Source organism: Lytechinus variegatus, chromosome 6 (genome assembly GCF_018143015.1).
Source record: "Lytechinus variegatus isolate NC3 chromosome 6, Lvar_3.0, whole genome shotgun sequence".
Taxonomy (NCBI): domain Eukaryota; kingdom Metazoa; phylum Echinodermata; class Echinoidea; order Temnopleuroida; family Toxopneustidae; genus Lytechinus; species Lytechinus variegatus.
Window position 1 is genome coordinate 25,419,541 of NC_054745.1, and position 111,085 is coordinate 25,530,625.

Sequence of the window (111,085 nt, forward strand, 5' to 3'; positions counted from 1 at the left end):
CTGAATCTTTTCAGTCTTATACTCCCATGCCTCCTTGGCATCTCTCTCCACCAGAAGTGTCATTGAAGCTGCATGAGCTTGTATCCAAAAGTGACAACATTTTTTATCAATACAACACAACTGTGGAGTATATTAATACAACTTGGAAAGAGAATCTCCATATTTACACTGATGGTTCTAGAGACCCGGCGCACGGCAATGCCTCTGCTTGTTTTTACGTGCCTGCTATGCGGGTAATCGAAAGTAAAAGAATGCAAAATTTTACTTCATCGTATAGATCGGAATTGGTCGCCATAGTCTTGGCACTGCATTGGTTGGAAAATTTGAACGTTTATAATAAAGTGGTAATTTTTACCGATTCTTTGAGTGCTATTGAAGCGGTGAAGGAAAACAATGAGGATAATTTCGTTAGAGAAATCATAATTACCGCTACTTGTCTAAAATATAAAGGTATATTAATTTGCATTGAGTGGATTCCATCTCACTGTGGAGTTAGTGGAAACGAAACGGCTGACTTCTATGCAAAGGCAGCCCTAAAACAAGAAATAGAGATTAATAATGGTTTGAATATCCAAGAAACAAAAAAGATTGTAAGAGTTCTTGCAAGAAAGGAATGGCAGAAGAGATGGGACAAGTCAACTTCAGAATTAAAAAAATACCAGAAAGCTGTCTCCGAAAAAACTCCCTTTGATTATCTCTGCACAGATAAAAGAGGTGAAAAAATGATCCACAGATTACGTTTGGGAGGTTTGGGTTTAAATGACTTCCTTTTTAAGAAGGGAAGACACACGACTGGATTGTGTGAATTTTGTAATGAAAGAGAAACGATATACCATTTCTTATATGTTTGCCCTAAATTTATTATTCAACGAGCCCTATTACTTGCTGAATTAAATGTTAACAATATCCCTGATGCGGAACGTAAAGTGGAGAATCTCACACTTAAGACACAAAGTGCTCTAATCAGATATTTCAAAAGGACTCATAGATTTCAAATTGGCTGCCCGGATGGCAACCATCTTAACAGGGTGTAGTCAAGAGTAAAGAGTTCTAAACTTTAGCAAATTATTACTTTCGTGACCAGAATACCTTGCTGATGAGCAAAGTTTTTATAATTATTCTTATTTTTCGGGGGTAATTCTTTATGATGTTTTCACCGAATTAATCTATGTGTGCACCTTTATTGTCACTTTCACTTTATCACATGGCCCTTAAATGTCAGTATTTACTCTACTATAAATGTTTTCGTTTTAAAAAAAATAATAATGTTGATATGGTTCCGATCGATTTGACATAAATTTGCACCTGCGGAATTTAAATCAAGTTCCACGAGGTATTGGATAGAGCGCCCCCTGCTCACGTTTGAGAGACATAGGGAATACAATTTTTTTGTACTCCTGAGACGCCCTCGAAATGCACCTCGAGCGGGCTTGTCAGGATAACGTACTAATACAGGGCAGGAGAGGTGGTCTTGCACAATTTCCTGGGAGCTTTTCTTTCCTTTCTTTCTTTTACTTTTCAAACTGACATAATTTGAACAAAGAAATTATCATATTTTGGAAAAAAAGCATATTTATAAGGCAACAATAGTCAAAACTGACTAGTTTGCCTATTCAAAATAACAACAACAACAACAACAAAACTGGGCGTTGTGGCGTGCGCCTGTAATCCAACCTATGTTCGGGGAAGTTGCAAATTTATGCAAACGTTCGAGCCCTTGTCACGTCTTTCGGATAAAGGCCGGTCCCGTAAATAATTATGTATGTTAGATGCACGTCTGACAAAACTCAATAAACACATATACACACACACGCACACCCTCACATTTGCTCATTCTCCTTAGACGACAAGAAAACACTTGTCGAAACGTCGAGTTTGGGTGGTCCTTTTTTGACCAACAATCGCCCAAGAAATGTACATGGCGGCGGAAGCCAAAAATTTTAGGAGGGGACAACCAAAAAATGTTTGACAAGCCAAAAAAAAAGTTCTCAACCCAAAAATTGTAGGGGGGACGTAGGAAAATCAATTGACAAGCAAAAAAAAAGGTCATCAACAACATATTTAGGGGGGGACCGTCCCCCCCGCTTCAGCCGCCTATGGTGAAACCTACTACACTAAATTCGTACAGAAAAAAAGGATAATTTAAAGTCACCTAAGCATGATAAAAGGATGAAATTGTAAACTGTACGTGTGAAAAAAATCCTTTGTATGATACCATTTGCCATGGCCAAATTCATGTAAGGGTAGGTGTAGCGCGGGAGCGGAGCACAGCGCGGGAATCTTTGCGTTTTTAAAAAGCAAAATTAGGCAATTGTAAGCACTTTAACTACGTTATTTTTATTTTGAATGATGTACTTTTATTCATCATAAAGGACCACAAATAGTGGGGGACATTTGATATTGTGTCCGCCCCCTTTCCAAAAAGTGAGGGGGACGTGTTCCTCTGCCCCCCCCCCGGGGTTTCCGCCCAAGCAACCGCGTATCATCGATCCGAGTTATAACGAGTGCGTACTCTCCGGATCGTATCGCCGTGATATTTCCACCCCGGATTTGCTAGTAATTTACACTCGATGTACGTTTGATTTCGACGCCTTTCTTTAAACTTCTATTACAAATACAGAACAATTATACAAAACATTTTTTCTCTTTTCGGCTGATAAAGTATATTTCAGTCAACAGTAACTCCATATGTTACATTGCATGAAATATTTACAAATTCAACTTCGAGACACAAATATGAATACACAAGCGACATCCTGAAAATCACATATTTCACTGCTTTCCAAATAATTAATGAATCATAAATATATCACAAGTTTGTCTCAAAATTACTCGACTTCACTTCGATGCCATTCTAGTATGAATTTGTACACAAAGTCAAAGCCAGGAATTAGGAACTCGCAAAAACAGATTCAACTTTATTTAATTGTCCACGTAATAATATACACTATACTAGGTAAAATACTGGATTATACAGAAAATGAATTAAACTGCCATTAAAAGAATAAAAACCATTGAGATTTAACCCCATGATTTCGTCATTTAACCAAGGAGGTCCTAAATTTGACAATACCCGCAATTGCATGCGGACAAACTGAGCACTACATTTCAGAATATTTGTCCACTGCTACCACACTTTGCACAGTAACATGTTTCAAGATTTCAAAATATCACTCATTTCAATTTCTAGCACATATCAAATACAAATGAAATATAACTACAAATCAAGTACAGATCAATTAATAATAAGAAATGTGCAATATAATAAATTCAGAAGCCCAGCACAAGCTTATAGAAAAAGAGTGTCAAATGTATATGGAAATGAGGGGATCCATTTAGAAGCACTTCTTGCAGAGCGTGGATGCTGTCTAACTCATGAATAACATAAATACAAGTTTTCAAAGGCTGATGACTGTTCCATGGGTGCATCTTGCGAATTCGAACCTGCACAAAACCTTTACCGTTTAACAATTTTGCAAAAATGCCAATCTATCGTTATTCTCTCCGTGACTTCTTTTCCTAGGCATGTATTGCTCTCGATATGTTCTCCCCCTCCTCTAACACTAACCTATAGATTCCTAGTGACATTACAGGCACACCCATCTTAGTATAGGATTGCAGTTCTAGTTGCAATTACCATCATGCTTGATGTCCCTTTTCGTGCGTTTTAAGGGATCTTTTCACTCTGTTCCCATTCTAAAGATTCTCACTTTGGTTCTTGGAAATGGGCTAAATATAAGGGTTTCGTTTGTAGTGTAAAAGTACTAGTCCAAAAGTATCACACATGTTAACAATTATGATGCAAACCAAAGCTTGGAAATAAATGTGTGAAAGGTCCATGGTTTCAAGGACCCTTTGCCATGTTTGCGTAGATCGAATCTACTTTGATCAACAAGTATGCAAAGACTAGCACATACAAAACTTGCTGTTCCTGAGCGAGAGAGCCTTCAGTACACAAGGCATGAGTAGGCTGCACATTAATTCAGACCCTTATTTCGAGTGAAGGGTTTGCCCAGCAGACTAGCGTGACCTACGGAGGAAGTTTACATGACAAAAGGCAGTCCACACAGCCAACGGACATTTTTAATTTGAGAAAACTCTGCACATAGTATCCCTAAATTAGACCCCCAAATAGCCAATCTGGAATAAAATTATTGGAAATGGTTTTTCAACTGATTTGAGTAGGTATGGGTGTCAACATTTACCCCAAAAAAGTTAGGAGGAATGCGGGTTAGGGAAAAAGTTTTTTTCCAAGGTCAAAGGTCAATGACCTTTTCATATATACTGTATAATGGTATCTCTGAGATGGAAAGGCGCAGGTTGATGATAATGGTGTAAAAATGCACAAATTCTTACCAGAATATCAACTAAAATAAATTTAAGTACCTAGAATGGACATTCACCAAGAAAATTCAAGGTCAAAGCTTTTCAAAGGTCAATGACCTTTTTACAATATATACCATACTGTATAATAGTATCTCTGACATGAAAAGGCACAGGTTGGTGATCATGGTGTCAAAATGCACAGATTCTTACCAGGAGATAAAATAAAATAGAATTAAGTACCTAGAATGGACATTCACCAATAAAATTCAAGGTCAAAGCTTTTCAAAGGTCAATGACCTTTTTACATGATATACCATACTGTATAATAGTATCTCTGAGATGAAAAGGCACAGGTTGGTGATCATGGTGTCAAAGTGCACAGATTCTTACCAGAAAATATAATGAAATATAATTAAGTACCTAGAATGCACATTCACCCATAAAAATTTAAGGTCAAATGTCAATGACCTTTTATACATTATATACCATATTATATAATGGTATATCTAATACCCCTTTCATAAACCCAATTATGCGGCTAATACCAGCATAATTTGGTCGTAAAATCGGAGGAGGACCAGAGTTATCCGCATTATTTTGATGCTGCAATTATCCGCATAATAGCGGCATCGGGACCAGATTTTGACTTTATGAACGCATTTCCAAATAATGCGGATAATTGCCATGGTGCGGTCACAAGGTCACCCTTTTCCAACACAACCGCATCGGAGAGGGCGTCTGCTGTTGTCGTGACGATTATCCGCCTTTTTCAGGACGGGCGCTCGTAAAAATAATGCGGATTATTTTCGGAGTTTGTGAACGCAATTTTTATTGAATTATCCGCATTACTCGTAGGCGGCTAATTGGAGGATGGGTTTATGAAAGGGGTATTAGATAAAATGGCGCAGGTTGGTGTTCTAGGTGTCAAAATACACAGATTCTTACAGGAAGATTAAATAAACTAAAATTAAGCATCGAGAATGCACACTCACCCATAAAATTCAAGGACAAAGGTCAATGTCTTTATTAACATGAGATAATGATAATAGTATCTCCGAGATAAAATACTGCAGGTTGATGATCTTGGTGCCAAAATGCAAAGATAAATATCAGGAATAAACTGTCACCCTTGAAATCCAAGATCATAGGATATATTTATATATATATATATATATATATATATATATATATATATATATATATATATACATATATATATATATATATATATATATATAATCTGTATGACATAAAAATAACCAAAAAATATATTTTGTGTTCAGATTTTATTTGTGAATAATGTAAAAAGAGTACTGAAAACATAGAGGTCTCATAATTTCAGTCTGAAATAATGAAGTTCATTGAGAATGTATTTAGGGGTCAGAGGTCAATGAACTCTTTCCAAAATATCAGTGGATATTAAGTTTTTAAAAAAAGAGTTGATAACCAAATAACACTTCTTCCTATAATGCGATGCGTTGCCAAAAGCAATGAAAAGAAAAATGAAATCAAGTATACAATTTGAAATGATTTTTATCTTAAGTAGCAGCATTTAATGCATCATAATATCTAATCTTTTTCATCCAGTAACCCTATCCTCAAACACTATCAATCATTAGCCTAATCTTCTGAAAATGGATAGGATAGGTCTAACTCTCATTTCATATCAAGCATTATCTGAGAGCATTTCCAAAAAGCAGAGGGATAATGATGAAGATGAAATGAAGGCCATCATTAGAGCTGCAGCTTCTGTCATAGTAAATGACATGTATCTCAACTTCAACAAAGATGAATTCCCGTATTATTATTAATAACCTCTCATTACGAGCTGCCAGAATGCTAATGCTTCAGGACAAAACTTCATATTTGCGCTCTGCCGTACGTCACCCATGATGCTACTTCTACTAGGTATCAGTTTGTACAAGGATCATGTATTTGGTCAAGAACAAAGAGTGTTATCATGCACAAATTAGGCATATAATATTGAAATTCAAAAGCAGATAATAGCTTACAAGTACACATCCATCTACCTAACAAAACTCCTACAGCACCACTTCCACTTCTTGAAAATCAAGCTGTGCAACGTATCAGTAATAATAAAGATCCTGGTGGGTGTTTCATAAAGCTGATCGTAAGTTAAGAGCGACTTTAAGAACGACTGGCGATCCCTTCTTGTGGTTAATGGTATATTCATTGGGGATGGGTAAGCGCGTAAGAAAGGTTCACCAGTCATTCTTAAAGTCGCTCTTAACTTACGAACAGCTTTATGAAACGGCCCCCACTGATATCCCTTGACAGAACGTTAGGCTTTCATTGAATGATCAGATCAAAGTCTTGAAAATGTCAGAAGGTTTTCAAGGGTTTATTTACTCTTTGCTGAAGTTGAGAAACTTAACTCCATTTATACTATGACAAAAGCTGCAACTCTAATGATTGCCTTATTTTAATTCTTCATCATTGTCCCTGGCTATATGAAAATGTTCTCGGATGATGCTTGCCATATTGAGGTAGAGCTATCCTTTCAATTTACTATAGGTAATAGTACATGTGTATTGATATAGAATCACTATACCTACATGCCACGATCAAGTTATCGACCCATTTCCTTAAAAAGGCTGACGGTTATTGACATAGTTGATTGATTGACCTCTAACCCCTAAAAATATTTTCATGGCCATTTTTATCCTTATTTCAGAGTGAAATTATTAAACATCCAAGTTTCCATTACAAATAGCCATCTTTCTTTCTATTATTCACAAATAAATTGTGAATATAACGGATCAATTTCTTTTTTGGGGGAATCATGCAGGGATATATAAATATTTACTATAACTTATGACCTTTGACTTTGGATATCAAATGTCAAGGATTATTCTTTATGATTATTTTGTGCCTTTTTATCTTCTTGCAAAAATTGCTTTTTGACACCAAAATCACCAACATGCAATGTTTTATAATGATGATAATAATAAATAATGAAACGTTTTTGTATAGCGCAAAATACATAAACAAAGTTGCATGTCTCTGAGCGATTTTTATCTCAGAGATACGTACCATTATTCGATGTATAGCCTATAACCTATTTAAAGGTCATTGACCTTTGACCTTGAACTCAATGGATTAATATGCTTTCTAGGTGATTAACCTCATCCTATTTGACCTTCCTGTAAGAATCTGTGCATTTTCACACAACGATCACCAACCTGTGCCGTTTCATCTCAGAGATACTATTATACAGTATGATACATAATGTAAAAAAAGTCATTGACCTTTGAAAGGCTTTGACCTTAAATTTCATGGGTGAATGAGCATTGTAGGTACTTGATTTGATTTTATTTGATCTTTTGTAAGTATCTGTGCATTTTGACACCATGATCACCAACCTGTAATATTTTATCTGGGAGATACCATGATACAGTATATTTAAAAAGGTAATTGACCTTTGAAAGGCTCTGACCAAGAATTTCATTGGTGAATGAGCATTGTAGGTACTTGATTTTATTTTGATTGATCTTCTTGTAAGTATCTGTGCATTTTGACACCATGATCACCAACCTGTAATATTTTGTCTGGGGGATACCATGATACAGTATATTTAAAAAGGCCCTTGACCTTTGACCTTGAAAAAAAGCATTTTTCCCCAACCCGTATTCCTCCTAACTTTTTTTGGTAAATGTTGACACCCATACCTAAACAAATCAATCAAGAAACCATTTCCAATAATTGTATTGCAGATGGTTACTAATTACGGGATTCTAACAAGCTAAATGCGTCTCAGAGACGCAAAATTAAATTCATGAATCGTTAATTGTGTCTAAATTGTTTTTCATCCTTTATTGGGATTGTGGTGTGTTTCAAGGTTTTTGAGGACAAATACAAGCGCTCACATACACATTTTCCAGCTTAATTTGAAATCTTATTTTCCTTTTTTTAAGGATAATGCCAAGTACCCTTCAATCATGTCAATGGTGATACTTCAATCAGCGGAGGTGGTGAAATAATGATATCTACTCGTGAGAGGAACTCCTTTCGATTTCCTTAGCTAATCCTTGAACATACCCATCAAGATCTCCTTCATCTGAAAGATAAGGGAGAACAATACTCACTATTATCGTAATCACAATTAATACTTTGGATAATGATACAAATGAGATTTCTTTTTCATTAATGCTCTGTTGAAACATTTTCTTAGGTTTGATTGTTATTTCGCCAAACTTTTTGCTCAAAAAATTTTATCATTAACGAGTAATATTTACTTACTCTCAGTTTGCGTCCATGATATTTAAAAATAAGCTAGGTCAGCATCGCTCATTTCAATTTTGTACCCTATATGGAGTGTATCATGAATAGTTCGTACAGAGTTTTCCATGGTCACTAGCTCACTATGACGATATTGGTTTATTGCCATTTCGTCCACTGCCATTTTGTCCACTACCCACATGGTCTAATATCATTTCGTCTACCATCAGTTGGTCCACTATCCACACGGTCCAATTACCATTTCGTCCAATCACCATTTCGTCTAATAGCCATTTCGTCTAATAGCCATTTCGTCTATTATCATTTGGTCTAATAGCCATTTGGTCTAATGGTATTTTTTTGCCAATTGGTCCAATAGCCACTTTGTCCACTATCATTACGTCTATTCCCATTTGGTCTAATAGCCAAATGGTCTAAAGGCAAATGGTCTAATAACCACTTGGTCTACTTTCATTTCGTCCATGTTCCATTTGGTCTAACTGCATTTGGTCTACTATCACTTGGTCTAAACTCATTTCGGCTAACAATCATTTGGTCTAATTGCCATTTGGTCTAATAGCCAATATGTCCAATTGCCATTTTGGCTAATCACCATTTCGTCTAATATTCATTTCGTCTAATACGCATACTGGTCTACTATGCTGCACTATCGCCCTCTACGACCCGAGTCGACTCTATTCGCGATTGTGGGCCTAATTAATTACCAATTCTCTTCAACTTCTTGATTTATTTTATCACTGTTGACTAGTGTTGTTCGTCATTGATTACTTTGCATTATGGAAGTGTTTTCCACCCAAAGGGGGAAGCAATGTGTGTCTTATCGAGGTTATACATACACGATACGGGCGAGGAAAAACGGAATGGTATACTGGCGATGGCGAAAGGGGGAAAGGGGGCGCCAAAAAGGGGAAGGAAAGAGAGGAAAAGAAAAGGGAGAGAAAAAAAGAGGGAAAGAAGAAGAGAAAGAGAAACAAATGGGGAAGAAAGAGAGAAGGAAAAAAAAGGAAGAGGGAAGAGGGAGAAAGAAAAGGAAAAAAGGAAAGGGAAACATCTCATGCTTCGCGCTCGCATTAATAATTTATTGAGATATGTATCCTGTACATAATAACAAAAGAAAAATGATTAAAATCTCCCATTTTTGAGATCTGAAAATAGGGAAACAGCTTCAGCTCTTGCTGCGCGCTCACATTTTTATTTATGATACATCCATCTCTTCTTGAATTCCTTCAAACAATCCTTAATCTGTTACTTCTTTATGTCAATTAACCAACATTTTCGGCAATAATTGCAGTAATTGTTCATTTTAAGATAATTATGTATCCTGTATTACAGGGAGTGTTCAAAGTGTCCTGAAATATCAAATTTTTTTAACTCGCCGTGCACATGTTTGTATATTCATTTCTAAACTGGATATATAGTGACGTGGATTGTCAATGTCTAATTCCTTCCTACAGCTTTTTCTCGTCTCATTCCCCGTTTTCTTTTCCCTCCTTCCCTTTTTCTCTTTTTTTCTCCCCCACCCTTTTCTCTTTTTTGGGGCCGTCAATAAGGAGGGGCGGACGCTTTGCCCTCCTCGAAATGCCTATGTATCCACTTTATGAATGCTTACAAACAGTCCTTAAAACGTCATTTTTCATGTCACAATATCACAAATTTCGACCCGCGCTCGCATTGTTTATTTAGATGTGTATTATGTACAAATTTACAAAAAGTGATTAAAGTGCCCCGTTTTGAGGTCTGAATATAGGAAAATTTCAGCTCGCACTGTGATGTTGCATTTACAAAAGTAAAATATGTATCTTCAAGAATTCCTAAACGCAGTCCTTAAAACGCCCGTTTCATGTCAGTATATGGAATATTCTCAGCTCGCGCTGCGCGCTTGCAATCCTCGCATTAGTTATTAATGTAGAGAAATGTTCAGGATTTCAAACAGTGTCAAGACTTACGATTTTATGTGTAAAATAATAGTGGGCCTACATGAAATAAAATGTTTATAAAAAAAAGATCAGCTCGCGCAAGCAAAAAAAAAAAAAACACGGAAAAAACCCTCTTCGATCCGCAGACAGGGGAATATATAAATGAATGAACATTTTTCGAGCAACAGCCCCCCCTGCCCCCATTAGCAAAAGCTAGATCCGCAAAAGGGATGTGTTATAATTATACCCGGCAGGCCTATATACTCGCGACCAAAAATCTACTCTAGTGATTTCAATACCCCCCCCCCTCCTGTAAACTCCTGGATCCGCGCCTACGTAGTAGTAATTATTTTAATTATGTATATTATTTCTATTATGATTATCCTTATTATTATCATTTTTGTTAATATTAGTAATATGATCATCATAATTATTATTATTAGTAGTATTATTGTGAATTTTATTATTATTATTATTATTTATTAGTATCATTATGATGATTATCATTCTTATTATTATATCCATTAATTGCTACAGCATGAGTAAATCACAAACATTATACTCATCGTTATTGTCAATACTACTAGGCCTACATTTATTTTAGGCGCAGGCGGGCTTCTAGCGACGGGAAACGAACAAAATGGGAGAGGATAGTACAGGGAAAGAAGAAAGGACAGATCGGGAAGAGCTCTTTTTTGGGGGTGGGGGTATATTGATCAATAATATTTCTTTAAAAGGCTATATTGTCTTTCATCTGTTTATCGTATTTTGATATCGGAATACAATATCCTCCTTTCTTTTTTTAAATAAAAATTGAGCGACAAATTAAATTAAAAGGACCCTTTACCATTTTCCCCATCTTAGTTCCCCCTTTTATATGTGTGTGTGTGCGTATGTGTGTGCGTTTTAGGGGGGGTGGGGGTGCCTGAATTGCTGTACCCACTGAATCGACCCTTGCGATAGTAGTTATCATCATAGTTTTTAGTTTTTTTTTTAAACTAATATCATCAATAATTTCAAGGTATTAAAGTCATTTCGCTCCCCTCCCCGGATAACGCAAATTATTTGTATTAGACGAAATGGCTATTGGACCGAATGGCTATTAGACTAAATGGCTATTGGACGATTTGGGAATTGGACGAAATGGTTAGTAGACGATTTGGTTGGTAGACGAACTGATTATTGGACCTAATGGTTGATGGACGAAATGACTATTAGACGAAATGGCAATTGGACGAGTTGATAAGTAGACGATGTGGATATTGGACCAACTGAAATTAGCCGACATGGCTATTGGACCAAATGAACGGTGGACGAACTGGTTAATGGACGATTTGGCATTAGACCAAATGGATTTAGACGAAATGGTTGGTAGACGAAATGGTTGTAGACGAATTGGCTATAGACTAACTGGCTATTAGACTAAAAGGCTATTAGACGAAATGGTGATTGGACGAAATGGGTGGTAGACGAAATGTTGATGGACGAAATGGCATTAGACGAAATGAATGTAGACCATGTGGTGAGTGGACGGGATGGCAGTAGACGAATTGGCAATTTACCACGATATTCAGGGTTTCATAGCCAAATTATCAAAACCGCAATAATAAATCAAGCTATGAATGTACTAAAATGATATAACGACACAATATTACAAATTTTAGAAATTTCTCACCAAATCTCCTCCTAAATTCCGAAAGTCTTGATCCTGTGATAGCATGAACGGCTTTAACTGTAAATTGGATTTAAAGGCATATGCGAACGTTGTAGACATGTAATTAAAAAATATATCAAAGGAGAGATGAAATATGTACTTGAATGCCTTTCTGTCAACTAAAAAACTTTATAACAAAAAAATCGAAAAAATCCTTTTGATATACGTTATAACTGATAGTTTTTGTGTAATTTCTATCGTGCCGATAATAATAGAACACATAAGTGTATGGATGAAATTAAGATGGTATTTCCGGTCACTTTATATTTCACTTTTTTGAAGCACTTAATAATGATTTTCGGACGCGATTTTTCTGGGCTTCATTTTTGTAACATATCACAGGTGCAGGTAACAAGTGGGACCTCGCAAGTCAGATTTTTTTAAAGTCAAATCAATGTTAGCAAATACCTTTAAACAGGAATATACAAATGCAATGAACTGGAAATTCGAGGGGGAAAAGAGAGATGGGATAGGATAGGGTTACCGTATTATACACATTATTTCAAACATCATTTAGGAAGGGCCCTTAAACAAAAGAGAAGAAGATATAAATTCTTCCAAAAAGAATGTAAAATCAATCTATGATAATCGAATTGTTTATAAAACAATACTAAACATATCCAAATAGAAGTCACCTATTTCGTCCTCAGGAGGCGGAGGCAAAGCATACTCAAATTCATCATCTACGTTTCAAGAAAAAAGAGAAACGGAATAAGTGATAAAGAGAGAACGTAGTGTAAAGTGATAATTATTTTGGTTTATGTCTGACAGTATATATATACAGGTATATTACTGTGAAAGAAATGAATATGCATATTTCACTTAAGATTTTCTATTCTATAGTTTGTCGGAAGATCAGTGCCCAGTCTTACGAAGAGCTGCAATCGATCTGATCATTCGCATCTATGGATAAACAGTAATGTCACCATCTAAACTGCATGTGTGACACGAGTGATCAACTTAATATATTTTCTAGATACGCAGTATTTTCATAGTTACATCCCTCGTTCTCTTGAATATTAAGAGTTTTTCTCTTTGTTGACAAAGAACATTGGACATAAGGACATATTTCCTGTAGATTTTTTTATTTTTGAATTGATGGATTTCCATATATAAAGTTGACTGGGTCAATCTTAACTCTTTCGTAAGACGGGGCCCAGGTGTTCTTTTTCATATAGGTTTCAAAACATTATATCATATGGATGAATCTTTTGTCATTTCATTAGAATGAGAAAAAAATATTTGGGGGCATATTTTCAGTGTCCAAAGGGGATAGTCGTGTATTATTTTGTTACATTATATTTCTTGGTCGCATTAACAGTAGGAGGATCTCGACAGCATTAGTAATCACGACTTTCAAATGTTCATAACTTTCTTATTGCTTGACCAGTTTGCTCAAACAATAATTGATTTTCTTCTTAATTTTTTTCTGCTTCAACAAGCTGACTTGCTCCAAAGGTTTAATTTTCCTTTGATGGAAGCCACTTCAGCATAGTAGATAAGAACAGGTTAATCGTAAATCTGAGTAGTAATGCGCATAATCTTGTATAGTGAAGAGCAAGATGAAAGAATTGGCGGTAGTCAATTGCGAAAAAAAATTAACCGAAAATGTAGCTCAATACTGTCGATTAGAAAAGACCACATATTCTTTGTAAAAAAAGACTAAAACGACTAACGAATATCAACGACATTCTTTAAGGCATGTTAAGGTATGATTGGTAGTAGTAGAATAGTTCGTTATCCTTACAACTTATACAGTGCGCATAAAACAAAATTACACTTAGAAAAAAATCCTGTAAAATTATACATTTGTAATATCCTGAAGATTTTTCTTCATTTTAACATTGGTACAGATCCATTTAAGCAAATGACGATAAAGCTGTCGAAAAATATTTCCGCTTGAGTGAGCACCACTTACTTTTGAAAAGTTTGTGAAAAATGATTCGCGCAGAACCTTGAAATGGTTTTGCGAATAAAAGTAGACCTTAGAGGAGAATGGAACCTTTGAAACAAGATGGCTTGTTTGAAAACAGAAAAATCAAAGAAACAGATCAACGAAAATTTATGAAATCTGACAAATAATGAGAAAGTAATGAGCATTTGAATATTGCGATCACTAATGCTATGGAGATCCTCACATTGGCAATGCGACAAAGATGTGTGACGTCACTTGTGAACAACTCTCCCCATTACTTTAGTATATATTTCACTTAAACTGCCTCTTTTATCACATCTATCAGTAGATCATGTGTTCTTTCTATAGGAGGGCATGTAATACAGATTTTTAAACATTACATCATGGATAAGGAGTTTTATTACCATAACAAAAAGCAAAAAGAGACAGTTTGGGGGTATTTTATAATTCATCAAAGGGAAGGTTGTTCACATGTGACATTACAAATCTTGGTGGCATTGACAATGGAAGGATCTCCATGGCATCGGTGGTTGTAATATTCAAATGCTCATAACTTTTTTCATTATTTGTCCCTTTTCTCAAACTTTCTTTGCTCTTATTGTTTCATTTTTCTGCTTTGACACAAGCCTACTTGTTCCATAGGTTTCATTCCCCTTTAATCATGAAGAACCCGTGGAATTTAGCTATTAAAATTGATTTGAAGATATCGTTTATCTTTTTAAACTTGTTTCCTCGCCCAAAACACTTCGAAGAATGAATTGCGCCCCACCCCCTCCCCCACACACCGAGGCCATCGTGACGATATTTGCTTTATATTGAGCTGTGATTTACATGAAATGGATAAGGCTTGCTTTTTATTTTGTTAATAGTTTTCAAGCCAGAGGAAAGTGTGGAGAAACAAGTATTACATAAAAATGAAATGTAAACCCACTTTAAATGATAAAAACTTAGTGAAAAAAAGCTGGATATGTCTGATATAAACTTTTGCCCAGATTCAGTTATGTCCTCAAATCCAGCTAGCACAAAAAGGATAGAGGTTGTGCTTTAGTGTTGAAATTTCAATTTAGGTAGGAAAATTGTTGCAAAATACTTGAATGTATCCGTTTTATTTCAACTGACTAAAAGTACAAGGGAAATGTATGAGAAATGTTTCGCAGGGTAAGTTTGATTTCGGCCTTTTCCCTTGACACAGCGTGAAAACGAGCATTTCTGCGCAAACAGATTTCCGCGAGCTTTACAAAAATGGACAGTGCTCACTGCTCACTCAACTGTTACATTCTGTCATAACTTACACTTTCATTGGAAAAATGAGACCCAATCCCAAAAATATATGCAAAAAGACTACCCACATGTGGTATATTTTCAATTCCCATGGCTTTTTCAAAGCGTAAACTTTATTTTGATACGCACTGTATACACGTCAGCCGTGTTCAGACGCAATCTGTTTTGGTGGGAATAAGGGCGGATCAAAAAAGGGCTGAAGGAATTCCAGTCGGAGTATAGTAATGTCGGAGGAAATGTCGGAGTCGTGTCCGTCTGGAAAAGGTCGTGTGCTTTCTCCTACCAAGATAATGCTGTTCTCTTTTCCAGGATCACGACTAGCCGGTCCGAGCTAATTACCCGAGTGGATGTGCGTAGTAGATGCACTTGGAGTGTTTATGACATTATGACCTCCCGTGCAACATCCGGGGTCCAATTGTCATGTTGATAATTGCCGCGTTTACGCATTGCCCCTTCTCGCGGCTGGGGGCAGACCCGATATAGTTTTGATAGTTCCATTGATGTTTGTATCCATGGGGTTTATCGTGGAATAAAACATCGTTAGAAACTAGATTTGAATCTTATGACTAAGTCTACCATCAGAAATATCAAAACTAACATGGCAAAACAAATAATAGTAGTAATACAAATGTAATATGCAAAAAAAAAGAAAATTCCACATTACCTGTAAAGTAATTGACATCTGAATCCAAAGAGTTGTCGTCCCCTGCGTTTTAAGAACGTAGGGGAAGTAATATTAAAAGGATAGCCTAATACCAAGATTAGCTATAAATATCTGTAAAAAAATATTTTCCGGATTCATGCATGACAATTGAGAAATCCAAAGTTGAAATATATCAAAAGATTATTGTTCTTATTTGGGAGTTAAGTAGTGGTGTAACAGGCGGGGATAGGCCGCCGCCCCCCCCCCCCATTCCCTACTTAAAAGAAAAAAAATCTTCGTCTCTTTTAAGTTAAACTTTACAATCCAATTAACTTTGTCTCCGCTGCACATACACACCGAGTCATAATTTGTTAGCTTTAACCCATTCAACTATATGTTCAAGATTTATAGTAGATAATAGTGTATTTTGGTTCGCATGAGTTTAAAAAAATCGTCTGCAAATAAAATTAAAGAACATCTGAATATTTAAAAAGGTCATTTATGTATATAATAAATAACAAGGAACCCAATATGCTACCTTGCGGAACTCCACAATTTATTGGGCGCAATGCAGATCTATGATTATCTATTTGTACAAAACGTTTTATATTTGATAAATAATTCCTGGACCATTCCAAGGCTTTCCCTCTAACACCAAAGTGTGACAACTTTACTAATATCATATCATGGTTAATTGCATCGAAAGCCATGAAAAAGTCCAGAAATACTGCACTAGTATGTAAATGTTGACCAACGGCAAGCAATAATGTATCGATGCATTTCGTGATGAATTTGAAGTTGATTTGAATAGCAGAATCGATTAAAGGGTTGTACAAAATGTGAGACGAGTTATGAAAAACAAATTTAAAAGAGGAGAGCCCTCTAATATTTTTCAGGAACAATGAATAATTTACAGCATGGGCAGGTGGTGTACGCCGCAGCCCGTTCATCGGTCACCCAATGCGCGCGAGATAATTTATAGGCTCTCATTCAGGGCCACTATTCAGGAACATTCAGTTTGATTCTTTGGTCCTTGCTTTATGTGTAACGCTAAATATGAAAAAGATGACAATCCATAATTCATTGTTAGAAATAGAAGTCTGAAACATATATCATGCAATTGAATATAATTGGTAAAAAACGTACTTGCGCTTTCTGGATAAGATTATGATATCGTGTCTACTGAAGAAACAAAGTGGAAGTTGACCCCCAAAACCCAAAACATGTGAAAATCATGCAACATTCTTCATAACGCTAATATGTTAAAGTACTAACCTGGAACGGCAAGCGGTGGTCTTTCTGGGATCGCAGGTGCTTTTATGATAGCAAAAATTGATAAGAGGGGTGTACAGAAAGAAAGTGAGTCATTTGGGCAAAAAATATGAAAAAGCGCAAAAGTCACAACTTGGAAACGAATCAATCTCCTGACATTTTATATTCGCACAACAGTTTTTTTTTTTAAAGCACTTTTCGAAATTATCTGGCACCACGTAAAGGGTAGTCATAGTTGGTGTATAGCCCATACCTCGCTTACCCGATCCACTTCTGATAATTTCTTAATTCAACTACAAGAATATTCATTTTGCTATTTGTCCGTTTGTTAAGTGGTACAAAATGGGGTTCACGTCCTTTTCAGACAACATATTAAGTCATATAGTGTTCACTAATAATAATAATATATCAATAATGATAACAACAACGATATAAATAGCATTAAAAATTTATAAAAGTGGCAAAGAGAAAATACCTGAGAAATTATTAATTCCTTTTATAGCTCAGGCACTCGTCATTATACTGTTTGCTCATGTTCCATGCCTTATAAAATAATTGAATTAATTCAAATTCAGTAAAATAAATCATATACATGGTAGTATGTTTTTAAAAGTAATGAAAACAGACATGACAGAAGAACCGAAATCGACTGAAAAACATGTACGTACCTTGGGGAGTAGGCGTAGGCGGTGGTGGTATTGTAGGCGGTGGTGGTATTTGGGGCGGGATTGCAGGAGCTTTAGTAATGATAAAAATCGAAAAGAGGAATAGACAGAAAGTTGGTCAATTTGAAAAACTCACTCAAAAGCAGAAATGTCACAACATAATATAATGTCAACGGAGAGCGCTTTTCATCCCCTAGCTTGCCGGAGAATATTAACTTTCCTACTTGTCCGTTGTTTTAATAGTACAAAAAACATTGATAACACTAATAATATTAATAATAATAATCAGCGGCAGTGACAAAAATAAAATACCGGAGAAACTATAAATTCATTAGATGAAACAATTAAGCTAAAGCATTCGTCATAATATGTTGATTGTTAGTTTATATGTTTCATGCTTTATAAGAAATTTCAAGTAATTCACATTTAGTGAAAAAAAATCGCATGTTTGTCGAAAAAAAATAAGATAGAAGAACCGAAATCGACTTAAGAAACTGTCCATACATGTACATGTACCTCTGAGGCTTGGTGGTGGCGGGGGTGGTAATCGGGACCAGATTGCAGGACCTTACAAAATAATAAAAATCGAAAGGAGGGATAAACAAAAAGCAAATTAATTTGACAAACTGCCTGACAAGAAGAAATGTGTCCCCCCCCCCCAACCATATACAGATATATATTTTAAACTGAGAGTGCTTTTCAAAACTGCCGGGCATAACGGTCATTTTAAGGCAGAAAGAGGTGGTGCATCCCCCCCCCCTTCCCCATCCCTTGTTTACCGGATCCACATCTGATAATTTCTTGATTCAACTAGAATATTCATTTTTCTACTTGTCCATTTGTTTTAATTCTATAACAAAAGTCATGCTTTTTGTTCGTCGTTGGTAGGTTCAGGGTCGTAAGAGCTTTGAATAATTATAATAGAAATGGAAAAAGAGGGGTAGGTTTGGGTTTAAGTTTGGTCTAACAAAAATGAAAACTCGATTGCCAGGCTAAACTTTGTTTTGTAAATTTGTAATGACTTCGAATTTGATATTTTCAGCTAAATTTGAACCTCTCGCGCTGCTCATAGGCGATGCAAGAGCGAGCAAAAAATTTAGAAAAGTACAAAAAACATTTTTTTCCAAGTGTTCCCTTCACTCTATTTTCACAACACATTTCATTTATTTTTCCTCTCACTCTCTCCTTCCCACTCCTACCCTTTTTTCTGCGGCCAATCGTGGGAGGTGGGGGGTCGCTTCGGCCGCGCCCTCCTGGATCCGCTTAAGGAAGTGTTGTTGACAAATTTAGTGTAAGGAGTGTTGAGGGGGGGGGTTAGAATTCATCATAACAATATTCAGCTATATACTATTTTGGATATATTTTAAAAATGAATGTTAAATTTCTATTTATCGTAAATGATGATCCCTAAATCGTATTTAGGGTGTTATGAGATAATTTGTTGTCTTTGGCCTATGTCACTACACATTTACGTTCAAGAATAATAGTAGAGAATAGAAATAAGGTTATCATGAAAACAAGATAAGGCCGAATCGTTTGCAAATAAAAGAACATATGAGGATTATAACATTCATTAATGTAAACAAGAAATAACGAGGGACCAAGAAGGCTTCCATGTGGAACCGCACAACCTATTTCTCGTAAAGTTGAACCATGATTATCTATTGATACGAAACATCTTCTATTTGATAAGTAATTCCAGAACTATTCCAAGGCTTTCACTCGAACACCATTGTGTGTGTGGGGGGGGGATATATCTAGAAAGCCATTTTAATTCGAAGATAGTGAAAACCTTAATTTTATCACTAAATTTCAACACTTTGTTGGTCTTCGCTCATGTAACAAGCTATAAAAGAATATTGAGGTAATTTAGATTAAATAAAAGAAAAATGCATATTACATTTTAACACATATTTCAAAGTGAGAAAACAACTGGGCAGCAACTGAATCTCCTGAAATGTTAATGCAGATATGCTTTATATATTTTTCAACGGAGAGCATAATTTTAAATGTCAGGAGCAACGGATACTTACAATAGGGAGTAGCTAGATCATTACCCCCCCCCCCCCCCGCTTCTTCCCAACTTCTGGTCTGCATCTGCAATTGTATAGGCTCTGTTATATTAACTACGCATGCAGCCCTTCACCTATTTTTCACTCTAAACATTTGAATATATGGTAATCAAATTTATTAAACCCGATAGAGCAAACCTAGTGCATAGAGAGCAAAAAATATTACGCCGAGTCTTATGCCTATGATAATCAAATTGTTCATAAAACTTAAAAATATACCCCCAATAAATCACTTCTTTCGTGGTCTGGAGTTCGACCTTAAAATGTAAGTTTTCGATTCTACGTTTTAAGAAAGACGGCAAGGGCAAATGAGTTATAACCGGATAAATACGTTGTCAAAAAGATAGAATCGCATCTGCTTTTAAAATAATAGAGGTCGAAAAGAAGGGGCGTACAAAAAATGGGTCAGTTGGAAAGAAAAAAGAAAAGTCACGACGGTCCGAATCTACATCAGACTTACCGAAATTAAAGACATACACACGCATTTCCATTTTCTACAGCACATCCCTTCCCCTACCCGAGGGCGGAAATCTCTCCCGAAATTAGGGGGAAAAGGCGCATGAAATTTCGAGAACCCCCAAAAAGGTTATCACCCTATTGTAAGGTCATTTCGACCAAAATAAATTTGACAAGCCAAAAAAAAAAAGGTTTTCACTTAAAATGAAAGGCCATTTTGGTCCTAAATAAATGTATTATTTCAATTGTGAGGTGTTGTATTTTTCTCCATAATAAAAGACCAAAATTTTAACGATATTTTGATGAATGTTGGCAAGACAATTTCAGACTCATTTAAAAACGATGCTTTTGTTTGGAATCATCCTGACAGCATTTATACTTTTACATTCCAGTGTGTCACCAGTGAAAAGGTAACAAAAATCATTTCACAGTTGCCGAGTGACTCTAATCTTGACATTTTAAATTTAGATACCAAACTATTAAGTATAGCGGTTCCTTTTATAAGTGCATCATTGAGTGTAATCTTTAATGAAAGCCTGTCTAGCGGATCTATACAAGATGACTGGAAGATCGCTCGAACCACTCCAATTTATAAAGGTAAAGGGGATTTGGATGATGTGACTAACTACAGGCCAATATCTGTTGTAAGCCATTTGGCGAAGTTACTTGAAAAAAGAGGTACAAAGTCAGTTTCTTTCCTATCTTAAAAAACACAATTTCATAAACATTGAGCAATATGCATTTTTACCTAATCATTGATTCGACAACAACATGTTTACATAAGATATTAGATGATTGGTATGATTCTTTCAACGAACGTGAAATGGTTGGTGCTTTTTTTTACATATCTAAATGTTTTGACTGTATTATTAATAATATCCTATTGGAAAAAATGGAAAGATATGGTGTTAAAAATAATGAGTTGAAATGGTTTACTAATTACTTGTCAGGTAGAAAACAAACTGTTTATTGTCATGGAAAATCGTCTAAATTTAATAATCTTTCTGTAGGAATTCCCCAGGGTAGTGCCCTCGGTCCCCTACTTTTCTTGTTTTTATTAAAGACTTAAGTGAATGTTTATTATTATGTTCATGCAATATACAATGTATATGCAGATGTTGTTATTTATATTTCTGATAAAAGTACCGAAGTCATTGCTTCTAAATTACAAGCTGATCTTGAAAACATAAGTAGGTGGTATAAGAGAAATAAATTAAAAGTTGATGTCGACAAAACGTATACCATGTTATTAAAACGAGCGAAACACACAATCTTCTCAAGCATTAACCATACATCTGGATAATAACATGATAAAACAAGTAGAACATATTAGGTATCTAGGAATCGAGATTGATGAGAATCTTTCGTGGAATTTGCACGCAAAGAACCTAAGTAAATCTTTAGCTTTTAAGTTATTTTCTTTGGAAAAGGTCAGTAATTTCACTAATACGAATGTTCTAGAGTAAATTTATAATTGTGCAATTCAACCCATACTGGATTACTCTTGTTCGGTATGGGGGAACTGTTCTGTCAGTAATAGGAAAATTTTGTTTGGATTACAAAAAAGAGCAGCAAGAATAGTTGAAAAGAATTTTGATTATACTCATGATGGTATTAACGTTATTAAGAGATTGAAATGGCAGGTTTTAGAAAAAAAGACGAAATTATTTCCTCACATGTATTATGTATAACTGTGTCTTTGGATATGCTCCGATACGTTTATATAATTCTATTGATATGGTTTTTGAAAGGCATCCAATGAATACAAGATTTGCCAATTCCCTCAACGTTGTTATACGTAAACCGAACATTGAGTTTTTTTTAGAATAGCTGAAGATATGCAGGGGGAAATGTATGGAATAGTTTAGATTCGAAAGTCCAGAATGCAACTCAAATTGATACCTTTAAAAGGAAATATAAGACGGCACACTTCTCGTAACACTCTCTCCGCTCTCCATTCTATACATCTCTATGCCGGTTTATGTTTTCAACTTTCAGTTTGGTATTCATTACCCAGTATTTTTTGTTATTTTGATATATATATGTTTGTTAATACCTAATGTATGTTACTCAATTTTGTTTTACTATTTACTTTGCTTGAATTTAAGTTTTTAATGCATCTTTTCTGTACATTGTTAGATTACTATGTCAACAGGACCATGTTGAAAAAAGTGTATATATTATCTGAACATGCTTATCCTGTATAAAGATTTTTAAATAAATGAATAAATAAAATAAATAGTATTAGGGGGACATTTGATATTGTGTCCCCTACTATTTTTGATAGGGGACGCGTCCCCCTGTCCCCCTGGGATTTCCGCCCATGCCCCTACCCAATCCGCCCCTTTCCATTTCTTTGTTTTATTATTTCTCGTCAATATAAGAACGTGTAATATTGCTATTTTGCCCCTTTCTTTTTTTTGTCATGATTTAGGAACATTTCGAAAGAATGACAATCGGAAACTGGTGTCGCAACATAATTGTAGTAAGTGATGATACTTACCTTGATCGTTGAGAGGCGGGTTGTCCATGTCGACAGATGCTTCAAAATAATGAATAAGAGATCGATAAGATGATTATAATGACAGTATTAATAATAATAATTGGCATATATATAAAGCTTTATCAGTCTACGACTGTTCAAAGCGCTTCACAATTATTATTACCCTGTTACAAGATTCATAGCATAGCATATTGTGTCCCTTTTACATTACCAACATTTTAAATATCGCTTTATTTTTGTTATTTTTCTATATTCAGGATCCTGATGTAAAACAAGTGAAGAACATCACAGAAATAAATATTTTTTTCTTTTAATTTCTCTCCCCAAAAGAGCAGTGCTATATTTCGACGTTTATTTATTTTAGTTCGAAGTTTTAGTTCCATCGATATATTTAAATCTCATGATATACCCTCAACTGTCATAATGCCTTATCTCCTGAAAACATTAAAAAAAACATTAAAGTGAGATAATAAGATGATAAGTTTTGATTGGCGCATATAATTCTTTAATTGAAGAAGAGCGCTGTTGATGATCAAACAACGACAACAGAAACGAGTAGTTATTATCGAAAAAATGTTGTTATATACCTACAATACAATGTTTTATTACGTACATAGTTAGTGGTAATTAGACGTGGAGAAACAAAAAACACAAAACAATGGAATACGTACGAGCTATGATGTTGTACGTGTAATCCGGGTCATATGCCTTGAATACTGTTGAACGTGCTGCAAAAGAAAATACCAACCGGAAAAGGGTAAAGTTAAGCAATTGCTACAGAGTTAAAGAAATCCTTCTTTATATGTTTACATCGCCGGTGTGTTGGACCAGTTGGTAGAGCGTCCGTCTCACAACCAGGAGGTCGGGGGTTCAAACCCCGGCCGCGTCAGACAAAAAAAAGGAATAGGATGGGAGTTGCTGCTACCCTGTCATTTTCATAGTCCAGTCATTTTAGCCCAAATCTTGACCAAACTTCTGACAAATCGCAACATATTTTTTTTCACCACAGTGAATTTCTGTAAGATCCCAAGTACAACATTCTAAAAGTCCCAAACTATCCGAATAGGGGAAAGGCATCTAATTTGCATAAATCCAAGATGGCTGCCAAAATTAACTGATATGCCTTATCCTTTACATTTTTACACAGATAAAGTGAAAACCTTGAAATAAATACGCAATTCACAATGATTAAGATATTATATTTCGATTGTAATCGTTTTCTGGATTGTACGGTTAATTTTTTTCGAAAAATGTCAGAATATATGCCAAAATTTCCATGTTTTCTGTCAAAAATTTGAATGTGCGATGATAATATTTCTGTTTTATCATTAGCACAAACAATTGATTCAAAATATCTGCATTTGACAAGAAAGGGGATATATCAACGAAAAAATTGATAGGCTTCATAACTGTATTAATGTCTTAACTTGCTTATATTAAGAGCAATACATCCGAATGTATTACTCGATATTGCAATAAAGTGACACCAAAAACCAACCTCCTTTAAAGGACAAGTCCACCTCCAAAAAAATTGATTTGAATAAAAATAGAAAAATCCAACAAAAATAACATTGACATTTTCATCAATATCGGATTTAAAATAAGAAAGTTGTGACATTTTAATGTTTTGCTTTATTTCACGAAATAGTAATATTCGCACCCTGATGGATATGCAAATGAGGAGACTGATGACATCATCCACTCACTATTCTTGTTGTGTGTGTTTTTTTCTATTTGAAATAGGGAATATTCTATATATCTCCTCATTGTCAAGTGAAACAACTATTTAATTCCTCCCTGAACATGTGGAATGAGTTTTGTTTAATACTATATGATTCAGTCAAGTTGGTCCTTATTGTCAAATATATAAAAAGATGAAATATTGTAGAATTCAAACAATAAAAAACAAAAAAAAATAGTGAGTGAGGGACATCATCGACTGTCTAATTTCACTTGTGCATATCACTGTTTTGTGAAATGTAAGGAAAATGAATAGGCCTATACATGTAATTGTGCGTGCGCCTATCTGCCAGTGTGTATTTGATATGACTCACCTCTTCTCTTTCTAATGAAGAAAACGATCAGAACAATCATCGCTACGATTATCACAAGACCAGCGAAGGTGGATCCTATTATTAGATGTCTTTTATGAAGATTGGATTTACCATATCCAACTGCAGGCGAGTCTGCTGTGTAGTTAGATAGCAAAATAAATGAATAAATTAAAATTAGGTCAATAAAAGAACGACGCAATAATCATGTTGAAGTAGGTAGTTGATTTATGTTGTTATATTCGCAGATCTGTTAATTCAATTTTGAAATATTACTCGCATCCGTCGTATCCACGATGCATAGTAAATGTTCGACACATTTTTTACTGGCATAAGACGTATATGGTATATACGTCATAACACGCAATAATATATAGATAGTCATGATTACTCTGAAAATGACGGAAATAAGTGATAATGAAAATGGTATATATTAATGATAATGATAACAGTAAAACAGTAAATACAACTTCTACTAAAACCACTACTGCTAATTAGAATGATAAAAAATAATGAGCTCTTGCACAGTGCATACCCCGTTTTCATCTAACGTCTTTATGCGCTCGATCCAAAGGGACTTTGGACATTATAACCCTGACTTAATATCCTGGCAAGTTGTGAAATGTAGATAAATATATAATTAAAAGATACTCATAGAAAATTTAATTAATGTCAAGAGTAAGTATCAACTGAGTCCCCCCCCCAAAAAAAAAAAATAATAATAATAAATAAAATAAAAAAATAATAATAATAATAATAATCGAGAATTGAAAATAAATGAATACAAGTGCTCAATGAAGGATGTTTTCCAATTTGTATCATGTGTATCATTCGATTTGTTGAGCCTTAGCTCAAATTTCTTTTGATACCGGTGCGACTTCTTACTTGTTTCAACACAGATACTTCTGTTAATGGATTCATCAAGAGAGTGTGTTGCAACACATAACCACTTGCTGTTTTTGTCGATGGGGACGTCGACCACAGATATGGCGTAACCGTCGAATGACGACTCTTCTTCTTCATCAACCTGATCATCCGATACTCGAAACAGTTTCATATGCCACGGCGTGGCAGTATTCTGTGCTTCACATGATAGGTTAAACATAGAGCCTGATATCTGTGAAAATTGATACGATAATATTTAACCAACAAGCCCATAATCTTTGATGATTAGAAGTTAGCGTTAACAGAGGATGGTCGTAGGCAAAGGTGGGGGAGGGGGGGGTGGTAGCGTTGATTCCCAAAATTAGCTTCTTACTTTATGCTGCTCTTTGTTTGACATCTCTATTGTTATAACTGGAAATGATTTCCATGTATGTGTACATCTGTTTTAACAGGGCATCGATGAAAAACTGTCTTGCTGAATCGAATGTTTATTTTCATTCCTGTATAAATATGTCGAATAAATGAATTAAAACAAAAAATATATTCTTCGTGCAAAGGACAGGGTACTTAATTCTGTGAAAGATGAAATGGTCCATTTCATTTCGGATCATCACCTTTCACCTCATAAAGCACTGTGGAGTATTCTGTCTATTGCACGAATAAACATGATAAACAATTCATCACTTTGATAATTCACATACACACAGAGATTTTAAACGGGAATCTAACCCAAATAAAGAGGGTTTTTTTTACATGAAATAGACAAATCAGACAAGTTGATAGATGAAAGTTTGAAAGTTGGACAAACAATAAGAAAGTTGGTAACTTTTAAAAGTTGTAAAAATTGGTAATTAGTATACCAACGGAGACTTCAAATTGGCCGCATTTTTTTTTCTTCAAAATATGTTTGAGAACATAAAACAATATCCTACCTGGGTTATATTTTTATTACTGCCCTTTAGGAATAGGTACCTGGGAGTAAAACCACAAATCCCTGATAAAGTTCATGGCCGATGGCACAGTTGTCCTTGTATTGCCCCTCATTATTATTTAGTGTTACCCATTTGCTAATTTGAAATTTACATAGTCATATGGATCTCCTCAATTGTAAAGCAGCCATACTTTTCTTATTGCTTTTGCATTATTTTTTTTTCATTTTTTTACCACTCTGTTTTACTTATTCTTCTTCTTTCCAACACGATGTTTCATCGCCAAGGCTGGAAACCCCGTTACATGTAAGATGTTAGAGTTACGCAGTAAAAACCGTCTGCAGGCTGACCCAATCCAGAACAAGATTCACTTTGATATACAATGTGTCGCAATTGGGTCGGTTACGCAGGTGAGTAGGTGTGACCTTTGCCTTAATCTGCCCTCAAGGAGGAGGGGGGGGGGGGGGTCATTAATATTTTCGTCCGACAAGTTGTCAGATCTGACGACTTTCCTGGATTTTGATTGGTTGAGAAGCACAGTTACTATAGTAATTGTCGGATAAAACAGGACTTGTCGGATAAAACCTCTTACAAGTCCTTGCATGAAACGCTACCCTTGGCCCCGTCTAACAAAGAGCTACGATCTTTGGCGGCGGAAGCCAAAAAAATTGAGGGGGTGGGGTACACCTGAAATTTTGTAATGGACACAGGTAAAAAGTAAAAAAAAAATGACAACCAAAAAAAAAGTTATTAACATAAATTTTAGGGGGGGACAGAAACATTTCAGGGGGGTCCACCTGGATTTAGGGGGGACGCAGGAAATAAAACTGACAAGCAAAAAAAAATTATTAAGTAAACATTAGGGGGTACCGTCCCCCACCTCAAATTTAGGGGGGACCTTTCCCCTTCGTCCCCCCCCCCCCGCTTCTGCCGCCTATGGCTACCATTGATCCAACTGTAAGGAAATTCATCCATACCATATATTTTTTCTCCATGAAATATGCACAATCTCCTTAGTAAACAAAGAGAATGACATCGAATCTTTAGGAAAAAGATGAATGTATGAGATATACATCGTATCTAGAAAATATTTTGAACAAATTTGCATTTTAGATGTTGACGTCGTTGACCGTCCATAGTTGTAGTTGATCGGATCAATCGCAACCCTATGTAGTATGGGGGCCTTGTCCTCCTGATGAGGCGCGGGTCCATCGGGGAGGGGGGGGGGCAGGCCCCTCGCCCCCCCCCCTCCCCCGCCATCCCTCCATGGATCCGCGCCTGCTCCTGATCTCCTGCAAGTGTGCGGTTAAAAAGGTCTTGCAAGTTCACTGAGTTAATTGACCCGTAAAACACCCTTTCTCTCAATTACAGTAAAATATCAATTTTCCATATAATAATCAGATGATGATGTTACGTTACCTTTGAAACGTTTGAAGACACACCGATTACACAACAATCGCCAGGCTGGGAATCAATGGGATCGAGGCAGTTAGCGATAGCTATACGAGGATCTGGTTTAATAAGAAATTAATCGGAGTATTTATTTATTTATGTTTAGCTTTTTAAACTTCTAGATTCCAAAAATAATCTTCATTCTAGAGTAAATGCCTTTATTTATTTATCTATCATTTTTTTTTTGCTCTTGGAATATTTAGCAACCCAAAATTATCTTCATTTATAGTAACCCCCCCCCCCCCCGGCTGTTCAAATTTCTCGGGATCCAAAATAAACCGGTTTTATACGGATTTTTTTTTTTCGAATTCACATGCGTATTTAAAAAAAAAACATTTTGTTTCATTTGCCAAACGTCATTACACAAAAAATATGGACCAATTCAAGCATATTAACAAACCATTTCCCCAAACTTTTCACTTTTCACACGCATAATCATATTACATCATTATACACGTACAGTATGTACTATATATGAATATATACATGTAAATAAATAAATATATACATGTTGCATGTAAATAAATAAATAAATATATATATTTATATACATACATATATATATATATATATATATATATATATATATATATATATATATATATATATATATATATATATATATATGAGATCAGTAGTATGGAGAGGGCCATAGCAAGGTCAATACCCGTCTTCATCAAGCTTTCGGGCGCATGCCCTTCAATTCAATTCAATTCTTTTATTTCATTTCCATTCAAAACATAATACAAAGTAATATAAAGCAATACAAATAAATTACAATTTTATAGGGCATTCTTACTTTTTAAAACAGAAAAAACCAGTATAATATATAGCATAAATGAAAATGAGTGGGATCCACTAAAAAGCAAAGCTTGTGGACCCCCTTGGAAATGAAAGAATTATAGTTGACTTATTCTTATATGCGTACATGCATGTATTACAGGAAAGAAAAGGAGAACAAAAGAAATCACATTGATGCAAACATAATTACTGAAATGATGCAAAGCTTTTCACACAAAAAGGTCTTCGTTGTAAAGGATATGTTGCGCAAGACAGAAGAAAAAGAAACAGAGAGAGGGGATGGCAAGACATAGAAGACAAGACAAAACAAGAGACAGGACAGTACAAGACAAGATAACTATTTTTTTAAAAAAGGAGGAAAACTAAGAATGGGAAAGGGCTGACCATGAACCAGCTCGATCTGGTGAAATAACAAACATGACAAAAGATGATATAACTGGGCAATATCAGATGAAAAAAGATAAAACAATAAAAGTTAAAAATGTAAGGATTATAATCAAGATAATGAAGTGTTAGTTCCGTTGCGAAGAATTATAGGAATTAAGCAGGTTAAGTTTGAGTTTACGTTTGAATTAATTTAAGGAGACACTGTCTTAATATTATCAGCTAGTGAGTTCCAGAATTTAGGACCGCTGAATAGGAATGTATTTTTGGCCAGTAAAGTGGAATGTGAAGTTCGTCAGAGTGTCTCGTGGGGTAGTTATGATAAAATTGATTTTTAGGGAAAATGGCATAAAAAATATCAGGATCATCAGGATCTAAACCAATATATAAAATACAAAATATAGGCCTACTAATAACAGTGGTAAATACAATACAATGCAATATATAACGGAGAAAAGTAATCATAGTCCATTAAAAAAATTATACATGCAAGGTAAATGTTAAGTCAGTATATAACAAAGTATAGAATAAATAGTTACCGTAGGGTCCGTAAGTATAGTGTATTGTTGACAGTAAAGTAAAGTGTGAAGTGAGGTCAGGTGTGGAGGGGTGAGTTTGTTAAAGGGTGACGGGGGTCGTTTATTGGTCGGCGTTTATACCACGTGGTCTTAATGTTTTGAGGGCCTTGCTACGGCCCTCTCCATGATCTCAAATATAATTATGAAGGGGCCCCGTACACGCACATCGCCAAGATTGATCACATTTATATATACACTCAGCAAAAAAAGTTCTTGGACACTTATAAAAGTTATAATATTCCATATAGATATTTAATTAAAGGCAAATTATTGTATGTCAACATGACCAGACAATATTCCTCTTCCAGTATGACATAACGTTTTCATGTAAACAGTCATGCATTAGTGGTTAAATGCTTTAAACAATAGCAATGTCAGTAAAAGAAAATTGCAAGCAAACGATCAGTCATTCTTTCAGTTGTGACAGTTTATGTGGCATAAATATCCATTAAACTTTCAAAATGAAGCTTTCCAACAAAGAGCGTGCAAGAGCAATAGGAATGTTGCAGGCTGGGCATTCATTTAGACAAGTGGCTCCATATTTCCAAGTGTCGAAGAACGTTTTTTGCTGAGTGTATATATACATATATGTATATGCATATATATATTGCAAAAGCACCAATATGCAGGCTGCCATGAATATTCACTAGGTGGAATGATGATTGTCATGTCCCCACTTTCATTTTCTCAATATGTGAAATCATGATCATTCCTTGTTTTCGTATAATATGTCTCCATCTGAACAAATTAAGTTGCAGTGAATGAAAACCTTACACATTAAATCACTTGTCAATCCATTTTAATCAATCTTGCGGGGCAAGATTTGTATCAACATCATTTCATGTAATAAAATACGAAATGATAAAGTGTTGATATGACATCATCAGCTTCCTCATTTTAAATCAACGAAAACATGCATAGAATTGATTTACTGAAATGATTAATTCTCGATTGTCATAACTTTGCTATTTTTTGTGAATTTTTTAGTGTTTTGATCGTCATTTTTTCTTATTCCGTTAGAATAAAACACTTTTTCGGCCTGGAGTACCCATTCAATAGTAAATGCTTGTTTATAAATGAAAATTCATTAATTAATTTAAACAATTGCTGTATACGTTCAGTGCAAGCATGCATTGATATAATACTAATAATATAGGATATTTATATTGCGCATCCACCTTGTTAGGTGCTCAAGGCGCTCCTATATTACCCGGCTAAGTTAGGCGATCATAGCGCACACATAAATCTACTTACCTAATCTCTTTATGGTAAAAGTCGCCTCTACCATCTTGTAAGAGCGCCCAGCGACGATTTGGTCCGCCCTACAGGTGATATTCTGAACCCGAGCTAGCTGCGAAATATTGAGTTTGGCAGCACTGGATGAACCCCGAACTCTTGCGATAGACGCATTTATGTTGTTCGCCGAAGTCTGTAAACGGAGGCTGACCGGTGGATACACTTTTCCAACAACAGCGCACTCTACGTCCGTTTCTTCGCCATGTAGAACTTCAATAACGGCGCCGTCAGTTATCACGTCGCCTGTTGTCGCCTTTGAAATTTTTATCTCCGAAAGGGGTACTGAAGAACATTGAAAAAAAAAATGCATATCATATAATATCATGGGCGGAAATCCCAGGAGGGGGCAGGGGGGACGCGCCCCCTACCCAAAATAGTAGGGGGATACAATGTCAAATGTTCCCCACTATTTTGGGTATTTGATGATGGAAAGAAATACACCACTCAAAATCGAAATAAAACATGCATTTTTTACGAGATGACCTTACTTTTGGGGAGATAACCCTTTTTTCCTTTTTTTATTGTCAAATTGTCCAGCCCCTGGCCCCCTACCTTTGGGGAGAGATCTCTGCCCTTGTTTAGAATTGGTGTGGATGAAACAGTAATCTCCACCCGCACATTCAGCACCACACACACACTAATCACCATCGCACAGTGGGCCAGAATGAGTTGAAAGTGCGCCAAAATTATATTCCTCGTTATATCTTTACTTTAACATGTTGACCAAGGGTAATTTGGGGCATAGAATCGACTGAACATAATCTAAAGCCAAAATGACGTCACTTTGATGCAAAATTTTGATTGGCTACTTAAAACCTATCTGTGAATAGACAAATTACGCTAAACAATGTGTAGTATAATTTTTTTGTTATGTGTAACTTTAAGATTGACCAGACTGAATATTGGTTTATGCTTGTCACTTGCCTAAAAATGTGGATGAGATCCTGAAAATAATTTTTTGGAATAAAAATGATCAGTAAAAAAAACAACTGAGAAATATTAACCGTGTTTTATCAAGCTAGTAGACTTGGGTAAAACGCTGAGTATACATGGTATATGCACCACGAATGTTTTACTATGAGGGTTTTTTGGCTGAAATTATTCTACAAGTAACTTTTTATCTCTGGAAGAGGGGCGGGTCGCCCTTATATGAAATATTAACCTTCATTTTGTTTACATTATGCCCGGAGTTCATGTAATTTTCATGGAATAGAAGGGAATCGTCCTCGCCGTGCAAAAATGAGCGGCAATGTACACCCCACACGGGGCGCTTCGATGACTGCGCGGTATAAAAATGACCGTTTTTGAACAGGTTTGGGGGGTTTTGTGTCAAGTTAAATCGGCTCTAACATGAAAACGGGGAAAACGGGCAGCTAAATTTGGTATCGACTTAAGCTTAGACATCTGGCAAAATGATGATAGAATTTAAACGGAAATCCATGGAAGTCCAAACGTTTCTAATGTAAATGCAAAAAACATGGATTTCGAGGCCTATTTCGAGGAATAATTATCCTATAAACCTCCTGAAATGCGGCTTTTATCTACATGAAAAACCTCCTGTGAAATGGCTTGTTTTTCAACAAAGTTTTCATATACGCGGCATTTCGCAAAATGTCACATTTTACGATTTGAGGTAGGAAATTAACAACCATTATGCAAATTCCCGAATGAAATATTTTGCTGAAGTATTCTTCAAAGTGTTGTCTTTCAGTTGGCATGACAAAAAATGAAAATCTGAAATTGTCCAAAATGACAATTGGCGCCCTTTCGTTTCGCCCCGGTCGGCCGGAGCAAAACAAAAGTGTGCAGCGCCTCCACACATATACCCACACATTTCTAAATATATTTAGGCGCAGAAAAATATAATTAAGTTCTGATCTTTGGTAAGGCATATTGATTACTGATAATCAGTGATTGTTGCTCGAGATCCAATTTTTTGTATTTTCAAGTCGTATAAAGGTCCCATTAATATCTAAGCCTCACTTCATATATACTTACGTACAGTGTGTTACCAACATGGGGGAAGAGACTTTTGCAGATTCGTGTCCGTTTTTGTTAACTTTCATGTTTAAAAAAATCTGTTCTGACATAGGTAAGATACCACATCCCGCTTTTTATAAAAGGTTGGGTCAGTTTTGAATTAGTTGAATAAATGAATAATGGGAAATTTGTTTTGGTCATAGGGCGAAAATCATTACCCCTAGAAATTAGCAAACCATGTTCAAATTAATAAACAAACATTCAGTAATAAACATAATGGTAAGTCTCAAATAAAAATAATGACTCAAAATTAGATGATACTAAGAAATCAAGAACTTTAGAAATAAGGAAAAGACACGCAAGAATGCATGAATGATTTTTAGAAAAATGCAAATCCGAAGCAAGGGAAGGCGCAGAAAAAAATACATTAAGGGCTGTACCGGTAAAGACAATCCCAGAATTGAAGACAAGTTCTAATCCGGGCAATCATGCAATTAGACCAACAAAAATTAAGTATTAAGGAGCGGTGGAGCGAAGTTAAAAGTGGGGGGGGGGGCACATGGAAAAATTGCACCTTTTTTTCGAAAAGGGCACTATCCAAACAAGGCCTTATGCATAAATTTGTTGCTAGGGTCAACATGCGTTAACTTTTTTGAAAAAAAAAATGAAAATCAGAGAGCGAAGCGACTTAGCTTATCTTCGAGGCGCTTTTGCATTTTGTTAAGTGAAATTGATGGAATTTTTGCATGCTTTGGGTGGATCTTGGGGAAATCAAAAGGGAAAAAAATCGAGTTTTCAAATTTCGGAGGGGGGCAACTGCCCCCTGAACCCCCCCCCCCCCCCTGCTGCTGAGTACGACAATGATCTTCAAACAAGGACGAAAAAATTACTTATCAACTCCAATCACATGAATTTGATTTGAAACTTGAGGCACATAGGATTATTTTTACATTTTTTAAATTCATTATGCACTTGCAGAAGAAAGCAGAACGGCGATGGATTAAAAAAACCGGGCGCTTATCAGTCACGAAGTGTGGTTTTTCCATGACAGCTTATCTGATATGAAAAACAGGCACCTATGAGAAGGTAAAGGGGCACTCGTTAACACATAAAACAGGTCCTTCCCAGGTGAAAGGGGTACAGGGCACGTTCGTGAGGTGCACTTTTTAGGGAAAAAGGGGGCACTGATTCGAGGTAGGCACTTGCTTAGACATAAAACGGGTCCTTCTTAGGTAAAATGGGAACAGAACAGGTTCGTGAGGGGCACTTTTTTGTGGGTAAAAAGGGAAACTGATACGTGATATGGCACTTAACACATATAACGGGTGAAAAGGACACAGAACGTCTCCGCGGGGGGGGGGGCATTTTTCGGGGGGGGGGAATTGCACTTACATGAGAAAGCGTACTTGGTAATACCTAAAACCGGTCCTCTTCCAATAAATGGGGCACAGTACACGTACAAGAGGGGAATTTTCTTGAGTAAAAAGGAAACTCTTTCAGCGCTTCAAAAAGTGGGGGACACTGTGTCCCTCACCCCCTCCAGGATCGGCGCCCCTGATTTAACAAATTGTATTATGTTGAACCCTTACTCTAAAATGCAAACCACCAAGCAACTACAGAAATAAAAACTAACAAAAATGAAATTAAACCGCAGAAGTACAAATATGCAACAATGAATACTAAACTTCACACAAACACACACAAACACAAAAGAATATACAGCTTGCAAACGAACAAAAGCAACCGTAACAGTTTATATTGACTTTGGATTTAAATAACCGTGATAAGAGCCACTACAAATGTATTAAACAAAAAAAAAGTAAGAGACATGTCCCTAGGAAGCTGGGGTGCTGGAAAACCCCAAGATTTTTCTCGAGGGGTGCAGCATGTGTTATTTTCCACACGCAGCACTCCAAGGAATTCTGGTCGGTGTGAAAAAATTTAAAAATATAACAACAATGACCTATATTTTGTACACAATCCAATTCTTTTAATGCTTGCCAAATGTCTCAGGACAAAAATTACCATTTTTGAGTGATTTTTTTTTCTTCTTCTCGAATTGACATCAACAACCCCCAGTCTAAGAAAATCGTTCCCATGGACCTAGTAAGAGAACATTCTACTAAAAACTCCCACAATTCTATGAGAATACAGAAAAACACCTACATTTTTGGGGGGTGTAACGTGGTTCGTTTTGTTTTAGGGTGCGAACAATATTTTCTCTTCAAACTCCCTTACAAATTTACCCGAAACTTACACAGAACTCACCCTGACCTTCATAACAATAATAATGTCCCCGATTTACGACGAAGATTATTTTTACCCGTTTGAGTGTTGCCCCGCCCCCTCCTCATCAATAAGAAATGCAATATAAATGATAACAACAACATAATACTTACAAATGACATGAAGATATGCGCTGGTCTCTTTAATTTCAACTTTGCTGTGAGTCAACAGCCTACATTTATAGATGCCATCGTGAGAAAATGATACATTGAGAAGAACGAGATCTGTATGATTCACAACGTATCCCCGAACAGGGCTCTGCCATCCGAGGTCAGTAAATTTTGAAAAGGAATACAGGGTTTCGAAACCCTCGGTTGAGTTGGTGACTTTCTGCCAGTAGAGGGCCTGTATATTTGACGGGGTAATGTTTATCGAGCATGGAATGGTAACGTCTGTTCCTGGTTGAACGTAAATATCCATTGCAGAGGTCAAGAATACTATGCGTCAAAAGAAAAAAGATATGAAAACAACAACTATAATAATTGATTAAAACACCCCCACCATATATTATACAAATATACAATGACACTCGAGAATCTGGCAAAAACTATTCGCATCGAAGGAACATCACATAGTACTTTGTGATGTTCCTGAGAAACGTAAGAAATCTTTGTACATGAGAATGAGAAAACCATGGAATAGTCTCAGTAATGAATTACTTAAAGTACCCGGTAGTCGGTTACGTTATGTAATTTCGCAAGATTTTTTGGAGAAATTGAACATTATACACTTTTGGAAAGGTTATTGTATGAGGATTTAGAGTAACAATGTTTCCATTTGCACCCGAATCTTTATACTATAACATTTCCAAAAATATATAGTTTTCAATTTCTCAAAAAAGCAAAAGCTAAAAAAATGAACACACTGAACCCTGATTATAGAGTCTACAGCTTCGAGAATGTGATGAAGTATTGGGGAAATGAACCAGTGAAGTTCAAGTTTGACGTTGACTAGGATTTGGCCAACCTAACATGTTGATCATGGATTGTGTAGCAGATTATAAGCTGAAAATGAATGCTCCCGAGTGTATATATATATATATATATATATATATATATATATATATATATACATATATATATATATAGGAGAAGGAATTTCGAACTGAATACAAAGTCATAATGACTTCGTTCATTATTTTCCCTAAATGAAATACTGCGTTATGTTTATTTTCAGAGTTAACATTCGATCCAATTCAAAAGAAAGATTTTGAGTTCGACATAACATTACATTTGCAGGAAATACCTAAATTGCACATCATCACTCAATCAGTAGTTTTGGGGGGAAGGGGTGCCTTTTCCTGGTTTATTAATAGTCGGTATTTTTAAGCTACATGACGTCATGGATTTCGATTTTTTTTTTTAATACTGAAATCCGACGGGGTTTCCCATTTCACATGACCTATCCACATATCTTTGTGACAATGGAACATCATTTTGAATGGTTCAATTCAATACCTTGCGGTCTTTGTATGAGCTCTTTGAAGCATAACAATTGATGTGGTGGGAAAAACCGAGATTCACTATTATACGAATTCTTTGATCAATATGGCTATGATTTGCAAAAGTGGTACAAGTTGATCCGCCTGAAATGTAAGATGTCTTGCTACATGGGCATAAATCCCAGGGGGACAGGGAAACACCCCCTCACTTTTTGGAAATGGGGGACGCAGTATCAATGTCCCCCCCACTATCTGTAGTCTTTTATGATTAAAAAAAAACATCATTCAAAATAAAAATAACGTAGTCAAAGAGCTTAGGCCTACATTCGCCAAACGTTGCATTCTAAAATTGCAAAATTTCCCGCGCGGTCGCTCCGCTCACGCGCTTCATCTAATCTTACAAGATTTGGGCCATGACAAATACATATATACATTTAGCGTATTGCAAAGGTTATATACGTTGCATCATGAAGTTATTGTTATATTATTTCCATTAATGAATTGTATCATATCAAGGACTTTTAAAATTAATTTGGTCATAAACCAATCAAAACATCCCTCGAATAAACTGAGGTGAAATTGTTTCACAAGCACTTCCGTAAAATGTTCATATATGTATATGTATATATATATATATATATATATATATATTATACATTTACGAGGATACTCACCCAAATAACCAGCCTGAGACGGTAGGACAACCACCTTCTAGAACGATTAACATGATAAACCTAAAGTAAAATGGCCTCTTCGAGCAAAATCATGTAGGAACACTATATCCACTAGGATGGCTTCCTCCAGAAAGGTTTATCCTCAGCTAAATATCTCATTGATGACAAACAGTTACCCCCTATCATTCCTATACGCGGCTTGTGTTATTGTATAGGGTTATCGCGTCTGTCCGGGCAATAGCAGAAAAGGGGCCCCTCAATGCCCGAAAGTTGCGGTACAGTTTACCCGATGCTTTGAAAAACTTTGAAAAAAAAGCTGTCGAATATGAATGTTCGGGCCCGATTGACACGATATTTTGTTAAATTGTGAGCCAATTGATGTACAGGAGTAGGATAATCTGGATCCCTGCCTGTCGGGAATTCAGGGTGTGCCTTCTTGAATGGTCGGGTTACGCTATTGCCTGACTGGCTGTGATTATCTGATGTAATGGCACAAGCCTCTACAGGTATGTACTGGAAAAAAACCGAAACTGTGAGCCAATTAATGTACATGGGTGGGATAATCTGGCTTCATGAGTCAACCGGTGTGTTGGCTCAGTTGGTAGAGCGTCCGTCTCACAACCGAGAAGTCGGGGGTTCAAACCCCGACCGCGTCAGAACAAAAGACGTTAAAAGATGGGAATTACTGCTACCCTGTTTGGCGTTCAACGATTAAAGGGAAAGAGCCGTGTCGATCTGGCGCTGCAAGCGGCCGCCGGGCCCATGATCAATTGGGCAAAGCAAATTTCGGAGTATTTCATTTCATGTCTTATTTGGAACAATAAATTATGGATTTATCATTATCATTAATTTATCATATTTATCATTAAATGATTCTTCTTTCGGGGGCTACTTGTCCGAAAAGTGGTTTGGCATAAGGGGAATTTCGGGGGCGGTTGTCCGTGGTTGTTTGTCCTAGAATGGGAGGGAGCGTTACCGTACACTGTTAGAAAAAATAAAAGAAGTTCCTGCAGCAGAGTCTCGAGAACACCTGTGATCTTACCGAATTGCGTAATAATCATTCTGTAAATTCATAAAACATGAATTTTCTGCAATTTAACAGAACAGGTCTGTTTAAAAAGGGGAAAAGGGTGTTTTATTCAAGGAAATTTGTAGGATTCCATACATCAAATACCAATTTCCTGTAAGATTACGCAATTCGGTAAGATTACAGGTGTTCTCGAGACTCTGCTGCAGGAACTTCTTTTATTTTTTCTAACAGTGTAGATAATAATTTGTCGATAATCTCGGAGTAGTTTTCCAGGGATATTAGTCTTATGATAGCTCGGTGACGAGGGGGTATAGCTATCAGGGGTCCAGGTCCTAGAAAGTCGTTGACCTACTAGCTAGGGGAGACCAGGTTGGAAATAGTCATCTTACTTGGCTTGTGCTAGCGGTCAGTGGTCCTGTCGAGGTATTTTCAAAATTTGGGGGTGTTGTTCATGTCATTTCGTTTATTTCCATTTTCAACAATAACATTTTGTTTTGTACATTTTGACAAACAAATAACAAAACATATTACAAGTTTTTCCCTGTACAAAAAATATGTTCAAGATTATTACATACAGACATAATTACCGGTTGGGAATGGAGAATGCTGCTAAAAAGCAGAGCTTGTAGAGTGCAGCCTCCTAATGAGTATTCTTGTAGTTACATAGCATATTCAAATAAGAATAACAACTTGAGCATTAAACATTTAAATTGAAAAAATAGGGAAAATTAAAATAGAAAAGGAAATAAATAAAAGAGAGATTAAAGGTCTCCAGAATCTAGCCCCAGTATGAAAAACATGACAAACGGACCTCGCTGATCAACGGGAAAACGAAAGACATGGAAAAGTGTGCGTCACGTGATATTCGTGTTTGATTTTTAAAAAAATACAAGAGTTTAAGAGATGAAGAGTTAAAAAGTTTAAAATATCATACGAACCATTTCAATTATCAAAATATTTCAATCCCCGTAAAACACACTATTCGAAAAAAAAAACACATTTCATAAAAACAATACTTCGTTTGGTGAAATAATTGAGTTGGTAAAGATGATGATTATGATTATGTTGATAATAACACAACACCTACAAGAAAAAATAAGAACAGTAATCTTAATGATAATAAGAATAACAATAAAAGTAATGATAATGATGATGATGATTATGATGATAATCACAATGATAACAATACCAACAACAACAACATCAGCAAATGCATAGATAATGATAATGATTAAAAATAAAAATGATAAAAAAATTGCTTACCATTTTTGAGAACCAGTGTAAAAAACAAGAACTGGATCAAGACGAGTTGCATTTTCGATCACAAAAGTATTACGCAATATATTTAAGTGAAGACTGATATGAGGGCCAAAAACCAATGAAATTTCGGAAGCCTCCTTAGATCTATTTTGATAACCTTGCTTAGTGATAAATCTGGGAATAGGTACTGAAGTGTGTTTAGGTGAATCACTTGCTTCGTTATTCATGTTACACTCGATCTTCAATGGCTGTTTGAATATCAAACTCGATTTGAAAAGAGATTGTTCTTTGAACCGTGTCAATATACACATATTTTGACAATGGCATGATTTTCATTTGGTACAAACCTTTACAATTATAGGGGAAAAGACGAAAGAGATGAATGAACACTGCCATTTTCTTCCACGGGGAATCCCAAATCAAATCTTTATTGCGAAACTGACAACCCGAGAAGAAAAAAAATCATCCACAAAACAAACATTTGAAGAAGACCAAATAAAATAACTCAGTGTTAATGGCTGCGGAGTAATGAACCCAACATTTTGAGGGGGCTAAGATATTGCGTATTGCGTAAAATGACTAAAAAGATGCGAACGAACAAAAATTCCGACATTTTTATTTCGAAGACCCAATTTTGTGATAGATTTTGACTTACTATTCATAAAATCATATCACTTTTCACCCTCTTCTCTTTCCTTTTCTCTTTTTTTCCTTAGCTGTGATTCTTTTGTGTACGCCAGTGGTTGATAAATCAGAAAAGTATGCAATATGTTTCGAGATGCAATGCATTGCTAAGCTGAAATTGTATAAGTGAATTAAAGACTACGTAGAAGTCCATGACCATGATGACGAAATGGGCACATTAATTTTCTCCGCCTGTCTCATTTAAAAGCGTCCCATTCATTGGAGCAGGGATTTAGTAAAAAATAAAAAAAGAAGAAGAAAAAGATGGACAATAACAGGAGAAAGAAGCTACGAGGAGGCGAAAAAGGATGAGAAGGGGGAGTAAGAAGATTTGATTTGATTTGATTTGACTTTATTTTACATATTTCACAAGTACAAACAAAATTTGAAAACATATCAGAAAACTCATGAGAATACAAATCAGACAAGGCATAACAATGAATTCAAATTAAAGAGAATAGCGATTGGAATTAAAGACAAATAAAAGGAGTGAAATATGAGGGAACCTGCATAAAAAAGCAAGGCTTGTTAAGTCTGCAGGATCCAGAAAAAAATTCGGTCTTAATGAGGAGAGGACAGGTAAGAAATTTATTGTAACAAAGTAATGCCAAAATATGACGATTGTGTAGGGAATACAAAGAAGTAATAAAATAAATAAAATAAATAAATAAGTAAAAAAGAGTCCGCCACTCTATCACTATTATTTATTACTCATTACTCAGCCAGAGCGTATTAACAAAGTACATGAATATAAAAGTTTACAAAGGGAAATTATAAGAATTGATAAGCATCCCTTTCAATTTACGTTTGAATATATTAAGTGAGGCACTCTGTACCATATCATGGGAAAGATCGTTCCAAAACCTGGGCCCTTCAAATGCGATTGTTCTTTGAGCAAAGAGAGTGCGAGTACGCGGAAGGTTATAGGAGTCACTTAGCCGGGTGGGATATGTGTGGATTAGATTGTTCCTTTGAAACATAGAAACAAATGTATCAGGCAATTCACCTCTTGAAAGCTGAAACATAAATATACCAACTTGAAATGCATATATATCAGAAATTTTGAGTACTTTATTTTTGAAAAATAATGGGTTTGTATGGGAATAAAAACCAATGGAGAGAAGGGGAAGATGGAGAGAAGGGGAAAGAATAAGGAGGAAGAGGAAGCAGGAGGAGGAGGGGAATAGAATTAGTGGAAAATGCCGGGCAACAAAAATGAAGATCTTTTAGTTTGTATTGGGTGGCTTGTCAGATTCCCCCCCCCCCTTGCCCTCAAATTATCAAATTGAAACTGAATAACCAGCGCCTCATGAATTGATATTATTATATGATTATTATTATTATATCATTATTAGTTGTAGCTGCAGTCTTGTTTGAGAGTTCAAAATAAAAACAAAGGTCTCGACGGGAATTCAAAGTTTCATGTCATATCTTTATTTCTTGATTCCTTTACTTCTTGAGACATGAGATACTTCCTTAATTCCATAAAAACATTTACATTGTTCCGTGAAAACCAAAAATACAAGAATGTCATAAGTACAAGAGCAACATCAATCCTTCACAGCATCTATGACTTTAACCTTGTGATACAATGCAAATTGTCATAATCCAGCTTACATTGCATAGATCTATTTAGCACTGTAAGCCTATTGTGTTTCACTGAATTATATGCAACCCAACAACTGACATTAATTCAACATTACATACGTGGCATTTATGTACCTAATATGCTCATAAGATGCATGTTTTGTCATTATCTAGAATCACTATATAGCATTACCAAGTGACTACTGTGGAAGCGCTGTGGTGTAGTGGTCCTGACTCTCGCCTTGTAATTATTGAGACGTTTGTTCGAATCCAACCATGGCCTAACGTCATTTGGCATGGCGTCAAACCACACTTTGCCACTCTCACCCAGGTGCTAATTGGGTACCGGTAGGAAACAACCGTCATTGTGGTTGGTTTAGCAAGTTTGCGCCTCACAGGCTGCTTGAAATGCTATGAATCCAGTGACCGGGTAATAATAATTGTGAAGCGCTTTGAACAGTCGTAGATTGATAAAGCGCTATATAAACGCCAATTATTATCATTATCAATTTTTATTTACTTTCCAAGTGATATATGCATTTATTGACACACACACTTTCTGCATAAACTTGCTATGGCCATTCACATACACTAATGCGTTAAGCCTATTTATATTATGTCAATATGCTAAATCAAATCATATCAAAACTTTCTTCCAATATACATATATCTTAAATACATATACCGTAAATCCATGTTTCAACTAGCTCTTTGCTTCCAAATATTTTGTAATAAAGAGCAATCCCGTGTAGGATGCTTAAGATTGATGTAGATTTTAATCCCAAAACACAATCTCTAGCTCTGATTCTATCTTATCACACCTATCACATCCTTTGACCAAGAGATGGTGCTAGCAGTATAAAAATCAGGCAAGGCATACCCGGCACAAGTATTAAACAAGCACTGTGTGAATTGTGTATAATATATACATGTACAATGGTGTGTGTGTGTGCTCACCCAAGAACATTATCTTCAGTACAAGCATATTAATACAATTAGTCTCATCCTCATACCCAAGGAGGTCTTTTCATAATTCTTTACTTCTTTACTAAAAACAACTTTCATTACTGGCTTGCATAATTATTAGAAGAAATCAAGAAGACCCAAAAATCAAACTGAAACCAGTAGAAAACAAGCGCCTCATAAATGTTACATTATTACTATTATTATAATTACGATTCTTTTCATAAATAGTAGTAGTAGTAGTTTTAGTAGTGGTTGTTGTTGTTATAAAAGTATCATCATCATCATCATCATGAATAATACAACATTATCAGCTTTCTGGAGAGCTCGAAAGTTCAGAGACAATAGAATGAAAACTTCACTTAAGAGCAACCATATAAATCATTTGCTTATTTGACAAATCGGTATTATCTATCCGGCAAAGGTCTTAAACAAGAGCTCGAAAGAAAGTTAGAGACAATAGAGTGATACTCCTACATACAGGCAATGATATAAATCTTCTACTCTTTTGACGAATCAGTAATGTATACAGTGTCAAATTATTTCATTTTTCTTATTGGGGGGCATGTAATCCCCGATTCACGGATAATAAACCCTTGAATATCATTCAAACATGGTGGAATGGTTAAAAAAAATCAGAGACACTAAGTTAAAATAAAACACTGATCGCTCTAACTTCTTTGATATAAAAAAGGGATATCTGAGCTGATTTACTTTTTCTTTCGAACCTCATGTTCGCATTTCGCCCCCACTGATATAATGGAATACCTGCCTGTCTTTATCTACATGCCATAATAGTATACGTGTTATGGTCAGAAAGTGAGAAAGAAGGATTCCACGATGGCGTTTTGTAGTCGAGTTCCGGTGTACTGCATTGTTATACTTGCGTGTAAGTATTTTTCAAAGTATTTATTTGTTTATTTATTTGTCTATATAATTTCTGGGGTATAGGAGGGTGCAGTGGGTATATGTTTGCTCCCATTTGAAAAAGACAGCCCTATCTTCGATCCTCACTTTAGTTTTAAATAATTTGATGCCCATTTTTTTCTTTTCTTGGGGGTAAAACATGTGTTTGCTTGTGATCAATATTATTTGTTTACAATAATTGTCTGCAAGTTAACCAAACAAAACAAGTTTTTATTTGGATAATTACAAGAAATTAGTTATTTGTGTGTCATTAAATTACCACAAAATAAAGAAATAAGATCTGTATAGTTGAACTTTGCTCTTCATTTAACTATAAAAGACCTTGTCAACATTTAATTGTTCTATCCATTTACAACTGTGTTGTGTCCTATTTGATCTATACAAATTCCATATGATTCAAGTAAACCTTCATTTTCTCTTTCAATTTGCATTATTCATACAAAGTTTACGAATCGTAGGGAGGTGGGGGCTAGATGTAAGGACCAATTAGTTTAATGTTTTATTGTTTTGGTATGTTATTTTTATATCGTGTATAATTTATATTTGTGTGATTTTCTTTTATGCTATATGAAGACCCCTCGGCAAACCAGCAGCCGTGATTGATGCTGCTGAGTAGGGCCATCCTCCGTTTTTTTTTTTAATTCACATGTTTCATTTTATATATATTGTTATTTGTTTTTCAACGGAAATAAATTCAATTCAATTCTTAAAAAAAAAATCAATAACAAAGTTGAACGTATATAAATACAGTGTAAAAAAGCATGTAAATGGAGAAGTCGTAATAGCTAGATTCGCAAACAAAAGGCTAAAAGAAGGGAAAGGAAGAGAAAAGAAGAGAAAAAAAGGGCTCGAGGGGCGAGCAAGTGGAAGAGCGAGCAAAAATTTATTAGTGTTACGACACTGAACAAATACCGAACAAATAAAGAGAATTTGGTTAAATTATTGGAAGATATTCCTCTACCATTCTTAGGCCAAAATGTTCGCTGCGAATTCAGCTCTCATAATATTTACTTTACATGATCTGAACCTATTTTTACTTGTTACTGTGGCATGGAAAAAGCAGCGGTGATGTTGATTGTTGCCAAACTTTAGAGAAAAGAGGGATTCCTCTCTCAAAACAACTGCCAACATTTCATTGAGGGTGTGCAGATAATTAAAAAAGTCAATGTTGTATTTTACATAGAAATGATCTATGCTCTGACAGGAAGTCCAGCCTGAAACTCTGAGTTCTGATCTCCTTGAGGAAGCTGACAGATTTTATACATAAATTTCCTCTATTCTGGAAGCTTCTAGTATTGTCTTTAATTAAAGGGGAAGTTCACCCTGAAGAAAACTTTGTTGCAAAAATAGCAGAAAAAATAGTAAAAATATTGGTGAAAGTTTGAGGAAAATCCGTTAAAGAGTAAGAAAGTTATTAGAGTTCAAAATTTGGGATTTGTGACGTCATAAACGAGCAGCTGCCCCATGTGTTATGTAATATAAAATGTACGAATTTCAAATTTTGTATGGTTCCTGATGACTTAATTTTGTTTTCTTTTCATGATCGGGTGTGAAATGATTTGTCTATTAATATACAAAAGTTACAGTGAAAACCATTTTCAATTTTCTGAGAAAATGACATTTCATTGATTTTTTACCATTCGCTATGTAGAAATGCTGCTCGCATATGACGTCACAAATCAAATAATTGAAATTCTAATAACTTTTTAATTATTTGATGAATTTTTCTCAAACCTTCGGCAATATTTTTTATTATTTTTTCTGCTATTTTTACAATAAACTTTTTGTCAGGGTGAACTTCCCCTTTAAAAGGAACAGGATGTAGTTCCTTCTTGAATAGTTCCATATTACATGTTCTAGGATGACTCTTGGATGACCTTAGTGAAATCAACAATATAAACAACAGAGCTAATCCTATTTTGCTTTTCTTAGCTAGCAATCTCTATTGTCTGCCAAGATCATTGTTCATTGCAAAAATACCAGTCATTTCTCAGCCTCATTAAATATGCATATATAGCTACATGTAGCAAAGCTTGACTGATACATTCATCTGGGATATTCCTTAGTTATAGGCAATAAATATCCTTTGAGAAAAAAAAGTGGATGAATGTAATTTCTCTTACAATTATTGTTTTATGTAACATTAGCACGATATAAAATGTATAAACATGAGAGAGTAGGATGAATTATGTTTATCAAAAAGCAATAGAACGGGTAAAGTATCATTTATACAATATAAATGAAGAAAAAACACTGTAAAAACCGAATTTTTTTAAACATTTATCTAAAGCTTGATGACTACTTTTTTTCTGGAAGATCATTCCATAATTTGGGGGAAATAACCAAAGTAAAAATGAGAGATCAAACCAATCTTTGGCTTGTGTGTAAGATTATTCGTAGATGAGTTTTGTATGTGTTGATGTGCCCAGTAGCTGAGAGGAGATATATCCCGTACCTTAAAAGAATATATAAATGCATTAGTATTCAAAGTCTTCCTAATCCTTCTTTTCTCTTTTCTGATTTTTTTTAATAATAATAGCTTTTAAAGTTAGAGTACAGTCTCGAAATGTTACTGCTATCGCCGGAGACAGAGCTGAGCTTACATGCAATATCTCTCGGTACCAAAGTTCTCTCGTGTCCTTAACATGGGCCCTTGAATCGGAGACTATCCTGGTCCACCTGTGTGAAGATCGATGTGCCAACGTTTCCACTGGTCAATTCGAATCCCATATCGACAAGGCAACTGGTTACGGTAATGTATTCGAACTTATAACATCTTAGAAATCAATAGAATTAAATGGTGATAGTTACCCCGGTTATAGGATCCATGGCTTTTCCACACGTATAGTGCACCATCTCCACTCCCTGGGGAGTGTCCTGACAAGTCAACCGTCTATCGATACCCATTTAGCACCAAGGTGGAAAGTGATAAACGTGGGGTAAGTGCCTTGCCAAAGGACAATTATATAGCGCCGAGTGGAATTCGAACCCCCGACTTTTGGTTTAAGGGTCAAGTGACTGAACCACTACACCACGACACCTCCACGAAATGCCATTTTGGCAATTTTATTAGTCCAAAATGATTTCGGAAAAAATCCAATGAAATGTCCTATCAAGTTTTTGTATAAATGAAATTTATATATATGTCAAATGATTCTGGAAGACATGAAATAAAATTGCCTATAGGTGATATATACTGTGATCGCTTCCAGCTTTAAAGATTTCACTTAATGTTCCATATAATAGTGACAAATATCCAAGGTTTTGCATAATTTCACATTAAAAAATATTTATTTAGACCGTCTAAGTCAGATAACATTCATTCGTATTTAACAATGTGTTTACCAGGTAGAATTACGAATTACGGGAAAAAACCAGAAATGGTAAAAAAAATCACCCACCTCCATTTTTTTTAAATCAATTTTTAACAGGTTAAACTTAATATATATATATATAGATGTATCAAATGGAATCTGGTTGCAATTAAGATATAATTATTTTGATCTATAAATAAACAAAAAATCAATGAGAATTTCAATTGTTTTGAATTTCTTTTTTATTCCTCCTTCATTTTAGGGGAAAGAGTGTCATTACTTAAAGATATTAAACTATGTCCAATTGAAGTCTTCGCTGTGAAATTCATAGACTGTGTTAACTTTACAAAGGTTATAGTCCATGATGAACGAGCGATAGATCTCGGTTTGGGTGTTACTTTTCTGCGATGCAAGAGAATTGAACTTTGTATGTCGGCTGCATTAAGCTATTCTGATGATTTTTTTTTCGAAATTTCAACTCAAGGCAACAACAACATATCAAATAGAAGAACAAAATTTAATATGACAACTAGGAACAAATTTTATATGGATTGATAATAGTCAGTATATCCAATAGACCCTGAAATTCAACATTATTTCATAAATATCTACATTATTCATGGTGAAATTTATATTCACCCAGAATGATACGATGCTATTCACTGAAAACCTATCAAATTCAAATTGATAACCTTACCCCAATCCGAATCTTTCCAATGTACACAGTAAATTCTAATTGACATTTATGGGAGTATACTAGTTATCAAAGCCGATAAATCAACTTCGGGTTTTAAATTGGTATCAGTTCCCTACGTTCACGACACATTGTTTATTTGAGAGCATATTTTATCCTACTAATTTTGTGATATGGCCTAATGAAGAAAGTCGAAAGTTCAATAAAAAAAAACATGGTTATGATATCTAAATAACGATGACGATGAGTTCTGCACTGAAAATTTAAGTACAATTGTACTAAAAATGTATACGTTTAACAGTTAACATTCATTTGCTGTCGATCATGTAATGCACGTTTGTTGAAGACACTCAGAACTGTCCAGCAAATCACCTATTACATAATCACACTCATGTGGGGCATTGCATAGGGCTTATATATATATTTATATATTCAATTGCAATTCGTGTTGGTCTAATGGTTAGAATAGTGGAATCATGATTGATCATGAGTCATGAGTTCAAATCTCATGCAGCTCGGCTCAACATGTATCGCCGCTTTAACCAAAAAGGCCCGTGAGTAACTTTTTTCGTCGAAAACGGTCGGCCAATATGAGTAGTCAACTTTGATATTTTTTATTTTATTAGTTTATTGTTTCTAAAATACATTGAAGGAACATTGGATTTGAAATCGGATGATTTGCAGTAGGATTTAATCAGTAATAATCACTGACAAACTGTGTTTGAAACGCACCCAGGCTGTTAAAAATAATAATAATATGATGATGATATGCATTTATATAGCGCAGAAACTATCTCTATATATTCTATTGAGCTGCAGGAGGTTCCTAGGTGCTGTACATACTAATGAAATAGATAGGTTTTTAGTTTTTACTTTCAATTATGTAAATTTGTTGAATTCGTAATGTTGAGGGGAAGTTTGTTCCACAGCACAGATATTCAAGCAGATTTATGAAGGATTGAGAGTCTGTATTATTGGTATTAACATGTATACAAGTCTCCAACTATCATTAAAGGAACATTGGAAAGTAAGTGACTCTGAATATAGTCACTGAATTCCGATATAAAGCATGATACCAAGGAAGCTCCTTGATGATACACACACAGGGTGCAATTCTAAGTATGGAGTCATAGTATAATACTTCCAAAAGAAACACGATGCTAAATTGAAGACAAAAATAAAGAATACAACATAACATTTTAATAAACGGAACAAAGTTTCGAGGTGTCGCGCCTCATCCTCAGCATGAAAATTATTAACAGAGTCATTGGTATTTATATATTATATATTTACATATTGATATTTATGCAAATAGATAACATTATTTGGTAATTGTACACCAGTTGGTTTAGTTGAGGTTGTTTCCATTTGATGAAAAGGCCTTCTTTTATTTTTATTTGAAAATCTGTTTGAGCAGTATCGAGAACCCAACTGTTTCAAAATTCTCGATACTGCTCAAACAGATTTTCAACTAAAAATAAAAGGGCTTTTTATCAAATGGAAACAACCTCAACTAAACCAACAAGTGTGCAATTACCAAATAATGTTATCTAAACCCCTCAAAAAAAGTTCTGCAACCTAAGTTTGAGTGCTAATAAATTTCTTCCTGAGCCATCATCATATGTAAAAGTTGTACCATTGGAAAGTATGATTATTCCTCTTTACAATCATGTGTCATTTGTAATGCTTGTGTTATCATGAAATACACAGACATGATAAATATGCAGCAATGTCAAAAATGAAATGTTGCAAAATTCGTTGCCATTTCACGTTTCAGTTCTGCAACTCAAACTGCAAGTTTGAGTGCCAATAAATTTCTTAATGTGTCATCATTATGTGTAAAAGTGATATCTTTAGAAAGCATGATTATTCTCCTTTACAATCATGTGTCATTTGTAATGCTAGTGTTATCATGATATACACAGACATGATAATACGCAGCAATGTTAGAAATGAAATGTTGCAAGATGCGTCGTTTCCAATAGCGAATTTCCAATTGTTTCGAGGATGGACAGAGGGCATTCACTGTCACCGGCCTGCATGGTGGAAATTCTATAGAAATGGAGACTCTTGTTAGAAATCAATGCACTTTGCAACATTTCACTTCTGACTTTTCTCAATGTTCATGGTGACTGCATATTCCATGACTACATAATAACAGCAAATGGCATGTCATTGTAAAGAGGAATAATTCAGCTTTCCAATGAAACCAGTTTTATCCTTTATACTTCATTAACCAAACAGATATCATCCCCAAAACTGAGTTGCAAAACTTTTTTGAGGGGTTTATTTAATTTAACACACCCCTTTCTGATAAATCCATAGACATTGTAAATTTGTTTTACTTCATTCCATTTAACAATTGAACTCACACATTATAATCCTGTGTAACTAAATTTTTAATTTTTTTACTTGACATCCTAACTGTATAAATACCAATGACTCTTAATTATTTTCAGGCTAAGGATGAGCTGCGACACCTCGAATCATGTTCCGTTTATTAAGATGTTATGTTCTATTCTTTATTTTTGTCTTCTATTAAGTATAACTAATATGATTTACATGAGATCTGGTACTCGGCAAATTCAAACGATGTTTTCTCACCAGCAAATGTTTGAAAGGCATTGATGGTTTCTCTAAAAACTAGTCCAGTTCCCCCACCACGGCGGTTGCATCGAGGGTGATGAATGAACTTAGGCTAATATCCGGGAGGAACAAATTCACACAGAATTGTAGAGTCACTGTCCGTTAGCCAGGTTTCTGTAAAGGGTGAAGGTCGGCATTACTGTCACAGATGAAGTTATCAAAGATGATTTGTTGCGCACTGATCGAACATTCAAAGAGCAAAGAAGAAGCTGTTCTGATGATTTTGACAGTTTTGATTGTCCCAGGCTGTATCTCCTCTTGCCTCTTCTTCCTCTCCTTGTTTTCTTCCACTGAATTCCATAGTAAAGGATGGTGTCATAAACAGACGGCGATAATGGAAAGTTTATGGATCTCCATTGCGATAGTTCAGTAGGAGAATACTGGATCCTTCGCTGGAGACAGGGGACCCTGTGAGTAGTAAATGATTGTACGAGTTCATCACGATTTCCGGTCCCGGGTTCGGATGCACGTCACCTGCATGAGGCAGCTCCAGTTGAAAGGTAGCTGTAGAATTCGGATTGTAGGGAATTCTACACTTGAGAACGTGTTTTCTGTTGAAGAGTTCAGTATCTGAAGATGTAGGTCGAGGTTGTCCACTATAGTATGCAGTCCCTTTCACAGTGGCATACAAGCAGAGAATCAACAATAGTCCAAACTGAGAAGGTCCCATTGTAATACCTTGAAGCTCAAGACTCTTGTAATTCAAGTTCACTCAGGCAAAAAAGCATAATAGACTAATACTACCTACATAGACATGTACTGTGAAAATGGACTCCAGTGTGCTACAAAACTCAGAATCTGAAAAAAAAAATCTAAATCGAGATAGGTGAGTGATTTCCCTTCTTAATCTCCTTTTTCATTTCGCATTAAAGGTACATTGACGATTCGGCGTACTTTACCAGAGCAAGAAGGTGTTTATTCCTGTATCGTATCGGCCGAATCTTCTATCATAGATGATAAAATTATCCTTGTCATACAAGGTAGGCGATTCATTGTGCTACAAATACCATCTTCTCCCATTTCACAAATATCTTGTTAAATGTATTCATGACGATTTCTTTTAAGTTGGTAGAGATCTTTTTTGGGGGGTAGAGCCATTGCCAGACGCCCTAATAGGCCTGCTGCAGACATATAAAGGGAGCAGCCCCCCCCAAAAAAAAAATCAATCGAAGAATCAATAAGTAACACCTTGATTGCGTAGGAAACGGCCCCGAAAAGATGTTTCATAATGAAAATAATAATAATAATGATATTTGGTATTTGTATACCGCACACAACCAACTTGTTAGGTGCTGGAATGCATTCCTATATTACCCCGGCTAAGCTATGCAACCGATTTAGGTGCTCAAAACTTTATTACGAATTATTTCCGGTATCAAATTACCTAACCAAAGTTGAGTGTAGCACATTTAATTCTCGCTGAAGAAAATTACGCCATGTCTGGGAGTTGAACCCATGACCCTCGGTTTTAAAGTCCGAACACCAATCACGGATAATAAACTGTGGAGTATGGTCACAGTTGGAGTCAGTACTATTATCCATTGAATTAAATATCTGAAACAAATTTAACGACAATCAAATTAATCAGTATAATTAAAAAAAAACATCTAAAAAGGAGATTTTGAAATTTACTATCAAATATGCCAACAGTTCCTCCTCAGGGGGTATTTCTCTACGACTTATCTCAACGTTTTCGCGTGGAGGATGGGGAAACCATGATCACACTGGACCAAGAGCAACTCCGTCTTCGATGCTCATTGGCAAACCCAACCAAACCCGAATCACAGCTTCGCTGGGAGACTAACAACATGGAGACCGCCCTCTACGACCAAATTACCACTTTGGAAGATGACCGTTTCATTAGTCACATACATCTAGATGTGAAAGTTCATCGATCAGATCATGGGAAGGAAATTGTTTGCAGGGCTTCACAGAGAGGATATGGAGTAGTTCCGATGGCGAGTCTATTTATTCAAGTTCAAGGTTTGTTTTATTATAATTATTATTGTTGTCCTTGTTGTTATAAGGATTAAAAAGAACCCAACCAAATGACGATAGATTATTATATAATTGTCTAAGACTCTTGTTATTACGAGGAAGCAACAGTACCGATAAGTCCGAGGTTATCAGCAGTTCAGTTAGGTACTTCAGTATTCCAATATTAAACATCTTGAATTAAAGAAAAAAAAAGAAAATGGGGTGCATGTTCTCCAAGAATCATTATACATATGAAACTACATTTAAACATAATACTAGTATGCGTACTACAAAATACCAATTTTACGGATACGGTAGATGCGGATTAATTAAATTGAATATTTCAGTGAATTGCCATTGGAATTGAGCCGTAATGAGCTATTTCATTTTATAGATAAGAATTGATGGAAATTATTGCTTTAGGAGGAGTATTAATGAAATAGTAGATAACCTCTACAGCATTGTTAATTGTTATGTTTTTGTTTTAAAATAGAACAATTTTGTGAGAGAAACGCACGATACCAATGTTAGTTGTTTTTGGTGACGCGTTGGGCAACACCCCACGCTATAATACGTTCACTGTCACATTCTTCATAGCTGCCGACAGACATTCGGCGCTATTATAGCCTACATATTCGTGCGTTCGTGTTGGCATAGCCAAGTTTTCGACTGTTTTGAATATTGGCATACTGACGTGGGTTTAATGTTATAAAGTACTATATAAAATATCCAAAAAAAATCCTTGGCGACTAATTGTTGGTTTTGTAGTGAAAGGTAACATTCTCATAAATTTTCTCCATTGCAGAGTGCAAACTAGGCGTTCTCCCACCGGCATGTCGTGCAAATCTTACTTTGAATCAGGTGTCCCAAGTCACGTGTCCTCTGGCAATAGAGAACCCTTCATTGTCTGAAGGTTCAGCAGAAGTTACGCCTACCTTCAACGGGTCTCACTTCGCTGTTTCGTTGAGACAGTCCTCCGAATCGCTAGGACCAGTTCTAGCTGCGCAAGTCCCCGATGTTCAGGCAGACCCGACTGAGGACGATATTGCACTCATAGAGTTTGTTTGTTGTGAGAATCCCACATCATCTTGTCCGGGTGTCGCTTGCTCCGGAAAGTGTCGTTCTACCATTTTGCGTAAGTGTGTAAAAAATATATGCACTCACACTCTCTACATGTATACATCCGACATAATGTGCGTATACGCCCTTACATTCACACAAGACACCCACCACATCGTGAGTATCACCCTTCATAATATTACATACATCCATATCTCAATAAAAACTCATAATAAGCCTACTATCGTTTGAAATCTTTTGCTTCAGTTTATTGGTTATAAAGGCCAACTGTTTGCTTCAACAAGCTCAGAACATCAATAAAATTCCTTCTTTGTAAATCTTTCGTGGGTTACCCTGTTAAAGCCTACTTCATGCTTTGATGTATTAAATCAATTATTTTGTCTAGGTGACTTCGCATATAAAATCAATCAATAATTCGACTTTGTAATCGAGGAGCTTCCTTGAACTTTGACAATGTCTGGAATAGGTACATGTAAAGGTGCTACCTTCTATTTTTTTTTCTCAACAGACAACCCAACGAACGTTGAAATAGTTCGCCTCTCCGACGGCACCCTTGCAGAGCATGCGCAAAATATTTCAGTCCTGTGCCTTGCAAATGGTTACCCTCCGCCCTCTGTCTCCTGGGTAAAGCAAGGAGTCACTGACCACAGTGGAGAAAAGAATGGAGAATTTGAATCAACCACTGGAATCGGCTCATCAACTTTGTTCTTTAAACACTTGTTGCGCGGCCACTCGGGGGTATACGGCTGCCGTGCAGACAACGGGATACCTCCAAGTGCGGAATCACTTATCAACATTGTTGTTAACCGTAAGTTCCCAAGTAATACATGTAATATTTAAACAGTAATACACTCTTTAATATTTTATCGGTCCTAACGACACTCATCTGGGATCAGATTAAGTTGATGCTGTTTTTGTCTCTATCTGTCGTGATCTTCAATGCACTGTTCACTATCATGACATTGGTCCCCAGTCACTTCAATTTTACGATAGAATCGAATATATTACGAAATCGTTGGAATGTTATAAACGATAAAAAATGAAGATGTTTTGTCCCCTCTCTCTCTTTGTGTTATACTTTAAAGAAGCGTTTAATCTCCTGGTATACACGTTGAGGAATGACCCCAAACCTCATCCTCCATGGACATGTTCGAGTAAAACAAATCATTTGCATATGTTTTCTTACAAAAAAACCCACAAAAACAGATGCCCCGGAAATTGTTCTTGGGCAGACCAGGTTGAACCGAAACGAGGAAGAAAGTGTGCGGCTATCCTGTGAAGTAACCGCAAACCCAGAACCGACCCGACTGGAATGGATTGATCCCAACGGACTTGTCATTGAAGGGACTCGGACTTCAGCGTTAACATCTAATCCATTTGAAACGGTAATGGAATTCGTAGCAGTTTTCGTCGTGGGACCGGAGACCGTCTTTGGAAATTATACTTGCCTCGCAGCCAACGACTATGGAAGTGCCAGAAATGATGTCGTTTTATCAGGAAAAAGTAAGACATTGCGGATATTCTTTTCAATAAATATTCCTATTTGTGGTTGTTGTTTTTTACAGGAGTGATTAAATTGAAATTAACTCAGGGTGTTCTTTTAAAGCTGGTTCCTACAGTTTAAAGTAAGTCATCATAAGCGCCAAGTGCTTTGCTGCAGCTTTGTGCACCTGAAGAGTTCTCTTTTTGTGGATGGGTTGATTTGCCAGACTTCTCCTAGACTCCTTGACTAATTAAAGGATGGTTAGCTAACCAGGATGGTTGGGGTCCCACAACCCCTCCCGCAGAAACTGCAATAAATTGCGTGTCTCAACTCGGTACTAATTATACTTGCCTCACAGCCAACGACTTGGAAGTGCCAGAAATGATGTCGTTTTAACAGGAAAAAGTAAGACATTGCAATGAGGATATTTTTTTTCAATCAGTGTTCCTACTTTTTTTCGAGAGTATATCTTATTATCATCTCTTTCGAGAACTCTCTCTCTCTCATCGAGTATTTTTTTACAGAAGCGAATCTAATTTAAAATTAAGTCAGGTATTTCTTTAGCACTGGTCTAGTGCAGTCACTATACAAGCACTAGAAGTGCCAAATTAGCACTTCATTTTTTTCAGTTTACAATTCATCAAAGTAAGTCACCATCAAGCATACATGTGTAACGCCAAGTTCTTTGCTGCATTTTCGTGCACCTCAAAGAGTTCTCTTTTTTGTGGATGGTTTGATTTACCAGACTTGATCCAATTTTCCTAGATTTACTCCTTGACAAATTAAACGATGGTTAGCTAACCAGGATGGTTGTGGTCCCCCAAACCCTCCCGCGGAAACTGGGGGAAACTGTAATAAAGTGCGTCTTAATTCGGTACTACCTAGATACCAATCTTGGCAGAACAAAACATTCCCCCCCCCCCCCCTTGTATTTAAGATCTGAGCTGTGATGGAGGATACTATGAAATCAAGGGTTAATGCCGGAAAACAAAGTCTCTACTTTACACGTTGTTGAAATGGGTTATGATTTTTGATAAATCATAGCTTTGTATCAAATCATCTCGATACTGTAAGCCTCCCTGGGTACGTCACTGTATAGGCTATAACCAGATAACTAAAACCATGGGAGTGATTCAAGAAAGGACTTGTCGGGACGTTTAATCCTACAAGTCCTAATTTTTTCAGACAAACACCATAGTAACAGTGCTTCTCAGCCAATCAAGTTCAAGGAAAGTTGTCGGATGTGACAACTTCTCAGTAGACAAAAGATAAAATGCTTTCCAGGATAAATATTCCCTTGCAAAGGTCAATATTGTGGTAATCATAGAACAAACATATTCAATTCCCTCTTTTTTATTGACATCTCAGAATTCCCCGGGTCTCCTTCGAATCTAAATGCACTCGTCATTTCGGAAGATTCGATGAAATTGACCTGGTCATACGATGAGGAAGACGAGGTATCATTACACTTCAACGTGAAATATTGCAAGAACTCTTCTCGAAGCATATGCGGTCTACAGGATAACCATCAGAGCCGTTCGTTAGTCATTGAAGGTTTGATGTCCTATACTTGGTATTGGGTGTCCATATGCTCCGAAAATGACTTTGGAAAAAGCAAATACTGTGAGGAAATTGTGACGTCAACTCCACGTAAGTTTTTTTTTCTTTAACTCCTTTGGCATTTTTGAGGGGTAAATGTTTTGCATAGATACATTTAAGGTCAATTTAAGGTTCGCACACACCTAAGTAGCTATAAAGCACAAATGATTTAGTTGCAATTATTGCACTATTTACAAAACTGAAAAAAGAAAATTTTACCTATCCTGACAAATATAGCATCAAGCAATAAACAATATATTTGTTAAAATTTCTTTTGGCGATTACTCGTTTTATTTTCATACAAATTGATTATTATAATTCTTCATTTTCCTAAAAACTCATTCAACAAAAAAAACTACCGTTACCTGAAGACCATACAGACATCCGAGTCGGTCATTGAGTCAAAAAATGGGTTTTAATGGCTCAAGAATTTTTTTCGTCATGAATGTGTGCACCCCCCCCCCCCAATATAGCATTGGTTGAACGAATTAAAAAAATTATGAAATTCTTGTAATTGTACTTCAACCATACTGGTAGCTATTCCCCCAGATACATATACATGTATACAAAGTTATGCCATTCATAAGTTCATTTTTACATATAAAACTTTTGTAGTATTGTGATTTGGAGTTTTTAACATGGAATTGAATGATATGAAATGAATGCAGCTATTTGCAACCCCTTCCAATTTAACATCTGGTATGGACGTTAATGAACCCTTTCGCTGGTTGCATAGGGATAAGCCCGTCAGTCATAAGGACCATAAGTCATAATACTAACTGGTCATAAGGACCGCTAGTCATAACGTGTAAAATCCTATACCCAAAAGCTCGCTAGTCATAATAGACAAAAGGGGTCGCTAGTCATAAGGTCATAAGGACCATGGGTCATAAGGTCCGATTTTCATAATGCAAGATAAGGGTCGCTATTCATAATGGACCATAAGGGTAATTGATCATAAGGATCGCTAGTCATAATCAACAATGAGGGTCGGTATTTATAATACTAGATAAGGGTCGCTAGTCATAAAAAGGAAGAGGCTACATTAATCATAAGGGTCGCCAGTCATAATAGTGGATGAGGGTCTCCAGTCATAATAGTAGAAGGGGTTCGTCAGTCATAATAATACATGAGGGTCGCCAGTCATAATACTAAAAGGGGTTCGCCAGTCATAATGGTAGATGAGGGTCGCTATTCATAATAGTAGAAAGGGTTCGCCAGTCATAATGGTAAATGAGGGTCGCTTTTCATAATAGTAGAAAGGGTTCGCCAGTCATAATGGTAGATGAGGGTCGCTATTCATAATAGTAGAATGGGTTCGCCAGTCATAATAATGGATGAGGGTCGCCAGTCATAATAGGAGAAAGGGTTCGCCAGTCATAATAATGGATGAGGGTCGCCAGTCATAATACTAAAAGGGGTTCGCCAGTCATAAAAGTAGAAGGGGTTCGCCAGTCATAATGGTAGATGAGGGTCGCTATTCATAATAGTGGAAAGGGTTCGCCAGTAATAATGGTAGATGAGGGTCGCTATTCATAATAGTAGAAAGGGTTCGCCAGTCATAATAATGGATGAGGGTCGCCAGTCATAATAATGGATGAGGGTCGCCAGTCATAATAGTAGAAGGGGTTCGCCAGTCATAATAATGGATGAGGGTCGCCAGTCATAATAGTAGAAGGGGTTCGCCAGTCATAATGGTCGATGAGGGTCGCTATTCATAATAGTAGAAAGGGTTCGCCAGTCATAATAATGAATGAGGGTCGCCAGTCATAATAGAAGAAAGGGTTCGCCAGTCATAATAATGGATGAGGGTCGCCAGTCATAATAATAAAAGGGGTTCGCCAGTCATAAAAGTAGAAGGGGTTCGCCAGTCATAATGGTAGATGAGGGTCGCTATTCACAATAGTAGAAGGGGTTCGCCAGTCATAATGGTAGATGAGGGTCGCTAGTCATAATAGTAGAAAGGGTTCGCCAGTCATAATAATGGATGAGGGTCGCCAGTCATAATAATAAAAGGGGTTCGCCAGTCATAAAAGTAGAAGGGGTTCGCCAGTCATAATGGTAGATGAGGGTCGCTATTCATAATAGTAGAAGGGGTTCGCCAGTCATAATGGTAGATGAGGGTCGCTAGTCATAATAGTAGAAAGGGTTCGCCAGTCATAATGGTAAATGAGGGTCGCTTTTCATAATAGTAGAAAGGGTTCGCCAGTCATAATGGTAGATGAGGGTCGCTATTCATAATAGTAGAATGGGTTCGCCAGTCATAATAATGGATGAGGGTCGCCAGTCATAATAGGAGAAAGGGTTCGCTAGTCATAATAATGAATGAGGGTTGCCAGTCATAATAGGAGAAAGGGTTCGCCAGTCATAATAATGGATGAGGGTCGCCAGTCATAATAGGAGAAAGGGTTCGCCAGTCATAATAATGGATGAGGGTCGCCAGTCATAATAATGGATGAGGGTCGCCAGTCATAATAGGAGAAAGGGTTCGCCAGTCATAATAATGGATGAGGGTCGCCAGTCATAATACTAAAAGGGGTTCGCCAGTCATAATGGTAGATGAGGGTCGCTATTCATAATAGTAGAAGGGGTTCGCCAGTCATAATGGTAGATGAGGGTCGCTATTCATATTAGTAGAAAGGGTTCGCCAGTCATAACAATAGATGAGTGTCGCCAGTCATAATAGTAGAAGGGGTTCGCCAGTCATAATGGTAGATGAGGGTCGCTATTCATAATAGTAGAAAGGGTTCGCCAGTCATAATAATGGATGAGGGTCGCCAGTCATAATACTAAAAGGGGTTCGCCAGTCATAAAAGTAGAAGGGGTTCGCCAGTCATAATGGTAGATGAGGGTCGCTATTCATAATAGTAGAAGGGGTTCGCCAGTCATAATGGTAGATGAGGGTCGCTATTCATATTAGTAGAAAGGGTTCGCCAGTCATAATAATAGATGAGCGTCGCCAGTCATAATAGTAGAAGGGGTTCGCCAGTCATAATGGTAGATGAGGGTCGCTATTCATAATAGTAGAAAGGGTTCGCCAGTCATAATGGTAAATGAGGGTCGCTTTTCATAATAGTAGAAAGGGTTCGCCAGTCATAATGGTAGATGAGGGTCGCTATTCATAATAGTAGAATGGGTTCGCCAGTCATAATAATGGATGAGGGTCGCCAGTCATAATAGGAGAAAGGGTTCGCCAGTCATAATAATGGATGAGGGTCGCCAGTCATAATACTAAAAGGGGTTCGCCAGTCATAAAAGTAGAAGGGGTTCGCCAGTCATAATGGTAGATGAGGGTCGCTATTCATAATAGTAGAAGGGGTTCGCCAGTCATAATGGTAGATGAGGGTCGCTATTCATAATAGTAGAAAGGGTTCGCCAGTCATAATAATAGATGAGGGTCGCCAGTCATAATAGTAGAAGGGTTCGCCAGTCATGATGGTAGATGAGGGTCGCCAGTCATAATAGGAGAAAGGGTTCGCCAGTCATAATAATGGATGAGGGTCGCCAGTCATAATAGGAGAAAGGGTTCGCCAGTCATAATAATGGATGAGGGTCGCCAGTCATAATGGTAGATGAGGGTCGCTATTCATAATAGTAGAAGGGGTTCGCCAGTCATAATGGTAGATGAGGGTCGCTATTCATAATAGTAGAAAGGGTTCGCCAGTCATAATACTAAAAGGGGTTCGCCAGTCATAAAAGTAGAAGGGGTTCGCCAGTCATAATGGTAGATGAGGGTCGCTATTCATAATAGTAGAAGGGGTTCGCCAGTCATAATGGTAGATGAGGGTCGCTATTCATAATAGTAGAAAGGGTTCGCCAGTCATAATAATAGATGAGGGTCGCCAGTCATAATAGTAGAAGGGGTTCGCCAGTCATAATGGTAGATGAGGGTCGCTAGTCATAATAGTAGAAAAGGTTCGCCAGTCATAATAATGAATGAGGGTCGCCAGTCATAATAGGAGAAAGGGTTCGCCAGTCATAATAATGGATGAGGGTCGCCAGTCATAATAGGAGAAAGGGTTCGCCAGTCATAATAATGGATGAGGGTCGCCAGTCATAATAAGAGAAAGGGTTCGCCAGTCATAATAATGGATGAGGGTCGCCAGTCATAATACTAAAAGGGGTTCGCCAGTCATAAAAGTAGAAGGGGTTCGCCAGTCATAATGGTAGATGAGGGTCGCTATTCATAATAGTAGAAGGGGTTCGCCAGTCATAATGGTAGATGAGGGTCGCTAGTCATAATAGTAGAAAGTGTTCGCCAGTCATAATAATAGATGAGCGTCGCCAGTCATAATAGTAGAAGGGGTTCGCCAGTCATAATGGTAGATGAGGGTCGCTATTCATAATAGTAGAAAGGGCTCGCCAGTCATAATGGTAAATGAGGGTCGCTTTTCATAATAGTAGAAAGGGTTCGCCAGTCATAATGGTAGATGAGGGTCGCTATTCATAATAGTAGAATGGGTTCGCCAGTCATAATAATGGATGAGGGTCGCCAGTCATAATAGGAGAAAGGGTTCGCCAGTCATAATAATGGATGAGGGTCGCCAGTCATAATACTAAAAGGGGTTCGCCAGTCATAAAAGTAGAAGGGGTTCGCCAGTCATAATGGTAGAAGAGGGTCGGTATTCATAATAGTAGAAGGGGTTCGCCAGTCATAATGGTAGATGAGGGTCGCTATTCATAATAGTAGAAAGTGTACGCCAGTCAGAATGGTAGATGAGGGTCGCTATTCATAATAGCAGAAAGGGTTCGCCAGTCATAATAATGGGTGAGGGTCGCCAGTCATAATAATGGATGAGGGTCGCCAGTCATAATAGGAGAAAGGGTTTGCCAGTCATAATAATGGATGAGGGTCGCCAGTCATAATACTTAAAGGAGTTCGCCAGTCATAAAAGTAGAAGGGGTTCGCCAGTCATAATAGTAGATGAGGGTCGCTATTCATAATAGTAGAAAGGGTTCGCCAGTCATAATAATGGATGAGGGTCGCATGCAGTCATAATAGAAGAAGGGTTCGCCAGTCATAATAGTAGATGGGGTCGATAGTCATAATGGTAGCTGAGGTAGATGGTAGACTTTGCGTATTGACCTTCAACCCACTACATTTAGCAAATGAATCCAAAATATTTAGTACATTACAGAAACTGGCAGCTGTACCATCGAGAAATAAAACTGTGTCATCCGCATATTAAAGAACTTTGTATTCTTTTAAGCCAACACAACTTCATTTGACAGAGTGTGAATTTCGAATTAACAACCCAAGAATTTTAGAGCATAGCAAAAACGAATCTTAATGTCATTTGCCCATTGACTATAACACTAGAAAATGCATTCTGATAAAGTATTTTTATTCATGTCATGAAAGATTTGCCAAATTTAAAAATGGAAAGCGTTTTAAACAAAAAATCATGAAAAATCAGAAATCAGGAATATGTTTCTTCTCCGTATACACAATTAAATCATACAAAATTTTCCTATTTTCACCAATAAATCGTCCAGACAAGAATCCTGATTGATTAACATAAATAATTATATGGTAATACTTTTTAAAGTCTGTGAACAATACAACTTTACAACAGTTTATAAACAACATTCAACAATGAAATTGATCTCCAATTTTTGATGAAATGTCTTACTTTGTCACCTTAAGGAATTAATGTTATCAAGCCATTATTGTTTGTGAGATGGATAATTTTCCAGAAATATAAGCAAAATTCATACTTCGTACCAAGAATATACCCAAGTCCTGAAAGAATGCTTTAAAAAAATCAGTTGTAAATCCGTCTCGTCCAGGAGGCTTATTATTTTTCATATTTTTTTAATGCAAAATCAACTTCACTGTAAGATATTTCTCCTTAAGAAGAATCGTCTTCCTCTGTAAGACTATGGAAACCCTCTTCTCTAATAAGATAAAAAAAAAGTTCTTCAGCATCACTATTTGCATGATATTTATATAACTGTTCATTATATGAGCCAATTTCTCTTAAAATGTCTGTTTGTTTTGCAATACTGTACCATTATCATGAATCAATTGAACAAATGTTTATTTCTGCTATCCTCTGCTTTTCAAGATAAAAAAATATTTAGACGTTTTTTCTCCATATTGCATTATTTGAAGTCTTATCTAAATTGTTCTAATTATTTCCTAAGTAGCCTAATTTTTTGTAAATTTTCTCCAGTATTTATATTTTGGTCTAGAAGTTTTTCTAAGTTAAGTATTTCAATTTCGAGGTTTTTTCTACACTTTCTTCTTTTCTCTTCTCTCTTATTACATACAATATAGTCGCTGCTCTCAACTCCATCAACAGCAGGGGCGGATCTAGCCTTCGCCAATAGGGGGGGGGGGCGGAATTTTCCCCGATCGGCCACTCGAAGATGATTTTTTGTTTCTTTGAAGGGGTAATCCTAATACTCACTTCTTAGCTTTATTCCTATGAATAAACATTTATAGACAATATCATATCTTTATTTATATAATGTGAGCGCGAAGCGCGAGCTAATTTTTTTGGAATCTTTTGTATTTTTTCTGAAAAAGATGTGCATGCAAATGAATAACTACTACAAACGTGAAGCGCTAGCAAAAATGACTGAATGGCTGATTTTGTGGACAACTCTCTATTTGTTTTGTACACATATTTTCAGATTTTCCCCTTTATTTTACATATTTCACATTATCACCTCCTGACCTTGACATATATGGTGTGGATTATATTTTCCCATGACATATGTTGTGCTCAGAAGGAGGCAAGATGCAACTTGAAAGATAATGAGGAAAATCTGAAAATTTGTGTACAAAACAAATGGAGAGTTGTCCACAAAATCAGCCATATTGAAGCACGTTTGCCAATTTGAGGATGCCCATAGAAAGTACAACAAGAGTTTTCAAACTCCCATAACTTGCTTATTTCATAACCGATTTTGATGAAACTTTTTTAAATTGATCCTTTCATTTTACTCTTTCAAGTAAAATTTTCAGATTTTCCCCTTTATTTTACATATTTCACATTATCACCTCCTGACCTTGACATATATGGTGTGGATTATATTTTCCCATGACATATGTTGTGCTCAGAAGGAGGCAAGATGCAACTTGAAAGATAATGAGGAAAATCTGAAAATTTGTGTACAAAACAAATGGAGAGTTGTCCACAAAATCAGCCATATTGAAGCACGTTTGCCAATTTGAGGATGCCCATAGAAAGTACAACAAGAGTTTTCAAACTCCCATAACTTGCTTATTTCATAACCGATTTTGATGAAACTTTTTAAATTGATCCTTTCATTTTACTCTTTCAAGTAAAATTGCCTCTCTTCTTGGGTTTTGGTTTCCTTTAAAGGACAAGTCCACCCCAACAAAAACTTGATTTGGATAAAAAGAGAAAAATTCAACAAGCATAACACTGAAAATTTCATCAAAATCGGATGTAAATTAAGAAAGTTAGGGCATTTTAAAGTTTCGCTTAAATTTTCAACAAAATAGTTATATGAACGAGCCAGTTAAATCCAAATGAGAGAGTTGATGACATCACTCACTCACTATTTCTTTTGTATTTTGTTAAATGAAATATGAAATATTTTTATTTTCTCGTCATTGTCTGTGAAATGAAGTTTCATTCCTCCCTGAACACGTGGAATTCCATTATTTTAACATTTTGTGCTTCACGCAAAGAGGTCCTAATCGTCAAATTCGAAAAAATTGAAATATTGTATAATTCAAACGATAAAAAACAAAAGAAATAGTGAGTGAGTGACATCATCGACTCTCTCATTTGGATGTAACTGACTCGTTCATATAACTATTTTGTTGAAAATAAGCGAAACTTTGAAATGTCATAACTTTTTTTAATTTACATCCGATTTTGATGAAATTTTCATCATTGTGCTTGTCTGATTTTTCTCTATTGATTCAAATCAACATTTTTCTGAGATGGACTTGACCTTTAATATAGCGAGCGCAAAGCGCGAGCAGAAATTTTTAATATATACGTTTTGATGTAATGAAAAATGATCTGTTAACGGCTGCTTGCAGTTAGCCTAAGAACGTTATATATTTCAATAATCAAATAATGCGAGCGCGAAGCGCGAGCTAAAAATTTTGACATTTCTACCTGAAAAACGAAATTCTGAGCACTTTTTGTCATCGTAAAAAAGATAAGTATGTAACTAAACAATTGATGCGAGCGCGAAGTGCGAGCGGAAAAATTCGAGATTTACACCAGTGGCGTAACAGGCGGGGGGGGGGGGCATGGGGCAAGCTGCCCCCCGGCAGATTTCACCGGGAAAATAAAAAAAACGGGAAAAATAAAAGGGATGGAGAAAGAAAGGGAAAGGGAAGGAAAGAGAGAAGGAAAGGAGGAAAAGGAAAGGGAAAAGTGGAAAGAAAACAAGGAAAAATATATTTTTTGAAATAGAAAAGGAAGGAAAGCGGGAAGAAGAACGAAAGAAAAACATTTGAGAAAGAACAAATCATTCTGAAATAGACCTATATAGTGCAATAGCATGATGGGAAATAAATGAAAAGATGGCAAACAATAGCGGGAAATGAAGGTAGAATGTAATTAGTCCAAAGCTAAATTGGAAAACAAAGAAAAGGGACAAGAAATAAAAACTTAATAACACGACCGAGCTGACGAGGATAGAAAATAAAGAGCGGGAAGAAAGAGGAACTGCATACAACATTGTGCTATTAGCTTGCTAAATTTTATGCAAAAAAAAGCTACCGGGGCTTTGCCCCAGACCCCAAGCAGTAGGGGCTCTTCATCTATGACCTTCAAATGGCTCTATGACGCCCCCCCCCCCCTTAGGGACCCTTCCTACATTAAGCTTTACGTTCAATCACTGGCGTACAGGCGCGCGGGGGGGGGGTCTTGGTTCAACACCCAAGAGGAAATAAAAGAATTTATGGGAGACAACGTATAATGAAATGAATGGAAACAATGAAATGTGTTATTTGCTGAATATAATGGAGAAATCTATCACATAATTAGAATTTGATTTCAATAGGCAATTTTTTTTCCAGCTCGCTTTGCTCGCTGGCGACTTCCCCCCCCCCCCCACATTGCTATGTTTTGCCCCCTCAAAATATTTGGTTCAACTTGGTTGAATAAATGTGTTGTGTAAAAGCTATATTCTGTATATACCCGCAATTTGATTAAATAGCGGCAATCTGCGAGGTTTAAATGGCTTTGAGATCAAGAAGTTCCGGGGGCTCCGCCCCAGAACCCAACCGCATAGCACTGCCATATATGAGTATGGAAGGGTTGGGCCATGGTCCCCAAAAGTTTTACCATGTAAAAAAAGATATCTCAAAGTTAGATTCTCATGAAAAGGTGATTTTTTCTCGCTTCGCTCGCTCGGGACTTATATCAAGCAGCTTTTTAGCACATGCGCCATACTGCGCCCCTTGATTTTTGTTTTGTTTACTCTGCACGCTACTGCCGCAAATAATCCTGTTAACAGTGGCGTACAGATCACACAAAAGGGATGGAAAGAGAGAAGAGTGAAATATATTCTCTGGATATCATGTCAAAATCTATCACAAAATTGGATTTTTGTATTAAAAATGTCAAAATTTTTGCTCGCTAGCTCGCATCGCTCTGTCGCAACTTTTTTTTTAAAGATAAATTCTGCCTGATATACACAATGTCTTGCCCTTTCGAAATCGTCGCCTAATTACACCATTGCGCCTGTTTATACCATGATATGACCGGGAAATTTTTGGCTCTTGCCCCCCCCCTCCTCCCCCCTTGGCCACCGACCCCTGTTACGCCGCTGTTTACACCTAAAAACGGGACACTCCATTCATGTTTTGTCAATCGTGAAAAGGATGAGTAATTGGATATCTTTCTACATTGATATTGCGAGCGCAAAGCGCGAGAACAAATTTTTTTATATTGTGGATTAAAACCCCGGATTAAAACTGGATAATGATTTATTAGAGAACAAGCTGCGTATCTGAATAAACGCGCGCGTGTTTCAGATTTAGACCTAGAATCTGAATGGGCATTCTAAATACCTTTTTTCATCGTTAAAATCGATAAAGTGAGCGCGAAGCGGGAGCTTAAAACATTTGATATTCCGATCTGAAAATGGTCAATTTAAGCTCTGTATTTCAAGCACTTTTAGGAAAAATTGTGAGGTGGGTATGGATGACATTAAAAAAAAAAGAGTTTCATTATTTTAATTTCATTCAAAAGTTTCATTATTATTACTTTGAGTTTTGACATAGGACCAGGACATTCCAAGGGCATTATGTCATCATATGAAAATTATGACTATATCTTCTTATTTCTCTTCCTAAGCGCAAGATAAAACTTGTCGATATTGCATTCTGAAAAAAGGGACAATTTGATTCTTAAATTAATATCTTATTTATTAACCTAATAAGCCTAATGTGAGAGCGTGAAATCTATAAATATTATGGCCTGAAAACTGTACATTTAAAGCACTTTCGTATTTATGATTTATGAAGAAGATGCGTGAGTTGATAGATTTTCAACAATCAATGCGAGCGCGAATCGCGAGCCGAAATTTTTAAAAATTCAGACCATAAAACAAAAAGTTTTGCAGAGCACTTTTTAAAAATCAATTTGTAAATCAAACAACATAATGAAAGTACGATTTCTGAGCTGAAATATGTTTTCTATGTTGACTTCAAATTTTGATATTTCAATCTCCATATTGATATGTAAATCACCTAACATGCAATGCGAGCGCGAAGCGCAAGCGATTTTTTTTATAGTGACATTAAGGATTTTAAAAATCATTTTCCTAGGCTTCCCCTCATCTTATTTTATTCACTCGTCTTCCTCTTCTTGTGTTTCCCCTTCTTTTTTCTCCTCTCTTTTCCCTTCTTTTTCTTTCTTTCTTTCTTTCTTTTCTTTCTTTCTTTCTTTCTTTCTTCCCCCTTTTACTTTTTTTTTGCTCCGCCAATGGGGGGGGGGGGGTGGGCCCCTCGGGCCCCCGAGATCCGCCTATGAACAGTGTATAAACAAAACAACTGATATTCAATAATAAATCTGAGTTTCTCTTTTCTAACAACAGTTTCAAAAGCTTTACCATGAAGACAATCAATATCAAGATACTGTAAAAACATTTATCTAACACAATCTCTAAACTGATCATTGTGTGATCGGTACGATATCCTAAATCAATATCACATTTTCTAACCAAAGAAATAATATCTGAAGATATCAAAAAATAATGTTTTCTACTTTGCTTCAATGGTGTGGACTGTCTCCAAGTATAACATTTTGAATTTGGATTTAACTGACGCCATGGATCAACTAAATTAACTCACTGACTCAAAACTTTGGACCAGGTTCCAATCACCACATAGGATTTTATGAGGATCATCATAGTCCAATAAGATATTTTCTATACATCTAAAAAATTTAGGGTCATTTTGCCCATACAATGATATCAATGAAATAAGCAACATAGTTTCCATCAGTATCGCATTTTACTCTCTTAATAACAAGTTGTATGTTTTTATCAAATAATATAGCATTGCATTAGATGATTTATATGAGAAAAAAAAACCTTCCCCCCACTCCTTTAATGTTTTCTTCCAAATCCTTTACAAAATGATTGTCCTGTAAACAATAAATATTTGTTTTTTTTTCCTTTTCAAAAAATGAAATATATAATATGAAGGAATAATTTCATGCTCATATCATATTCAACATCAACTAAAAAAAGTATAATATAGATAGAAAAGACATTTTTCTTAAAAAAAAAACAACCTCTATTGAAAAAAAAAGCTTTTAGAAAATACTGTCGTACAGGTTTAGGTCAACACTATCTTAAATGCATATATTCAAAGAAGATTTCCTTGTTATTGGAATTATTCACAATCTACACCTTTTCGCCTAAAGATAATTTGATTTTTTAGGGGAGGGTGTCATTTCTAACAACTTCTGCTGGTTATGATGAAAAAAATCGCCGTAGGTAAAAAAAAAAATGCCCTTTTTCAAAAGTAAAAAGCCTTTTGGCAAAATGAAATGTGCTCTTTTTTCAAAACTAAATACTGTTCTTGAAGTCCAACATAAAACATTTCAGGATGGTCACAAAAGTTATGTCAATAACATGAGATAATTTATCTTTTTAAAGGGTGTCATTTTTAATAGCCCCTGCTAGTTATGATTTAAAAAATATCCCATTTTTCAAAATAAAAATGTGCTCTTATTCGAAATTAAATACCTTTTTGAACTACAACATAATGCATATTAGGCTTGAAAATCACCGTTTTTGTGTTCTCACGCTTTGCGCCCACCTCAGCTATTATGTAGCAAAGTTCCCTTCTACTGACAGGCAAACCATTTCCACTATCATGGCTAGCGACCCTCTTCTACTAATAAGACTAGCGACCCTCATCTACTATTATAACTAGCAAACCCCTACTACACTGTAAAAATGAATTGCTAATTCAGCACTTACAGTGCTTGTATAGTGACTGCACTAGTAGTGCTGATTTTCTAGTTCACATTTAAAATAGAAAATCAACACTCCCAGTGCAGTCACTATACAAGCACTGTAAGCGCTAAATTAGCAACTCGTTTTTTACAATGTACTATTATGACTGGAGATCCTCATCCATTATAATGACTGGCGAACCCTCTCTACTCTTATGAATAGCGACCCTCATCTACCATTATGACTGGCGAACCCCTTCAACTATTATGACTGGCGACCCTCATCCATTATTATGACTGGCGAACCCCATCTACTATTATGACTAGCGACCCTCATCTACCATTATGACTGGCGAACCCCTTCTAATATTATGACTGGCGACCCTCATCCATTATTATGACTGGCGACCCTCATCCATTATTATGACTGGCGAACCCCATCTACTATTATGACTGGCGACCCTCATCCGTTATTATGACTGGAGAACCCCATCTACTATTATGACTAGCGACCCTCATCTACCATTATGACTGGCGAACCCCTTCTACTATTATGACTGGCGACCCTCATCCATTATTATGACTGGCGACCCTCATCCATTATTATGACTGGCGAACCCTATGTACTATTATGACTGGCGACCCTCATCCGTTATTATGACTGGAGAACCCCATCTACTATTATGACTAGCGACCCTCATCTACCATTATGACTGGCGAACCCAATCTACTCTTATGAATAGCGACCCTCATCTACCATTATGACTGGCGAACCCCTTCTACTATTATGACTGGCGACCCTCATCCATTATTATGACTGGCGACCCTCATCCGTTATTATGACTGGAGAACCCCATCTACTATTATGACTAGCGACCCTCATCTACCATTATGACTGGCGAACCCCTTCTACTATTATGACTGGCGACCCTCATCCATTATTATGACTGGCGACCCTCATCCATTATTATGACTGGCGAACCCTATGTACTATTATGACTGGCGACCCTCATCCGTTATTATGACTGGAGAACCCCATCTACTATTATGACTAGCGACCCTCATCTACCATTATGACTGGCGAACCCAATCTACTCTTATGAATAGCGACCCTCATCTACCATTATGACTGGCGAACCCCTTCAACTATTATGACTGGCGACCCTCATCCATTATTATGACTGGCGAACCCCATCTACTATTATGACTAGCGACCCTCATCTACCATTATGACTGGCGAACCCCTTCTAATATTATGACTGGCGACCCTCATCCATTATTATGACTAGCGACCCTCATCTACCATTATGACTGGCGAACCCCTTCTAATATGACTGGCGAACCCCTTCTACTATTATGACTGGCAAACCCTTTCTACTATTATGAATAGCGACCCTCATATACCATTATGACTGGCGAACCCCTTCTACTATTATGACTGGCGACCCTCATCCATTATTATGACTGGCGACCCTCATCCATTATTATGAGTGGCGAACCCCATCTACTATTATGACTGGCGACCCTCATCCGTTATTATGACTGGCGAACCCCATCTACTCTTATGAATAGCGACCCTCATCTACCATTATGACTGGCGAACCCCTTCTACTATTATGACTGGCGACCCTCATCCATTATTATGACTGGCGAACCCCATCTACTATTATGACTAGCGACCCTCATCTACCATTATGACTGGCGAACCCCTTCTAATATTATGACTGGCGACCCTCATCCATTATTATGACTAGCGACCCTCATCTACCATTATGACTGGCGAACCCCTTCTAATATTATGACTGGCGAACCCCTTCTACTATTATGACTGGCAAACCCTTTCTACTATTATGAATAGCGACCCTCATATACCATTATGACTGGCGAACCCCTTCTACTATTATGACTGGCGACCCTCATCCATTATTATGACTGGCGACCCTCATCCATTATTATGACTGGCGAACCCCATCTACTATTATGACTGGCGACCCTCATCCGTTATTATGACTGGAGAACCCCATCTACTATTATGACTAGCGACCCTCATCTACCATTATGACTGGCGAACCCCTTCTACTATTATGACTGGCGACCCTCATCCATTATTATGACTGGCGACCCTCATCCATTATTATGACTGGCGAACCCCATCTACTATTATGACTAGCGACCCTCATCTACCATTATGACTGGCGAACCCCTTCTAATATTATGACTGGCGACCCTCATCCATTATTATGACTAGCGACCCTCATCTACCATTATGACTGGCGAACCCCTTCTAATATTATGACTGGCGAACCCCATCTACTATTATGACTGGCGACCCTCATCCGTTATTATGACTGGAGAACCCCATCTACTATTATGACTAGCGACCCTCATCTACCATTATGACTGGCGAACCCCTTCTACTATTATGACTGGCGACCCTCATCCATTATTATGACTGGCGACCCTCATCCATTATTATGACTGGCGAACCCCATCTACTATTATGACTAGCGACCCTCATCTACCATTATGACTGGCGAACCCCTTCTAATATTATGACTGGCGACCCTCATCCATTATTATGACTAGCGACCCTCATCTACCATTATGACTGGCGAACCCCTTCTAATATTATGACTGGCGAACCCCTTCTACTATTATGACTGGCAAACCCTTTCTACTATTATGAATAGCGACCCTCATATACCATTATGACTGGCGAACCCCTTCTACTATTATGACTGGCGACCCTCATCCATTATTATGACTGGCGACCCTCATCCATTATTATGAGTGGCGAACCCCATCTACTATTATGACTGGCGACCCTCATCCGTTATTATGACTGGAGAACCCCATCTACTATTATGACTAGCGACCCTCATCTACCATTATGACTGGCGAACCCCTTCTACTATTATGACTGGCGACCCTCATCCATTATTATGACTGGCGACCCTCATCCATTATTATGACTGGCGAACCCTATGTACTATTATGACTGGCGACCCTCATCCGTTATTATGACTGGAGAACCCAATCTACTATTATGACTAGCGACCCTCATCTACCATTATGACTGGCGAACCCCTTCTACTATTATGACTGGCGACCCTCATCCATTATTATGACTGGCGACCCTCATCCATTATTATGACTGGCGAACCCTCTCTACTCTTATGAACAGCGACCCTCATCTACCACTATGACTGGCAAACCCCTTCTACTATTATGACTGGCGACCCTCATCCATTATTATGACTGGCGAACCCTTTCTACTATTATGAATACCGACCCTCATCCACTATTATGACTGGCGAACCCCATCTACTATTATGAATAGCGACCCTCATCTACCATTATGACTGGCGAACCCCTTCTACTATTATGACTGGCGACCCTCATCCATTATTATGACTGGCGACCCTCATCCATTATTATGACTGGCGAACCCTATGTACTATTATGACTGGCGACCCTCATCCGTTATTATGACTGGAGAACCCCATCTACTATTATGACTAGCGACCCTCATCTACCATTATGACTGGCGAACCCCTTCTACTATTATGACTGGCGACCCTCATCCATTATTATGACTGGCGAACCCTCTCTACTCTTATGAATAGCGACCCTCATCTACCATTATGACTGGCAAACCCCTTCTACTATTATGACTGGCGACCCTCATCCATTATTATGACTGGCGAACCCTTTCTACTATTATGAATACCGACCCTCATCCACTATTATGACTGGCGAACCCCATCTACTATTATGAATAGCGACCCTCATCTACCATTATGACTGGCGAACCCCTTCTACTATTATGACTGGCGACCCTCATCCATTATTATGACTGGCGACCCTCATCCATTATTATGACTGGCGAACCCTATCTACTATTATGACTGGCGACCCTCATCCGTTATTATGACTGGAGAACCCCATCTACTATTATGACTAGCGACCCTCATCTACCATTATGACTGGCGAACCCCTTCTACTATTATGACTGGCGACCCTCATCCATTATTATGACTGGCGACCCTCATCCATTATTATGACTGGCGAACCCTCTCTACTCTTATGAATAGCGACCCTCATCTACCATTATGACTGGCAAACCCCTTCTACTATTATGACTGGCGACCCTCATCCATTATTATGACTGGCGAACCCTTTCTACTATTATGAATACCGACCCTCATCCACTATTATGACTGGCGAACCCCATCTACTATTATGAATAGCGACCCTCATCTACCATTATGACTGGCGAACCCCTTCTACTATTATGACTGGCGACCCTCATCCATTATTATGACTGGCGACCCTCATCCATTATTATGACTGGCGAACCCTATGTACTATTATGACTGGCGACCCTCATCCGTTATTATGACTGGAGAACCCCATCTACTATTATGACTAGCGACCCTCATCTACCATTATGACTGGCGAACCCCTTCTACTATTATGACTGGCGACCCTCATCCATTATTATGACTGGCGACCCTCATCCATTATTATGACTGGCGAACCCTCTCTACTCTTATGAATAGCGACCCTCATCTACCATTATGACTGGCAAACCCCTTCTACTATTATGACTGGCGACCCTCATCCATTATTATGACTGGCGAACCCTTTCTACTATTATGAATACCGACCCTCATCCACTATTATGACTGGCGAACCCCATCTACTATTATGAATAGCGACCCTCATCTACCATTATGACTGGCGAACCCCTTCTACTATTATGACTGGCGACCCTCATCCACTATTATGAATGGCGACCCTTATGATCAACGAACCCTTTTCCTCCTTATGACTGGCGACCCTCTTCCTTTATTATGACTAGCGACCCTCTTGTTTGATTATGAATGGCGACCCCCATCGTTGATTATGACTTGCGACCTCTATGAACAAAGCCCCTTATGAATAGCGACCCTTATGACTATTATGAGTAGCGGTCCTTATAACTAGCGGGTATTATGACCAGTGGTCCTTATGACTGGCGGGTGGACCCCGGTTGCATAAGCCTTTGCATGTTGGCTGGTCATTTAGGGGGTGTTGCAAGTAAATATTTGCGATCATTTGGAAATATCATGTTGCAATTTTACAACTGATAGATCAATGTTTGATGTAGCAAATCAGATTACACTGCCTGTTACAAGAAGAAGATTGGCAATCAATCATAAATTTGCAATTAATTGCAAGACGTAACTATAATATAATAATAATAATATTCCGCATTTATATAGCGCTAATTAATACATCGGAACGACGTCTCTAAACGCTTTACATACATACAATATATGCACCTTCTCCACTCCCTGGGGAGCATTCCAACAACAGTTCCAAGACTCAATTGCTAGACATACTACATATAGGCTTTCACATCCTAGCGGGTACTCATTTAACACCTGGGTGGAGAGTGGCAAAGTGTGGATTAACGCCTTGCCAAAAGACGCTAGGCCATGGTGGGATTCGAACACACGACCCTCTGATTACAAGGCGAGAATCAGAACCGCTACACCACGACGCTTCCACATGGATGTTTCAGGGACCAAAAATAGACTTGCAAGTGATCGCAAGTTTCTTGCAACACCCCATTAGTCTATACATTTTACTTCAGTTTATTGGCCATTGTGTGTATTTATTTGTTAAGATTAGTAATTTTCGTGAATAAGTTTATTTCAAGTAGGCTGATTAACATAGCAATGTAAATTGATGTATTGATTTTTCTCCCATCGAACAGCTTTACCTCCAAGTTTTTTCGGTAAGTAATAATTTTCGCTAACCTTTTTCGTATTTGCATATCGAAATTTGTACACCATGTTCTTTTTATCTGTTACCAGCAAGACTCCATATAGGCAAATGTCAACTATTGCGTCTCTCTATCTCTTCTTTATGTTTTTAGGGAGGTACATTATACAAGCTATGCGTTTAGGTACATCTCCCATTTCAACATATTCTATAATTTTCTATTTAAATTATGTATTACAATTTGTTTACAATATTAGTCATGTTATGTAAATACCTATGTCAATCATTGAATATATTTCAAATGACAATGATTCGTAATGTAAATATTCATATATGAATGAAAATAATTTTCATTATTATTTAAGTTCGAAACAAAAGATGAATCTGAAAATCTATCTAAATAAACATTTGCATCTTAGTTGGCGGGCTTAACAGTTTAGAATCTGACGATATATTTGTGTGTATGACGGAAAGACCATTGGGATGTACGTATGTGAGGAAATATGTGTGTGTGCGTGTGTGTGAGGGTGTGTGTGGAGGCTTTTCGGGTATGTTTAAATAGCTGTGTGTCATGCTGAAAATGTAATGTCATATTGCATTCATATGTGATTCGCCGTCATGGTCCTTGAATTATATAATATGAACATAATAATGTTTGTGGATACAGGAGTAAATGCTACTTACCGCGAATTGACAAAGCGACTTACTCTAAGCAGACACACTGACGGAAATACTCCGCCGATTCCAGCAGGACTTTGCTTCCACGTCCAAATCTCGATAGCTGGTGTACGCCATGTGAACGACTCTTGTCTGTCTCCAAATAGCAGCCTTACAGCAAACCATCATCTGTTGGATGGTCAGATCTGGCTCGTGTCATGTGGTCACGGCGTATGCAGTGACCCGTCTCCTGTCCACTTCCTGCGTGACCCCGAAGGTAGGCCACCTGTTGGTCTTTCGAATATTCATTATTCCAAATAATACTTACCTTCATGAAAACTATAGTAGAATATTTCAGAGATCTTTGAGAAGCAAGTGAAATATATCTTGCAATGTTTCGCTTAAAATGAATGTTTGCATGTTATATTTTGGGGGCTCATACTCGGTACACGCTGCATTAGTTTCCAGTCTTTACAGATGAGCCGTGATATGTCCCCTTTCTACTCCATTAAAGCCCATTTCAAGGTACATATAATATGATGTCTTACTTGAGCAAGGTATATGAGAAATTTCTGTTGATCCTAAAGAACGATTGTAAATATATTTTATTCTCTCGCTTTTCCCCTATTTATCCTAGGCCCACCTGATGCGCCGACGAGATTAGCAGTGAGAGATTACTCCAAGACGACCCTCACAATCACATGGGAACACGATAAATACATTCAAAGAGAAAGGGCGATTCTCTTCTTCTTAACGTGTTGCCGAAATGACACGCCCTCTATCTGCATAACCTTCTTCGACGTCAATGGCAGCCCATTGCACATTGCTGATCTTTACCCTAAAACTTGGTACCTCATCCGCGTTTATGCCCGAAACCAGTTTGGCGAGAGTCAACCTTCCCAGCTATTAGCTTCGACCGCACGTATGGTGAAAATTCCCACGCTTATTGTTTGCCATGTTTATTTAAAAAAATTTTTCCCGATAGCTACTTAATCCAATATTATCAAATCGTTATTCAAATCATTATCAAGAGCAGGCTTAAACTGTTAAAATCCGTTCTCTTTATATCGACTGTTGCACAGGCATAATATTTTGTTTTGAAGGATAGTGAAAATAATACCCTTTTTAGAATCAAGCCCCTCATTTCATATAAATATGAGGTATACAGTATAAGCGTAAAAACGAACACTGTAATAATAATAGTAAATGAGGTATAACATTCACCATTTTAATACTGACAACTATTCATGGCCGCAGGCCACGGGTTGGGGAAGCAGGGGGACCAATGCCTCCAATCCTGAAATTTTGAAAACTCACATTTTTTTTATATTTTCACAAAATTAATCAAAAGGGTGTATTAAAATCTTCAATCCCGATCTTTCGTTTGAGGACGCGGACGCTTATTTACAACGGTAGTTGACTTTGGAAGGGACTTTTTGGGCCCGTCATCATGGTCGTAAAACTCAGTCCTGCAATGCAAATTGTGTGACATGAGATTTTTTTTTTCGTTTCGCATCTGCGACGGAAACATTCAATATGCGTTTCGTGTGCAAAATTCTGGTTGCTACTATGGTAACAGCGATTTATCCGATTGAGGACGACTTTCCAAAGCCACATTTGACTCCTCCTAGAGCTCGAGAGGCCGCCCGGGGGCCCACTTCCATTGATTAGTGGATACCAGGAGCGACCACCCGTAAAAGGGGACAGATTGGGCAGGTACGTTACGTATATAGGCCTATGTAACGTTATAAGGGTGTCAAAACGATGTTTAAAATGCTAAAATAAGGGATATATATTCAATACTTGTAGGGTTTCACAAGCCAAATACTTGTTAAGAGATGCATTTTCATAATCTGGAAAAGAATTGCTTCCCTTGTTTAGCATGTTTAGGGTACTTTTCGAAACCCCATGGTCGTGCCTGGTATCCACTCATCAATGGAAGTGGTCCCCCCGGAATTTGAATCTAATCCCCATTTCTGGGGAATGTAAAACATAATGCCCCTCACATCGTGTGCGAGAGGCATATCGTTTGTGTATAAGGAGTAAACAAAAGAAACAAAGAAACAAAAGAAAAGGAAACGAGTTCAAAGGTATCGCATATGATGTGTACATATCAACGCATGCGAAATGTTCGGCTGGAGAGGTTGATCTTATCCATGAAATCAATTGCCAGTGATCCACCAATAATCCACATTAAATGTAATATCGATTCGATGGACTGTAATGATCTATATTTAAGCCTTCATTCAGTAAGTTTTTCCTCACTCAATATGTTCTCGATTTGTTTGAAAAACCACTTTCTTCATGTCATAAATCTATTTTAGGTCCTGCATTTTGAATATCTCCAGCCATCAGTCGTAATATACATGCATAGCATGTATGCGGTACGGGTGTCGCGGAAAGGGATTTTGCACACGAAAAGCAGATTTGTAGGGCCTGTAACCCCCCTGTTACACAAAGCTTAGCATTGATCGTAGAGCAGTTTTCTACGTTTGATTCTATTGACTGTAATGCACAATCAATCTTAAAAACCAAGTGTATGATTAAGCGTTAACTTTTGTGTTAGGGGACCCTAATACTAGCGTCCGTGATGATTGCGAAAGGTCCCAATTACCACTCTAGAAAACGCAGATTGGGGCTTGACAAGCTCGGTCGCTTCGTTCCCAGCTTCTTTTTAAAGGTCAAGTCCACCTCGGAAAAATGTTGATTTGAATCAATAGAGAAAAATCAGAAAAGCACAATGCTGAAAATTTCATCAAAATCGGGTGTAAAATAAGAAAGTTATGGCATTTCAAAGTTTTGCTTATTTTCAACAAAATAGTTATATGAACGAGCCAGTTACATCCAAATGAGAGAGTCGATGATATCACTCACTCACTATTTCTTTTGTTTTTTATCGTTTGAATTATACAATATTTCAATTTTTACGAATTTGACGATTAGGACCTCCTTGCCTGAAGCACAAAATGTTAAAATAATGGAATTTCACGTGTTCAGGGAGGAATGAAACTTCATTTCACATGACAATGACGAGAAAATAACAATATTTCATTTTTCATATAATAAAATACAAAATAAATAGTGAGTGATGTCATCAACTCGCTCATTTGGATGTAACTGGCTCGTTCATATAACCATTTTGTTGAAAATAAGCGAAACTTTAAAATGCCAAAACTTTTTTATTTTACATCCGATTTTGATGAAATTTTTAGTGTTATTGTTGAATTTTTCTCTTTTTATTCAAATCAAGTTTTTGTCGGGGTGGACTTGTCCTTTAAGTTTTAACTATCTTGCACCCTCTCCCCACAAAAAAAAGAAACAGAAGACATGTGTACGGCCATGTAACTGTTAAGGAAAAATCAAGCTCTTTACTTTTATATGTTAATATACAAATAGTTCATATTGGATTGAATATTGAATATTTTGCATGAACGAAATCTATAGCACCATTTCTAAGGTCTGTGCATCACACTTAATGTTTCCCAATCTATTGTCACCAACCCAGTATTTAAATGTAAGAATAATGTTTCCTATGTTAACACATTAACTAATGATTTAAGTTTTATTTCTCTTTAATTTAAGATTCGTCAGTTATTAAATATTTTAAAACCAACTCAATCCCTTACGTTTAAACGTTATTATGTTCACATTTGATTCTCCTATACATCAATTCCTGTGTTGATTTGATACCTATATTTTCTAATAACAATGTGTATTACATCTTAATTGTCGTTAAGAATGCTCTCCTTGCCTGATAAATAATCATTTATCTCTGTCCATATGTTGTTTTTGTTTACCTAGCTGAATCACCGGAGACACTTGGTAAGTTTTCATTTCATTGTACTCATTTTTAAAACACTAAGATTACCTATATTCCCGGCCTACATGTATATTACCCAAAGGATTAAAAAGGAAAAATTATATTCAACATTAAGAGATTAAAGCACGAAATGTATTGGCTCATGCGGGAGCTCATTTGACAAAATATTGGATTTCTTTGACATGTTAAAGCGCCACGCCAAAGACAAATAATGGGAAAATTGAATTTGAGAAAGGCCAATTGACTTGCATAATATAATCCGTCCATCATGAGCACCCGTCGGACGTACTAATGCAATAAAAGTACGGACAGCACAAATTTTACCGAACTCGCGAATGTTGCTTCGGGTACAAGCAATTCTAGTTCCAGCAATCCAATTCTTAGACTCTTAGCAGGTCTCCTGATTGCCAAACCAAAATAAACAACCTCTGGAAAGTTACATGTTAAGTGAAAACATGCAGTTTACTTCTGGTAAGTCATACCGACGTCTATTACACAACACCCCCAGGCATGCAGCCCAGTGAAAGGCTTGAATTCCTTTTCTGTTCTGAGATAAGCCTTGATTTGTCAATGGAAGGTCGCTTTAAATTTGAATCCATGTTGTTCAAAATTTGTACTGATTTTCAAGATTCTGTAAAGTAACAACTACAACTAAAATAAAGGGTTTAATTTGCCAAGGGGTAATAGATTGAGGATACGGAATGATTATTTTGAAAAAAGGTAAAAAAAGGATGACCCTTTTTAAGGGGGGAATTCCTCCTTCAAAATCAATATTATGCCTGTATCTGTATTACTCCCATTACTTATTCTTATTACTCTTATATTCATGTTCAATCTTTTCCAGTAACAGGTCCCTTTGACATTTGTTTTTGAACCTCTAGCTAATCATAAACTTTTGCTTGGCGTATTGCCGATCTCCCTTCTCAGGAATTACTGCGACGTTTGAAAAACGGACAAGTACACTAAAGATCCTTCAAAACTCGAAGGAACTCTTACAACGTGATTTATGCATCCGTTTGGAAATTCGCAGCAACGAGTTTGTCCACCAGAACTCGACTTGCCTGAGATCCGGTGATTCCAGCAAGCTATCTACAGATTATCATCCGGGACAACTTTGGATTGCATTATGCCGGGAAGAAGTCTGTGGTGCGCCCTCACAAGTCGACTTCGTAGAGAGTGACTGGGGTAACACTTAATTTTTTACAGATGATTCTGGCGAAGCTGACTCGAGACCGACCAAAGATATTTTGTTTTTCGGGTGCCCGATCAAATTAAAATATCTTTGTGGATTTCAATTACTCAATTTAAATCCGATTCAATGGATGAACTGGCATGAACATTTCAGGGTATAATCTTTGTCTTCAGCTTCGTGATATCCAATCCCTAAATTTGTGAGACAAATGGTCAAAGAGCTCTTTTAACACCTTAAGCAGGGTCCCGTTACACAAATGTTAGCAATTGATAGTAGAACGTTTTTCTACAATTGATTCCATGGACTACAATGTACAATCAATAGTGAAAATCAAGCGTACGATCAATGGCTAACCTTTGTGTTACGAGAACCAGGCCAGCGGGCTTTTTTGGTGCTATATGACCTTGGGTTTGAATCAATCTGCCCCCCAAAGATCTCGGTCAGCGATCGCGCGAACGCCGTGAAAATTGGAAATATGATAAAAGTGTAGGATTTTATCTAAAAGGCTGTATGTTTAATTTTCCGAAATAACAAGGTTTGTATGGAATCATATGCTAATTTATCATACTTTTTTGCTCTAATGAGCTATAAAAGAAGCTCCTAGATTGCAAACTTGTTGTGCTAATATTCTTGAAACCATTTCTAACCATTATAAATGAAAAAAAATCCGGTTTGAAAATGAATGTATGTATTTTTTTTTATTTCTTATGCATTCCTTTGTTTTTCGACAAATTTATAGCAAAACATTTTTGAAGCATAATTATGCTAAAATTTCAGATGATAAAAGTAGAAGTAATCACATCTTAATGAATAAGATGAGAAAACTCAATTTACATTGACTTTGTACTCAAAATCACGGTTTTGAGCAATTTGGGGTCTGATATGCACATAATATTGCATAACTTTGCAACCAAATACCCGGGCATCATGAATTTGGTTTTAAATGTTGCGCAAGACCTTAAAGTAAAGAGTCAGTGAGTGTCGCGGTCGAAAATTTTTGCACAGCGGAATGATCAGGAAAAATGTCTAGGAGCCCCCGGCGGATTTAGTGTTAAAGGAACAAAATGATTACAGTACCGATAGAGGGCGCAAGATTTGCTTGATTTTAATATTTTCAAACATTTTCTCAGATGATCCGCGGTTGCTAAAAGATTAAATCGATATTAAAAGTTTTTAAGAATAGATTATGTGATATAACAATAGAGTATAATTCGCATTGGTTGCCCTTCACTAACATGAACAAAGTCGTAGATGGGCATTATGGTTTCGATTGAATTAGTATTTTTTTAATCAATTTTTATTTATTCATTTGCAGACAGAATATCAACACCAGTATTGGCGTCGGTCATCTCAGTTACAGCGGTTGCCATGGTGATTTGTGGCTTCTGTTTCTACAGTAGATGCAATCGGTGTCAAAGTAAGTTGTCCGATGTCTTTCAAGAAATACCTTACTGAAGTTATTGACGAATTTCGTAATATATATTTGTTTTACGAAGGGCCATACTAAATCTCTACTCATATTTTCATGGTAGTCCCATCTTAGGCCTATATGAATTTGAAAGAAGCAGTGATACTGGGTCATGTTAGTTTTTTTAACAAAAATAACAAACATCATATCTTCCACGGCTCCGGTATAACTTCTACTGGCATTTTTTCCTCCCGCAGGCAGAACCTTTTCTATAATTCGAGGAATATTGTAGACGAGATAATTTCGAGGTTGTTTCGATTTGGTGGTCAAATGGTACAGGACACACCTCCTGATCGGGAGAACGTGGGTTCGAACCCCGGCCGTGTCACAACAAATACTCAAACATACGACCTTTAACTTCTTGTTAGTCAGGTTATGTAGCTCGCTGACAGTGGTTATTATCAAAATAAGAAAATTATACATTCATTTACGTTTTTGTTGAAAGGCAGTGACATGGGACCTCGAATCAATCGTTATTATTATGTATTGCCTTATTTGTCTTTCATTATAAGGTGAGAGAGATATTGCATTCTTATAAGTGAAAATATTTTCTTGAAGCAAACATGGATTGATTGAAAATGATGTAACTACATGCACATTTGTATCAAACTATGAACAGACTACCAATGGTACTACAATAAAGGTGGTCATAAACTTTGTCGGAGGGGTCAAGACCAACAGCCACAGATATTTCGTCGAATTCCTGATGCTGACAGTAGCGTGCAAGGAGAGACACCAAGCCTATTGCCACCAATTCCTCCGATACCCCCACCCTTCCAGAATGACTTTGAATTGGTGGTATGATTTTTATGAACATTATTTAAGACCTTCTCCTTCCCAAAACACCTTACACCACAATTGGTGGGTGGGAGGCTATAAACACCGATCTAATTTAATTTAGTTGAGCGTAGCATCAATAGAATAGAATAGAAATGGTGTATTGAACAAAAACAATCATTCGCGGCCCAAAGGCCGAATTACAAATTTTCAGACATGAAAGCAAATACACAAATATACATAAAATTACAACATAATGAACAACGGGAATTCGAAATGCAATCCAAAATACGTGAAAAAAAATTATCACATACCTGAGGTAAATGATACATACATACGTTCATTGCATTGGTGTTCAGCAGGAGTAGTTAAAGCAAGTAGTCGACATGGTCGAGGTAGTTTAGTAGCTCTCTATCTCTCCCTCTACTGATCTCTCCACTTTGGAAATTCCTGGAGTCCTAATATATACATGTGTGTGGGGGTGTGTGTAATTTCAAGACACATAGGGCGGGAGGAATTAATTTTGTGAAGAAAAAAGAGGGAAAGCAGGAGTAGGCTATTGTGAACTTCAGATGACAAGCAAGGATGGTAGGATAATAAGGTGGCACAAGTTAAAAATTGGTGGGGGTCACCTCTGTCATACATGTGGTCTACAAGGCACTGCTTATCTTTGTTGACAAATCCATGCAAAGATGGTTGAGATTGGACATGCTCCAACCAAGGGCTCCACTGTTCAGTCATCCGCAGAGTTGCATAATGGGCGTAAAGGTACGAGGAGAGGATTCTTTAGAGTATACAGACGGCTTTGAGTTAAGTCCGTAGAGGACAGTAGTTGGGCTCTAACTAAAATTGCTTGCCGAATTATAGGTGAAACAGAGTTCTTAGGATATAGGAGGTTAGCAGATGGTAGAATCATGAGTATCCAGAGCCTGAGTAAAGATTAGAACAGATTCCTTGTAGAGTGAGTTGTCTTACACGGCATGAAGCACTTTGTATTTAGACATACGTTTCCACTTGGAATATGATGGCTGATTGGAAATGAGACTTTGCTGGCGTGCCATACTTCTTCACTGTCGCTTGGTAATGCCCGTATGGTAGGTCTTCTGGCACTAAGAGCTGCAAGGAATGTCCTGAACTCAAAGCGACTATGGCCAAGAGCAATGAGTTGCCCGAGTAGCAGAAGCCTGTCGAGGTCAACCTTTGATGAAACTGGCAGGAGATTTGTCAGCAGGAATATAATCTCGTCTGCCGCAGACTCTGACACCCCAAGAATCTGTTTAAAGAGGTGGGACTGGCTCTTGTCAAGATTCTGCAGCATAGAATATAAAGCAGAGCCTTGCAGCATCCCATGGATAAAAAGGTCTTCCATAGCTGGAATATAATAGTGGGGTTGAGTCCTCCTGTGTAGGCACCGGTGCCAGAGAGAGAGTAGAAGGTACGGAGTCCCATTCCAATGATGTTATCTGTAGGAGCAAACCTTGTTCCAGATTTGATGACACGAAGACGTGGGTGACTATCTCCCTCCTCTATCTTGTCTATGATAGAACTTCCCAGGATGATCTTGTAGTTTGTTTGGACTTGATTCTTACAATCACTGCACATTTAGAAGGATTGAATCTGTAGTGCCATTGTTGAGCATAGTTAAAGGCAACCTCTAACATTTGCTGCAGTTCTGTTGATGAGGTGGTTGAGTGCAATATCATCTGCAAGGAACGTCTATTGTACAGCCAATGTTCTTTTCACAATTTTTTTTTCAGACCATCAAAAATACGTAGTAGTGGAATTATTAGAAGCATCTTTTTTAAAAAGAACTTTTGCTCCATCTCCCAAATCTGGTACCCTTAATATTTCGGCTCATTACTTACACTATACCACTGTGCCGTGGTTTAGTTTAGCGATGGACATGATGGAAGTAAAATGTGTGTCTGCGTCATTGGAATGTGTATAGGGCACACATGAGTGATTCATCCGGGGACAGATCACAGATGATATAAATTTATTGATTAAAATAGTTCATGAAAATTGGACAAAAGGATTGAATATCAAATAAAATTGATTCTACGTTTTATTCTTTCATGATTGGGCCTTTGGAAATGGTATAGGCTGCATGCTTATCGTTTTTGTCGCCAAAGCAGTTCTGGTTTTTCTCGCAAAAAAAATTGGGTAAATTCATGGTTAGTCTTGTCTCGGGTCAGATAAATTAGGTTTGAGTTGGAAAAGTCTTCGATTAGTGTACCTAATTATATATTGTACTGTATATTTTGATTAATCTCAGTAAACTAGAACACAATAGAGGGGTTGCTTTCTAATGATATTTTCTTATGGTGTGTATATACTTGAGAGTGAATAGGAGTCTTAATTACTCATGTGTGCCCTGTACGTGAAGTGTGGTCACTTTCTCCTTCAGCCGAAATAATTCTCTTTCCCTCCTCTTTTTCTGCGTTCAAACAATATCGAACAGAACTATGATGACGTACCAGATCAGAACAGACGATCAGGATCAATCTCTTCCGGTTCGTTCATGGAATCACTTCCGGAGAGCATGCAGACCTTGGAGCCACAGGAAGGTTTCCAGGTTCCTCGTGCCTCTGCGGAAACACGAAACAATCTCCACGGGGTGTATTGTACCACTCTGATGGGGGACAGACGTGCCGCTGCTGGACGGGGCGCCCGTGCAGTTCTTAGGCAGCAAAGAAGAATCATTCGTATGAGGCCGATCAGTACACCTAACTAAAATATAGGACATTATTGGCCCGTATTCTGACTGCCTGGTTTAACGTAACCCTAGTCTAAGTGTGGCAATAAATCGTCATATTCAAACCTAGGTTTAAGTTTCGTATTCTGATAGCAAGGTATAAGTTAACCCTGGTCTATTATAAATTATAAAAGTGTGGTAATATATCCTCAAAAAGTTAGACTCGCGCAGGGGATAGTTTAATAAGCCTGGTTTAAATCAAGCAAATCATGGCCAACATTTTTTTTATTTTTAGAATTTGTACCTATCTTGCATTTCGAGCTACTTTGTCAGTTTTTAGCCGATTTTTTTTTTTAACGCACATTGGTCTTAAGGTAAGGAGGTGTAAGGAATATTATCAGAATACGGGCCTATGTGTTCTATTATGTATAGCTGAATGATGTATATGTACGCCCCCTCCCCCCATAATTCAGAAAAAGGGTGATATCCATGTTGACGTTGATACTCCTATTCTTAATTGTCATAATTTGCTCGTTAAAGACACAGGAAAGTAATTTTTGGCAAAGTTATATCATAACATACGTACAAACCTTTTCAAATGTAAACTTTCAGAGTGCATTTAGGTATAGCAGTTGTAAAGAGTTGTAAAGACAGCAGTTACTAAATGTGACAACTTATTTCTTTTGCTTGAGGTGATTAGATCTTTGTGCAATATGAGCGCAGAATTGCACATTAGGACAAACTTTTATACTGACAAATTTAGGCCCAAGCTGCAAATACAAAAACGATCAATCAACTCACAAGGAAGGAAGACAGAGCACTGACAGGTGCGATAAGAAATCATGTTTATTACATTCAAATTGCAGGCCTACTAACATGAATAACAATTCTCAGCAGTAGCAAATCAAATAACATGCTATACTATACCGTATTACTCCACTTGACGCTTGTTTAATGAAGCAAAAAAAATCTCATGTGTATTTTTACAGGATTTGATTACTATGCCATAAATATGAGCAAACACCCCGTCCATCTATCAGGGGCACTTGAATTAATAATTAACCTCGATCATGTTGTCATTTCATTTCTTTTAGCATGTTTAGAAGTCGTTATAGAACATTCAATAATCATTACTCTTACATTTATATGTTATTGTATATAGAAATAAAATCACGAATGAATCAATAATTATACTATATAATATAAATTGTATTTGTTTCATAATTAAATTTCCACATTCATGTTAAAAAGGTCATTACATTCACAATATAAATGAAATGAATGCAATCATATACACATCCACAATAGTAAAAATGTATATTAAGAAGCTACACAAGACATCCGTCAGAGGAACTTTGACAAAGGGGGAAGGGGCGGGGTGTGGTAATATACTGCATGGTTTTCATATGTGGACAGCCACCCTAAAACCAACAATAAGTCGCCCAAAATGAATACTGAGATTTTTTTAGTTTGAAAAAGCACATCCTAAGCTTTAAAATAATACATGATTTTTCAAATTTGATAAACAATAACTCACTCAAATACTTGATTGAATGCACACAAAAAAGTGAGAGCTTCGGAATACAAGGGGAAAACAACATTTCAAGTTTCTGTTCACTCAGGCATGATATGTGCACACAGTCAAGTTTTAATGAAACCTCCAAGCAGTCACCAGAAACTTGTGCCAAAGAAAACCTTGTATCATGTTTTACTATTCAACTTTACAACTCGGAATTTTTAGAGTATAAAGATGAAGAATTACTTCAGACAAGCTAGGTTTTAGATTTCGGCTTATTGAATACAAGTTTACTATTTTGGCTATTAACAGAGAACCTTCCCTGTCGACCTATTGGTGGTTTTGGGGTGGTTGGTCTTATGTTATGTTGGCCTTTTCAAGTAGAATGTTTTCAAATGTTTTTGTTGGTTTTCTAGCTCAATTTCACATTTAAATATTTTAAATTCATGTTATGACAATTTAATTTCGCGATAGCCATGACCGCCTCAGTTATTTGTCATTTTATTTATTTGTCACTTCAATCATGTCAATGTATTTTCCGTGCAAAATAATTATAAAACAGGTCACTAGAATTTAGATAAAGAAAATGCAATTTAATAAATTCGCAACAATAACCATTTTCCCACATGTTGTTTATTATCTCTGCAAAACATTCTTCAATGAATCAAGTGAATTTTTATAAAGAGCATGCATTTTAATGAATGGGTATTAAAAGTAATTTCTTTCCACATTTGAATTAATTGTATTTGTAACATCTTTTTTTTTTAAATTAAGAAATCGGCATTCAAAATCAGATGTTGCATTGCGTGGCAGCTGTTTAGCCAAACGAATTTTCGTATAGGCAAGCATGTTTTACATTAGGGCTTTTGATTGAACATGTGTGGATTATTCGGCGGTTCTATTTCATGTATAGGCCTACTTTTCCTGTTAGTAATATTTGAAATAATGTTATAAAATGTACTATAATGTTGTTTTTTCTAGAGTACAGACACTGGTTAATGGTATGGAGCCATCTCTTCCATATAGATATAGAGGATCACCCATGAAATTTAATAATTAAAAGTTGAAAATAATTTACGTAGAAAAGGGACATGTCAGTGGTGGATCCATTTTTGAGAGGAACATTTTTTTTACTGGAATGTATCAAGCATAGGCAATTGGGGATCTTTTTTACACATCATTATTTTGAACTTTAAAAAAAGAAAAAAGCACATTCGTTAATATGTAAGACCATCAACAACATCTTTGCCATGACAAATAATGAAATGTTCAAATTTGAACTAGCCTTGAACTTACATTTATTTCAATGATTATAAATGGATTATAGTGTCTTTAATTAAATCCCACTGTCTGATTTTAAAATGTGAATGACTGATATCTTCGGGAAAACAACAACGAGTTAATTGAAATGCACATTAATAACTTTAGGTGACTCCTATATGAAATTGAACGGGAAAACCTATATTAGATTTTGGTTATTACAAAACAAAGTATGATTTTTGTCATGATTTCCTAATTATTGACAGATTTCGTACGTAAGTACAATTTCCAAAAATTAAAATATCGATTTTTTGCAGTGTAATTGTAAATATTAGTAGAGAATAACGATGAAGAATTGTATGGAAGGGGGTTGTGAAGATGCAAGGGTAAATTGCAAACTCGTCCACACATCACAAAGTCTACCTTCATTTAGTCTAATGCCATTCTGTCCATCAACACTTCGTCTAACAACCATTTGTTGCAATAACCATTAGGTCCAATAATCACTTCGTCTAATCACCGCATCATCTCTGACCATTTCGTCTCATAACCAATTGGTCTAATATCCCTTTTATTTTCATTCATTTCGCCCAATTAACACTAATCCTATTAGACCAATTGGTTTATGGACTAAATGTCTATTAAACCAAAAGGGTATTAGACGAAACAGTGGGTGAACGAAATGGCACTTAGACCATGTGGATAGTGGACGAACTGATGGAAGACCGAATTATAGTAGACGAGTAGGTAATTAGACGAAATGGCAATAGACCGGTTGGAAATGAACCGAATAACTACTGCAACATACATTGGTGTGATGCTGATATAAATGTAAATATTCATTCTTTATTTTTTCTCAGTTTGGAGACGAATGGAGCAGAATGGACTTTTTTCCCCTGTGAGTTAAATAAAGTATTTATGTGCATCTTAGCACAGCTACAATGTGATAACATGGTAAATGGTAACATACACAAACAATACATTATACGTTGAAAACAAAGCATGGTTTTAGGGATAGTATATGAGCTTGTATAAAAACATCAATACATCTGAATACCTTAAAAATTAAGTTGTTTACAGGAGAATCTCATTTCAAACGTATTCACTAATGTCGGTAAAACAAAAATATTACTAGAAATAGAACGAATAATGAAAGGATGACTGACTCTTCTATTGTAATAATAAAGATAAGGATAAAATACGAATCTTCACCAGCATACATACAGTTTACTTTACCTTGCTTGTGTCATGGCGTACTTTTCCTATAGCTTCAAGGTCGTGTGTGTGGAGGTCGCACGGGCCTATAAACAAAATATGCTATAGGAAAAGTACGCAACATTTGTCACAAGTATTTTTGGGTAGATTCGGACCTACTCGTGTCATTCGGGGGCGTAACGTTCCGAGCTTCGACATTCGCGTCGTCATTCGGCTGTAATCTGAGCCATCGGCAACATTCGGCTTATGCAAAAGAAAATTTTAAAACACCACTTTCCATTGTTCTCACTCAGCCAAGCGTATATTATGAACGTAGAAATTCATTCAGGTGCAACCTGCAATAATATGAAAAGAAATATTTCTTTATTGAAAAAAAATCACGCCTATCAAAAAAGCATACTGGGTAGAATTTGACAAGAGACTGCTTGGTTTTACCTCAGTCAAATTTTTCCCAATGGCCGCCGTACGGCAAGACGAATACAATCGCTTTAACACTATTTGTACAAGCTACATATGGGTGGTTTGAATGAAATTACTGTTTACGACTCGCCGTACGGCGGCTGTAAAGGAAATGTGACTGAGGTAGGACTATAAAGTAAATGTTTTGAAGTGTTCTTCAAAACATTTATCATCTAATCATCATTTTAAGGCGGATATGCTCTTGAATTATCGTGTCTTATCGATCCGAATTCTCGAAGGTCGGCTAACTTATCCCCATGGGCTAAAATGCGTCATTTGACGTCATTGGCTCACGAAAGCTAAATTTTGCATTTCTCAAAGGTGGCCTAAGTAGCTGACCTTAGAGAATTCGGGCCATCATGTCTAATGTTAGTGTCAAATCGTATGGATATCAAGTGTAAGAAGAACATTGATGTCAAATACTTTCATCATGTTATGATAACATCAGGGTTCGTTACACAAAGCTTAGCGATGAATAGCAAATGTAAAAGAACACTTCTGACTGGCCCCTGGTCAGTATTTTAAACTAAATGCGCGTGTAACATTGATTCTGACTGGTCAGTCCATTTAGCGATTGATCGCTAAATCTTTGTGTTACGGAGCCCTGGTCTGAAGGATAAAAACTCATGTTATACAAAAAACTCGTACTTGTCGGTAGATAGTTGTGATATCAGTGGGTTTCACACCGCCACTTAGAACGAATTCAATAACACAGCAAAGTCAAATCACAAGGAACAGCTGAGAGGTCTTTGTCGAAAATAGATGAATAGCAGATCGTGCTAAGTTTCGGAGCTGACGAAATATTGAAAATAAGTCGTTTGTCCAGAGAACGATGCTGCTGTTTTGGGGGCTTTCGTCAAAGACATCACTGTCATGAAGGGTACTGGACAATCACTGGCAGATGCAGAGGAGCTCAAAGCGGGCCCGTGCACCTTGCCCCCCCCCCCCCTTTGAGAGGCACACAAAATTGTAATGTAAATATGCGGTTAAAACAGAAGTGTGCCCCTTTCCCCTTTTAATGGAAGATCTTTTTTTTCTTTTTTTTTTTTTTGCTTGTCAAATGTGTTGGTTCGACTTGTCAATTTTATCCTCGGGGAAAAATGTGCCCCCTTTTGGAAAATCCTTGATCCGGCCCTGTTGACAACATACTATCGAATATCGTCGGTCCCTTTTTAAGAGGCGTACATTGCTATTTGTTCTACTTAGTTTGTGGAATACCGAGGTATTTCTAGCTTGAAAAAAATAATATTTTTGCTTTAACATACCGTTGTTGATGCATTTGGGTTCCACAAACTCATACCGCAGCGGATAGTCCCACGAAGAGCAGTTAGAAAAGCACAGAAAGTCAGTATAACCGAAAAGGAGGTTGGAACAGTGATTTGCTGGAAATACAACAAGCAGGGCATCAAATTACACAAATATCGTTCCATCAAGCATTGTCATGACAAAGACATTTCAAGTGATTAACTGTACACAAACGCAGATCGGGTAACGGGGTACTTTGTCATATAGTGTCTTTATACATCTCGGGGTTTCTAGTTAAAGGCGCGGTAAAAAATGAGTACCCTATGTGGTATGTTCCATACAGAGCAACGACTAAACTATGATGAAACACCTGAAGAATATATTGCTAAATCGGCAGTGTAAAGAGGTAGCATACAGACAGTGTTTTATTTTAAACACTCGGGTGGCAGGGGGCAGATCCCCCCGACGAGTGACGAGTCATAACTCATTCAAGGGACATACCCCTGCCCCCCCCCCCCCGACGAGTCACAACTGATCCCTGACGAGCCACAAGTGGCCCCCTCTTTTGAATTTGAAGACCTAATTTTTTTTTTCTGCTTGTCATTTTTTTCTGTTGCGAAATGTCTTTTATTTGCAGTTAAAGACCTTTTTTTTTGCTTGTCAAATTTTTTCCTGGTACGATATCCTTTTTTGTGTCAAATTATTTGGCGGAAGAATTTGCCACCCTACCCCCCCCCCCCCCCCCATTTTCGAAAGTCCTGGGCACGCCACTGGTCAGCCTATTCCCATCTCTCCAACCACTCAAGCCTCTGATAGGCACAGATCCTACGGTAGCTGTCAGACAAAAAAGTCTGACAAGTCCTTGTATGAAAGACTCCTTAAAGGTCAAGTCCTCCTCGGAAAAAAGTTGATTTGAATCAAGAGAGAAAAATCAGACAAGCACAATGCTGAAAATTTCATTAAAATCGGATGTCAAATAAGAAAGTTATGACATTTCAAAGTTTCGCTAATTTTTAACAAAATAGACATATGAACGAGCCAGTTACATCCAAATGAGAGAGTCGATAATGTCACTCACTATTTCTTTTGTTTTTCATTGTTTGAATTATGAATATATCAACTTTTACGAATTTGATGATTAGGACCTCCTTGCCTGAAGCACAAAATGTTAAAATAATGGAATTCCACGTGTTCAGGGAGGAATGAAACTTCATTTCACATGACAATAAAGGGAAAATAAAAATATTTGATATTTGCATACCGACCGAGATTGTGCATATAACTGTTTTGTGAAATGAAGGGAAACTTTAAAATGTCGTAACTTTCTTATTTTACATCCGATTTTGATGAAATTTTCAGTGTTATGCTTGTTGAATTTATATCTTTTTATTCAAATCAAGTTTTTGTTGGGGTGGACTTGTAATTTAAGCAAGTTGAGCTCTTAGAGCTGGAGCTAAGTAATTTGTAAAATATTCTTAAAACGTGCTTTAGAAATCTTATTCTTAAAATAGCAACACGTGACTTTCATTCAGCATCGGTTCTTGTCGACACATAAATTTCATTCAGCATTGTTGGCTGTTGTTTTTTTTCATTACGGAGTTTTATCCAGTATCGACGAGATCCTATTTGAATTTTGATTGCAGGGATGTTTTTCAGGGTCCTTGGGATTGGCAAACTCACCGAACATCGCGTGGAACAGTTCAGCAATCTAGTGCCGTGTGCAAGAACTGAGATGAAATTTGCGCATGCTCCAAGACTTAAAAGGGTTGACAGGCAACACGTGACCATAAAAATCAAGATCTGAAACAATGAAAACAGAGTGTAAATAGACCAAGTGGAATGGGGTGGGGCCTTGATAGCAATAAATTAACGCGGAGCGTTGTGGCCCAGTGGATTAGTCTCCGGACTCTGAAACAGAGCGCCGTGGGTTCGAATCCCAACAATGGCGTAATTTCCTTCAGCAAGAAATTGATCCACAATGTGATGCACTCAACCCAGGTGAGGTAAATGGGTACTTGGCAGGAATTTATTCCTTGAAACGCAGTGCGCGTAACAGCTGCACTGCTAAAGCCAGGATAAATATGCTGCATACACTGTAGAACGCTTAGAGACTTCTGAAAAAGTATTAAGCGCTATATAAGCAAGTATAATAATTATTATTATTTAGGCAATAGGTGTGCATTATATGTTTTATTACGTGCAGCTTTCTCTTTCTTATGGGACATGGTTATGAAAGTGCAATTTTTAGTGTTTAAAAATGAAGCCCACATAAGAAATGTATAAATAAATGAAAAATAATTGTAAATAAAGAGGCTTCGATAGGAGGTAATAATAATTTGTAAACAAATTGTCGACATTGCTCCTGCGTGTTTAAGATCGCATGCACGATCTGTAATGAAAATCCTAAGTCATATTAACTGAAAAAATAACTAAATGTATATCATGGAGAGGATTGGTGTTCTCAATGCATACGGGTTTTTTTATAAATTCTTTAATATATATATATATATATATATATATATATATATATATATACATATAAATATATATCCTTATATGTGTAGATGCCGATGATTGTGCAAAGTGCTCAGTGCTATATAAAGCAAAGCATATATTCACACACACACATTTTTAAGTAACACCCACGCACACACGTTTAGAAGGTACATATATGTGTGTGTGTAATATATATATACTGATTATCTGTATGATGAACACGAAATTTGTCTTTTTATTGGGAAATATCCATTTTGTGTGTGTGCGGAAACGGAAAACAAAAGTTAAATTTGTACAAAAGGCAAAAGAAAATGAAAAATATGAAATATTCTTACCGTCCATGTGTATCTAGAAATCGTAGCAAAACCACTCAATCCAGTCATAAGGTAAAACTGTGGAATTAAGAAAATTAAATAACCATATTTGGGGCGAAAAGATGTCTTTGAAAGTGGTTATGAATACTTTGACACATTTGGTTGCAGTGCTCATATTAAAGCTCACCCGCGAACCAAAAATGAAAATACTCACCCACACACATACACACACCCTGACGTACACTTTTTCATACACACCCTCACACCCACACACACAAACTTTGAAGTTCACACACATGTGTGCGGTCTCATACACACAAAACACTAACCGGCTATTTTCGGACATACGGATCATACATGTAGTTCGCTAACTGGGGACGCTTCCTAATCCCTAACACATACACCCGCACGCACAACTTTCAGATTGATTGGCCACACTATTTTTTTAGTTTCCTACGGAAACAATTTGACATGAAAGGAGGAATTGACTGGGCATGGTTATTTAGGATGGGGACGTCCCCGGTTGACCGGTAAAATGTAAGAAAATTATCAAACAAGGAGTTCATTACAATCTCACAAACACGCACACAAACACACACACATGCTTATGCACATGGTATAAAGAGAGAAAGGAGAATAGGAGAGAGAGGGTGAGAGACAGATTAAAATCATAGTCCGTATAATGCCAAAGTCAGACCAGTGAAACCGACTCCAAACTGACCAATGCGATTCTTCGTTATTTTCAATGGCACGCTATGGGTCGGTTTCTTTGACAGTGTGACTGTAGCAATATCAAACTGGTTTACTTTCAATTCGTCTAGTGCCAATTCGTCCGATTACCAACTCGTCTACTATCATTTAATCTACCATCAGTTCATCCACTATCCACATGGTCTAATTGCAATTTCGTCCACTCACCATTGCGTCTACTAACCAATTGGTCCAATAGACATTTAGTCCATACGACGTTTGGTCCAATTGAACTCGGTGTTAATTTGGCGAAATGAATTAAAATAAATTTGATATTAGCTGGTTATGAGACGAAAGGTCATAGAAGAACCGGCAATTAGACGAAGTGATGATTGGACCAAATGGCTGTTAGTAGAAATGTTGATGGACGGAATGGCATTAGACTAAATAAAGGTAGACTATATGATGGGTGGATGAGTTGGCAATAGACGAATTGACAATTAACCATCAAACTTACAAAAGCAAGGGTGAATTCAAGACTGTAGAATCGGGCTATTGTTCCACACGTCACCACACCAAAGGCAGCTAAGATGAGCACCACAGAGGTAAAAACACCTACCCCGGTTACATCGTAGTTTTCCGATTCCTTATTGCCCTGATGTCACGAAAAAAACAAAAAGTAATGGCCTACAAATTTGAGCAAATGAAATTGATGATTTTAAAAAAAATCTTAAAATCTTATTTCTATTCAACGCATAAAGTAGAGCCACTGGAAAGAACATAGTGTCCCACGATGTGTGCCACCGTATTTCAACAGTGTGAAACAATGTGTAAAATCACCTTCAAAATATTAATTCTATTCAAAGCATAGATTAGTGTCCAAAAGTATGTGGTCACGTTGTGAACGCAACTTCACACTGTTAAATTGGAGCATTTCATCAGTGTGGATCATATATTCACACAGTCGACCAGTCCAACACGCTGTGAACTTTCACACTGTCCAGGTGTTCACAGTGTGAAAATTTCTTGACATTGGTGAATTTGAGCATTTTTAGCGTCCCATACTGTGTGCTCAAATGTGGAACACGATGTGATTTCAACAGTGTGAACACGCATATTCACAAAGTCGACAATGTGAACACACTGTGAACAATAACTCTGTTAAGGTGTCCACAGTGTGAAAATATCTTCACACTGTTGAACTTGAGCATTTGAACATTTTTTCTCACAGTCCACTATGTGAACACACTGTGATCACACTGTGTGACGCTGTGTTCTTTCCAGCAGATTCAAGACGCTTAGATCATAAGGAAAAAAACGAGCGATTCGAAATAAATAATTATAAGAAAATATAATCGAAAATCTCCCAAAAGAAAAGAAAAAAAACTACGATATTTGACACCAGGGTCGCTTAACACTAAAAATTAGCAATATTTTAAAGTTAAACTGAACATGGAAAATGTTACATTTAATCTGAAAATTGAAAGCATCTGCAATGCTCCAGGAAGGGAGATGGTCACTGGTCGAGGATATGTGTCCCACGAATCTCATATATCTCTAATCTGGATAGCTGTAAATATTGCTATAAGTTAAGTTACCACAGTTTTTTGGTGTCCTCTATCTCTCTCTCTCTCCCTCTCTGAGGCGTAATTAAACTAGCCTTTGTACAAGTCCTCGAGCACTGCTTATCTGTCGAACACGTTTTGAAAATCATAATCATAACAACAGGCTAAATCATTGTAATTGTCGTGATCACCAGAACAAGCCGAGTTTGAGAAAATATAACAGCATCAAGTGCCTTGGATATAGGCTAGGTGTACACTAACTTACCCAACACGCCCATGATGTCCACCGGTGCCAAGGCTTTTCCTCTTCGACTGTTGAATTTTCATCTTCAGATCTATTTTCATCTTCAGGTCTATTTTCCTCTACTGCTGCGTCACTCATTGTCGGCGTTGCTGATGTATATATAATAATAATGATGATGATAATAATAATTATTATAATGCAGTTCTTGTATAGCACATATCACATTATGACAAAACGTCCAAATTAGCTTCCAAAGGACTTAGATATTATTTCCCTGGCTTAAGCCACGCAGCCTTTCCTAGCGCGGATTCATTTCAAGGAAGTTCCTGCCAGGTACCCATTCACCTCACCTGGGTTGAGAACAGCAAAATGTGGATGAATTTCTTACCGAAGCGAATAACGCCATATCTGGAACTCAAACCCACGACCCTCTGTTTCAAAATCAGAAGACTAATCCACTGGGCCACAGCGCTCCACACACATATATAGTATGTATCAAAAAAAGTAGTCAATGATTTATTGCCATATGATAAACTAAAAAACTTTTCATCAGTACCCTACCTAAACCTCGGATGTCCTGAAAATAAATTTGTCCCAAATGAATTGATCTAGAGAACAATGCTTCCATGTGTATATAAATTATATACAAACATTTATATGTACATATATATATATATATATATATATATATATATATATATATATATATATATATATATATATATCTTAAAGTTTCACGTATTGGCTTCTCTAATAGTAACAAAATATGCTGAAGATAAATGGTAATGCTTTCAAAGCCAATATAGTTTTTATTTCCTCGAATTTTCGACGGACCTCCGTCTTCTTCAGGAGAATATTCCCCTGAAGAAGACGGAGGTCCGTCGAAAATTCGAGGAAATAAGAACTATATTGGCTTTGAAAGCATTACCATTTATCTTCAGCATATTTTGTTATATATATATAAACAAAGTGGGAATGTTCTGCTCGGAGTTGGTCCAATGAATAGTTAAAACAGAAATAAAAACTCCGTAATGAAAATTTTAGTGTGTGTGTGAGTATTTATCTATACATACACACACATATATATATTTACATATACATACAAGAATTGTACATCCATTAAATATAGCAAAGTAAAGCGGCATTATTAGTATGAATAGAGCACAAACTAAAGGGATATTATTTTTTGATAGAATATTCGATTGACAAAAAAAGGAATTCATTTCGAAAGAGTAAAGAGGCACAATTTCTTAAGAGACACTAATTATCAAATGATAATGTTACTTAGCCTGAATATATACTGATATACAGTAAAGAGTTATGTCATCCACAATGGAGGGGGGTATAAAGAAAGTTGGCATCCTGATCACACTTTGCGTTTATTAATAATTTGGTTTGCCGCATGTCCCCTAACCTCTTAATTTAATGGCTAAGTTTGCTGTGGATTTAAACAATTCATCGAATATTGATATCAAGCAATCGAAATATTTGACCAAATAATGATAAGGAATCAACAAAGATATCACATGAAAATTGAAAGTTAATCTGATTAGGTCTTTAGTTCAATTTCTTTCTTGAAAATAAACTGTCATCGTCACTTAATATTTTCATTCAAAATCGCTCTACCACGACAGTTTTGAGCGCGTTGAATGTTCTTCAAAACAAAGTGTATCACCTACCGAGCCTACACAACAATGGTTGCTAGATAACACTGCCATTGTCGACTGGGGGCAAAATGTGGTTTTCCCCTTTTCATATTTTGCGAATGCCCTTTTATATCGGAACATTTCTCTCTGATGTCGTCGTTCGGTAAACACTGATCTGTTTATGTTGGTTACTAGGACGATAAACGACGGCTGTGCATTTGGCTTGGTGGTTGAGGTATGAAACATAGTAAAGAACTAACCAAAGTTATCTTTCCCACAACAGAAGCATGTGTGAGGGTATATGTGACGTGTGTGTGTCTGTGAGGGTGTGTGTGCGCGCGTGTGTCGGCATGGATGTGTGTGCGCGGTCGGCGCGTGTGGGTCGTGATGGGCTGCGCACGCGTGTTTTTTCAGAAGTATAGAAGTTTTTCATCATGATCTTAATGCAACTGGCCAAATAGATGTAAAAAAAAAAAGGCCAGCAAATGTGTAGATAAATAAGGGCATTGTAAATAAAATAGAATGAATATATCATAGACACTAATTACTTACGATATTTCAAATACTGCAGACAGCTTCAACTTAAAATTATAATGCCGTTCTCCAGACCTCGGCTTCTATAAAGAGTAAAATTAATGACACTGCTATGAAGTCATCTACCTATCCTGTCTGCAGCGTTATGCTGGAGCAACAGACCAACGGGGTGATGATCATGAGTAATACATGGTTCTGACAATAATTGTTAAAATGTTTTGTCATGTGACCATTCATGCTTAGCTGTCAATTATTATTTCATACCGAGTATTATGGGAGGGCTGTTGACAGTGCCACTGTGCCTTTATATTTTTATTTTTATTATCTTTTTTAGATTCATTAATTAATTTATCATCGTCATAGGGGGGTACATTAAAGATTAAAAGTCAAAACGACACATTAAATCTTTCATAGATTTCCTTCGATCTCTCTCTCTCTCCCTCTATTTTTTCATATTGCCTCTCTACCTTTTCTCTTTTTCTATCTTTCTATCGTTCTCTCTCTTACTCTCTTTGTCTTTTTCTATCCATCCATCCATCTGATATTCGTTAGCAGTCAGGTTACTCGATCCCACGTTTGGCGGGGGGGGGGATTCTTTTTCCATAACTTTTTTTTTATTAATTTCGGTTTTTCGATTTTTACAGTTTTTTCGGTGATGTTAATTTGTACTATTATTTAATTCTTTTTTTTTCAGTTTGGGACTGCCAAAACTGCTTTTTTTAGAGGGCTCACTGCTGAAATACCACCATTAAGAACATGATGCAACTCGTGCGTTCCATAAAGACACGCGCCACCATCGTTTACCATCATGGGAGGCTTTTCACCTTAAAAGGGGGAGATCACTAAGACATAATCGTAATGTAAAAATAGCACAGAGGAGTAATGAAAGTATTGGGGAAGGAATAAGGAAATTCCATCAAAGATTAGATCATTATCATTTTGCGACCTGAAGTGCGAGGAGCTATCCCATAGGGGGCTATATCGTGTACTAAAAAAAATCAGTGAAATGTAATTTTTGTTCCGCCCCCCCCCGCCAAAAAATAAATGGATTTTATCATACCTTCGGTATGTTAGCAGACAAATTATTTCGCACCCACTCCTGGAAGAAAAAAGTACATCATGAACCATTAAAATGAAATGTATGCATTTTACAGAGCTGCCAACCTGAAAAAGAACATTCCAGTATTTTTAAAGTTGAAAATCAGTATTTCGTTAAAGGAAATCAGTATTTTCACAAAATACCATAGGAAAACACATAAAGCTGAAACTTTAGAAATAAGTATTTTACACTAAACTATCAGTATTTTTTTATCACTTTTCAGTACTAAATACTGAAAATCCGTACTACTTGGCAGCTCTGATTTTATAATATGAGGGGCAGCTACACGTACATGACGTCACAAATAAAAAAATAGAATTCTAAATAACTTTCCTAATCTGTAATTAATGGTTTCTCCTAAAATCTTCATGTTTTTTTTCTGGTATTTTTAGAACAAACTCTAAATGTTAGTATTACATTATGTTGTTACATTATAAGTACATTGGTAAATGAAATAATAAAATCCGATGTGTGCTGCAATGTAATAAAAGAGCCATTTCAAAAAAATATGTATACGATTTCCAAAATAAATGACAAAGAACTAAAATTTCCAATGCCTAGCTAACCCGAAGATTTAAGTGATACACTAGAGAGTTTTCGCAACACGACGCGGTCTACAATGCACCAATTCCTTTGAAGACCAGTTCGTAGTTACTTCATGGGCAATTTTGGTCAAATGACCTTTCATTTCTTTCATCATGATAGGCAGATTTCAAAGCAAGATATTACGTAAGCTTGCCTTACATAGCAGGATGAAGAAATTGAATAGACCAGGTGACTAGAATAGAACACAAATGAACACTTAATGAAGGTATTTGTTGCATTCCTACTTTGAATGCATATCTTAGCATGTTGCCAAGTCTGTTGCACATTGTACTTGACAAACTGTGAAATACCAGTCGTTCGTGGAAGCATTGTTGTTTTTTTGTGGATGTAAATGAAAACGACAATTCAAAAGAATATATGAATAATCAAGACATCAAAGTTGGTGCTTATCTCATTAGATTTTAAACCACCATGTCACTTTAGTGCAAATGACCTTCTTCTGATCATGCGTAGAATCTTTTGATCATGCGCAGAAAGGAACTACGAAAAGGCTAATTCCTTTGAAAATGCAAGTCAAATCACAATAGAGCTAAGAGGCTTTTGTCGAAAGTTGATACACCGGGACAGCAGCGTCCTCTCATGACTCTGGACAACGACAATTTGCGATTGTTAGTCCGGTGTGAATCTTCGGATGATGTCCCGGTCTACCAACTTTCGACGAAAGCCTTTCAGCTCTTGTTCAAGCCCCCTTCATATCTTTCTGAACTCATTAACACCTACACTCCTTCCCGTGCTCTCAGGTCACAGAATAAGCATCTCCTTCAGGTTCCTCGTTTTAAGACACAGTACTACGGCCATAGCTCCTTCACCGGCAATACTGCAACCCTTTGGAACTCTCTCCCGCTTGTCATCCGGACTGCACCCACGATCCAGACCTTCAAGACTGCACTTAAAACGTACCTGTTTAGCAATTGTTTATATTTTTTTTTATTTGCACTGTAATAATAAAAGTCACAATTTTTAATATGTCAAGAGCTAAGTTATGGTATTGTTAGATATGATTTACCATAAATTGCATGGTTTTATGCCATGCTGTATAATTATTGAATATTTAATCATATTGTAATCTATTCCTTCCAATGCCCATATTGTATGAGTTGAGATAATTCATGTACATGTGAAGCGCATAGCGACTTCGTGTATCATGCGCTATAGAAATGTAATTTAATTGTTATGACTTGACTTGCATTTTCAAATGGTGTGTTGTAGAGAGCGACCGCGTCGTCATTGCGAAAATTCTATACTGTCTTCTGCGCATAAAGTTTGAGTAATATCACTAGGAAGTTTTCGCTCGGTGACGTACGGAGGATTTCCGGGGAGAGGGTACTTGGTATAAATGTGTGATACGTGTGTGCCGCGGTCGAGACCCCCATTTTAAGCCTTTCCATTCCAGGGCATCACCTATTTAGAAAGCCTTAGAAATTCTTATTTTTCTCCAGTTCTGGAGACCCTCAAATTTGTGATTTTTCGTTCCAGTGCGAGATCATATTCAGCGCAGCACAGTGGCAAACTGCTAGGAAGGCAAAAGCTCTGCACAGCGATTCGGAGACCGCTGATTGGTTCATCACGCAGAGACCTCGTGACCAATTTCATACATTCAATCGACATTCCGAAACGCGGAATTTTAGCTGTTCCAGGGCGTTGTGTTTTTATCAACCGTTGATCCTAGAGCAGTTCTGGAGACCCCCATTTCGAAACCAAGGTTTCGTTCTAGAGCCCCTTATTTTCTTTTTTGGGGAGGCACATAAGTAATTTGAGTACCGGGGATTCAAAAAAAACGGAGTAAATCTATTGTCAAATGTCAGCAAAGAAGATTTGTCCAAAATTGGTAAATCAAAACAGCAGTTTAGTCTTTGATTTTGGACAAAGTTTTCAATATTTTTTTACACAGACTTCTTAGTTGTTCTTTGTCATTTGACGGTCAGTTTACAATACAATTATCTATGTTCTTGTATACTCCGCAGGTTGCGGTGCTTCCTGCACAAGACTCCATGTCAGTTTAATTCAATACAGTTTACTCAAGCATTCATTTTCATCCGATTGACATTTAATCCAATATCATATAAAATTTAAAAATCAAAAACATTTTTAAAAATGAATGGAAATACAGTGTGTAATAGAAGATGGCGTAAAGCCCTGAAAGTGGGTGCTTGTGTTATATGGGATACGCCTGCTCGAAACGTTTCCTTTGGACTGTTTCTTTCAATCATTGGCCTACTTGACGGTGACAATCATCGGATCAATGTAGGCAATAATGAAGAATATGTTATTCAGATGGCAGTCACAGTCACATGTTCGTGAACCAATTAACAAGCCGATGAATGCCCATCCGAGTAGGTCCATGATGTTCCGGAATCCTACTAACGGCGGTCCCCATTGTCTTCGAACATATTGACCGAATAGTCGAATAGGCAATATTTTTCAGGTATTTGACTCTTCAAGATATCATTTTAGTTTTCGAAAACTTCAGATGACAATGACATTCACATGTTCGTGAATCTATTAACTAACCGATTAATGCCCACTTTTTTCTATAGGTCCTTTATGTTTCGGAATCCTACGCATTGCAGTGCCCATTGTCTTAGAACATATTGACCCAATAGTCGAATAGGTAATATGTTCTTCGGATATTTGACTCCAGGTCAAGATATCATTTTAATTTTCTAAAAAAAAAGTCAGATGACAGTGACCGACGCATGTTCATGAATCGATTAACTAACCGATTAATGCCAACCGCTTTGTATAAGTCCATGATGTTCCGGAATTCTACGTACGGCGGATTCCATTGTCATCGAACATATTGACCAAATAATCGAATGGGCAAAATGTTCTTCAGATATTTGACTCTTTAAGATACCATATTAGTTTTCTATAAAAAAAATCAGATGGCAATGGCCGTCACATGTTCGTGAATCGATTAACTAACCGATAAATGCCCACCTATTTGTAGTTCCATGATGTTTCGGTTTCATACTAATGGTGGTTCCAATTTCATCGAACATATTGACCGAATAGTGGAAAAGGCAATATGTTTTTCAGGTATTTGACTCTTCAAGATACCTTATTAGTTTTCTATTAAAAAAAGTTACAGATGTCAATGACCGTCACATGTTCGTGAATCGATTAACTAACCGATGAATCCCCTATTTGTAGGTCCATGATGTTTCGGTATCCTACATACGGCATTGCCATTGTCTACGGACATACCAATCGAATAATCCAGTTTCATCGAACATATTGACCGAATAGTCGAATATGCAAAATGTTCTTCAGGTATTTGGCTCTTCAAGATATTAATCCCGTTTTCCATGGTTTTCCGAAATTAGTACATATTCATGCACACTTATTGATCGTCTCTTCGCCTCGTCTTCTGATGAGAACGACTACGAGGAGGAGATTGATCACTGCAATGGCATGTATGAAGCCGATGATGATGAAGACCTTCGTAAAAGATCGGGTGACATCGAAAAGGTAACCTATGGAATATCAATAAAATAGAAGAATATGATAAATACATTAAATTAATGATAGCAATAAAAGTTATTAATTACAGCACTGAATGTGTCCATGGGTTATGGCCTGCAATACATCTTGAATGATTTGGAGGAAAGTCCTTTTACTGAAACTACATCATGTACATTGGCCCGTATTCTGATAGCAGGTTTAACTTAAACTCAGGTTTAAAGTTGTGGTTTAAGTATGGGAAGCCAAATGTATCAATTTTGTTATTAAGTTGTATGTTTCTATTATGTTTACTGTGCCCTTTCCTGATTCATCAATGGTGAAGACAATTATTTATCTACCCTTCTTAGACAATTATGAATTATTTGAGCCGAATGGGCTGAAATATGACATCTCTACTGTTAGTGATTTATGTAACAATTGGCTGTCCATACTTAAACCACAACTTTAAACCCGAGATTAAGTTAAAACCGACTTCAGAATACGGGTCATCGTGTCTTATTGTGCCAAGTATCAGTCCCTAGTTCAAAGGTGAGTTCTGGTTTTAGACAGTGAGTCTTCTTCAACCCAGCTCTTATCACTGAGCACAGAAGATTACATCCCTGAAATATGTAAAGACCATTATAATGTCAGTCAGGAAATAGTTTTCTCGGATATTTTCTGTCTATTGTGGCCCCTTTAAACCTCGATTTTTTTTCCAAGTCATTTTAGCAATCACTTCCCAGACGCTTTGTATAATGGTGATAATCTTTTGTCAAAAGCCCTTCATAACAAAGCAGCCTTTGTCGAAAATCGGTGAATCAAAACAAGAGTGTCGTCCTGGACTCTGGATATATATTTGTAATTTTTCGTAAGACAATATGCTGTCCGTCCCGCGACACTCACTTTCGACAATGGCCTGTAATCTTTCCATTGACTGGCATATAAAGTAGATTTTCAACGTTCCGAAAAGCGTCTGTGAAATGGATGCTAAAATACACTATCAACAACGTACGGAACTGTGTGAGTGGAAGTCTATTATTAAATATTTAATTGTCGATGGGCAGTTTGAATTAATGCAGAGTGTGCACCAATTAAAGAACCCAAAGCTTATTTCCGTATGCCTATACTTTTATACATTACATGATATATGTATGATTTTTTACAGAAGGACAAAGCAGAAAACACATGACTCTAAAAGGTATAGGCAAGGCCTTTTTTTTTGGTGCGTTCCTTCAATTTCACATAAGCACTGACCAGGTTTTCGGTCCACCAATTTGAACCAACTTGAAATACTACAAATATTGTAAAGTGGAAGTGCCATTCAAATCTGTTCAGAAGAACAAGAACAAGAACACGATACTTAGTTCGGAATGGACTCCTGCTATGCCGAAGATTCCACTTACCTGTCAATAACCCTCCACATGAAATGCCGACTCCGCAGGTGAAGCTGTAAAGCGACAAGGCTATGTCAAAATTCGCCTCGTCAAAGACTGCTTTCTTGGACAGGCTGATATACACGTTGTCCTCGATGAAAAAGCAGAGCCCCTGTGTAAATGCCAGGACAGCCCGAAGAGGATAAGCGGAGCCGATGAAATCCAACAAGAAGGAAAAGGTACAGATTGTGCCTACGATGATATACACGACTAAATCATTGGCACCATATTTGAGGAGGATCACGAGGACGGAGCGACCAATCACGCCAGCTATACCTCCGATCGTGGATAGATAGATAGCTCTGGGCGGCGGAATGCCCAACTCTTCAGCATGGGGAACCAGAAACAGCATCCACGCATAGATTATATAATTCACCAAGAACGCAATCGGAATTGAAACAAGGAAGATCCTTTCCTGGAGTAGTCCGTGACACAGAACCGCTGGCGCGTTTCGGGCAAGGACAGGCTCGCGTTGGATCAACCGTCTTTTCTCTTGGCAGGTTTCTTTGCAATTCCCATCCTCACGTTCCTTCTCCTGTGACTCCTCCTCCTCCCCTTCCTCCTCCCAGTGAAGATGCATATCCGTCTCGTTCATCAATTCGCCATTTTGATTCCCACGCTTGTGTTTATTCTCCGCATTGCCATGGTTGTTGGATCCGCCAGTTCTGCTAGCATCTCCGTTGCCTACCGTCTTCCGAATCGCCGCGCCGCATACGAGTGTATGAAGCGTAATAGCACCGAGAATGAGGAATGCACCTTCGTATCCATAAGCTTGAAGCGACTTTTCAATCACAATAGGCATCAACATAGAACCTGATGTGTAGCCATATGAAGTTAATGTGCTCCAAAAAACAAAATTTTCTTGAAAGGAATCGTTCAGTGCGAGGTTTAATGGTGTGAAGGTCATTGAAAATCCAGCACCTGAAAGTTAAAATGTTGATGCTAATGATAATAATTAGAAGAAGAATAATCGTGCTTGAAAAATAACTATAAAACGAATAATGATAATGATAACAAATTATAATAAATTACAAATATAAACAATGGTAATGATAACAGACATTTATATAGCGCCATTTATGGATAGTCAGAACTACAAGACCACGTGAAAAGTCAAGTTCTTGATGGTAAAGTTGTGTCTCAGACGTAAACATTATTATGATTGATACACATGATATAAAAATCATGACAACGATGATAATAATAATAAGAAGAAAATATATGATAATACATAACAAAAACTATAGTAACAATAATGATAATGATAATAGTAATGAATTATAATAATAACACTTATAATAATATCATATAACATTGGTAATAATAACAGCGTTTATATAGCGCCATCAATCGAAAGTCAGCGCTTACGGTGCTTGTATAGTGACTGCACTACGAGTGCTGATTTTCTAGTTTAAATTTGAACAACAATATCAGCACTTGTTGTGCAGTCACTATACAAGAACTGTGGGTGCTAAATTAGCACTTCATTTTTACAGTGTAAAAAGGTTGGTCTCACATCCACACACACCCAAACGAAAACGGCCCCACACACAACTGCACATTATCCATATGATTATTCACAATTGCTTCCCAATATAGTTGTTGCTTCATTATACATGAGCAAACATTCGTGCTACACATAGAATGTGATAAATTATATACATTCTGTAATAGGTTTTTCATATTCAATATTCATATTTTACTACATATACTACATGTGTGATAATTATACCACCAGAAGATGAATTACATATATTTTTATTCATTTGGGGGCCTAGAAAGTTTCTATATCATTAACTTGTGTTTCTTTCTTGTTTTTTTTATCATTTTTTGTTATCTATATGAATAATGATATCATATTCAACACTGATTATTGTTCTTATTTATTAACAACTTTGTCATGTTCACCGAGGTCCTTACACTCTAAGAAACGGAGAGCTAATTTAGCTCTTAAAGAGCTTGATAAGTAACTGCACTTCCGAGTGCTGATTTGTTTAGTTCAAATTTGAACGAGAAAAATCAGCAGTCACTATACACGCTCATTAAGAGCCAAATAAGCTCTTTATAGCTCTTCGTTTTTTGGAGTGCAAGAAATACACCTACCTGCTAGAGCGAGAAAGACTCCGACCGCAACTGTGTTCCTCATGAAAGCGCAGGCAATAATACATACACCAGACAAAAGACCTCCTGACATAGCAACAGACCGGTGGTTAGCTAGCCGGAGAGCAAGTGTGACAAATGGACCTAATATTGTGAGAAAATGGATGAGAACACGAGGGTACAATAAGCACGACGATTCATGAACGTCACTGGGCAAAATGCATATTTGAAGGGAAAATTTCAACTCAACATTACGTAAAATTCCAAATTATTTGGTATGTTTTTAACCCAACAAACATGCATATTCCCATTTTACCCAATGGGTAAACTTTTGTTAGTGTTTACAGTTTAAGTGTCATTTAATTCTTACATAGAATATACATGATGGTCGGCGGCATGCTGCAGATTAGTCCTATCGTTGCGTAGTCCGATTCAAGACGCTCGACCATCGTAGGAATAAGAACACCGAATGATTTCTCTATTCCGCTATCAATAAACAACATTGTGAACTTGCTTAGAACGACCAGGTATTTCCAGTGTCCAACGTTATTGTTTGCCTTGGTCATTTTCAAAGCTCAGTCCAGAAGCAGTACTCCCTGAAAAGCACGGTTGTACGTGACCTATAGCTGCCATTCCAAAATAAGTCGCCAAATATCAATTTGGGTTCTTTTTTCATTGTGCTCACTCAAGCATGAGGTGTCCACACTGTGCGTACTCCCAAGCAGCATAGGCCTGTACGCAAAAAAATGTATCACACAAACTCTCGTATTTCTTTTTTTACTTTTCGGAGACAATATTATCATTTACAAAGAACCTTTCCTGGCGATTTATTGTTGGTTTGGGGAAAGCTGGTCGCAGTTGATTGGTTACCTATGCTCCATCCTGTAGGCCTATGGCGCATTTAGTTTTTGAAACGTCACCCTGAGTGCACAACCATATAGTACCATAGAAAATATTTTCAAAAGATGGCTGAAAGTCCGAGTCTCGATGAAATCAGGGCATCGCTTTTATTGAGTCAGTAACTTGGACAATATTGTAGATCTGTAGTTCTAAAGTGGCTGTTTTTCAGAAATTTTGAAGAAAAAAATGAAACAAGTTACCTATACTTTTTTGTTAATGTAATAGCATCGGGTCGGAAACCATTACATCTAAATAAATGGAATAAAACTCATAATGCAAAAAAAAAAAACGCTGACAATTTTAATAAAATCGACGAATACCGAAGATAATGAAGTGTAAGGTTTAACACTATTTTGTAAAAACACTTAATGCACGTTATTATAAATGTGTCATACGTATACGTGGGATGATAGTGCTATGAACCCACTATCCGAAGATATGTAACTAAGTCATAGGTCTATCTATTTCATACATGACTTTGTGTGAATGATATTGACTGTATACCTTCTAAAAAAATAACTTACATCAATGATTATCCTTCAGCTAAATAATAGTCGCTTCATTTTTTGTTGGTGTTACCACAATATAAAATGCGAATTGTTAGGCCTATCCCTTTTTTAATTCCAATGGTGTGTTCAATGAAGTGATCAAGCGAGAATATGTTTTGGCAATTGAATGGTAAAAGCAGTGTGTTTCCAACTGGTCTAATACCGATTATTCCAACTACCAACTCGCATAGGCGGCGGAAGCGGGGGGATGGGGGACGTGTCCCCCCTCCCCCCTAAATTTTAGGTGGGGGATGGTCCCCGGCCCCCCCCCTAATTTTTTATTTGATAACCTTTTTTTTTTGCTTGTCAATTTTTTTTCCTGCGTCCCCCCCCTAAATTCACGTGGACCCCCCTGAAACGTGTGTTGTCCCCCCCCCCACAATTTAGGTTGCTGACCTTTTTTTTTGCTTGTCAAAAATTTTTGATTAGCCACTCGTGAGTAAGTGAGTGACATCATCAACTCTCTCATTTGCAAGTAACTGGCTCGTTCATATAACTAATTTGTTAAAAATAAGCGAAACTTTGAAATGTCATAACTTTCTTATTTTATCCGATTTTGATGAAATCTTCAGCATTGTGCTTGTCTAATTTTTCTCTATTGATTCAAATCAACATTTTTTCTAAGGTGGACTTGACCTTGAATAAACAGAGAAAAATCCAACGATTATAACACCGAAAGTGTCAAAATTGGATGTAAAATAAGAAAATTATGATATTTTTAAGTTTTATTTTTTTTAAGTTATATGCACACCTCGGTCGGTATGCAAATGAGGTAACTGATGACATCACTCACTTTTTCTCTTGTATTTTATTATGTGAAGTATTCTAATTTTCTCCTCATTGTCCTGTGAAACAATGATTTATTTCTCCCATGTGGTATTACCATTGTTTGAAATTTTACGGTTTAGTTAAGTTGGTCATTATTGTCAAATCTGTACAGATTGAAATATTGTATAATTCAAACAATAAAAAAATAAAATGAATAGTAAGTATAGTAAAACAAACAGCCGCCTCCTCTTCCTCCCTCCCTGCATGACCATTCGAGCCCCCGCACATTTCGGGCTCACACTTTACAAATCTGAGTGCACCCCCCCCCCCTCCCGTTATATCCACCAATACCGTAAGGTATGATATTACCCCCATCCGAGCCTTCCATTCCATTCCATTCCTTGTTTTTATTTGGCAATAAGTCATGATTGACTATTTTTGTCACTCACTGTATAAAAAGTGGGGTAGCAATTTTATTCATTAATATTATTTTTATTTTTTCCCCCTTTTTTCGATCATTTCTTGTATATTCATTCTTTTTTTCTATGAAAAAACGAACAAAACAAAAACATTTAATACATATCGGAAGAAAAAACGATATAAGGTCGATCTATGTGATATTATATAAGAGAAAATCATTCTAACAAGAGGGGCTAACATTTTAACAAGTTTTTCGGTACTCTGAATTCTAAGTGTATCAAGCATCATTTGTGATATATTCGGGTTTTTCATTTTTTTTTCACAATTCAAATACTCTCAGTGGCCTAAGATTAGTACGTAAAGACAGAGAAAGAAAGGATTTATGTGATCAAAAAGTGATAAGATAGGGAAAATAAACTGATTTGGAATGACTGAAAGGGAGACAGGCAAGGAAAGAAGAGCCCCCTGAGCTAGCTAGCTCCCACACCCGTACCAGAGTTACGGGGTTATGACTGTCCCGTCGGTGGATTCAGGTCCATCAACATCTTGAGGTTTGATCTTTCCAGGGGACAAACGCCTTTAACCTACCTAACATGGAAAATAAAAAGGGGCCCTTGTGGGAGGAAGCCCTTCCTCCTCAATTGTGACCCTCAGTCAGTCTGCTAAAACGCTACGATAGGTATACATCGGATACAATGACATGGAATTCCCAGAAAATTAATCGGATACTATTTTAGTTCACATTTGTGGTGCCTGCCGCCGTGCCGG

General features: G+C 36.8%; 4 protein-coding genes and 1 long non-coding RNA gene across 5 annotated transcripts; 1 reads left to right on the top strand and 4 right to left on the bottom strand.

Moving 5' to 3' along the window:
* Positions 1-8,019: 8,019 nt before the first annotated feature.
* On the bottom strand, positions 8,020-18,066 carry LOC121416577. Its single transcript, XR_005970205.1, has 6 exons — positions 17,996-18,066; positions 17,331-17,369; positions 16,077-16,118; positions 12,852-12,899; positions 12,178-12,234; positions 8,020-8,404 (listed from the first exon to the last, which is right to left on the bottom strand). It is a non-coding gene; the product is annotated as an uncharacterized LOC121416577 (long non-coding RNA).
* A 318-nt stretch (positions 18,067-18,384) lies between these two features.
* Positions 18,385-40,291, bottom strand: LOC121417659. The gene is made up of 10 exons (XM_041611393.1): positions 40,074-40,291; positions 35,779-36,102; positions 31,358-31,681; positions 28,308-28,399; positions 25,960-26,191; positions 25,078-25,212; positions 23,695-23,751; positions 23,024-23,062; positions 18,509-18,559; positions 18,385-18,389 (listed from the first exon to the last, which is right to left on the bottom strand). The coding sequence occupies exons 1-10, from the start codon at positions 40,123-40,125 to the stop codon at positions 18,385-18,387; spliced, it is 1,311 nt and encodes a 436-aa protein (XP_041467327.1). The 5' UTR covers positions 40,126-40,291.
* Positions 40,292-51,763: 11,472 nt separating this feature from the next.
* Positions 51,764-85,987, top strand: LOC121417259 (protein sidekick-2-like). The gene is made up of 14 exons (XM_041610896.1): positions 51,764-51,865; positions 52,536-52,868; positions 53,668-53,997; positions 54,451-54,750; positions 55,149-55,445; positions 56,794-57,075; positions 75,199-75,219; positions 75,874-76,140; positions 76,501-76,785; positions 79,665-79,685; positions 80,611-80,868; positions 82,191-82,292; positions 82,963-83,141; positions 85,582-85,987. Exons 2-14 carry the CDS (start codon positions 52,601-52,603, stop codon positions 85,852-85,854), a joined length of 2,883 nt encoding a protein of 960 aa, XP_041466830.1. The 5' UTR covers positions 51,764-51,865; positions 52,536-52,600; the 3' UTR covers positions 85,855-85,987.
* A 4,139-nt stretch (positions 85,988-90,126) lies between these two features.
* LOC121417660 lies at positions 90,127-96,957 on the bottom strand. The gene is made up of 6 exons (XM_041611394.1): positions 96,841-96,957; positions 95,528-95,665; positions 94,342-94,398; positions 93,191-93,310; positions 91,531-91,647; positions 90,127-90,141 (listed from the first exon to the last, which is right to left on the bottom strand). The coding sequence occupies exons 1-6, from the start codon at positions 96,955-96,957 to the stop codon at positions 90,127-90,129; spliced, it is 564 nt and encodes a 187-aa protein (XP_041467328.1).
* Positions 96,958-102,624: 5,667 nt separating this feature from the next.
* LOC121417260 (monocarboxylate transporter 14-like) lies at positions 102,625-108,299 on the bottom strand. Its single transcript, XM_041610898.1, has 4 exons — positions 108,052-108,299; positions 107,685-107,825; positions 105,552-106,502; positions 102,625-104,180 (listed from the first exon to the last, which is right to left on the bottom strand). The coding sequence occupies exons 1-4, from the start codon at positions 108,245-108,247 to the stop codon at positions 104,038-104,040; spliced, it is 1,431 nt and encodes a 476-aa protein (XP_041466832.1). The 5' UTR covers positions 108,248-108,299; the 3' UTR covers positions 102,625-104,037.
* Positions 108,300-111,085: the final 2,786 nt, after the last annotated feature.

Excerpts from the sequence above, each read along its gene's own strand:
- LOC121417259 (XM_041610896.1), top strand. The coding sequence starts at position 52,601 with ATGATCACACTGGACCAAGAGCAACTCCGTCTTCGATGCTCATTGGCA. Across the intron at positions 57,076-75,198 it reads AATTGTGACGTCAACTCCAC|CTTTACCTCCAAGTTTTTTC; the intron begins GTAAGTTTTTTT and ends CCCATCGAACAG. Across the intron at positions 82,293-82,962 it reads TAGATGCAATCGGTGTCAAA|ACTACCAATGGTACTACAAT; the intron begins GTAAGTTGTCCG and ends AACTATGAACAG.
- LOC121417659 (XM_041611393.1), bottom strand. The coding sequence starts at position 40,125 with ATGCAACTCGTCTTGATCCAGTTCTTGTTTTTTACACTGGTTCTCAAA. Across the intron at positions 28,400-31,357 it reads TTTTACCATAAAGAGATTAG|ATCCTCGTATAGCTATCGCT; the intron begins GTAAGTAGATTT and ends TTATTAAACCAG. Across the intron at positions 26,192-28,307 it reads TGTCTTCAAACGTTTCAAAG|ATATCAGGCTCTATGTTTAA; the intron begins GTAACGTAACAT and ends CAATTTTCACAG.
- LOC121417260 (XM_041610898.1), bottom strand. The coding sequence starts at position 108,247 with ATGACCAAGGCAAACAATAACGTTGGACACTGGAAATACCTGGTCGTT. Across the intron at positions 107,826-108,051 it reads GACCATCATGTATATTCTAT|GTCCATTTGTCACACTTGCT; the intron begins GTAAGAATTAAA and ends TCACAATATTAG. Across the intron at positions 106,503-107,684 it reads AGTCTTTCTCGCTCTAGCAG|GTGCTGGATTTTCAATGACC; the intron begins GTAGGTGTATTT and ends TTTAACTTTCAG.
- LOC121417660 (XM_041611394.1), bottom strand. The coding sequence starts at position 96,957 with ATGAGTGACGCAGCAGTAGAGGAAAATAGACCTGAAGATGAAAATAGA. Across the intron at positions 93,311-94,341 it reads TTTCTAGATACACATGGACG|ATCTTGATTTTTATGGTCAC; the intron begins GTAAGAATATTT and ends TCATTGTTTCAG. Across the intron at positions 91,648-93,190 it reads ACTGTTCCACGCGATGTTCG|CAAATCACTGTTCCAACCTC; the intron begins GTGAGTTTGCCA and ends TTGTATTTCCAG.